Source organism: Camellia sinensis, chromosome 6 (assembly GCF_055761805.1).
Source record: "Camellia sinensis isolate YWXY chromosome 6, ASM5576180v1, whole genome shotgun sequence".
In the NCBI taxonomy this organism is placed as follows: Eukaryota; Viridiplantae; Streptophyta; class Magnoliopsida; order Ericales; family Theaceae; genus Camellia; species Camellia sinensis.
This window is the reverse complement of record NC_138966.1, coordinates 62,982,796-63,096,864: the sequence shown is the minus strand read 5'-3', so window position 1 is coordinate 63,096,864 and position 114,069 is coordinate 62,982,796. Positions and strand designations below refer to the sequence as shown.

The 114,069-nt window shown below is 36.3% G+C and overlaps 2 protein-coding genes and 1 long non-coding RNA gene across 7 annotated transcripts in view; all 3 read left to right on the top strand.

Annotated features, from left to right (window-relative positions):
- The first annotated feature begins 19,548 nt into the window (after positions 1–19,548).
- Positions 19,549–84,876, top strand: LOC114316286 (uncharacterized). Of its 5 annotated transcripts, XR_014332387.1 has the most exons (8): positions 19,559–19,773; positions 26,235–26,595; positions 28,363–28,464; positions 28,560–28,623; positions 29,056–29,177; positions 51,010–51,124; positions 51,865–51,911; positions 84,275–84,876. It is a non-coding gene; the product is annotated as an uncharacterized LOC114316286 (long non-coding RNA). The 5 variants fall into 5 exon arrangements; XR_014332385.1 differs by lacking the exon at positions 26,235–26,595 and having other exon boundaries at positions 19,549–19,773; XR_014332386.1 differs by lacking the exons at positions 26,235–26,595; positions 84,275–84,876 and having other exon boundaries at positions 19,549–19,773; positions 51,865–52,198.
- Positions 37,775–41,178, top strand: LOC145792666 (uncharacterized). The gene is made up of 4 exons (XM_082873886.1): positions 37,775–39,927; positions 40,035–40,222; positions 40,325–40,711; positions 40,820–41,178. The coding sequence occupies exons 1-3, from the start codon at positions 38,789–38,791 to the stop codon at positions 40,516–40,518; spliced, it is 1,521 nt and encodes a 506-aa protein (XP_082730012.1). The 5' UTR covers positions 37,775–38,788; the 3' UTR covers positions 40,519–40,711; positions 40,820–41,178.
- A 27,855-nt stretch (positions 84,877–112,731) lies between the features above and the next one.
- LOC114316566 (expansin-like B1) overlaps positions 112,732–114,069 on the top strand; it is a 1,620-nt gene continuing 282 nt past the window's right edge. The window contains exons 1-4 of the mRNA XM_028263256.2: positions 112,732–112,930; positions 113,069–113,175; positions 113,522–113,833; positions 113,979–114,069. The exon at positions 113,979–114,069 is cut by the window's right edge and continues 282 nt beyond it. Of these exons, the coding sequence (XP_028119057.2) occupies positions 112,795–112,930; positions 113,069–113,175; positions 113,522–113,833; positions 113,979–114,069 (646 nt within the window). The 5' untranslated portion in view covers positions 112,732–112,794. The remainder of the gene's footprint in view (positions 112,931–113,068; positions 113,176–113,521; positions 113,834–113,978) is intronic.

Genomic DNA, 114,069 nt, shown 5'->3' with positions numbered 1-114,069 from the left:
ATATTTTAGTCACTAGGTTGTTTGGGATGATTTAAATAAGTGCACTTTTTGACTTTTTATGAAATATGGGTTAGGTTTGGGTTGGGTTTGAAGTGATGTGTTAGAGAGGTGATGTGACTTAAATAAGATGATGTGACTTAAATAGAATAGTGACTTTTTGACTTTTGTCTTTTTTCAAGTATGTCAAACTTGACCAATGAAAATGAGTATTTTAGACATGTTATGTATATTTACATTAGGTTTAATTAGTAAAATATTATTTTTTCGTCGATTTTAGTTAACGAAAATAGGCAAATAATTTAGATTGAAAACAAATCAAAAGATTAGGGTTGAAATTGATAAAATTAAAAACTTAGGGTTTATTCTGTTATAATAGTCAAGCTTTGAATTTTTTTTTATTATAATTTTCCCAAAAATTAATTACATAAATACAAGAGAAGTTCTTTTATAGTTTTTAATCAACACTATTATATAATTCAGTTTTCTTAAAAAAATGAGATAAAATTTATAAGCCTCACTATCTAAATCCTTTAATTTTTCAATTTTCAATTTTTAATTTTATGAAACACCACTTAACATGGTCTGACAATTTCACCTTTAATTTTAAACCAAATTGCCATCAATGACAGAGTCCACTCAAGCCTATTTAAAACCCAAGATGAAAGGTCTAATTGGGGCATTCATAATAAGCTATCTAATTTCACAATGAAAATAATTTTGATAAATTTTTTTTTCTTCTTCTTTTCTTAACTAAGAGAATGAAATATGTGTAATATAAATGTAATGATGAGATCTCTTTTGTATCTAATGAGAGAAGTTGTTTTGCTCTCTTTGTGATTTGATGGAGAGCTTAAGATAACTAATGAAGTGAAATTCTTTTTGATAATCCCCGATTTATTCATTTTTTGTTAATTTATTGGGAGATTTTCAACTACTATTTTAATTTTTGACAATTATTTTGACAATAAAATAGGTTAATTACACCAATACCTCTGCAACTCTATTACAAGTATCACTTTACCCTCATCAACTATTAAAAGTTGTAGAAATACACTCTTTTGTAAAGTGGTCTAGAGGAAGTAAAACTGATATATTTTTATAGTTGAGGGGGTCAATTTATACAAATTCATAAATGAGGAGATTAAGTGATGTTCAATAATAGTTAAGGAGGTTTTGGTGTAATTAATGCTAACTTTATTATGTAAAATTGTTTTGATAATAACTTTTATTATTTATATATATAATAAAGATCTTGTTAATATGTATTTTTAAGGCACATGTTAAAAAAGTTTTAAAATATTATATATTTTTTATTATACCCACTTTTATAGCGATGTACAACCCTTTAATCATCTTACCATGTGCAATAAGTACATAAATTAATAGAATTCACATAATATAATCCATGTGGTCCTCTTTTACTCAAGAGTTTAGTCTAAACCAGCATTTAAGTTGTCTACTCTTAAACCACCGACGAGTTGTGGTTCACATCAACTGTAACCAACTTGGAATATCAATGTGAAATTATAGAGAGGGACCTTAATCATTCAATTGTTGTAAAAAAGTCATATGTGGTGTGCAGGACTAAGAAGAACATTGTTATCAAAACCTCATGTCTTATATATGTAGACTAGACTTGAGTTTGGGGCTTCTTTCTATTAAAGATATAAAGTCAAATTGAGTGTTGCAGATAATGTATATTTACTGAGCAGTAGTGTTTGTTATACATAATACCTTTCGTTAGGGTTCAGTGTCAAAATTTAAATGGAATCAGGTCATATATAAAGCAAATGATATAGTTATTGATTTTTTTACGACAATAATATTTTATCTAGTTATCCCATTTGCACGTTGTCTTCCTTATCTCAGTGACAAAGTGCAAATGAGATTATGAAATAGTGATATTATTATCCTAAAATTTAATAAATGTGTCATGTGTTTTACATATGATTTGATTTTATGTAAATTTTTAACAAAAGGGGTTGGTTGTAGTAAAATAGTACTGTGAGGTGATTAACTGTTGAGTTTTGAATTTCAATAAAACAAAATGAGTCATGGTTTAAGGAAATTTATTGTAATTTATCCAATTTTTTATTTTATTTATAGACATTATAAAAAAAAAAAAAAAAAACCCTCATTTTCATATCATTTTTATTTTTGTGATTTTTTTTTTAAATTCAAAAATTATTCCTAAAAAGTTATTTTGGAAATAGTTGGTCAAACATTTCATGTTAGTTTCGAATTTTTTATTTCTGAAAATTAAAAATATTTATCAAATGCCCTCTAAATTCAACAAATCTTATAGAATATCCATCACTAATTAATATTCATTACCTATTTTTAGTTGATAGGTCATAGGATGATATTCTTTCTTGTAGCCCTGAATATTATATGGATTATTGTTCATATCAATACAACTAGCAGGTAACACAAGCAATATATGTGTAAATAAAATAAGTAAGAATAAAAATAAATAAATAAATTAATTAATATCATAATATGTAAGTTGCTTAAGTAGTAAGATGCTTCGTAATAAAATCTAAAGTTTTGGATTCAAACCACATTTACGACATTGTATAACTTTTTATTTTATAATAGGAAAATCAGTCACATGTCATGAGAAGAAGGCTTGGATATTAAGTCTAGCCTTTACTTCATAATAGTACTAGCGGGTGACACACGCATTACGTGTGCAATTCAAATAAGTAAATGTAAAATAAAGTATTTATTAAATATTATGTACTAGTCAAGTAATAAGAGTCTTATTTGACAAATTCAAAATCCAAGGTTCAGGTCTTGTTTATCTTGTTATTATCTTTTTAATTAGAAAATAAGGAACACGTGACAGAAGGAGAAACCATCAAACACTTGGACACCAAATCCAGTGCTCACATATATAATACTTCCTCCATACCAAAATTTTAGTCTCTAACTTCATTTTTCATTGTTCCAAAATATTAGTCCATTTTCAAAAACCAAGAATTAAAATAACATGAATTTCCTAGTTTGCCATTCTTTTATGTTCAATAATTAATATTTTTGAAGTGTAATAATTGTACTACCAAAAGGTAATTGTAATGACTCAGATTCTAATTCACATTGGATTGATGTAAAGTGGTGCCCGTCACCTCAAAACTTGTATAGTTCTCGGACTCTTGGCATTGAGGGGTTGGCAAGTGAACTTTAAATATTATAATTAAGGACCCTTGGGTGATGTTTGGAACCTTGATTGAAGCCTTAACAAGGTATTTAGGTAAGATTAGATTAAAAAGTCCCAAATTTGAGTTTCAGTTTTTCACCAACCTTCAATCTTTTGCCCTTTTCTCCTTCCATACTTTGAATTTGAATGTGAGGCTGGAACCATTGGAAAGCTTGTTTCCGGGGCTTCAATTTGGATACAAGAACGACCTAAAATGGAGTCCGAAAGAGAGAGTTACACCTGTTTCAATTTTGAGTTTCTGTGTTGGAAGCATTCTCGCTTGAGCGATACTTTCTTCGCTCAAGCGAAGAGTGCGTTTTTCAGAAAATTTGAGAGCTTCTTTTCCACGCTCGAGCCAAGCTTCCTTCGCTCGAGCGACCAGGTCGCTAACAGACATTATAAAGTGACATTTTGGCCCAAAAACTTCATTTTTTCATCCTCTCTTCCTCTCCCCTCCTCCATGTCCGAAAACCTAGCCCCCAAAACTTTGATTTCATCCATTTTTACCAACAAATCCACCATGGATCTTATAGCGATCTCGGTTGTCCCCTTACTGTTCTGTTGTATTCCGAACTCGGTTCCGCGATGTTGGTGGTGGTTTACCTTGTTGTCGTCCTTTAATTCCACTTGATTGAGTTTTAGGATGTATTGGGCAGAGTTGTTACAGATTGGTTAGGCTTTGGTTTCAATTCTTTGTTGCCCAGTTTTTAAGAGGTCCGCTCGAGCGGGTCTTCTTGCATTCGAGCGGAGATTGCACACTCCCAGAGTTTCGTGTCCCTGCAAAACTTCTGCAGGTGTGATTTTTACGCTCGAGCGGTCGCGCTCGAGCGGGTATTCTTGCGCTCGAGCGGGTAGTACTTTTTGGTGTAAGTTCTGGGATGGGGAAATCCACGCTCGAGCGGACTGGTTTTCGCGCTCGAGCAAACGTACTTTATTCTTGTGTCTTGGCACTCGAGCGGGCTTTCTTGCGCTCGAGCGTAGCTAGTTTTTTGTTCTTGACGCTCAAGCGTTACGTTCTCCGCTCGAGCAGGAATGTCGTATATCAGTTGGCAGCTGGGCATTTTAAAATCACTTTTTACATTCTCTCTCTCTCTCTTACTTTCTAAAAAGACTTTTTGAGAGTTCCTCTCTCTAGAAACTCCCTTCTCTCTAGGGTTTGATCTAGTTAGAGTGTTTCCCTTCCATTCGGCCTTTGTAAGAGTTGGGTTGATCGTCGAGGGCTACGTTTTGATCCGAGTATATTGATTTTTGGAGCACGTTGAGTTTCTTCACCTTCTTTCCTTGAACTCCGAATTTGAGGTAGGGATTCCTGCTCACTCTTATGGGTTTCAACCTAGATTTTGAGCTTATTGTTTAAATGGTTGATTTTGGGACTTAGGGTTTCAAAATGTGTTAAAGAGGGTTTTGTGATTTTGGGCTCATAATATATATTTTGGGTTTCAAAATGGTGTTATTGATGTTGGTTGTTGATATTTAGGCCATTGGGTCAATATTGGGAAATGGGGTAGAAAACCCTAATTGGTTGTATAAATTAATTGGTATGATTAATTTGGGAAAATTGTGGTTGTATGGAATTGAGTTGAAAATAATGAAATTGGTTCATTATATGGTTGAATAGTGGAGTTAGGTTTATTAATCGCTCACTTTTGAAAACATTGATATTTTATCTGTTGGAGCTTTTATTATCTGTTTAGAAATAATTGCTTGGGCTACTGGTGGAGGGTAGTTTTGATTGTTATAGACAATGCATGATGATTAGGCAAACTAAAACTAAACAATTGGATATGTCATAGAGTATGACGGTTGATAGTATACATTAACGTTATGTATTGATTGATTGTGTATATGACCTTTGTGTATATACTTATGTGTGTGGGAGGAGATAGGGGATGTACTCCACGGTTTAGGGGAAGATAGGAGATGGACCTTTAAACCGGATGTTGTTTGGGAGGAGATAGGGGATGGACTCCATTGATACAGCTCATATGCTTGTCAGATATTGTGTTGATATAGCTCATATGCTTATCTTTGGAAGTGTTGATACAGCTCATATGCTTATCATTGGAAGTGTTGATATAGCTAATATGCATATCTGTTGAAATGTGGATACAGCTTGTATGCTTATCTGTTGAGATGTTGATACAACTAGTATGTTTATCTATCATAAAAATGGGAAATGTTTAATATGAGTCATTGTCTCATATAAGTGGTTGGCCAGGTTCTGAGTCGTTGATGTAAATTGTGGAATGGATAAGAAATGGAAACTGAAATGAAACATGAACATAGTGGTCATGAAACGGAAATGGATTATGAATTGGTTTATGGAAATTGAACATTTATCAATTGCTAATGTCTTAGTTATTGCTCATACTGTGTTTAGCATATCTCTACTGAGTGTTGGCAAACCCTTTATGGGGCATTATTTTCAGGTACAGGTAGTATGCCACCTCCAAGGACATAGCTTGGATGATGATGAGAGTTGAAGACTCTTTTTGTTTCTTTTGATGTATTACATGTAAATTCAAGCCAAGGGCTTAATATGTATTGAGTTAGTACTCTTCTTTTTGTAACCAAGTGTTAACTTGGAAAGCTGTAAGCCCATAGGGCATTTGCTTTTGTTGTTAACATGTAATACAGTGTAAGAATTACTCTGATGAATAGAAATGGTTGATTTCTTTTATATCAATGCATGTTTAAAGTAATGAGTTTTATGTATTTTTTTTTAGGGTGTTACAGATCTTGCATCAAGGTTGAAGAACAAGTAAGGATCAAAATTTTGACCGATTATTTTGTGATTTCATTGAAGTTTGAAGATGGGTCTTAACCCTTAGCTTCAAATCTTAAGGTAGGGGTCCTAGTTCTCCTTTAATACTTGCATTTATAGATAGATTTGTGGTATTTTGATTATATAAATACAAAATCTCCATTTTTGAGCATATAGTGTTATATCATGGAATTTGGGGGTTTAGGGTTTGAAATGTTGGGGTTCAATTGTTGGGTTAAGCTTGTGAATTATGGACCTTAGGTGTATGATCATGGGGAAAATTGTAATTAAAAGTAGTGGTGTGAGAAGTTTCAATTGTTCTTGAAATTCTTGATTTTTCTTGAAAATCCAAAGTTGATTCATGATGATAATTAATGATTTTTGCCTAAATTGAAAGCAGAATCATGAAATTGAGGTATTGAATTATATATACAAGTTTAATTGAATTTTGAAAGTATTTAAAAATTATGTTAAAAATTAGCGATTGAACCTTTATTATGGATATTGTAAATCATGCTATAATATGAAATGAAATTTGGAAGAAAAAAAAAAAGAATTGTTAATGATATGGAATTTGTGATAAAATGATGAAGTGTAGATTTAAAAATTTTATTGTGTAGTTAGAAAGTGAACTTTATACCTCAAAACTAAAAGCCCAAATTTATGCTTGGCTCTAGATATGAAGTTTATTTTTGGAAAATGAAGAATTCTTCAATTAACATTAAATTTATGAACTTAAGTCTATATTGGGTTAAGATGGGTGTGAACATTGATAAATGGGAGATTGTGAAATACGACAATGTTATACGAAGGAGTTGTATCAAGGAAATTAAATGTTGAAGATTTAATTTATAACCTTGGGTAGTAATTGATAATCAATGTGTTGTAAAAATTGAGTTTGAAGACTTGATAATAATAAGGAATAGTAAAGAAATAGTTTGAACTCAAGAATTTTGAATACTTTATAAATGAATCTTCATGCGTCTATGGATGTGTTGTTGTATTTTGTTATCAAACAAATGAATGATTTAATGGATAATGAAGAAGGTTGTGGAACATATTTGTACTTGTTATGCAAATGGAATTTTAATATCTGGTTTATGTGTATTGAACTAATGTGTTATGGAAATAATGGAAGATGTGTTGGCATTGCCCACAAATTGTAATGATGGATTGTGATGTTACCTTGGGGTCCGTTTCCCGCCATATTTTGAGCCGGCAAAGCGTGGCGCTTGAGACAGGTTCTGCCTTCCTTTCGGAGTAGTGCCCGGTAAAGCGTGTGGTATGTTGAGGTTCCGCGTTCCTTCTAGCTTGTGACCGGTAAAGCGTGAGGTTCCGCATTCCTTCCGGCTTGTGACTAATAAAGTGTGTGACTCATGGAGATGACTTGTTATTGGATCCGATGTTTGATATGAAATTAATTAAAAGAATGAAAAAAAAAATGAAATGGTAATTGGATTAGGGATTGATGTTGATACACTCAATGGAATGCTTGTGATTATAATGGAAGATTATGAGTTTTGTTTTGTAAATAATAGAGAAATTAAATTAAAAAGGGATTGTTATTCTTGTGTTATGCTTGTATTCTATTTGGTAATGCAAACGTTAATATGAGGTAATTGTTGGGCAAGTTGGAGTTGAGTGTATGAGGATTGCCTTTTTGAACATAAAGGAAATTGGATCTTGACATTATGGAGTTATAGTGATTGGAAATAGTATAAAGGAAAAATGGAAATGAAATGGAGAATATTTTGGAAATTGGTTAATAATTTTTAAATGATGTTGTTTCTTAAGCATGTTTGTTTCACAAGGATCTATGGTTTTTTAAAGTTAAGGGATGATTTTTACTGGCTGGAGGCTTTTCTTATAAGTATTTAAATAGTTTTGAGAAAAATGTACTTTACTTATGATATTTTGAAATTAGAAGATGCCACCCTACTATATGGTATCACCCTGCATGCATGATCATTTCTATCTGCGTGTTAGTTATTGATTTAGAACTATGAGATTCTTACTGGGCATTAGTGCTTACCCCTTGTTGTTTTATCTTTTTACAAGAAGAAAGTTTGGATTCTTTGATTAAAGAGTTAAGAAGTCCATGTATCTTTTATATGTAACTTCATTGTAGATGTGATGGATCATGTATTTGTATTTTATTCATTTGTTGTTTCATAATAGGAGATTGGCATGTATTGTTATCATTGTAATGTTCATTGAGAGAGAGAGGACATGTATCATTGTATTTCTATTACTCAAGGATAATGGATGTTTGAAAAAAAATAAATAAAAAATGGACCTAATTTTAAGGCTTTGGTAACGTTTCCGAGTAATTAAAATTGGGGTGTGAAAGTAATTTTGGAAAGTAAATATTTTTAAAATTTAATAATTGTACTACCAATAAAAGTTAGATTTTCTAAAAACGACTAATATTTTGGGATAGATGGAGTAGATATTTACATAATCAAACATATCACTAGTTCACAATAGATAGAAAGTCAATAAAGTCTAACCAACCAATAATCAAACCCACCAACCCCAAGCCCAACAACTACATGCAACCCCCATAGCCCAAGCCCAACAGCTACATGTAACCCCCATAATGAGGAATAAAACTTCTCTTTATAAAAGCTGAACCAGAAACCTCACACCACAAAGGGTGTTACACAATCATTAGACCAAACAACACCGCTACATCCACACAATTTTGTTAGCCCAGATGCACACAATTGAGACCCAATTGTGTACATTCGGACGGACAAAATTGTGTGGATGAATTAATCATTAATCTAGACCAAATGCCGTAGTTAAATGTATATATACTAAAACTTACAAGGGGCATTTATTCATAAATCCCTCTTCATTTACTTATGTTCCACTTAGTCCAAATTATTTTTTTATGTTCGAATAAGTCCTATGACTGACATGATTACCAAAATACCCCTAATAATAATAGGATGAAGTGTATATTAATATTCGCATTGTAAAGACCCAAATAAAAATATAAAAAAAATGTGGTGGTGGAAAATTATTTGAGAGGGTTGCTCACTTTCGGTGGAAGAAAATGATTAAAGAGAAAAAGTTGGGATAAGAGTGAGTGGAAAGGGTTTTGTGGCCAATTTCCTTGTTTGGGGCATTTTGAATATTTTAGTCCGACTCTAGGTTGTGTTTTCTACTTTATTCCCAATATAGGGTGAAACGGGTTTATCAAAACCGTTTTCATTAAAACGGCATTAGCAAAGCCGTTTTTGATGAATAAAAAAATAATAAAATTGTCCTTCATAAAAACGGTTTTTGTAAAACCGTTTTTACTTGACACCTAATTAATTTTAAGTTTATATAAAACGGTTTTTGTAAAACCGTTTTTATTTTTATTAATTTTTTTTTTTCAATTTATAAATATTGTTTGCCTAAAATAATTATTTGAAAATAAATAGAAAACGGTTTTTAAAACCGTTTTCATTTTTATTAATTTTTTTTTTCAATTTATAAATATTGTTTGCCTAAAATAAGAATTTTATCATAAATAGAAAACGGTTTTTGGAAAGCCGTTTCATTTTACACAAAACCCATCTCCTTCTCCCTTTACGAAAGTCGTTTCTTCTTTTCCAGCTCATCTTCTTCTCCATCACTCAGCCGAACTCCGAAGGGAAGACCGACGACGAAGGGGAAGCAACGAACAACGGCCAACAGTACACCACCGGAAAAAAGAGGAACACCTTCATCAAACACCCACATTCAGGTTTGTATCGCATAAATGAGGGTTTTCATTTCAAATTTGGGATTTTAAATTTCGAAATTAGGGCATTGAAAAGGTAGGGCATTAAATTTCGAAATTTGGGGTTTTCATTTCATTGCTGAATCTAGGGCATTAAAAAGTCACACATTTTGTTATTCGTAGGATATAGTTTACGATTTTCTGTATCTCAGTTCACTTTTTCTGTATCTCTGTTCACTCCTTTTTTGTTTATCATATAATATCCTTATTTTCCTCTTTTTCAATACACTCTTAGCCACAAGATGTAGTGGAATTTTGAAATATTGAAATCTTGAGACATAATCTTGTGTTTGGAAATGTATTGCGAATATAGGGCAAAATTTTAGAACAAAAGTAGGAATAGCAATGAAGTAGAGTGGGATTGGAGTGGTGTTCTATTCCTACACCATTCCTAGTTAGGGCAATACTACTGGCCTTGGCTCATTATTAGGATCCTTGGGGCATCTCCAATGGAGATGCTAAGCACACTACACACAGATTTATACAAGTATACACACCACACGTTTGGCCATAAGCTAATACACCTAAAAAATCAAAATTTTATATATACTAGGGTAATACACCTAAAAAATCAAAATTTTATATATACACCTAAAAAATCAAAATTCTAAAAATCAAATTTTTTAAATGCATAGCCGTATGTCTCGTGAGCATAAAATTGAAAATTAGATAAGGTAGTTCATGTCTCATAAAATGAACCCATATATATATATATATATATATATACTAGGCAGGGAGGCCATGGCCTTCCATGGTTTGTGTGCATGTGGTACTCACCCTGATGGACTTTCAGGATGGTATAGAGTTTGAGTTGGAAGTAGAGAGAGTTTGAATTGAAAATAGCAAGTTCACAAGAAGTAAAGTTCGAATTGGAAGTACAAAGAGTTTACCATTGCTTTGTTAGTTTGGCCAAATGATGCCTTTGGCCTTCAAATCTTCAATTAATAGTCTAGATATATATACAAATATCAACAATCCAATGGTGTGGAAACTATCTAATTCTTCCATTTTATAACCAAATGATTGCCTATTATATATTTTAATTAATAGTCTACATATGTATAAATTTCAATGATCTAGTAGTATGAAAGCTATCTACATCCTTCCACCACCTTATGATGAATAAATTCTACAATTATCTACCTAATTACAGGCATTTCTACAAAATTTTACATAAATCTAAAATCGAATTCGTAACTCAAATATTTGATAAAATTCCCAAGTTGTGACATTATTCCCCGCCTAATACGACCACATCCTTAACGCAAATTCCTCATGAAAGCTTTCGATCTTCTCTTCGAATTGATGCAAGAGTTTTGCTAACTCGCTAACTCTCAACTTGTCAATTTCAAGTAGTGCATCTATTTTACTTGGTATTTTTAACACATCATTGGAGTTCCTAGTGATTCCAAACCTTTAAAATATCCAAATTCAACCTTTTAAATCTCTACATTCAAGACGTATTAGTAGTATAATTTTCTCTCAATAAATGCAAATTATACAGATAGCATTTTTAAGCAAGAGACTATCTTATTTACGATTGACCCATATAAACACTAGCTTTATAGTCAATCAGTAAAGAGATGAGACATAAGCAAAAAGTGGACTCTATGATTTCTTCTTCTTCTTCTTCTTCTTCTTCTTCTTCTTCTTCTTCTTCTTCTTCCCTTAATCCCATTGTCCCACTGTCCACTACATTGGCATTGATCTCTCATATTAGTTAGTCAATACGGCCGGATACCAATCCAAATATATATATATATGTATTTTTGAGATCATATTAGTCAGTCATTATGGCCGGATACCAATCAAAAAATATATATATATTTGTAAGTGGGTTGAGGAAAGATTAAAATCAAAGGACAAAAATGAGTTGCTTGGAGTTTTTGGTGATTGAACATCACATTGTTGTCCTTGAACCCCCTACGGTCATTGATGGACACTTGGACTTCATAATTTTCTGAGACTTTACCTCTTGAATGATCAACATGGAATTAATATGCCAAATGACCGAGGAATGGAGGGCCATATTTTAGAAGATTTAATTTTAATTTCTACATTTGGATTTTAAATTTGTCAATAGAAATAGAAAGAAAAAAAAGAAAAAAACAAGATAAAAAAGTTCATAATTCTAAAAGTTTGGGAATAACAAATGCCTTCAAATAATAATATAATAGGTTTGAGAAAACTTCACAACAAACTTAACATATTTTTCCTTGTATTTTAATTACATTTTTTTTAGTACATAAAAAGAAAATTATAAATATGGCAAGAAAGATCCTCAAAACAAATATAAAAAGAAAAAGCCCTCATCTAATAAGGGAATCAAACCTTTTTTGAAAAAAGGAAAATCCTATAATTCAGAGCCTCTAGATATAGAAGTTTGGCCCGTTTGGACCAAGCCCTACAATAAGCCCACAATTTTCTTGTATGAGCCCACAGCCTAGCCTAACCCATTACATCGTATGCAATAATAACAGATCTAAATCGAGTTATTCAAGCCTAGATATATGGAAAATGCTACCATATGCACCTACCACAAAATGTGTAATCCTATTACAAATTGACGTAACAAAAAATGCCGCAACAAAACCATAAACTTTTACATCATGCATAACCTAACTACAAAGTGGCATAATAAAAAATATCGTAACTAAGCCAAAAACTTTTACATCATTAACCACAAAATTTTGGACATTTTATTATGCTAATTTGTAACAAGATTATACATTTTGTTACTGACATCTGTTTGACTGGCATTATGAGACATATTTCGATTGTGGTGTTTATGAAAATGAACAAGTTCTTGTGTTGATCTATAATAGATATTTTATTAAACATGTTATTAAAATGTGCAAGGAATATTTAGTGAAAAAAATAAAAAATTTAAAATATTATCTCCATTTTTAAAATTGTTAATTATTATTAGCGACGAAATAAAAAACTGTCGCTATTAATTTTCAAACAACTTTTCTTGACGAATAATTGTCATTAATGATATAGTTCCAACAAACAATTTCGTTACATTGGCTGAATATTTCGTCACTAACTTGAAACATTTGGTGCAAATTTGTTTTTGTCATTGAAGAATTTTGTTTTGTGCTCATTTTAGTGACGAATTGTTTTGTCATCTTAATTTATATCATTGATGAGGATAAATTTCGTCACGAAAACCTCGATTTTAATATTTTGTGATGAAACTTTTCATTGCCAAAACAATTAAAAATAAATTATTATTTAATTATAGTGACGAAATCGATGTTATTAAAGGACAAAAAATTTAACATTTAGAGACGAAAATTTTCATATCCAAAAATGAAGAATAGGCGACAAAACGATTTTTCGTCACCAAGTACTTTCTGCGACAACAAATAGACAACGAATGATCACTTTGATGACGAAAATTTGATATTTGGAAACAAAATCAATTCGTCATCAAAGACTTTTTTTGTTGTAGTGAATATAGTAATTTCCAACAATTATTGAACAACCCTAATACAATATTCTGGAACCAAAATAAACTAGGTGATTGTGTTAACAATCAGGATTTTAATCACTACAAAGTGTCTATCACAAAAGAACCAATTTAAAAAAGAAAAATTGTACAAGAATATAGATTAAGAAAAAAAGAAAAAGAAAATCTACAATTGATTATAAAAACAATTCAATTACAAAGGAATTGTACCTTACTGTTACTCTTACAAAGTACTGTACTGCTACAGATACAGTTATTGAAACTACTCCTATTTAAAATGGTACTGCTATTCCTACTCTTATTAAAAGAAATGAATAAACATAATAGGTTGGGGTCAATAATAATAGCATAATACTAGTTGATACACTAGTGTATACATTAATTGATACATGTAACACCATCAATATTTTTTAGTGGTACCTTGGAAAAAAGCAATTGGCTATTCTGTCAAATGAATTTTCAATTCTCATGACTGTTGGTCTTGTCCCTTTCAATATAAAATCCTCACATGCCTCAGTTATGAATCACGACCCTTTTCAAAAAGATGCCTGGACATCAACTTGCCTACGCATGGAATTTTATTTTATTTTAGTAGATTCGGCTTATATTATACATGGTATGTCCTTTTGAATTGTTGAGTTATACGTAACTACTTCCTCTGACTAAAATAATTTCGTGTCCCTTTACTTTTGAGTGGGCACACAATCACACGATAGGCCCAACTTACTAGATAACTTCTCATGTGCATGAGTGTTCTTGCCTTCGTTTATGCAATTCTCTAGAGTTTAGATGGTTGGCTTCATAACTTCATCGCCAGCAGCTCTAGTAACTTCTCGAGTTGTTTTTATTTTTCTTCGGAAGTGATTGCATGCCTCCTATTCTTAGGTAGAGACATGGTGCTGTTTTTGGAATAATAGATAATTATTCATTGTTTGGACTTCCATCTATCCTTTACTAATCTTGGTACAAAAGTATAGAAAAACAGGAAAATGATATTTTTGCAATTAATGACATCCAAGGATGGATCTAGAGGGTGCTGTCACACCCCTAATTTTTTTTTTAATTATGTATATTATATTAGTAATTAATAAGATAATTTTAAATTGGAATACTTTGCATCCCTAAAATTTCAGTAGTTCACACCCTTCAAATTATTTACATTTCAAAATTTTAAAAATAGTTTCTAAATTGAGTTTTATCAAATATTTGATATATTCTATTTGTAATTTGTATTATTTGTTATATTTCTATATATTTAGAGTTATTTATATTCTTTTATTTGTTACTATTTTTGTTTTCTGCTTATATGTCCTTTATGTTTTTTTTTTTATTCTTTTATACATCACAATATAATTTGCTTATGCATCTTATTTTGCATTCATTCTTATTGTTTATTCTCTAGAATAGGATTATTGTCTACTTCAACATAACATTCTTAAAATAAGTTCATAAAATTTGATACTCTTATTGAAACGGATTATCATTATACTCATAAAAATATACATTTTCAATTATAAATTTTCTCAAAACCAAATTGCGTAATAAGATGAAAGTTTGTAACAAGTTACTTGATCATATTTATTGAAAAAGATATTAATTAGGTTTTGATGTCGAGCTTATCATAAATATATATATGTATATAATAAAAAGTGACAATTATAAAATGTTCAAACAGTTAACTTTAGTAAACAGAGATATGGGGGCCGAATATGTTTTGTTACATACGGAGGCCGAATAGATTGAAGAGAGAAACCAAGTTGTGAACTATACGGCTACATCATGGAGGGACAGAGGCCAAGTAACCAGATCAGTCGAATTATCAGCTGTAGACCTGGCCGAGAAAGAACAGTTAGCCGAATGAGGGATTATTCATTGGAAGAAAGGTGGGCCCAACCGTGAACATCAAGGACGACTATAAATAAGGAGAGTATCAGCTAACACGAGGTACGTGAGAACAAGTAAGTTTAACTTAAGATATAAGCAACCAAGAGAGTATACACTGACTTATTCGTCGAAGTGCTAATTCCGGCACCCCCAACCGGAGTGTTCATTCCTTTTCAGGTGACTAGTTGAGGATCTCAAGTGTCCCATTGAATCCAAAGAGTATTTCCAAACCACTTCTCCACAATTGGCGCCGTTTATGGGAATACTCCAACACATCCATGGCGGGCGTGACAGAAGATCCTCCGATAGTCGCTGACGACCTTACGCCGCGAACTGACACCACTCCAAGCAATGTGATTGGGCCAGAGAACATTGCCACACAAAAAGCCTTGAACTTCGACTCAGTTGCCCATACATCACCCTCAACATCAGCACATGAGACAATGCAAGCGATTATGGATTAGGCGAAGCAAAATGAATAGAGGTTGGAAAATATGATGGCTGAGAACGAGCGCCATCAACAGGATTTGGCCTTGGAGGTGGCAAAATCACAACAGGCCACGCGCCAAGATCCGGAACGACCTCTGAGAAAAGATGGTCGACGATCTCGAATTCGGAGACATGATAGCGGCAGTGATTCTGACTCATCATTCCCAGAACCCAAAAGAAAGGGACGAGTCGAAGTCTCCAGTTCCTCCGAAGGGAGTCCGCGTGCACGGAATAAGCGAAGAAGAAATGGTTCAGACGAAGAGGACCAACATGACTCCTTTGTGCGACGGATCGCAAGGGCAGTACTACCCAAAAAGTTCAAAGCCCCATCGTTCACTCTATACGAGGGGAAATCGGATCCCACTGATCACATCCATCATTACAAACAAGCCATGACGCTGCATGTAGACGACGAGGCTCTCATGTGCTAAATATTTTTGAGCAATTTAGGACCATTGGGCGTCAGATGGTATTATAAGCTGGAACCGGCATCGATTAAGAGCTTCCATCAACTACAGAAATCCTTCAGGGCAAGATTCATCACAAATGAGGTCTAGCCGAAGCAAACTGATTCTCTCTGGGCAATGCAAATCCAACTACGGGAAACCTTACGAGCGTATTCGGCGCTATTGGGAATGCTTTAATCTCGTGGATGATGCCTACAATGACTCCATGGCCATCACCGCCTTTAAAATGGGGTTGCATCCTGATAGTGCCCTCCGCAGTTCCTTGACCAGAAGGCCCCCCAAAACAGTTTGGTCGTTAATGAAGAAAGTCGAGGAATACTACAAAGTGGAGGATGACGCCCTGCGGTTTAAAGCCGAGAACAAGGCCAACAAGACGGCCCTATCCGAAAAAGTTTGTACCACCGCGTAGCCCTGAACCACGAAATCGGACTAAACGAGACCAAAGGCGGGATTCGCGTCGATCAAAATGACCAGTGTTCCCACCGAGCTAATGAACAACTTCAAGCAGATGACAGGCGCACAAGGCGCGCGGACAAGAACTATACGGAGTTGTTAGAGCCGATCGGCATGGTTATGTCTAAAGTTCAACACCTTCCGTTCTTCAAATGGGCATCCAAAATGGTGGGACCTCCCGACACAAGAAGACGAGATAGGCGGTGCGAATATCACAAGGACCACGGTCATGATACCGAGAGCTATTATACGTTGAAGGATCACCTTGAGGAATTGGTACAAGACAGTCAGCTTAAGCAATACGTCCGCAAGGACAACTCAACCAAAATAGTGGCTTTACGGCAGGATTCACCTCCACTTGGCGTAATCCATATGATATACAACTTGCCGACGGCATCCACGGTACATACAATTCAATCGCATCCCAGCACCCAAAAGCACATCACACCGGCGAAACAGCCCCATGAAGCTGCAAGTATTACTTTTGATGATTCTGACTTGGTCGGCATGACGTTCCCTCACATCGACCCCTTGGTCATCGAACTATGCGTAAACCGATTCATCGTTGAGCGTGTTCTCATTGACCAGGGAGTACTTCGGAAGTTATGTACTACAAGACCTTCGTCAAACTCAGGCTCACTGAGTCAGCCTATCTCTAGCTCCTTATCCGCTATTCGGCTTCAACGCCAATCCGGAATATCCACTGGGCAAAATCACATTACCAGTTCAAGCGGGTTCTCGATCAGTGGATGTGGAATTTTTGGTTGTCAAGCTTTCTTCGCCGTATAATCTGATCATGGGACGAACTTGGCTGCATACCATGCAAGTCGTGCCAAGCACCTATCATTAACTACTTCACTTCTCGACTGAACGCGGCATTGAACAAATTCGTGGCTCCCAGAAATCGGCCCAAGCATGTTATCTTCTTGCCGAAAATACACCACGTGAGCTGGAAGTGAATTCTATTGAGGTGCTGGATGGAGAGAGCCTCGACGATGTTGGGCGGCTTCCAAACGAAAAGGTAACCGAAGCCCTAGATCAAGTTGAAATTGACGGAAATCTTGACAGGTTCTTCATGGTCGGTGCCTCCTTGAATAAAGTTGACAGACAGCAGTTAGTTTCCTTCTTACTTGGCAACCTTGATGTATTTGCGTAGACACCATATGAGATGCCGGGGGTGGATCCATCTGTTTCTCAGCGCCATTTAAATGTTGACCACAAATGCAAGCCGATTATTCAGAAAAGTCGGCGGTCAGCCGCAGAACACACTGCTGTCGTTGTTGAGGAAGTTGACCGGTTGCTTGATGCTGGGGCAATCTGGGAAGTGACCTACCCTACATAGCTCATGAATACTGTGGTTGTTAAGAAGAAAAATAGGACTTGGCGTGTTTGTGTGGACTTCACCAACTTAAACAAAGCTGGTCCCAATGATTGCTTTCCCCTTCCCAGAATAGACCAGCTCATAGATGCCACCGCACATCGTCAACGTATGAGCTTCCTGGATGCCTACAGAGGCTACCATCAAATTGCCACGCATCCGAAGGACCAAGACAAAATTGCATTCCTCACCTCAAGAGGAACCTATTGCTATAAGGTTATGCCTTTTGGGCTGAAGAATGCGGGGACAACTTACCAAAGACTAGTCACTGCCATGTTCAAGGAACAACTCGGCCGTGCTATGGAAGTGTACATCAACGATATGGTGGTCAAGTCCAAAGAAGAGCAAACTCATCTAGCCGATTGGAAGAGACATTCGGCATTCTACGCAAGTACAAAATGAAGCTGAATGCTTCCAAATGTGCATTCGGGATCGGATCCGGCAAATTCCTTGGCTACATTGTCAACCACCGCGGAATCGAAGCCAACCCGAGACAAATCACAGCAATCCTGGAACTCGGCTCTCCTCGGTCTGTCAAGGAGGTTCAAAAGTTAATGGGAATGGCCGCCGCACTCAACAGGTTCATCAGTCGTTCCACAGATCACTGCCGACAATTCTTTCATACTCTACAACAGGGTAAAGCCTTTGAATGGACTAAAGAACTTTTGGTGACAATAAGTTGGCGTGGGCAAAGAGTTAACATTGAGCTACAAAACTATTTGTTGGCAAAAGTTTTGTTACTGTAACAAAGTGGTTTTGTGATTTACTTTTTTATTAGAACTTCTAAAGGGTTTGGATTCTCTCAAGTTGGGCATCCAACTTGAGTGAGTGTTTGGGTTTGTTGGGTCCATTTTGCGGCTAACCTTTGAATTGTTCATTTTTTAAAACTTGTTGAGTAGACCATTTATGTAAAAAATTAAAATGATCAAGTATCGATAGTTATATGCTTGAATCACATTTGTTTTTTAAAAAAATGAACAATAAGTATAATTTGAAGAATAACCATTCATTTTTTATAATAGAAAAATGTTTCAAATATATATTTATCGATATTCGATAATCTTCATTTTTTTCATGAATATTCTAATCAATAAATCATAAAAAGTGAACGGTTCGAATCGTTCAGATCAGACTCAAAATGAACTCACTAAGCCTAAACACTCTCTGAAATTGAGATGGCCAAACTGAGAGAATCCAAACTCTTTCCAAATTTGAGATAGCCATGTTTGGTTTGATTTTTTAAAACTTATTTCAGATTTTTAAATACTAAAAAAGTTAGTTTTGTAAAAAAGTAAAATAATCAAAAGTACTTATCAATTTTGGAAAACATTATGCTACACACCGTTAAATGATGTGTATCATACGTACTTTATAACTAAAAAAAAAGTAGAATTTTAATTTTTTGAATCATAACTAAAAAGAAAAAATGTTATAACTAAACACAGCATGAAACATAACTAAAGAACTTACGTGTCATAATTAAAATACTATAATAACTAAAAAAAATTAATCATAATTAAAGAAAAAATAATATAATTAGGAGTGTATATGATACATTTTTTTTTTAAAGAAATATATATTAAAATATCTCATTTACAAAGAATATGAATAATTTTTTGAACCAAAAAATATATTTAAAAAAATTAGAAAACAAAATCCAAAAGAAACAGGATCTAGTTTTTTACCTTCCCTCCCAAGTTCCCCTCCTTGTTTTGCTGGTATGTAAAACCCCTCATCTCTTCCTCGATTTTCACCTTGCACAACCGTTCTTTCACGATTGGAAGTTCTCTTTCTCTCACGATCGCACTCCCGCACAGACATTTGTCGACCGTCTGGTTTCCGCCCTTTTCTGTTGCTGTGCTACACCATCGCCGCTTCATTCTGGCTCGGTAGTTGATTCTCTCTCTACTTTCCACTTCAATTTTTTTTTTTTTTTTTTGGGGGTGTGTGTGCGCCCGCGCGGGCGCGAGCTAATTATGCTATGTCAGAAATCTATACTCTGTAGTGAGATTTAGGTTTATAATCTCAATATAAAAATCACCAATTTGTCATTAGGTTTTGGCATTTGGGGGGCAAAGAAGATTAGCTAAATCCAATAGTTGTTCACTGAAGATTGGTGTTTGAACAGAATAATAGTATGAGTTCTCTATTTCTTGTTCTTCCTAATCATGAAAATCCTAAATGGAGATATAACATTTCTGTTCTCTTATATTGTTTTCCAGAGTTTTAATGTTTTTATTTGCTTACTCTGCCATAGATCTATCATCATAACCTATATTCCATACATGTGTGTTTGTGTATGTATGTATATAATATGTGTATATACGTATATACAGTGTTTGGATCTGGGAATTAGGTATCCATCCTCTGAGCTAGTCTTTAAGATGGCTTAGGCCAAGTTTGGCAATTTCAAAATAATTTATCTTTTTATCTTTTTATCATCACACCACCTCTCTACTTTTCTGCACATCTTTGCGTAAAAAGACAAAAAGTACACTTATTTAGGTCATCCCAAACAACCCCTAATTAGATGCAGCTTTTCAAGGATAGCGATGGAATGGAATGGTTTGGAAATTCATAAGTGGGGTTCCAATTATTTGGACTGTTGCTTAAAAGAAAAGAACTGGTAACATACAGAGTAAACTGTGATGCATTTGGTCCCAAATTCGTGTATGTGCAACAAAACCAACAGTTTTTCTTGTAAATTTGATATTGTAAATTAAAAAACTAGATTTATAATAGGTCAAATTACACCGATAATGGTCTTATATTTTGCCCCTTGTATTATTTTGGTCTATATATTTTCAATTGACTCAGTTTTGATCTTAAATTTATAATTTTATGTTTATTTGGTTCAATCAATAATGTGGCTAGTGTTTTTGACTGGAAATTATCACCTAAATGGTTAAGGTTAACTCATTGAGTTGAGTAAATTTATTATTTTTATTTTTAAAAATATGACATGTCACTTATGTACGTATTTTTTATTTAAAAAAAAAATGCTACGAGTTGTAATAAATTAGACCAAATTACAGAGTCACAAATTGATGGTTAAAATCAAGTCAATTGAAATTATAGGGACCAAAAAAAGAAAAGACCAAAATACAGGGACAATCCTCGTAATTTTCCCTTTATAGAAGATTTATAAAAATGAGTGATTTTTAAAATCAATAATAGGAGAATATTTTCATTATTTTACCAAAATAAAAAAATGTAACAAAATAAATAAATGTTTTTTGTTAAGCTTACTGTGTGACAGAGCAAGGTTTATGTAGGGTTGCAATAGTGAGCTCATCCTAAAGCACACCCGATAGCTTGATGGCCATTCAGCAAAAAACGCCAATTGTATCTTTTACATAATGCCCTATTTTAGGGGCTAACTTCCTGCTACTATGTTTCCTATGCAAAATGTATTGGGAGGAAAAAGAATTTTAATGGTTCGATTAACTTGCTCACAAATTTCTTCTATCCCCTTCTCCTTCTCTTCTATAGAATTTCATTTTAGAATACTAGATTTATAATAAGATTTATAAAAATGAGTGATTTTTTAACCTTTTATGGATCTGTATGATTAGAAAATCCTAAAATTGTGACCTATGTGCATGTATTCCTCATTAGTCAAAATCTTTTTTCACTTATTGGTTGTCACGATCCAAACTCGCCCCTAAAAGTTTGGATCATAACTGGCCAGTAATCCCTTGATTACCTACGGCTTCAGATAGATTACATAGAGTTTACAATAATGGAGCCTAAGCGGAAGCAAATAATATAGCATAATGTCCATTGAGCAGTGCTTACATGTCCAAGGTAATATAATCACAGACAATACATATCAGGGTATCCTAACAAAACTTATACACAAGGAGTTATCATCTTAAGGCCCCGTTTGTTTTCAGAGGTTCATAGTGAAGGGATTAATAGTGAGTGGATTGTTAGTGAAGGGATTGATAGTGAGAGGATTAAGTAAAATTGTGTTTGTTTTGATAATAGTTGTTAGTGTAGGAGTTGTTAAATTATTTTTATATAAAATAATAAAACAAATAAAAAAATACAAAAAATTAAACATTAATGTTAAAAAAAAAAAGCCCAACACGTAAAAAATAAAAAAAAAAATTTATAGTCCCCTCACTATTTTTCTAATATCACCTCTACCTCCTCTATCCCAATCCCCCTTCTAACGTCCATCTTAATCCCCTCCTCCATCCTAATCCCTTTCCCAACTCTACAAACAAACATAACACTACACTAAATGGGCCCCATCTCCATCCTAATCCCATCCTACCCTCTACACCCCAAAACAAACGGGGCCTAAAGTTACATCTTCATAGCAAGCATCATAACAAAATTAACAAAAGGTTTAACATTCACACGGGAATTCTCAAAAGGTAAAGCTCCATTTTGGAGGCTCGACAGTGCAGATCCACAAAAGTGACTCCTGAGGCTGACCTAAGGTTGATCACCTATATACATATAAAATACGGAATGAGCAAAGCTCAATGAATAATAGTAAAGTAAAGAGATTTAATGAATGAGCATGTGCCTTAAGAAAACATTCAAATGTATCTTTCATAACAATCTTCATAATCACATTACAGAACGGCCTCAGGTCCAGCATAACGCGGAACGACCTTGGGCCCAACATAACACAGAACGGTCTTGAACCCAACATATAAACAAGATGGCCTTAGGACCATCTTATAAACAGAACGGCCTTGGGCCCAACATAGTCACAACTGTTTAGAACGACCTCAGGTCCAAGCAAATCATATCAAAATAAAATGGCCTCAGGCCCACATTTCACGTGTCATTTACATTTCATGAAACTCATTCATTTCAAACAAAATACAAACTGCAGAAAGCATATCCTTTAAGAAGGAAAATAAATACTTGAAGCATATCTTTATAATACTATTACTCACAGTGATATTGGCCGTGCGGTGGTCCTTCTGGCAGGTGACCTACACAACATAACTCATATATGAATTCGGTAAACAATTCATTGATTTCTTAGCCTTTTCCTTTACTTAATCATTTTACGATTCGTTCATTTTCTGTTTATCTTTAGACATTTCGGAGGGTCTAAACATGCTCATAAATAGGTATAGAGGGTCGAAGTGGTTAATAGAAATTGACAGATTTTCTCCCTGTTTTCTGCACGTGCGGAAGCCCCTCACCGAACGAACGGCCCGCACGTGCAATAAAAGCAGAATGCTCAGTTCTGTTTTGTTCTGGGTTTCGCACATGCGGCTGTGAGCTCCGTGCATGTGTGGTTCTGGGTTTTCCTGAGCAGTCCAAAAATTGATCAAATTCCAAGGTTCCAAACTCATTTCAAGGCTCAATTCATGTAAAACCACTTCAAAAACATGATATATGTGTTAGCATATTATATTATTATCTGAGCTTTTTTGGTTTGTAATTATTCTATGCCCTCGGGGCTTGACTTGTAATTGTCTCATCTTGTAAACCCTAATCTTCATTTATAAATAGGGGATGATATTCTATCAAATCCTAAGCTGGTTACTCAAGCTTCATGGTACCAGAGCAGAACCTCTAGGGTTTCGGCTCACCCTTGTTGGTCGACCTTTGCACCGACGACTCTAGGGTTCGAAACTTACCTAGGTTGATCATCTGCTGCGATCAAGGTTTTAAAAAGCGGCCGCAACCGTTACGTAACGCCGTTGCATAATGGTTATGGTGGTTACCACCACTAGTTACGGCCGCTTTTACAATGTGATTGAGATTCACAGGTGTGTCGGCCATAGCGACTGGCGTAACGGTCATAACGGCGCGTAACAGGCCTCGTAACAATGCCGTAACAGCCGTAACGGCTAGTTACGCACCGTTATGTAACAGTTCTGAACTGCTTCTGTCAAAAAAACACAAAAAAAAGCTAAAAATGAGGGAAGAGGGATAGAGAGAACAGGGAAGATAAAGAGAGAAGATGGAGGAGCAAGAGATAGAGAGAGAGAAGAGAGAAGAGAGACGATGAAGAACATGTTATTAATTTGTTGAAACTGTAAGACCTAATTAAAGAAAAAATGGCATAAGTAGGAATGCATATGATACAATTTTTTTTAAAGAAATGTATATTAAAATTTCTCATTTACAAAGGATATGAATAATTTTTTAAACCAAAAAATATATTTAAAAAAATTAGAAAACAAAATTCAAAAGAAACAGGATCTAGTTTTTTACCTTCCCTCCCAAGTTCCCCTCCTTGTTTTGCTGGTATGTAAAACTCCTCATCTCTTCCACGATTTTCACCTTGCACAACCGTTCTCTCACGATTGGAAGTTCTCTTCTTCTCACAACTGCACTCCTGCACAGATATTTGTCGACCGTCGGGTTTCCGCCGTTTTCTGTTGCTGTGCTACACCATCGCCACTTGATTCTGGCTCGGTAGTTGATTCTCTCTCTACTTTCCACTTCCTTTTTTATTTTTATTTTTTATTTTTTGGTGTGTGTGTGCGCGGGCGCGACCTAATTATGCTATGTCAGAAATCTATACTCTGTAGTCAGATTTAGGTTTATAATCTCAATATAAAAATCACCAATTTGTCATTAGGTTTTGGCATTTGGGGCAAAGAAGATTAGCCAAATCCAATAGTTGTTCACTGAAGATTGGTATTTGAACAGAATAATAATATGAGTTCTCTATTTCTTGTTCTTCCTAATCATGAAAATCCTAAATGGAGATATAATTGTTTTCCAGAGTTTTAATGTTTTTATTTGCTTACTCTGCCATTGAGCTGGTAACATACAGAGTAAACTGTGATGCATTTGGTCCCAAATTCGTGTATGTGCAACAAAACCAACAGTTTTTCTTGTATATTTGATACTGTAAATTAAAAAATTAGATGGGTAAATTACATTGACACCCCATGAGGTTTTAACCTTTTATGGATCTATATGATTAGAAAATCCTATAATTGTGACCCATGTGCATGTGTTCCTCATTAGGCAAAATCTTTCTTCACTTATTAATCGTCATGATCCAAATTTGCCCTTAAAAGTTTGGATCATAACCGGCCAGTAATCCCTTGATTACCTACGGCCTCAGACAGATTACATAGAGTTTACAATAATGGAGCCTAAGCGGAAGCAAATAATATAGCATAATGTCCATTGAGCAGTGCTTTCATGTCCAAGTTAATATGATCACACACAATACATATCAGGGTATCCCAACAAAACTTATACACAAGGAGTTATCATCTTAAGGCCCCGTTTGTTTTTAGAGGTAGAATGGAGATGATTCATAGTGAGGGGATTAATAGTGAGTGGATTGTTAGTGAAGGGATTGATAGTGAGAGGATTAAGTAAAATTGTGTTTGTTTTGATGATAGTTGTTAGTGTAGGAATTGTTAAATTATTTTTATATAAAATAATAAAACAAATAAAAAAATACAAAAAATTAAACATTAATGTTAAAAAAAAAAAATGGCCAACATGTAAAAAATAAAAAAAATTTCTAATCCCCTCACTATTTTTTTAATACCACCTCTACCTCCACCTCGTCCATCCTAATCCCCCTTCCAACCTCGTCCATCCTAATCCCCCTTCCAACCTCCATCTTAATCCCCTCCTCCATCCTAATCCCTTCCTTCACTCTACAAATAAACACAACACTAAATGGGGTCCACCTCCATCCTAATCCCATCTCATCTCACCCTCTACACCCCAAAACAAACGGGGCCTAAAGTTACATCTTCATAGCAAGCATCATAACAAAATTAACAAAAGGTTTAACATTCATACGAGAATTCTCAAATGGTAAAGCTCCATTTTGGAGGCTTGACAGTGCAGATCCACAAAAGCGGCTCCTGAGGCTGACCTAAGGTTGGTCTCCAGGTTGAACACCTACATACATATAAAATACGGAGTGAGCAAAGCTCAATGAATAATAGTAAAGTAAAGAGGTTTAATGAATGAGCATGTGCCTTAAGAAAACATTCAAATGTATCTTTCATAACAATGTTCATAATCACATTACGGAACGGCCTCAGGTCCAGCATAACACAGAACGGGGCCTTGGGCCTAACATAACACGGAACGGTCTTAGGCCCAACATATTAACAAAACGGCCTTAGGCCCATCTTATAAACAGAATGGCCTTGGGCATTGTCACAACTGTTCAGAACGACCTCAAGTCCAAGCAAATCATATTAAAATAGAACGGCCTTAGGCCCACATTTCATATGTCATTTACATTTCATGAAACTCATTCATTTCAAACAAAATACAAATTGCAGAAAGCATATCCTTTAAGAAGGAAAATAAATACTTGATGCATATCTTTATAATACTATTACTCACAGTGATATTGGCCGTGCGGTGGTCCTTCTGGCAGGTGACCTACACAACATAACATATATACGAATTCGGTAAACAATTCATTCATTTCTTAGCCTTTTCCTTTATTTAATCATTTTATGATTCGTTCATTTTCTGATTATCTTTAGACATTTTGGAGGGTCTAAATATGCTCATAAACAGGTTTAGAGGGTCGAAGTGGTTAACAAAAATTGACAGATTTTCTCCCTGTTTTCTGTACATGCGGAAGCCTCTCACCAAATGTATGGCCTGCACGTGCAATAAAAGCAGAATGCTCGGCTTTTTTTTGTTCTAGGTTCTGCACGTGCGGCTGTGAGCTCTGTGCACATGCGGTTCTGGGTTTTCCTCAGCAGTCCAAAAATTGATCAAGTACCAAGGTTCCAAACTCATTTTCAAGGCTCAATTCATGTAAAACCACTGCAAAAACATGATATATGTACCTAATTCAAACTCAATTGGATTAATACTTGCTTAAATTCTCAATTTAAAACCCTGGCTTCCATGTTTTCATGAATTTCTTCATGTTCATGCAAGTTCACTTAAAGCTTCACTTTATAAGTAACCCTTTGAGTTGAAATCCTACAAAAGCTAAAGATTAGGGCTCAAGTTCTCACAAGTAACCTCAAGACAAACAAATATGAAGATATTCACTCTTAAATTAAACAAATCCAAGGAATCCAAGTTCAATTCCATTCTTTTGGGTGTGAAATCTCCATTTCAGGTCTTGGTTTTAAACAAGTGAAGAGGTATTCCTAGAGTTTGAGTTGATTTATACATACCTTGAGCTAATTCCTAGAATTTCCCCTTCAAATTCCCAAGCTTTCAAACCTCTAGTTGATCTTCTCCCTTTCTCCTCTTGTTCTCTCTCTCTCTAGAACCTCCCAACAAGATATTTTTGAGTCTAAGTTCTCCAAGGCTCTCAGATATATCTATCTTAATTTAAGTTAAAAGTTTAGGTTAATTAGTTCTAACTTAACTTCCTAGTTTAATTAAATGCAGTTAATTTATTCCGAATCGAATTTTTACAAAACTTCGTATTAGGCTTTAAAAATCATGCTGATCACAAATATTCAATCAATTTTGGTTTTTATCGTCTCAAGACCTTCAATTTTCAGCTCAAAGTTCTAATTTTAACAGATTTTCCTACAATCAATAGATAGAAATTCAAAATCATATCATTCACACAATTAAACATGCAATTTCACACCAAACATATAATCACATAAATAATTAAAGAATGAAAGCATAATATGGAGTCGGGTTATCACATTGGTTCAGTTATTTTTATTAGAAATTCACATGCTTACACATCTTCATCTACGATAAGAAACACATACAGATATATATGTTTCGGTTATATTTTTGATATATGAATTTCCTACTTCAATGGGATGCATTACAGACCCAAAATCTTCAATGAGATCAAAATAGCATTGTGATTTGTGAATAAGGTACTTGCAAGTCCAAGGAAAAATCAAACACTAAATTTTCATTATTGATGAGTTCGTTTTTTAACTTTTGCATTTGATTCATTGTTTCTAGAATAATACATGTTCATTTAGGTGATTTTTGTGTAGTTAGTTCAGTTTATAGTTATAGTAAATTTTGAAAATATTTCTCTCTTTTGTTTGGTTAGAATGGTTTCGATAATCCCAACTAAAAAGTGAAGGGTTCAGATTAAATTCACTCTCTCACTGTTCCCGTTTCTTCTTTCTCACCATACCTCTTCTATCTTCTATCGACTCTCTTCTTTTTCCCTACACCTACAACACCGTTGTTCACCTTAAGCCATCACCGACTTTGTCCACCTCATACATGCCTCATCCGCATCCCAACACCGCTGTTCACCCTATGCCATCACCTACTCTCTCTCTTTTTTTTATTTTTTATCTTTATCTAAAGAATAGTATCCTTTTTCCCTAGATAGTCTGAATAAGATCACATAGTCTGAATCAGATTTTTCAGCACCAGACGTTTGTATGTTCGGATTTTCCCATTTATTCGAATTTGAAAGTCTAAATTAGACCATGCGCCTTTTTTTTTTTTTTGGGTGCTGTAGCATTTCTTCTTTTTATTGATATGATGTTCTCTTCGCAACCAATCATTTTTTTAATTATTTATTATGATGTTTATTAATTGATTAGATAATGTGGAAGACTAAAAAAAATTGTCTCGGCTTATGGACATCATTATCAACTCACTTTACAGCAATAAATATATCTTCTTGAGGGAGTAATGCTTCTGATGTACGTATATTTTTTTTTTGGAAATTTCCTTGGTTATTAAGTTTCTTATGACTATTTGTTGTATTGGATTTAATTTTTATTCTATTCCAATTCAGGCATTGGATAATATTAGGTTCCTCTCACTCGCAGATAAGGAGATCTTGGGTGAAGGTCATTAAGGTTAGTAATTTATGTGCTTTTACTATGGTATATGGTCTAAATCCTCACCAAGAATGTGAAACTTGTTTGTTGAAATCGATTTATGTGAAGACTGAACAATATGACTTGTTTCCACCAAAACCCAACAAACAAACACACACACACACACACACCAAAACTTAATTTATTTTTTAAGCTTTTAATATAATAATTGCATATTAAATTAAACAAAGAAAAGAAGAGTTACAACTTGACTTATTTTTTAAGCTTATATAATATGATAAAATGCAGATTAAATTAAACAAAGAAAAGAAGATCCTATCCATTTGTGATAGAGGTATAGGTATAACAAATGAGGATTTGATCAAAAACTTGGGAACAATAACTAAATCTGGAACTTCAGGTATTTTATTTTATCAATAAGCCTGAGTGTTTTACTGTTACAATGTACAGGTTTTCCTTCCCAGCTTTTATCAATAAGGCTAATGGGCATTTGCAATTTCTGAGGATACATGGAATGAACCACTTGTCCGTGGGACTGAAATTGGATTGCATGTCAGAGAAGAAGACTGAAGGTGGGTAAACTAAACATGCTCTCAATAATTTTGTATGGTTACTTTATTGGTCAACATATTACCTAAGGAGACTATAGGATTGTAGGATAACCTTATTCTACCTTTTTATAAGTTGAGGTCTTGAAACCTACAAACACCTCCCCTCTACCCTTACCCTTCTCCCCCCCCCCCCCCCTCCGCACACACACACATAGCGACACACGATGGTACCCTTATCTAAAAACAAGATTTAGAAAAGATGGGATTCGAAACTGATTCCCGATTTTGAATTTGGAGCCTAATTTTCATTTGTGAAAACTTTTCCTTAATAAATTCTTTTTCTGAACCGATGGACACACTAAAATGCTTGAACAACGTCGGAATGCAACGAAACATGACACACACGACTAACTAGTCACAAAATGACTTGTAGGAAAAGATAGGGCTCGAAACCAATTCCCGGTTTTGAATTTGGAGCCTAATTTCCGTTTGTGAAAACTTGTCGTTTAGAAACTCTTTTTCCGAACCGGTTGACACACTAAAATGCTCAAACGGTGTGGGATGTCAACGAAACTTGATACTCATGACTAACTAGGCACAAATGATTTGTAGGAAAAGACGGGATTCGAAATCGATTCCCGATTTTGAATCTGGAGCCAAATTTTCATTTGTGAAAACCCGTCTTTTGGAGACTCTTTTTTTGAATCGGTTGACACACTAAAATGTTCAAACGGCGTTGGATGTCAACAAAACTTGACACACACGACTAACTAGGCAAAAATGACTTGTAGGAAAAGACGGGACTTGAAATCGATTCCTGGTTTTGAATCTAGAGCATAATTCTTGTTTGTGAAAACTTGTCCTTTAGAAACTTTTTTTCGAAACCTGTTGATACACTAAAATGCTCAAATAACGTCGGATGTCAACGAAACTTCATACACCTGACTAACTAGGCACAAATGACTTGTAAGAAAAACGGGACTCAAAATTGATTCCTGATTTTGAATCTAGAGCCTAATTTCCGTTTGTCAAAACTTGTCCTTAAGAAACTCTTTTTCCGAACCCGTTGACACACAAAAATCGTCGAACAGTGTTGGATGTCAACGAAACTTGACACACACGACTAACTAGCCACAAATGACTTGTAGGAAAAGACGGGACTTGAAACCGATTCTCGGTTTTGAATTTGGAGCCTAATTTCTATTTGTGAAAACTTGTCCTTAATGAACTCTTTTTCTGAATCAGTTGACACACTAACATGGTCAAACAACGTCGGATGCCAACGAAACCAGACACATACGACTAACTAGGCACAAATGACTTGTAAGAAAAGACGAGACTCGAAATCGATTCCCGATTTGAAATCTAGAGCTTAATTCCCGTCTATGAAAACTTGTCCTTAAGAAACTCTTTTTCCAAACCAGTTGACACACTAAAATGATTAAACAGTGTCGGATGTCAATGAAACTTGACGCACACTAACTAGGCACAAATAACTTGTCGGAAAAGATAGGACTCGACCTCGACATTGATCATGTGCTGTGTCACCTACGTTGTCTTTTTCTTGTTAATCTCACATTTGTTTCATGTCTACTAGCATGAACCACTAGGGGCTGCTATGTCTGTGTTTAAGCACAATTATTTGGCTAGATTTATTATAACGGTTCCGGTTTAGACCCGACCTATTTCATACTCTTAGATCTGGGATTCTGTACATTTAATTGTTGTTTATGTCCTTTATCATCTGGATGGTAGATGAGTTGAGTTGTTGGTTGCATTTGAAATAGGTTGGGAGTTAGTTTTCAAAAGTTTGGATGTCCAGTTTTCTTCTTGTTCACTCGAGCTGTGTTTTGGTCGCTTGAGCTGTATTTGAGATCTCCCATTATTTTTGCAAGTTTGCAAAACTTCTTAGAGTAAGGTAATCTTCGCTTGAGCGGTCTTTCTTGTGCTCGTGCGGTCTCTATTGTCTGCAAAATTTTCGGCAAAGGGTCATCGTGCGCTCGAGCGGTGTTTTGATCACTTGAGCCATCTCACTTATTGTGTCTGATGCTCAAATGGTGGTTTGGTCGCTCGAGCGGTTTGTGCGTATATCAGTTCGGGAAAAAGGGTTTTAAAATTACTTTTTTCATTCCTCTCTCTCTAAAACATTCCAAATCCTAATTCCTTCTTTCTCTCTCTTGTTCTCGTTCTCGTTCTTACCTTAAAATTACTAATCCTCCATCATCCATTGATTTCTCCACCATTGCTCCTTGGAGAAAAAGGTAGAGCTCATCGAAAGCTTCGTTTCAATCAGAGAGGATCTTATTTTGGCTCCATCAAACCTCAACTCTTGTTTTTTTCCTCTTATAAACTTGAGGTAGGGATATCTTCAACCTTTAATATGACTCTTAGCTTAGTATTTTCTCTTTAAAAAGGATTTAGTGATTTGGGGATTTTGGGTTAAATTTAGGGTTTGATTTTGAAATATAAAATAGGGGTTTTTCGAATAAATTTTCAAGAAAGGTTGTGGGAGTGTATATATTGTTGGGTTGTGTTGAAATTTTGGAAACTTTTTCCTTAATTGAGATTTTAAAGAACAAAGGAGATTTGGTTCGGAAATCATGGGGGTTTGGTTTATGAAAGTAAGGAAAAAGATGTTGAGATTTGAAAAGGTAAGGAGAATGTATCTGTTGATAATGAGAGTGGAGTCGGATATTTATTATCGCTCCCATTTTGAAATTATGAGATTTTATCTATTGTTGAAAAATTTATCTGTTGAGTAGATATATTTGTTTTGGGCTATCGGTAGAAGATAGCTTTGATTGTTATAGAAATTGCATGAGGATTAGGTTAAATTGAAATTAATTGCTCATACTTATTGGATTGAGCATTGTTTCATATTTGAACATTGAAAATGTATTATTTTTGAAAAAAAATGGTGTATACCTTAGTGAATCTGGTTAGGAGGTGCGGTTGTGGTTTATATTGTTGGCCTGCGTGTCCTTAGTAAAAGTTTAGAAACCTGTGCGATTAGGTATCGATCTTTCTGGTTAGTACTGGCAAAATGACTTTGGTAGTGTTTGTATAGCTTACTGGCAAACACGTATTTAGAGATTCCCAGTGTTTTGTATTCGCTGCCCTATTTTTTGATATAAAAGTGTATTTTCATGAATTGAAATATATTGATAATGGCATTGCATTATTTTGAGATGGAAAAGTGTAATGTTTTGGCAAATGGCGTGTATGTGCATTCACCTTGTGATTTCGTTAAGTTTCATACATAGTGTTAAAATATCTTTAATGGGCTTTAGCTCACCTTACGTGGAAAACAACTTTCAGCTGTTGATGATATGCCTCCACTAAGGATTTAGCTTGGGAGGATCGTGGAGCTGAAGGCTCATTTTTGTTTCTTTTGTTGTAATTATATTTTGTACAAGTCTCAGGCTTTTAATTGTTTGACTTTATCTATTTTGTTGTAACCAAGTAATGTCTTGGGAAGATGTAGCCACTAGGGCATAACTTATTTGTATTACACTTTTATTTCAGTTCACTCATATGTGACATATGCTACAGATTCAAGATCTAAGATTTATGAATGTATACTTACATATGTCATCTTTTGTACGATAAAGAAATATAAATAAAATGTTAATATTTCGCATGTTTATGTTTTCTATTGATTATCATAAGATGGGTTATTATTTTGGGGCTTTACATTTCTTATTTTGTGTTTATTCGATTATTGTTAGATTATAGCAGAATGTGTTCAATTAGTACTTGATTTTAATAGTATTATCATTATTGTGGGATGTAATTAAAGTTTCTTTGGATAGTTCACACATACCAATAGTCCAATTGACGGAGAGACTTCTTATTAGTGACGATCCGTTGTGTGAAATTGATGGAGTTCCAATCGACCCTGAATATTACAAAGTCTTTGTCCTAAAAGCGAAAAGCCAAATGCTCGTTTGGAAACACCATCCCGTGGTCTAAGAACAGTTGGAGAAACTGTTGGAAGATACATGGTGTGGCACTCCATTCACGTATATGTTATAATCTTATTTATTTATTTATTTTTTGAAATAAATATCAAATATTTTACGTTTTTTTATAAGCTTGAAATTAATTATATTGTAAATAATTATTATTTTTTGTTTCTTTTTGTAGATGCTACCTTTTAGAGTATGTGATATCTTCTCATATCACATATTGGAACTTACTGTTGATACTAAAACAAACTATAATATATATTTTTTATTTGTATTGTTAATATTTTTGTTTTGTTTTAGATACAAATTTGAGTTCTTGAATTATAAAAAATTATTGAGTAAATTACACTTTGCACCCTTGCATTTTGCATTAAATCTCATTTTGGCCCCTACACATGAATTCATGACAGTCAACTCTCTGCACTTCTGGTCAAATTCTACTTTGGTTCCTGCACATGAAATCGTGACAGTCAACCCATTGCATTTTTACTCGAATCCCACTTTGATCCCTACACTAATATCAATATCCCTCTTCTGTTACTTCGTTTTTAAATTTTGAACAAAATTCAGTCATGTGATAAAAATGTGAGTACGAAATGAGGGTAAGAGGAAAATTATCCATGTTTTTCACCAATACACTTTGTCCTACGTAATAAGTACATGAGGGTTATATAATACAACATATGTGTGTGTGTGTGTGTGTGTGTGTGTGTTCGTATAGTAAAAATTGAGACGAAAAGGTTAGAAAATAGAGCTTTTGAAATTAAAAGAAAAAATGCGACAAAGAAATCAAAGAGAAAGAAAGATGAATAGATATTGGAGCTTTGGGTGTGCGTGTGGTGGTTTGGGCTAAGGCCCACTTTGTCCATAACTCCTCTGTTCTACAAACTTGGGATGCCCCTTGGGGCCTAACTCAAGTGTTGCCACCTAGAACTTATATACACACATAAGTTCTCTTAAGTTTCTAATGTGGGATAACCATTTCAAAGAAACCCACATTTTATTTCTTGAATTGTCCATTCCACGAACCCAAAAACGACATCAACTTTCCATTCACTCATAAATGGTTTTGATGAACCGCCTTCACCGTGTGACTTGCCATGCAACAAATAACACGTCACCTCTTAGGATCCACCTCAAAAGACGTGTGAGACCTACTCAAATTTGGGATCAAAGTTGGCCCAAAATAAACCTATAAAAACCATAATTCCAACAATCCCCCACATGAATGGAATTTTCGGAGAGAAAATGCAACAATATGATCTAATTACAGAGAGTAAAAAAATTGGAAATATTTTGCAAAGGATAGGTAGCTTTTGGCTTTGAACTTTCCCTTGTGAGACACTATCGGATTTACTAGCTAACCAGTGAACATAATGTCTTGAACTGTTCAGGCATTTGTGTAAACCAAGATAATAGAACTCATATAGTATATTACTAGATATAGTTTAGTTCTCACTATTGTATTTATTTTTGCCCTGAACAACCTGGTCTTTCATTAGTGCTTTAGAGAATTGTAGCCCTTCACAAATCTCATTGAATTAGCCCAGTTTACACTCACATAGGTGATTTTTATGAAGAGTGTCTTGCCATACTCCACTAGGTATTCCTGGATATAAGAATCATTAAAAGTATTATTTAACCTAAAACGCTGCAAACATTACTATTTATCATAGAAATGGGTAAGAGTTTGACTCCCCAGTGATTCTTATGAGTCATACACAACTCGGTTGTCCTTTTGAACTTAGATCTTGGGATTTCCAGTCAACTAGGTTGGGTTGTCGTTGTGGTAAGTCTTATTTAATAGGCTCAAGTCTCATTTCTCTTGATGAATTCTCAACTGACTCTCTTGCTAACACTTTGGTTAGTGGATCCGCTATGTTGTTTTTAGACTTCACATATTCAATGAAAACAATTCCATTAGAGAGTAGTTGTCTCACGGTGTTATGTCGACGACGAATATGTCGTGACTTACCATTATACATATGACTCTGTGCTCTACCTATTGCTGATAGACTATCGCAATGTATGCATATAACAGGCACCGGTTTTGGTCATACTGGAATATCGTCAAGGAAGTGACGATCTCTTGCTAACCCTTTGGTTAGTGGATCCGTTATGTTGTTTTTAGACTTCACATATTCAATGAAAACAATTCCATTAGATAGTAGTTGTCTCACGGTGTTATGTCGACGACGAATATGTCGTGACTTACCATTATACATATGACTCTATGCTCTACCTATTGCTGATAGACTATCGCAATGTATGCATATAGCAGGCACCGGTTTTGGTCATACTGGAATATCGTCAAGGAAGTGACGAAGCCATTCTGTTTCTTCCCCAGCTTTATCTAAAGCTATAAACTCTGATTCTATAGTAGACCTAGCAATACAAGTCTATTTGGAAGATTTCCAAGATACAGCTGCACCACCAAGAGTAAAGACATATCCATTGATAGATTCAGAGTCTCTAGTATCCGATATCCAGTTTGCATTGCAGTATCCTTCAAGTACTGCTGGATATCTAGTATAATTTAGCCTAATGTTACGAGTAAATCAGAGATATTTTAGAACCCTTATAATAGCTTTCCAGTGTTCTATTCCTGGATTATTCGTATATCTACTTAATTTACTTACTACATAAGCTATATCCGGGTGAGTGCAGTTCATCAAGTATATTAAGCTTCCAATAATTTGGGCATACTCTAATTGAGAAATATTTTCTTATACATTTTTAGAAAGAAACAAATTTACATCCACAGGTATTCTAGCAAAATGATCATAATCTTCACCAAATTTGTCAAAAATTTTCTCAATGTAATGAGATTGTGACAAAGCATAACCTTATGATGTTTTGATAATTTTCATACCAAGTATTACATTAGCAATCCCCATGTCTTTCATATCAAAATGTTTATTCAACATTTTCTTGGTAGTTTTAATCATGTCATTATTACTACCTATTATGAGCAAATCATCCACATAAAGACATACTATAACATAACCTTTGTATTTTTAATATAAATACACTTGTCACATTCATTAATTTTGAATCTATTTGACATCATTGCCTTGTCAAATTTCTCATGCTGTTGCTTTGGCGCTTGTTTTAAACCATATAATGATTTAACTAATTTACACACTTTCTTTTCTTTCCTTGGAACAAAAAATCCTTCTGCTTGTTCCATGTAAATTTCTTCATGTAACTCATCATTTAAGAAAGTTGTTTTAACATCCATTTGATGAATTTCTAGATTGTACAAAGATGCAATGGCAATTAGCATTCTAATGGATGTTATTCTAGTAACTGGTGAGTATGTGTCAAAGTAATAAAGACCTTCCTTTTGTCTATATCCTTTGACTACGAGTCTTGCCTTGTATTTGTCAATTGATCTATTCACTTTCATTTTTCTTTTGAAAATCCACTTGTACCCAAGAGGTTTATAAAGGTTCATTTTCTAACAAAAATGTTAAAAAATCTGGACCAAAAGATTTTGAGGTTCTATCATGTTTACTACGCATAGGTTCCTCTTCCTCATTTTGATCTATCTCTTGCTCTTGTTTTTTATCTTGACTAGTAATGGCATCATAAGGTCTTTTATTAGTACTAGTCTCTTGTTTAGTCTTATTTGGAAATATATATTCAAAGAACGATGCAATTAGAGATTCAATAATAGTATTTACATGCATTTCAGAATGTTCTGACTTACGAATCAAAAACCGATATGCACTACTATTTATGACATAACCAATGAAAATGCAATCAACAATTTTATGACCTATCTTAGTCTTTTTAGGACTAGAAATAACCACTTTAGCCAAACATCCCCACACTTTTAAGTATTTGTAAGATAATACTCTCTCATGCCACATTTCGTAGGGTGTTTGATTCACTTTCTTTCGAAGTACTTTATTAAGTATATAATTGGCAGAAAGTATTGTTTCCCTCCACAAGTTCTAAGGTAATCCAGAATTTATTAACATGGCATTCATCATTTATTTTAAAGTCCTATTTTTCCTTTCAGCAATTCCATTTTGCTGAGGTAAGGAGCGGTGGTTTGATGAATTATTCCTTGTTCTTTACAAAACTTTCCAAAAGGTGATTCATATTCACTATCTCTATCACTTAGTTTTTTTAATTTTCTTACCAAGTTGATTTTCAACTTCATTCTTGTATTGAATGAAAGTTTCCAAAGTTTCATCCTTGGTTCGAATTAAATAGACATAACTATATTTAGTATAGTCATCTATGAAAGTAATAAAATATTTTTTTCCACCTCTAGTTTGAATTGATTTAAAATAACAAATGTCACTATGAATTAATTCAAGTGGCTTCGTACTTCGTTCAATTGAATGAAAGGAGTTTTAGTTAATTTTGCTTCAACACAAATTTCACATTTATAATTCAAATCAATGTCAAATTTAGGTAAACATTCCATATTAATTAATCTATGCAAAGATCCATAATAACTTGTCCTAGCCTACCATGCTATGAATTTGAAGACTCAAGCAAGTAAGAGGAAGATGTATTATTATTAATAACAAAGGGGACAACAGTCATTACATTTAGTTTGAAAATGCCATCAGACATGTAACATTTCCCTACATATATCCCATTCTTAGTAAGTACAAATTTATTACTCTCAAACTCTGTTGTTAGAATCGTACGATTCGCAATTCGAATCGTACGATTCGGTTCGATACACATAGAAATCGATTCGAACAGGTACATGGAATCGGAAATGGTGGAAAATCGCATCTGAATCGATCGATTCACGATACGAATGGCTGAATCGCACGATTCGTTACTGTCGCGGGTCGACCCAATTTCTCGGACTCGAATGAAAAAGTTCAATTTTTGGGCCAATTTTTTTTGCTTTTTCTGGGCACAAGATGGGTCGCCTGGTCTTCTAAGACCAAACGACAGTCCACCCAAGGTAACCCATGATCCCTTTTTACTTCCAACAGACAAAACTCTAGAAAGACTCACCTCTCTGTTCGACGCAGAGCTTCGTGGTCCCTCTTCGCAGTGTTTGGTGGTCCCTTGCTGCTGGAATCTGCTTCGTGGCCCTTCGTATAGTCTTCGTGGCCCTCGACACAGAGCTTCGTGGTCCCTTGCTGTTGTTTGGTCGTCTCTTCTTGCACCTGCAATTTTGTTTAAGGTAGTACACTACTAGACAAACTTCAAATAGGGAATATAAAATACTATATTACTTTAGACTCCTCCTTTTCCATTACTTTATTGTCCATTATCCATTACTTTATTATTGTCTATTGTGTGGACTGTAGAAGCATTGAAGAATCTGCTGTGTGGGTGGGACATTAAAAAAATATTTTATTTTTTTTAATGGATAAAAAAAATATGAAAAGCAAAAAAAAAAAGTGGAAAACAAGATCCAACATGGGACCATTGTACCCGTATCAAAGATGATAATAGAATGTATTTGAGATGTAATTATTGTGGAAAAGATTATTGGGGTGGAGTGATTCGAATGAAAAATCATTTAGCCGGAACTCATGATAATGTTGGTGCTTGTAGTCAAGTTTCTGAAGATGTTATGAATATGTTTTTACAACTCTTAAGTGGAAAAAAACAAGACAACATTATAGATGTTGATTGTTTTGAAGAAAAAAATATTGAGGGAAAAGTAAAGGGGGAACTATGGATACGTATGTCACAAAGGGGAGGGCAAAGCAACAAACTTTGAATCAAATGATAAAGCAAAGGGAGCCCGTGATTAGAGATATTTGTAGAGTCATTTATGGGCATGCATTGGCTTTTAATTTAGTGAAAAGCCCTTTGTTTAAGAAGATGTTGAAGTCGGTTGGTGAGTATGGTGTGGGATTGAAACCACCAAGTTATCATGAAGTGAGAGTATCTTTTTTGAAAAAAGAGGTTGATAATGTGAATGCAAGTTTAGAAGCGTATAGAAAAGAATGGAAGAAGACGGGTTGCACTATAATGTCCGATGGATGGACCGATGGAAAGTCTCGCTCTCTTACTAATTTCCTTGTTAATAGTCCAAGTGAAACGGTGTTTATTAAATCAATGGACACCTCCGGTGTAATTAAAAATTCTATGAAATTGTTTGAGATGCTTGATGACATTATGAATGAAATTGGTGAAGAAAATGTGGTTCAAGTGGTAATCGATAGTGCATCGGCGTATGTGGGTGCCGGTAGATTATTGGAAGAGAAGAGGACTAAATTGTTTTGGTCCCCATGTGCGGCACATTGCCTTGACTTAACGTTGAGTGACATAGGTGAGTTGACGGTTTTCAAAGATACAATAATTAAAGCCAAGGAAATCGCTGTGTACATTTATAGGCATGCTTGGGTGCTTGATTTGTTCAGAAAATTTACAAAGAATAGAGAGTTGACAAGACCCGCGGTTACTAGATTTGCCACCGCCTTCCTTACTTTAAAAAGTTTCCAAGATAGAAAGCTCCAACTTAGAGCTATGTTTGCATCGGAAGAGTGGGCTAGAAGTAGCTATTCTACATCTGTTAATGCAAAAAAGGCACAAGGAACAATCTTGGGAGATGCTAGATTTTGGAAAGCAATCAAGTATTGCTTGAAGTGTGTGCTCCCTTTGGTGAAAATTTTGAGGCTTGTGGATGGTGATGCAAAGCCGGCAATGGGATTTATTTATGAAGCTATGGATAGAGCGAAGGAAGAAATTGCTTCAAACTTGAACCATGTGAGAGGTAGATATAAGCGCATTTGGGAAATTATTGATACTAGATGGGATTTACAACTCCATAGGCCTTTGCATGCGGCGGCATATTACCTTAATCCGATGTAAGTTTTTTTCTATTTTTGTCAAATTATTTGTGTTGTGTTGTGTTGTGTGACTTATATACAAAATGTGTAATGGAATTTATTTATGAATTTATCTTTCTTTCTAGGTTTCATTATCAAGAAAACTTCAATGCGGATACGGAGGTGAAAATTGGTTTATTTAAAACCATTGAGAGGATGTATCCGGATATAGAGGATAGAGTGAAGGTTGATGAGCAATTAGAAAAGTTCAAGAAGGCCGAGGGTATGTTTGGTATGAGCATGGCCATCTTGACAAGGGAAAAGAAACAACCCGGTAAAATTTTTTATTATGAAATTTTATATTCACAATTTCACAACAATTATGTTGGCAATGGCATGCATTATTCTCTAACATCTCTTTATCATTTAATTACAGCTCTATGGTGGGAAAGTTACGGAGAAGAGTGCAAAGAGCTTCAAAAGTTAGCTATTAGAGTGCTAAGTCTTACTTGTAGTGCCACCGGGTGTGAGAGAAATTGGAGCACTTTTGATCATGTGCACTCGAAGAAAAGAAACCGGTTGGAGCAACAACGGTTGAATGCTTTGGTTTTTGTGAAGTATAACATTTAACTTGAGTTGAGGCAAATTGAGAGACAAGAAAGGGGTGAGACTTATGATCCTATTTATTTATCGGATATGGAATCCGATGATGAATGGATTACCGAGAAAGAAGATCCATGTCTACCCGAAGACCATTCATGGATGGACATCCAAGAGTGTTTCGAAGATGATGAAGGAACAACTAGCAAAAAGAGAAAAAGAGGTATAATTCTATATTTTAATTTTTAAATAAGTTAATTTCAAAGATTTAGTTTCTATATTTTCACATTTACTTGCTCATTCATAACCTTATTTAATTTTATTAATGTAGGACCAAGAAATTTAAATGCCATCGATAGAGGAAAAAGAAAAGTATTTGAAGATGATGATGAAGTTGAATTGATTGAAGGTGGGGAAGAGGAAGACGAAGAGGAAGAAGAGTTTGATGAAGTGACTATGGTAGATGATGATGAAGATGATGAAGATGATATTGACCTTGGAGATGATGAAGATTGAAATGAAGAAATGAAGACTTCTTGGAATTTTTAACTTTGTCTAATCTAACTTTTGTTTTGTATGGTCTCTTTTTGACACAAGTTACTTTACAAGTATAGATTAGAGTTTTGAAAAGTTTAGAACTTGTTAAGTTGTGAACCTTATTCATGATGAATGTGAATTGCCATACATATATGTTGTGATGTGAATTTACATAAATTATATCATAAATACATAAATATAATATAGGATCATAGATCACGGTGGGGCTCGGACCCACATCTCTTGCCATAGAAGCGTCTTACCTATTTAGACCACGTGATCATCATGTAAAGTAACATTTTTGTTACTTTTAATGTTCAAATATTTCATATTTATAATATTTAAGTGTATAAATATGTTTTTTTTTATGTAATTTAGAAAACGTAAGTGAGTCTTTACGATTCACGATTCGATTCGATTTGCGATTCGGTACATGGCCATTTCGATTCATGATTCGAATCTCGATTTGACAACTATGCTCTCAAACACTAGCCTAAATCCATTTTTACTCAACAGAGATCTGGAGACTAGATTCTTGCGAATGTTCGGTACATACAACACATTGTTGAGAGTGAGTTCCTTTCCAGATGTCGTCTTCAGAATAATCTTTTATTGTCCTTCAACTTTAGAAGTCGAGGAGTTGCCCATAAAAAGTTGTTCACCATTGTCTACTACAGAATAAGATGTGAACATCTTTTTTGTCAACACAAAGTAGCACCAGTGTCCTCCCACCATTCTTGACAAGGTTTGCCTCGGAAATAATTGCAAAAAGATTTATGTCACCCACACCACTGGAAATTTTGTCCATTTCAGTCATATTGGCTTGAGCAGGCTTCTTGCTTGATCTTCCTTTGCCTTTGCGTTTGCTACGGCACTCTTTGGCCCAATGTCCCTCTTTGTCACAGATGTAACACTTGCTATTGAACTTGTGCTTTTTAGTTTCCCTTCCTTTAGAGCCTTGTGCTCCAGAATACTTCTGTTTCTTTGCTTTTGGAGCATGTTTCACCACATTTGCCTTAGATTCTATTGGATGCTTACCAGTCGACTTCTCATAATTGCGGTTGTCCTCAATCCTCAAACGCATAATTAATTCCTCAAAAGTCATTTCTTTGCGCTTGTGTTTGAGGTAGTTTTTAAATTCCTTCCAGCCTTGTGGCAATTTCTTAATTAAGGCAGCAACTTAGAAAGCTTCACTAAGAGACATGCCTTCCACACGAATGTCATGCAGAATGAGTTGAAGATCTTGAACTTGGCTGATCACAGTCTTAGAATCAACCATCACAAAATCCAAGAATTTGCTAACCACAAATTTTTTTGAGCTAGCATCTTCTGTTTTATACTTCTTCTCCAAAGACTCCCAAAGTTCCTTTGCCGTTTTGATAGGATAGGACTGTAGACGTTGTATAATATGTTGTCAAGTCCGTTCAAGATGTAATTCCGGCAAAGGAAATCAGCATGTTTTCAGGCATCGACCGCAGCAACCACTTGCCGGTCAGTTTCATCATCTTTCAGAGTAGGAACATTCTCACGGAGGAAACGCGCCAGGTTGAGAGTAGTAAGATAGAAAAACATTTTCGGCTACCATCTTTTAAAATCAGTTCCTAAGAACTTCTCTGGCTTTTCACCGTGATTGATTGGTACAGTCACAACATGAGAAGGGTTTGGAGCAATGGCAGTCATCATACCAGTATTGGTTTGAGCACTAGTTTCACCAGTTTCAGTAGCCATGAATTCTAAATTATAATTAGAATTTCATACTACACAGAAAATTAAATCATAAACACAATTTTAATTCTGTAAAAAAAAAAAAGAAACAAGAATTGTAATATTTATTTCCAATTAATTTGAAAACAAAATAAAATAAAATTTACTAAAACAAATTAATTCCACACAGAAAATTAAATTTCTGTAACACTTCAAAAATTAAAAAACTGAAAACAGAATTTTAATTAATGAACACTCAGAAATTATTTCTGAAAATCAAAATTAATTTCTGACCAACTTCACAAATAAATATTCTGAATTTTTAATGACTACCAGTATATTACTACTAGTTGTCAAAAAAAAAATAAATAATATATTACTACTATTTGTCAAACAGTATATTACTGCTATTTGTATTTTTCCATCCAGAATATTATTTTGTAAAACCACAGAAAATAATTTCTGTAAGAAGAAAGGAAGAAAATGAAACAAACAATTTTTTTTTGTATAAACAGAATAAATTGTATGTGTCTTAAGATTGTTGGAATAATCTTCTGTGTAAAATAAATAATTTGAAACCAAATCAAACAAATAAAAATAAATTACTTACAGAATTTATTTACCGAAATGAATAAGTACAAAAATAGATCAAGTCGAGTGTGTGATACTCTATCCTTAAGACAGATTTGCCCCGCTTTGGTGCTTACGGATTAATGGCATCTATCTCCCATGATACAATGATCTACACAGATTGTAGTAGCACTCCAAACAACCTGTACGGGAAACAAAACCTGTGTTCTATACTCTTAGAATTTTTTCCTAAGAACTAGTATGAAGAACAATGCACACAAAGAGCAAAAACGGAAAGAGAATAATTTTTCTGGATCTTCGAAATGCTGGATTAGGTCTACTTTTACAGGCAGATTGGTGACCATTCAGATCTGTCCGAACAGGTATGAAATTTGAATGAACAGATTTGTTTTTGAAATGAACAGGTACGGTTTCAGATTTGAATCTGTTTGGGAAAAACTGTTCGGAATTGCTGGGTAGTTTAAACCTGTTAAGACAGCTTTAATCTGTTGGGAATTTGGATTGGAGAAGGTAACATTTGGACAGAAAATTAAATTCAATTTTGGCACAAAAATTCAAATATATTAATATTAGAACCGACCCGACCCAAAAGTCATGCCCGTGCCCAGCGGGCGTGCGCGTGTGGTGGTTTCGGTTAAGGCCCACTTTGTCCATAACTCCTCCCTTCTACAAACTTGGAGTGTCCCTTGGGGCCCAATCCAAGGGTTACCACCTAGAACTTATATACACACATAAGTTCTCTTTAAGTTTCCAATGTGGGATAACCATTTCAATTAAACCTACATTTTATTTCTTGAATTGTCCATTCCACGGACCCGAAAACAACGTTAACTTCCTATTCATTCATAAATGGTTTTGATGAACCGCCTTCACCGTGTGACTTGTCATGCGGCAAGGAACACGTCACCTCTTTGGACCCACCTCAAAAGACGTGTAAGACCCACTCAAAATTGACCCAAAATAAGCCTATAAAAACTATAAATCCAACACCATTGTGCTTCATTTTATTTTTATTTTTTATTTTATCAGCAAAGAAAGGAACTTTTATTGATGAAATAGAAAAACTATTACATCAAAAAAGAAAAAGGAGAATGAGTGTGGAAAGCATTATAACGAACCAAATCAATCCCAACTAGGTTGGCACCAATAAGACCGCCCAATCATTTGTTAGCACAACCTTAAGAGTTGGCAAGGAACCAACCACAAATACCAAAATCTACCTCACCCAATTAAAATCTAACCAAACCTAATACAAACCGAGCAATCAAACTACCGAACAGCAATAAAACAGGGCAACACTAACAGCTGCAGCAGCCAAATGTTTTCAGCTGCAGCAGCATACCATAGCAGCAGAAGAAGGACATCAAAGAAAGAACATCAGCAGCAGCAGTCAATTGAAAAGGATCACCGCCCACACAAATCACCAACAATCCATAACAGCATCAGCCACCACAGAGTATATACTCCCTTTCACCTCCAGCAGCAGCAATCCATAACATCAATACCTACTAGAAAAAACCCCATACCCAATAGACACATAGCAACCATCAAAGAAATTCATGAAAAAGCACACTCTAAATGCAAAGCAGACATAGGTGAGCAACAGCCTTTCTGATCAACCAACCCTATCATAATAGCAGCAGAGACTCCTCTCGACCTAGATAATATGTCTCACCCATTTTATGTTTGAAACAATATCTTGAATGGAGTAACAACAGCCGTTATCACAAGTCTTCAACCACAAGGCCACTCTCATTTTGATTAGCTCACACAAAGCAGCAATATCAGGTTGAGTATTGTTAAATACACCATCATTTCTATATAGCCACAAGAACCAAACAACAGAAATAAAAACAACTCTCCAAACTTTCTTTTCCTTTTTCCTGAGTTTCTACCCCAACCACCAGTACATCAAACCTTCAAAAGAACCTAGTAGCACCCATTGAAGTCCCCACCAGTCCATGATGTTAGACTACACACGCCACACAAATGAGCATGATAAAAGAAGATGATTAGAAGTCTCCTCCCCAGCTTTACACAGCACACAATGCAAATTCCCATTACCTCTCAAAGCTCCAACTCTATTGAGGAAAGAAGATGTTTTCAACCTACCTCTCCAAGCAAGCCAAGTAATGAATTTAGCCTTAGGAGGAGCAAAATTATTCCAGACCAACTCTGGATAGCTGAGGATAGACTAACACTTTGCTTGCATCAATTATACACAAAGCCCACTTTAAAGATCCTTGACTGCTTAGCCTTCCACCTAATTTAATCCCTTTGATTAACAACAAGACAGGGTCCCACTCCCAATAGATTTTGCAACCTTGACACCTCATCTTCTTCCCATCCAAAGAGAGGCCTTCTAAACTTAAAACGCCAATAATTGCTACAGACTCTGCAAGACATCTGTGGCTTCAAAGTGATCTCCTTATCTAAACTCAACTGATGCAACCTTGGAAATTGAGATTTGGGGTGATGTTCTCAGCCAAATATCATCCCAGAATTTCACCCTATTCCCATCACCAATCCTAATCGCCACATTTTCCAGAAAGAAGTTGTACAGCGAAGGATTTAAAAATGACACAGCATGGACCTCTCCAGATAGAAGAAACAAAAGCCAAATCATTCACTGGAGGAAACCATTGACCCCCAGATACCCCATATTTGGCACAAATCACAGATTTCCACAGAGCCTCATCCTCTAAGGCATATCTCCACCACCACTTAAGCAAGCATTCATTCATCAATCTGATATCTTTTATTCCAAGACCTCCTTGCTTCTTAGACAGCTGCACCTCTTTCCATTTTACCAAATGGATTTTCCTATAAATTCATCCCCACCTCACAAAAACCTTGCTTGAATCTTATAAAGTTCTTTAGCAACACACTCAGGTATCTCAAACAAAGACATATAATAAATAGGCAAGGAAGACAAAACTGATTTGATGAGAGTGACTCTACCAGCTTAGGATAGCAAGCTTCTTTTCCAACTAGATAACTTCTTTTTAGATCTGTCCACCACTGGCTGCCATGTTTGTTTCCTACCTGGGTTGGCACCAAGTGGCATCCCTAGATACTTTAAAGGTTAATTATGGCTCAAACAGTTAAGAGTGGCTGCAAACTCCTTAACCAACCCATCATCAACCCCCACCCTACGGATCATACTTTTATGATAGTTTATCTTCAACCCCAAGACCACTTCAAAACATCATAATATTCATTCGACAGCCACAATCTCTGCCCATTCAGCCTCACAGAATATAATAGTGTCATCAGCAAACTGAAGATGGGATACGTTGACCTCTCTGTTACCCACAACCACTCTTTTTATAATCCTCAACTCCTTGGCTCTTGATAGCATATATTTAGACCTTCAGCAACAACATTAAGCAAGAACAGGGAAAGAGGATCACCCTGTCTTAGCCCTTTTCATTGACAGAATTCAGCGGAGGGCGAGCCATTGACCAAGATGGAGATTCTAGCAGATTCCATACACTTCTTCATCCATCGAATCCATCTTGAACCAAAACCAAAGCTAGATAACATCTGCAGCAAGCAATTCTAGTTAACCATGTCATATGCTTTTTGAAAGTCCAATTTTAGAATAAGGCCCTTCTTCTTTGATTTTTTCCACCAATCCACCACCTCATTAGCTATAAGCACACCATCCATAAATGTTTCTACCCTCTACAAAAGCAAACTGAGCCTTATCAATCACACTTGACAGGACTAGCTTAATTCTATTAGCCAAAACTTTGGACAGCACCTTGTATGGACAATTTAGCAAGCTAATCGGTCTGTACTCAAGAAGAGAGCTTGGATTCTCCTTTTTAGGGATAAGAGAAACAAAAGAGCAGTTTACCCCATAACCCAATTTACTGTTGCTATAAAACTCCTTCATAAACTTCATAATGTCACCTTTCAAGAATTTCCACCCTTTTTGAAAGAACATCGTATTAAACCCATCCGGACCTGGGACTTTGTTACCATTACAATGTTTTATAGCAGCCCATACTTCTTGCTCTGTGATTTCTCCCCAGAGAACAGCACCAACTTGGTTAGCATCAATCTTCTTAAAATCTCCTCCAATTGTTGGCCTACACCTCCAATGTTCGGTAAATAAATTTTGGAAATGAGAGCAAGCTGCTTGTTTTACCTCACTTGGTTCATCCACCTCAACCCCATTAACCTTAAGAGTAGCAATCAAGTTTCTGTTATGTTTCTTGGAGGCCATGAGATGGAAAAAGCTCGTATTTCTATCCCCTTTCAAAGCCTAGTCCATCCTAGATTTTTGCACCCACATCCACAACTTTCTTTTCCTAAGCTTCCAAATCAAATCTAGAACCTCCTTTTTTTTTTGCCCTCTTTCACCTCAGTCAACCCCCTCAATTCAGATTGTAAATCCATAGAATGCAGAGCACTTTCAGCTTCTTTCAATTTAGATTCTACATCACCAAACACTTCCACATTCCATTTTTTCAGGGCTACTTTTAGAGCTCTCAGCTTTTCCATGATGATATAACAAGCCCAACCATGTACACTTGTTGATTCCCAAGCTTTTTTTGCTTCATCAAGGAAGTTAGGGAGGAAGTTAGGGTGTAAAACCCAAGCATTGATGAACTTGAAAGGTTTCGGGCCCCAATTCCTGTCATATTTCATCAGCAGAATAGGGCTATGATCAGAAAAAAGTCTTGGTAGCCCCCAAACCTTGTATCTGAACCATTCTAACCACTCAGGGTTAACCAGAAATCGATCAATCCTGCTCCAGCTCTGAGAATTGCCCCAAGTGTATTGCCTACCTAGCATTGGGATATCCACCAATTCGAGGTTGCTAATAAAATTTCCAAACTCACCCATTCCTCTGTTCTTCCTTACACACATTTTTCTTTCACTAACATTTTTTACTTCATTAAAGTCACCCCCTAGGCACCAAGGATTAGGAAAAATAGACTTCAAATTGGAAAGAATACCCCATAACCTTCTGCTATTCAAATCTTCATATGGCGCATAAATGTTACCAACTACACAATTAATAGAAGAGTGCATTATTCTTGCCACCATGATGAAATTTCTGGAACAGCAGCACTCCTTTAATGAGAAAATCAGAGGCTTCCATACGCAAAGAAGCCCTCTAGCACTACCATCTGCACCCACTTCCATGAACTCCACTGAATCAATAGGCCACAAAGACCTAACACCACTCCCATCAATACGTGATCGTTTTGTTTCTTTCAGCAGAACCATATCCACATTTTTCTGTCTCAAAAATGCCTTAATCCTTTGCCTTCTATCTGCCCTACCCAACCCTCTGACATTCCAGGAAAGAATCTTCATGAGGATACAACTATTCGCTGGAGCCACCTACCAAGTGCTCTAATTAAGCACCTGGCTCCATCCCTTTTGCCTTCACTCTATCAATGTCTTCAATTTCCATCTGAATTACTCACTCCACTACCTCAGCTTCCTTCCCATTCATTGCCAAACCCAGAGTCATACCCAACTATACGGTGTCCTCTGCTTCTTTTCGGATTTTCCTTTGCTTACATAAATTGTTGCTGATAGATAAAGATGATGACGTTGCCATTGTGGCAACTTGAGCAAGGGCACCTCTTGGGAAACCATTTTTGAATCATATCCCCTTATTCCTTGTCCTTTTCCAGAATTTTCCCTGCACTTTACTGTCATTTCGCTGGCCCTCTGCTCTATTAGCCCAAACATAAGCACCTGGTTGATACACTTCCCCTTCTTCTTCACTTGGGCTGGACTCATCATCACTACTGTCACTGTCTTGAACTTCTTCATTTGGGTTAACCTCCTCAATAAGAGTGGCCTTATCATTTTTAGGCCCCAGACTCTTCCCCCCAAATTAGGCTTGATCCAGAACTACTTCCAAACATAAATTGGGCCTATTTAGATCTCCTGCACTTAAACTTCTAATAAGCCCATCAGGTCCATTAAATGATTCCAGCACTGCACCGCCTCGTCTTTCACTCCCTTCAGCCTCCCTTACTAATGGTGCTTGCAAACTTATGTTGGGTACTGGATGGACCAGAGCATGATTGCAAATTCCCATCGCTGCAACTGCCTCATTAACCATCGATACAGAGACTGAGTTACACGTGTTATTTAAAACAGCCCCCACCAACCCATCATTAGTCTTCTTACCATTTGCCATGTCATGACTTCTGCCCACATCAGCCACAATATTACCCACGTCATCACCTTCATTTTTGTTTCCATGATAAGTTGCAGAACATTGATCACTACCATCCATGGACTTTGTTGACAAATCCCCAACTTCGACTACACGAACAGGGTATGATCTACCATCTTTTTCCAGAATAACCAATTTATCAATACGTTCCAAATGAGATGTACAGATTCTGATTTTCCCACACTTTAGAGACTCCATGCTCAAGACATTATGATCAAGCTCAACTACTTCCCCACAAGCACCACCAATTTTCCGGAAGTTATTAACATTCCAGAGATTTGGAGGCATTCCAAAACAACTTAACCAAACCAATCTTTCATTGTCTAACCTCATACCTTTATTCCAGTCAATGATTGAATCACACCATTCCAATAACCAATCTCCAAAGCTGTTCTGCGATTGCTTCAAGTCTTCTTGTGATTTAAAAGTGATAAACGCATTCCTCCCTCCACCTTCTCTAGGTTGTATTTCCTTCAAACCTCTGTTTTGACATTCAGTCTTGAAATCATTGAATTTGCAATGAGGTTTAAATTTGATTACTGTCAGTCCTCCCTCCTTTCAGCACCTCAACAAAGGAACTTCTCCCTCCAATATCAGCACCAATTAAACTTGTTACCCCAGCTGGTTTTTGTACTCCTAGTCTTAGATTTATCAAATCCTTTTCTTTCCCAAAATCAACCTTTTTCACCTTCAAAGACTTATCACCACACCATACTCCATTAGCTTTCTGAATTGCAATCCTCATTGCAACCGGACAGTCATATCTTGCAAATCCAAATCTGGTTTTCGTCGCTTTTCGCCTTTTCTCTGGGATGTAAACATCTTTGACAACACCAAGTTTTGAGAACATGGTGAACAATCCTTTCGGATTCATTGAATCCGGAATCTCATCGACAAAGATCGTGTGGAGATGTCCTGCCGCTCCATCACTACCTTGTCTTCGTCGGAATACTGGATTCCACCCACCTTGCCGTCACTCCATTTCTTTTCGTAATATTTTTTTATACAATTCATATCACCACAGTAACTTACCATTGTGCTTCATTTGGTTGGTGTGATGGAAAATTAAGAGGAATGAGAAGGTTGAGGGATATAAAAGGTTAAATAATGATTTGACAGTTGAACATTTAGATTGTGGTAACTAGGTTTTCATAGCAGTTACATGAACTTTTCAGATTGTGGAATTTTGTTTCTTCATAATTATTTCTTATTCCCTATCCGAAGTAAAACATAGTATAACTCTGTTAGTATCCGAAGTAAAACATAGTATAACTCAGTTCTTCATAATTATTTCTTATTTCTTTGAGTCTTAAAATGAAGACTCAAAACTCTGTCAGTTTAACACTTGTTACTGGGTGTTGCATATTTGAAAATGTTGCCATCCCTTGTGCTTAATTGACTGCATTAGTTAGGAACTGACTTGCATCCTAACAGAAGCTCGTATAAATGCTAACTATTCTTTATTTATGTTGAAGGTTAAACTATACTCAAAGCATAATAGGAAAACCAACTGAACAGATTGAAACAGACGTAAGGCTCGCCAAGTACTTTAGTCCAAGTGAAGCAGTTGAATATGGCGTTATTGATAAGGTACCTCTAGTCAAAACACTGAATTTATTTTTATCTGGCTTTCAGGTGTGAAAGAGGCACAACTTAATTAACCGTATCTAATACTAGACTATGATTCTGATGAATATTCAAGTAAAATAAAAGTTACTTTCTTGTCGTTGTCCCATAAATTATTTCACGTTTAATTACTTTCATTTCATGCATGACGAAAAGATTCTTTCAAATAGGTCAGCAGTAACAATCAGTAACCCCTTTTACCATCAATTAGTTGAGTCGAGACAATTATTCTTCCTTCATGTCAACTCCTTTGTGGCGTGTATTGTTAACTTCGGACCACAAAATCTATACAAACTCATGCTATTGTTGTAGGACAGTTTATCCTTGAAACTAACAAATTTGGACCGAGAAAGGGTTTTTCTTCCCCTTTCCTTCAGAACTCCTCCCATCTTTTTTTGTTTTTTTGTGTGGAAAATTTGTTTTATCCAAGGAAGGATGGAAACTTCTTGTTTATAAAATAATTGAAGGGTATAGTTGATGAACAGAACTGCTCTTTCCATAATGGAATTGAACCTTTTAGCAAGTTGTCGTTTTTACTGTGATTTGTGCTCACTGGTGCCGGTCATTTGCCTTCTCTCTTTTAGCACTCACCATTACACCTGTTTTTGTGTTAGAAAAGTAATTGCTTCTTCTTTTCATGGCACTTACCAGCTTCACTAATGTTGCTCTCTCTCTCTCTCTCTCTCTCTCTCTCAATGATTTAGGCAAAATGACATCTGGAAGGAATGGAGTAGCTGATTTAACTTTTATGGTAGTTCTCTTTACACCTTGCTCCTGCTTTTTGATTATTATCTTGTTACAGTTGTTGGGTTGCAATGAGAGTGATTGAAGAGAGGCCTTGTTGGTTGGTAGAATGGTATACCTTTTGTTGCTCACTAATTCGTCCCTGTTTCATCCCCACCTCACCAAGTGTAGGAAGGAGATTTTGAGTCATAGTGTTGGAACTATGAATCACACACAGATGCTTTAGTTTTTCAATCCCAACAGTGTATTATTTATCATATTTTAAGTGGATATGACCCACCAATTGAAAGAGCACGGTTGTGGTTCAAGCTGTTCACGTACATTCAAATTTTGGAATGGATTAGCTAAAAACATCTTTTGAATTTTGTTTTCATTTTTTGCAGTTTTAACACCTTTGTGATTGTTTTTTGTAATGTTATGATTTGATCTTAGATATGTGGAGTTAAAAAAATAAAGGACAGAGAAAAGATGGAAAAATAAAATGAAGTGAAAGAAGCCAAATTCTTTCTTTTGTTTGGTTAATTCCATTTTATTGTTTGGTTATCCATTAAAAAAAATGTGAATATATATAGTAACTAATAACATTTTACTTTCATTTGGAAAATCCAATATGCAAAGACAGAAATAAATTAAAAAGAAAAGAAAAGGAAAGGATAAAAATAAAAGGAAAAAAATAAATAGAGAGAGCTCGTTTTTACCATTGCTGTTAAGGTTGCGAGATTTGGGGTATTGTGGTTGAATTTTTCTATCTATTTCTCTCTTTATTTTTAATTTGTTGGTTGACATCATTCCTCTTATCATTAATTCTTTCTCTCTCCTGGGCCATTTCCCTAAATAAGCTAAATTATCAATTCAATTCCGAAACTAAGCCTAGTTTTGAAAGAATTTTCAAAATAGGCTAAAACGTGGTTCACAACCACGCTTTCAACGTCTGTGTACCTGTCCCGTGTGAAAATTGGGAAGTCTTAAAAGTGTGGTTAACAAACGCGCTTTTAATTAATAAAGCGTGGTTACAAAAGGCGCTTTCAAATTTTTTTTTTTCTTCTGAAATCGCTTTTCTGAACCACGCTTTTAACTTAAATTTTTTTTCTTTTGAAAGCGCCGCTGTGAACCACGCTTTTAACCAAAAAAAAATTTCTTCTGAAATCGTGGTTATGAACCACGCTTTTAGCTTAAATTTTTTTTCTTCTGAAAACGTGGTTATGAACCACGCTTTTTGGCAAAATTTTTTTTGTTGTGAAAGTATGTTTGTGAACCACGCTTTTTACATAAACTATATTAATTATATAGTTTCAGTTTAACTGAACTCTGAAGAAGAATTTTTTTTTTTTTGGTTTTTTTATTTTTATTTCTGTTGTCATTGTTTTGGTGATAATGTATTTCAGAATAATTTTTTGGGTTAAAATTGTTTTACTAAAATTGTTCTCATGTTAATTTTTTTTTTCTTTTCTTTTGTCTTTATTTTGGGTTAGAAGGTGTAATTTAGAATTTTTTTTTGGTTTTACTAAAGTAAATTTATTTTGTTTTTTCTTGTGTTTGTTTTGGGTTAGAAGGTGATAATGTAATTCATAAATTTTTTGAGCTTTAGTAAAGCCGTTTTGATGTAAATTTTTTTTTATTTTATTTTCTCTTTGTTTTGGGTTAGAAGTGTTATTCAATAATTTGTTTGGGCTTTAATAAAGCCGTTTTCATTTAAATATATATATTTTTTTCTTTTGTCTTTGTTTTGGGTTAGAATGTGATAATGTAATTCAGAAATTTTTTTTCGCTTTACTAAAGCCGTTTTCATGTAAAGTTTTTTATTTTTTATTTTTTTCTCTTGTCTTTGTTTTGGGTTAGAAGGTGTTATTCAGAAATTTGTTTTGGCTTTACTAAAGTCGTTTTCATTTAAATATATTTTTTTTTCTGTTGTCTTTGTTTTGGGTTAGAAGGTGATAATGTAGTTCAGAAAACCTTGAGGAAAAAACACATAAGTCTCCCACAAAAATACATAGGTAGTACAGACATAAGTCTCCGACAACAATACATTCTGGACACCATGAACTGAACACACAATACATGCATAAACATAACAGTTACACAGACAAATATTAGCCAGACAATCTGACAAACTCATTACGGAAACACTTAGTCTAACACAGACATTACATATTAATGCATGACCTAATATTGCCGAAGTGTAGACATTAACACTTAATTCGCGCTTAAATTGGTAGGTGGCTCAGAGTCTGAATAATCCGAAAGCTCAGCGTCAGAGACAAGCTCAGGATCTTCCATGATACCCTTGATAACCGCAACATTTGGTTCTGTTCTGTTCTTCTGGGCATCCTTCTTAACTATGTATAGCTGCATATCGCGGGCTAACCTACGGCGCATTTGAGAAATCTCACATTGTAGTCTCTCACATAGTCGATCAACATTATCAGGATCTTCCTTTTGGATCTCAACAGTACGTGCTTTTGGTACCTTCAGTCGATTTTCCCGACATAATCTTTCCATTTGCACTCGCTCTATAAATAGTGTGGGCCACTTCAAAAGTCTAGCATTTGCTAAACCATATCCTATTTGATTATCTGATGGATCCTCCACCAAACCACATGGATCTTGATAGTACTGGGGCATGACAAAATGTCGCTTCCCAAACCTATCATGATAAGCACAAGAGGCATTTAACAAAGTAAATGGTGTTTCATCTTCAACATCGCCACTTCCCCTTCCCTCTCCTCGTCGTGAACTGTCACCCCTTTGCAAGTTCCTACCACCTCTACGATTCCCACTCCCTCCCATGAACCATGTAGCCATGCTAATTTTTTAAAACAAATGAATAATAATTTCGTAGGGCGAAATAAGTTGTAAGGTTGTGTCTTCACCTTTAGTCGTTTAAATAGTTGGTTATGAACAGCTTTAGAAAGATGCCCCTGCATGACAATTCCACATATATGAACAAGGTATGAGTTGTCCCTAGAATGAAAAAACAGAGAAAAGCAAATACTGTGTACCAAGTCACGTGACTTGACAATCCATCTTCATATACCGACAAAGTAAGGGCATGCTCACTGTAAGGTAAATAAGTTAATTCACTGTTGGTATGTGACTTTCTGAATTGAGAATCACTATAATAAAAAAATCGAGCAAAAAATCGATAAAACCAAAGCCTGTGCACCAAGTCACATGACTTGACAATCCATCTGCATATGCTGACAAAATAAGGGCATGCTCACTGTAAGGTAAATCAGTGAATTCATTGTTGCCATGTGACTTTATGAATTGAGAAACCCATATATATCAATAAGAGATGAGTTGTCACTATAATAAAAAATCGAGCAAAAAATCGAGAAAACCAAAGCCTGTGCACCAAGTCACATGACTTGACAATCCATCTGCATATACCGAGAAAATAAGGGCATGCTCACTGTAAGGTAAATTAGTGAATTCACTGTTGCCATGTGACTTTATGAATTGAGAATCCCACATATATCAAATTGGTGCTGAGTTGTCACTGTAATAAAAAAATCGAGCAAAAAATCAAGAAAACCAAAGACTATGCACCAAGTCACATGACTTGACAATCCATCTGCATATACCGAGAAAATAAGGACATGCTCACTGTAAGGTAAATCAGTGAATTCACTATTGCCATGTGACTTTCTGAATTAAGAATCCCACATATATTAATAAGAAATGAGTTGTCACTGTAATAAAAAAATCGAGCAAAAAATCGAGAAAACTAAAGCATGTACACCAAGTCATATGACTTGACAATCCATCTGCATATACGGACAAAATAATGGCATGCTCACTGTAAGGTAAATCAGTGAATTCACTGTTGCCATGTGACTTTCTAAATTGACATTGTAATAAAAAATGAAGCTTATGTAGGCAATGCCGTGTTTCACTTAGCTATGCATCATTCGTTGTTACGACCAAACGTTCATGTATTTCATTGAAAAGTATGACTATTTGAATTATTTGTTGTCATTTGGATACAAGTCAAGTTTCTTACATTTTTGGCCTTACGTTGATTACTATTCTATATTAACAGAATCGTCAATTTCTTGAAAAAGGCGCAAAAAACAATCTATTTGTGTATAATTAATTGTAAATTGTGATTTTGACAAGCAAATCAAGTAAAACCAATTGGGTTTTAAATTTAGTTCCCCAACTGGACCAACCACTTGGTTTTAAGCTTGTTTGTCCAACCCTCCAAGTTTAGTTATCTGTCAACCCCCCATTCCTTACCAGAGTCATCATTTTGACTGGACTTCCAGGAATTTGAAGGCAACTCTTTCTTCTTTTTTTATGGAGATTGAAATTCTTTATGTACAGGATTCCTATTTCACGAGCCCCAGTTAAGGGAAGCTTTTCACCGAGCTACCTGTTTTGTTTTATGTGTTGTTGAAGGCGGTAGTTCGTTTGTATGAACTTTATTAGTCCCCCAACTAGACCAACCACTTGGCTTTGAGCTTGTTTGTCCAGCCCCCCATGTTTAGTTATCTGTCAACCCTACATTCCTTACCAGAGTCATCATTTTGACTGGACTTCCAGGAATTGGAAGGCGACTCTTTCTTCTTTTCTAATGGAGATTGAAATTCTTTACGTACAGGAACCCTATTTCACGAGCCCCAATTAAGGGAAGCTTTTCACCGAGCTACCTGTTTTGTTTTATGTGTTGTTGAAGGCGGTAGTTCATTTGTATGAACTTTATTAGTTCCCCAACTGGACCAACCACTTGGCTTTGAGCTTGTTTGTCCAGCCCCCCAAGTTTAGTTATCTGTCAACCCCCCATTCCTTACCAGTGTCATCATTTTGACTGGACTTCTAGGAATTGGAAGGTGACTCTTTCTTCTTTTCTGATGGAGATTGAAATTCTTTACGTACAAGATCCCTATTTCACGAGCCCCAGTTAAGAGAAGCTTTTCACCGAGCTACCTGTCTTGTTTTATGTGTTGTTGAAGGCGGTAGTTCGTTTGTATGAACTTTATTAGTTCCCCAACTAGACCAACCACTTGGCTTTGAGCTTGTTTGTCCAGCCCCCCAAGTTTAGTTATCTGTCAACCCCCCATTCCTTACCAGAGTCATCATTTTGACTGGACTTTTAGGAATTGGAAGGCGACTCTTTCTTCTTTTCTGATGGAGATTGAAATTCTTTACGTATAGGATCCCTATTTCACGAGCCCTAGTTAAGGGAAGCTTTTCACCGAGCTACCTGTCTTGTTTTATGTGTTGTTGAAGGCGGTAGTTCGTTTGTATGAACTTTATTAGTCTCCCAACTGGACTAACCACTTAGCTTTGAGCTTGTTTGTCCAGCCCCCCAAGTTTAGTTATCTGTCAACCCCCCATTTCTTACCAGAGTCATCATTTTGACTGGACTTCCAGGAATTGGAAGACGACTTTTTCTTATTTTATGATGGAGATTAAATTTTTTTACGTATAGGATCCCTATTTCACGAGCCCCAGTTAAGGGAAGCTTTTCACCGAGCTACCTATTTTGTTTTATGTGTTTTAAGTATTCACATAATTCAACATACATTAATTCATTCATTAATCCAGAACATTCATTAACTCATTGCAATTCAATAAAAAAAGTCATGAACTAATAAATGTGCAGTTATAAATGTAGTTATTTCATAAACTTTAGGTTCATAAAACAAATACTTGAAATACATCCATATGTTAGATGAACAACAACATTGTCTTACACTCCAGTAATGAAGATATGAGACAACATACAAACATATATGAAAGATAAAGCTGTTTGATTTCTCATTCCTCATCTGACATGTAGTAGTCAGAGAGATATTTTTCATTGTTTAAGACATTATTTCGCTCAATCACTTTCAAATCTCTGTAGCTTGCTTCTGCCATTTCGGTGGCTAGCTGAAGCATGAAATGTCGACATCTCCGCATCAACATTTTGTTGTTCTCCTTCTTAATTCTGCTAACTGATTTTTCATAGTCACTCACATTTCGTCTAGCCATGGTCAATGAACGACGATGAGGTACCGGTGCCCCAAAGTTACATAGATCATTAAACAATCCTTCTTGCGCCGTTACCCTGAACGCCCATTCTGCTCGGATACCAGCATAATAATCCTTCGGACTCAAGTACTTTTCGCTCTTGTAGTCATAAGTAAATGGAGGTAGCAGCCACAATTTCGGATTTTTTTTGTCGGCGTGAACTTCCTGCACGTCTTGAAGACATTGTTCATAAAATAAACAAACAAATAATAATTGTAATTGTAGATATATTACTATTGTTATGACTTGAACAAACATCATACTGGGGTGTCGCTATTTATAGTCATCATACTGAGGGTTAACTAGAAATGATCTAGTGACGATAATGCATGCTGGAGCACTACAACCTGTGATATTATTTCATGCAATCCTGAATACCCGTGACTTTGTGTACCTGTGATGTAGTCACGGACGTGGTTGTCAGATAAAATCATAATTGTAGGCCAGAGGATGACAATGCAATCCCTTCATATTCGAGCAGTGAGTAGTTGTAACGCCCTCAAAATAATAACATTAAACCCATCAAATAAGACATGCATTGATATGTAAAAGTTCCACATTCTTCCATTTAACAGAATTCCATTACAAAAGTATTACATGTTGACAACAAAAGCAAATGCCCTATAGGCTTACAGCTTTCCAAGTTAACACTTGGTTACAACAAAAGAGTACTAACTCATTACACATTAAGCCCTTGGCTTGAATTTACATGTAATACATCAAAAAGTAAAACGACAAAAGTATGTCCGCCTCTAGCCTCCCAAGCTATGTCCTTGGAGGTGGCATGCTACCTGTACCTGAAAATGATATTCCCATATAGGGTGAGCCACAGCCCAGTAGAAATACACTAAACCAACCATGAACAATGACTAAAAGATTAGCAATTGATAGATGGCCAACACTGATATATTCACATAAATCACATATTTATGTCATACGACTTATGAGTCCAAGTTACTTTTCATTTTCCCTTTTTCAACAGATAGACATATATGCACTATCCACATTCTCAACAGATATGTATCAAAACTATATCCTACATTCACAGATAAGCACATAAGCTATATCCACATTCTCAACAGATATGTATAACAACAATATCCCATATTCACAGATAAGCATATGAGCTATATCCACACTTCACAAAGATAAGCATATAAGCTCTATCTTCACTTCTCTAGACAAGCATATGAGCTGTATCTACGGAGTTCATCCCCTATTTTCTCCCAATACTATCCGGTTTAGAGGTACATCCCCCATCTTCCCCTAAACCGCGGAGTACATCCCTCATCTCCTCCTCTACACATAACGTATATAAATACATTGGTTCTATATACAATCACTCAATACATACAATTAATGTATTCTATCAATCGTCAAATTCCATGACACATTCCATTGATTAGTTTCTGTTTGCCTAATCATCATGCATTGTCTACAACAATCACGACTATCCTCCACCGATAGCCCAAAGCAGTTATCTCTAAACAGAAAATAAATGCACAATGGATATTCAATCAACATTTCATTTCCTCATTTCTCACAATTAATTATCCCAATTAATCAAACAATGTAATTAGGTCGTTATCCGTAATTACGATTTCAACCCTTAGGTCCCATTTTCATCAATGATTCAACATTTATTCCATTTCTCTATGCCAAACATGCATCTAGGTTTATTATGAATAAAATCCCCAACTTTTGTAAAATTGCACAAAAGCCCCAAACTTTCACCAAATTACCAAACCAACCCCAACATTTCAAAATACTAAAATTTAAAGACAAAATCCATAGAGAGGAGTAGGATATCCCTACCTCGAAGTTTGAGGCAAAAAGGAGATGAAGACTCGAAGATCAACGTGCTCCAAATCCAAACTTTTTCAGATTAAATCAAAGCACTCAACGCCCTCTATCTTTTTAACAAAGGCTCTAGGCTAGATTCACACTCTAGGGAGATCAAATCTTAGAGAGAGTGTAAGTTTAGAGAGACAGAGTCTCGGATCTAGGGTTTGATCAAAAAAGAAAGTGAAAAAGTGATGTTCAAAAACGCTACTGTCCGCTGATATAAAACACGCTCGCTCGAGCGAAGACTTTGTCGCTCGAGCGACCAGACTCAGAAAACTCTCGCTCGAGCCAAGAAGTTCTCGCTCGAGCCAAAAACTCAAAAGTGCGCTCGAGCGAAAGAATGCTCGCTCGAGCCAACAACTCAAACCCTCAGGTCTGCAACCAGAAGCACGCTCGAGCGACAGACCTCTCGCTCGAGCGAAGAACAAACCAGACCGCTCGAGCGAAGAAAGCTCGCTCGAGCCAAGAAATGCAACTCTCAGGTCCAGAACCAGACGCAATCGCTCGCTCGAGCGAAGCTACTCTGGCTCGATCCACCAGACACAAACTCAACTCTCGCTCGAGCGACCAACTCCTCGCTCGAGCGAAGTTCCAAAAATCTGGGCAGCAGCACTAGGCTCCCAAACACAACCAACCTGTAACAAACCTACCCAACACATCCTATAACTCAATATACAAAGTAAAGAGGATGCAAACAAGATAATAAACAACTATCAACATTCACGGACACATGTCCGGATCACGGTACAACAAGGGTAAACCCGGGATCACTATAACCTCCCCCGCTTAAAGAATTTCGTCCCCGAAATTAAGCACAAGTTTTCAAAAACAAGTTTTCCTCCATTTTAAACAATGTTACATTTTAACATTCAACAAGTCGACCCATTACCGGTCATCTCATCCCCTTAACAAGGGGCATTTCACAATATGTAAACAACATATGTACTTTCAACATGCATCAACATTACGCATTATCTTTCCAATTTCAACATATATAGTCAACATATATAATGTTACATTCAACTTCCATATGAGGCAAGTTCCAAAACATACTTCCAATAAACCAAAACATTTTCAATGTTTCACAACTTAAGACATATATAAAATCTCTTAAGTTCAACAATAGTTCAAAATGTAAATACAAGATTACATATCAACAAACAAGTCCGGATATTTTTCGCGGACTTCCAACTCACGTTCCCAAGTGGCTTCCTCCACTCCGTGATGTTTCCACAAGACTTTCACCAAAGGAATGGTCTTGCCACGCAGGACCTGATCCCGCCTATCCAAGACCCGAACCGGTTTCTCCTCATACGAGGCATCCTCATCTACCTCTAAATCGGTCCAATCCAACACATGTGATGGATCTGGCTCATACTTCCGAAGCATACTCACATGAAACACGTCATGCACTCCGGACAACTGCGGCGGTAAGGCTAACCGATAAGCAACCTCGCCAATCCTCTCAAGGATCTCAAAAGGACCAATAAACCGAGGGGATAACTTCCCACTCTTCCCAAACCTCATTAAACCTCGCCTAGGTGAGATCTTCAGAAAGACATGATCACCTATCTCAAACGCCAAAGGCCTCCTTCTACGGTCGGCATAACTCTTTTGTCGACTCTGGGTTGTAACAAGCCTCCTACGGATAAGCTCAACTTTCTCCGTCGTCTCCCTAACCAACTCTGGACCCAACAAAGGTGCATCACCCACCTCGGCCCAACAAACTGGAGACCTACACGGTCGGCCATACAAGGCCTCAAACGGTGCCATACCGATGCTAGACTGAAAACTGTTGTTGTAGGCAAACTCTATCAATGGCAAGTGCCTCTTCCACGTCCCACTGAAATCCAGGACACAACCCCGAAGCATATCCTCGAGGATCTGAATAGTACGCTCGGACTGCCCGTCAGTCTGAGGATGATAAGCCGTACTAAAGGTCAACTTAGTGCCCAAGGCACTCTGCAAGCTCTGCCACAACCTAGCAGTAAAACGAGGATCTCTATCTGAGACGATCGTCACTGGGACCCCGTGTAATCTCACTACGTCCCGAATATACAAGTCGGCAAGATGATCTATTGAATCTCTCACGCGCATAGGAATAAAGTGCGCTGACTTAGTCAACCGGTCTACAACCACCCAAATAGCATCACTACCCCGCTGAGTCCTCGGAAGACCTACAACGAAGTCTATAGTGACATGCTCCCACTTCCACTCGGCAATAGGCAAGGGTTGCAACAAACCCGCTGGCCTCTGATGCTCGGCCTTCACTTGCTGGCAAGTAAGGCACTTCGATACGAAAACAGCCACATCTCTCTTCATACCCCGCCACCAAAACTGGCGACCCAAATCCTGATACATCTTAGTACCTCCCGGATGCACCGCAAGGCGCGAATGATGAAACTCTCGGAGTACTTCCTCACGGCAAGACTCCGGCACAAACAAACGGTCTCGGTATCTCACACTCAGGTCGGGATACACCGTCAAACCCTTCTCAACTTTCCCACTGGAGATCTTCTCTCGGAGGGATTCTACCTCAAGGTCACCTCTCTGTGCCTCTAACACTCTAGTTACAAGTGTAAGCTGCGCAACAACAGAAAACAAGGCCGCAGCCTCAATAGATTCGCCCAGTAGCAAATCAAACTCACCAAGTGCTCCCAACATCTCCCATTCCCGGATGGCTATACTAGCTACAACACTAATGGATTTTCTACTAAGGGCATCGGCCACAACGTTGGCCTTTCCCAGATGATAATGCAACTCAAAATCATAATCCTCGATGAACTCCATCCATCTCCTCTGCCTCAAATTCAAGTCTCTCTGTGTAAACAGATACTTCAAACTCTTGTGGTCCGAGAACACCTCGAACTTCTCACCATAAAGGTAGTGCCTTCAAATTTTCAAGGCAAAGATCACTGCTGCTAACTCTAGGTCGTGCGTGGGGTAATTCTTCTCGTGTATTTTCAACTGTCGTGAGCCATAAGCTACCACTTTCCCTTCTTGCATCAACACACAACCCAAACCCTCTCGTGAGGCATCACAATAAACCGCATAACCCAACCCTCTCTCCGGAATAATCAACACCGGAGCGGTGGTCAATCTAACTTTCAGCTCTTGGAACGACTTTTCACAAGTCTCACTCCACACAAACTTGACTCCTTTCCGAGTCAGTCTAGTCAACGGTGACGCTAACCTGGAGAAATCTTTCACAAACCGACGGTAATACCCAGCCAATCCCAGAAAACTGCGGATCTCAAACACACTCTTAGGCTGTGCCCAATCCTGCACTGCCTCTACCTTGGATGCATCAACAGACACCCCTTCCCCGGATACTACGTGGCCTAAGAATTTGACTTCCCTCAGCCAGAACTCACACTTCCCAAACTTGGCATACAGCCTATGGCCTCTAAGTAACTCAAGCACCACTCTCAAGTGTTCCTCATGCTCCTCCTCAGAAGGCGAATAGATAAGGATGTCGTCCACAAAAACGACTACAAACCGATCCAAGAATTCCCGGAAGATCCGGTTCATCAAGTCCATAAAGATTGCCAGTGCATTGGTAAGCCCAAATGGCATCACCAGAAACTCGTAATGGCCATACCGCGTACGGAATGCCGTCTTAGGAACATCCTCCTCCCTGACCCTCAACTGGTGGTAACCCGATCTCAAGTCTATCTTAGAGAAACAACGGGAACCCTTCAACTGGTCAAACAGGTCATCTATACGGGGCATAGGATACTTATTTTTAACCGTAGCCCGATTCAACTTCCGGTAGTCAATACACAATCTCAAGGCACCATCTTTCTTTTTAACAAAGAGGGCCGGTGCTCCCCACGGCGAAACACTAGGGCGAACAAAGCCCTTATCTAGCAATTCCTGGAGCTGAACTTTTAACTCAACTAACTCTGCTGGAGCAAAACGGTAAGGTGCCATAGAAATCGGCGCCATGCCGGACACTAAATCAATAGAGAACTCTATCTCTCGGTGAGGTGGCAAATTAACAAGGTCTTCGGGAAAGACATCCGAATATTCACAAACCACCCTCGGCAACACAAGCTGGGTCTTACCACTCTCACCACTCTCAAAGCTGGCAAGTAGACTACTAAGCTCACTTCGCCCTCGCGAATCATACCCCGGTGGCAAAACACTACCAACCCGGTCTCCCAAGAAATGGAACCACTCCCCGCTCAAGGTACATAACGTGACCCTCTGGTGGTAGCAATCGATAACAGCCCGGTATGACGATAGCCAGTCCATACCCAAAATAACATCAAAACCCTTCATGGGCATGACAACAAACGGAAAAGGAAGCCTATAGTCGGCGACCTCTATATCACATCCTCTAACACCCTGTTTCAGGATCAACTCACCACCCAAAGGCGATACCACACAAATAGGAGATGCTAACTGTGCTAACTCCAATTCCAAAACAGATGCAAATGCAGCAGATACAAAAGAATGAGATGCACCCGTGTCTATCAACACATTAGCAACCGAGTTGCAAAACAGAAAAGTACCTCTCACTACCGATGGAGCCGGTACTAAATCCTGCGCGGTAACAGCATACACGCGCCCGTAGGCCCCTGGTCTACCTGCTCACCTCTCGGAGCAAAAGACTGCTGCACAGTCTGGGATGACGAAGCTCCCGGATTGGCCCTCGAGGCCTGCACAGACTGAGCTGGCTGAAAACCCTGCGTCTGCCTAGAACCAGACGCACCCGAAGTGGCACTCAACTGTGGGCAAAACCTCTTCAGGTGCCTAGACTGTCCACACTGATAACAAGACAAGGGCTGCCCCCTGCCCAAACTCTGACTCTGCGGTCTAGTTGAAGAAGAAGCAGCTCTCTGACCCCCACCCTTCTGCGGGCAAACAGAAACCTTGTGACCCAGCTGGCCACACTTGTAACAAGCAAACTCTCCCTGATTGCCTCTCCCCGAGCCTGCACTCGACACTGGAAAGGTCGATCTAGAAACTGCTCCCTGAGACTGCTGAGGGTTATAACCCCTCTGCCTCCTGCCATCACCCTGACCATCCTGGCTCCTCTTGGAGCCCCTCTGTTCTTCCTCCTCTTCCTGCATCATAATTTCCATATGAGCAGTGGCATCTACCAGGTGTCTATACTCTTGGATATAAGACCCACCAACTCTCAACTTGAGGCCCCGCCTCAACTTCCGCTCAAACTCATAGCAACGGCGTTCCTCAGACGCCACCAGTTCCGGTGCAAACCTGGACAGACTGGTAAAAGTAGCCTCAAACTCGGCCACTGACAAGCCCTGCTGTTTAAGCCGATTAAACTGATCCCTCAGCTTCTCCCTAGCTGCTGCAGACAAAAATCTCTCCTGAAAAGCATTCACAAACGCCTTCCAAGTACCACCAACACGAGCCTTCTCGTACTTCCACCATTGACCCGCATCTCCCTTCAGTTGGAAGGATGCCAAGGTCACTTTCAGTGCTCCGTCCTCAATGCCAAGCATCTCGAACGTCTTACTCATTTGTTCTAGCTACTCATCAGCCTTCAGTGGCTCCTTCGGATCCCCAATAAACTCATCCGGATTAGACCGGAAAAACTCTCTCTTCAAGAAAGAAGGCCCTGCCTCAGCTGCCTGATTCCCAGCTCTAAGAATACCCAAAGCTCCTGCTATCTCTCTGGCCAAGGCACCCATGGCCTGCTGACCCACTGGCTCGGCCACATTGGCCTGGCCAACTCCCTCCTGCACTGCCGGAATCTCACCCGGTAACGGTACTTCCTGCCTCGCAGGTCTACCACGCCTAGCACCTCTTCCTCGCCCTGACATCCTAATAAAGGTAACACAGAACATTAGCACATTCACAAATGTGCCGAAACTAAACACCCACGTCCTAGTGCATGGACAACTGTAATTCACTCCACGTAAGCACATAAACACATAAGCACTTACGAATTTCATTTCCGGATAACGATAGTCCTGAGGCGTTACTAGAGTTCCGGTTAGAAATAGCATTGATCAAGTGCTTTTCCAACAAGACTCCCAGAAACCCAAGGATCCAATCAACATCCTAGAAACTAAATCCCATACCCACATAGTCACATAAGCATGTTATCAATTAAGCATGTAGCATATAACACTACATCTAAGTCTCTATCAAGCGAGACAAACCCATTGTGATCCTAATCACATCCCACGTACCCAAAGTATTCGAACCCGGTACGCTCTGATACCAAGTTGTAATGCCCTCAAAATAATAACATTAAACCCATCAAATAAGACATGCATTGATATGTAAAAGTTCCACATTCTTCCATTTAACAGAATTCCATTACAAAAGTATTACATGTTGACAACAAAAGCAAATGCCCTATGGGCTTACAGCTTTCCAAGTTAACACTTAGTTACAACAAAAGAGTACTAACTCATTACACATGAAGCCCTTGGCTTGAATTTACATGTAATACATCAAAAAGTAAAACGACAAAAGTATGTCCGCCTCTAGCCTCCCAAGCTATGTCCTTGGAGGTGGCATGCTACCTGTACCTGAAAATGATATTCCCATATAGGGTGAGCCACAGCCTAGTAGAAATACACTAAACCAACCATGAACAATGACTAAAAGGTTAGCAATTGATAGATGGCCAACACTGATACATTCACATAAATCACATATTTATGTCATACGACTTATGAGTCCAAGTTACTTTTCATTTTCCCTTTTTCAACAGATAGACATATATGCACTATCCACATTCTCAACAGATATGTATCAAAACTATATCCCACATTCACAGATAAGCACATAAGCTATATCCACATTCTCAACAAATATGTATAACAACAATATCCCATATTCACAGATAAGCATATGAGCTATATCCACACTTCACAAAGATAAGCATATAAGCTCTATCTTTACTTCTCTAGACAAGCATATGAGCTGTATCTACGGAGTTCATCCCCTATTTCTCCCAACACTATCCGGTTTAGAGGTACATCCCCCATCTTCCCCTAAACCGCGGAGTACATCCCTCATCTCCTCCTCTACACATAACGTATATAAACACATTGGTTCTATATACAATCACTCAATACATACAATTAATGTATTCTATCAATCGTCAAATTCCATGACACATTCCATTGATTAGTTTCTGTTTGCCTAATCATCATGCATTGTCTACAACAATCACGACTATCCTCCACCGATAGCCCAAAGCAGTTATCTCTAAACAGAAAATAAATGCACAATGGATATTCAATCAACATTTCATTTCCTCATTTCTCACAATTAATTATCCCAATTAATCAAACAATGTAATTAGGTCGTTATCCGTAATTACGATTTCAACCCTTAGGTCCCATTTTCATCAATGATTCAACATTTATTCCATTTCTCTATGCCAAACATGCATCTAGGTTTATTATGAATAAAATCCCCAACTTTTGTAAAATTGCACAAAAGCCCCAAACTTTCACCAAATTACCAAACCAACCCCAACATTTCAAAATACTAAAATTTAAAGACAAAATCCATAGAGAGGAGTAGGATATCCCTACCTCGAAGTTTGAGGCAAAAAGGAGATGAAGACTCGAAGATCAACGTGCTCCAAATCCAAACTTTTTCAGATTAAATCAAAGCACTCAACGCCCTCTATCTTTTTAACAAAGGCTCTAGGCTAGATTCACACTCTAGGGAGATCAAATCTTAGAGAGAGTGTAAGTTTAGAGAGACAGAGTCTCGGATCTAGGGTTTGATCAAAAAAGAAAGTGAAAAAGTGATGTTCAAAAACGCTACTGTCCGCTGATATAAAACACGCTCGCTCGAGCGAAGACTTTGTCGCTCGAGCGACCAGACTCAGAAAACTCTCGCTCGAGCCAAGAAGTTCTCGCTCGAGCCAAAAACTCAAAAGTGCGCTCGAGCGAAAGAATGCTCGCTCGAGCCAACAACTCAAACCCTCAGGTCTGCAACCAGAAGCACGCTCGAGCGACAGACCTCTCGCTCGAGCGAAGAACAAACCAGACCGCTCGAGCGAAGAAAGCTCGCTCGAGCCAAGAAATGCAACTCTCAGGTCCAGAACCAGACGCAATCGCTCGCTCGAGCGAAGCTACTCTGGCTCGATCCACCAGACACAAACTCAACTCTCGCTCGAGCGACCAACTCCTCGCTCGAGCGAAGGTCCAAAAATCTGGGCAGCAGCACTAGGCTCCCAAACACAACCAACCTGTAACAAACCTGCCCAACACATCCTATAACTCAATATACAAAGTAAAGAGGATGCAAACAAGATAATAATCAACTATCAACATTCACGGACACATGTCCGGATCACGGTACAACAACGGTAAACCCGGGATCACTATAGTTGTCAAATAAAACAACATGCAGTGAATTGTCACATCGCCACATGAAACTATTTTTTCATGCTTACTTTTTTAATACAGTAAGTAGTCATTTGGAATTGACGATTTCAGTACAAATTGGTGTTTTCAAAAAATTGTAAATGAAATTAAATGCTTAAATTTTCTTTGTTTTAAAGTAATATTCTTCATAAACAACTATGAAACAGAGTGCAAGTAAATACACAACTGTCCAACTCAGTTCGACCTGCAAAACTATCGTTGTTTTTTTCACCGAAATAATAAAATGGTCACCTGATATGTAAACACGATTGGAACTTTGCAGCCTATATTTTATTTTATTTTCACTTAATGAACTTCACAGTCATTCCATTTTTTCCTCTTTGCATTTTTTGCTTCTTTTTATATTCGGTAAATTGCACTTTACTTCTTCAGTCCATCACATAATTGTTTATCAACACTATTGCCATGTAGTCGTATTGATGTGACTTAGATGAATTTTGAAATGTGAGAAAAAAAGAAAGCATTTATTTGCGCTGCAGAAAGTCACATGCATCACGTAATGTGAGGAAAAAAGTCACAAACTATATAAACATGGCAAAGTCAGAAAGTCACATGCATTACTGTATCACTGCATAAAGTGACATGCATCACTGCACAAAGTCAGATGCATCACTGTATCGTTGCACAAAGTCACATAGCATCTGAGGAAAAAACAAAGCATCCAAATTATTACGTCTGTTGAAGTCACTGGCGAGCATCACTGAGAAATGTTGGACGTATCACTGCGGCGAGCTACAATTTATTATCGTACCATACCTACTGTGCCGTTGTGAATTATGCAATTCATTAAATTTTGAGGGGGTGTCATAACAAAATAACAATAAATTAATCAATATGTCAATACACCTAAAAAGTAAAACAAATTTGTGAAAAAATATTTCAAAAAATTTAAAAATATTTTAAAGATTTTTAAATTGTAATTTCACATTTATTTTTTTAAAAAAAATTTAGGTAGAGAAATTTGACTAATTCAGACGTTTAGTCAGTTGATCAGCTTGGTTCTTTTCATTTTTCATAAAATATTTTTCAGAAAATTTCACTTTCTTAATTTTCGTGTTTTTTTTCCAAAGTTTTTACTGATTTTTTAAAATATTTTAAGCAATTTGACTAATTCAGACGTTTTTACTTCTTTTTTTTTTTTTATGTTTTTACATTTTGTTTTGAAATAACAATAAATTATGCAATTCGTAAAAGTCGAAGTGACAACTCCTATCAAGTTGATGCATAGTTGTTCAGGTCATAAAAGGTGACGTGACAACTCTGATGCATAGTTGTTTACAATAATTTCATACATACAGCTATCATGTGTATATATGGTATAAATATCGCATCATACCACAACAAAAGTTTTACAACTATTTCGAGCAATATCATCATGAGATATACGGTGGTTGATCTATATTCAGCAATGGGTCGCTATTGGGTTGCAGATGGAGATGAATTTGAATACCCATTAAATCCAAATTTGCGTTACTCACGTGCCACCATCAATACCATGAGAGCTGAGTGGGAATTTCGCAAAACTCGAGCAAACGTTCTCGTTAAGCTATGTCGTGAAGTTAATCTTAAATTTCCTCGCCGATTAGCCATGCATATGCCAACTGACACTCCACAGTTGTTGCAAAGGGCATTGCATCGTATCTGCGACGAGGTTAATCGCATGACCCAACGTTTGCAAAGGTCCGGATTAATGAAGACCGCAAATGAGCGTGCCGAAGATGGGTTAATGGATGATGCGCCTGGAGCATGGATGTTATGTATGAATCTGATATTGAGATATCAAATGATGATGATAATGAATGAAGTTGTTTGGATGAACGACCAAACCATTTCTGTAATGCATGCAATTTGTAATGCTTATCCACGACTTATCAATGAAGGGAGATATTTCAATTGTTTTCGAATAGTTCTTGTAATTCTACCTTTACTTTTTGTCCGTTATTGTTATTTTGAAGAATGCTACTTGAACTAGACTTTCATGATTTCATGCATTATTGATGTGGAATATAATAATGATACTTAATGAACTACAGGTTCATATAACAAATAGTTGAAATACACGTTTAAGCTAGATGAACAACAAATATATATGTCTACATTTTGTTTGGTTATCATTGGTTTGTACATGAAAAAAAGACAGTGAATGCAATCATTCAGAAAAGTGAAAGAAAAGGGAAAACAAAATTATGTGTTTGTTTAGATATTTATTTTGTTTCCTTTTTATTCATATTTCTCCCCACAACTATCCATTATGCAATGTTTACATTTTTTTCTCAGATTTTTTTTGTATAAAATTTTTACTAACCTGTAGCAACATAAGTGGTCCTCCAATCTCCCTCGTTAATAAAATCCTATCAATTCTTATCCTTTTTTTTTCTGTTTTCCTTTTCATTTTTATGGAAATCATCAAAACAAGTAAGAATAAAAAATTGTAAAATTATATTTTTGGAATAAATAAGTATGACACATTTACATTATCTGTACAAGTTTGATTTACAAAAACTATAACAAAAACTATAAATAAAATAAACTATACACTCCATATCACACCTGCTAATGCCCTAACCTGCCCCCAGTCCCACAACCCCGACCGTGGACCTCCATCCTCGGTCTCCTGCGGTAGACTCTCTGAATATCTGGCTCCCCCAATCGTAAATGCGTATCCTGTGGAGCCTGTGAGTGTGACCCCCCCTCTATTGCATGTGCTGCCCCTGATCTTGTCTGTGGACGAAGATCAGATACTGCTGTGAGCTGTGAAACTCCATCATCTGGAGCAACTGTATCATGATCTGAAGCTGGACCTCAACCTCTGCCTCTGCCCGCACCCCGACCTCGGCCGCGACGTCCACCACGACCAAAACCTCGGCCTCTCCCGCGCGCTCTGGGGAGGGGGCTCAATATGGGCCTCATCGTCAACGTGGGAGATGTCAGTGAGAACTGCATCATGCGTACTCATGGTCGCGGTCGAACTGTCTGGTGGTGGTAACTGGGTGGGTGGGGCAACAACGTCATGCATGTATCGGGGCGGTGTCCAATCAGGGTCAGGCACATAAGGTATGCCAGATATGTATGGGGTAGTATGTGGTGGGGTGACTGATGTCGAAGGAGCTGATATGGCAGGTGCTGAAGTGAAAGGCGCTGACGTGGACGGCGCTGATGTATCTAGAGCAGCTGCTGAACTGTGTACACCGTAGTGGCCGTAATGCAGACGATCTCCCCGATGGGCAACCTGGAATGCCTGGTACAATAACTCTCGGATCTTTGCAACGGCCTGCAAGGCATGTTGTCCATCACGTTTGAAATGGGCGTCCTCAGCTAAGTGATACGACCTCCCAGCTCCAGCCACCTGAACAAACATTCAGACGTATTATTAGGCTATAGTTGACTGAAAGTAAATCAAGTATGATTTTAATAATTATCTGACACATAATATGATACTCACCAATGCCTCAAGATAAGGCTCAACTCCCTGATATCCAGACTCAGATACGTGGCTCGGATTCCCGACTAGTAGGTGTGTATGTCACCGATACCACAACATATAAGGGTCGGAAGAGGGGATCACCTCATCGCTGTAGTCAGCCTGTACAATACTGTCCCGTGGGCATCCCACAACTGTATATATGGCATATAAAACAGATGCCAGTCAGTACCACCTCGGCCACACCTATCAGTGATGTGCAACTGCTACTTAGTGTCGAACCGATCCGGCACGGACTGGACCCGACCAAACTGTCGGAGGACACGATGGGGGAGATGCCACTCAACCACGTCAAAACAAATAAGTGGCACTCTCGCCATCCATATCTCCTGACCCAGTCGGCAGTAGTCGGGGAGCGTATCGAGGACCCCAGCGTAAGGCTGCCAGATAAACTACAATGATGACAAATAAATTAAATTTTGCTCGTGAACACAAAACATATACAATGAAGAAGACAACTAAAATGCAATCAAAAAATTTCATACCTCGCCCTCGATCATCCGGTCCAGCTGGTCTCTATAAACTACCACTACGTGGGTCGAGACGACCTCGTGGCCATGTCAACCCTCCACCAGCTACCTCGCGGTTCGGGGGCCAACTACATGTCCCCCTCACCCATAGGAAGCTCACCAGGACCAACCAGTTGCCGCCTAGACGGGGCAATGCGAATCAATCTCTCCCATGCCCAAATCTGCAATAGTTTGAACACAATTACAATACTGATATATGGCATACAATATGAATTGACATGTAATAAAATTCTTACTAACCTGTAGCAAGACAAGTGGTCCTCCAATCTCTCTCATACCCACCTGAACTGCTCGACATAGCATCCTATACAAGCATGCCAGAGCCATGCTACCCCAGCTGTACTGCCCAATCTCGTCAATGTCTCTCAGCAGTGGCAAGTACATCAGCTTGAGCAGGTTTTGTGACTTATCAGGGAGAAGTACCCCCCTAATAAGCCACATAATATATGCTCGGGTATGCTGCTGTACCAACTCATCTGGAGCATGATCTGGAAGATGAGCAAACTGCTCAGCCAGCCACCTGACCCTCAGTCTACCTGCTTGTAAATCTGCTGGTGTAGGTGCTACTCCTAATAGCTCAACACATAGGGCTATCCACTACTCCGTCGTGAAATGTGGGTTAACTCCAGTAACTGCTCGGCCATCAATCCGAAGACCATATAGGATGGATACGTCCTACAATGTGACGGTGGCCTCCCCGATCGGGAAATGAAATGTATGAGTCTCTGTGCGCCACCTCTCGATGAGAGCAGTGATGAGTGCGTGGTCCAGTCGAATGTACCCGATACGATACACACCATAGAATCCCGCGCGTAATACATACTGCAAGACTCTATGGTAAAACGGATGCTCCCACAATCCAGAATCTGCCCGACGGCATGTCAACACGGTGCGTGCCTCATCCTGCACAACAGAATGACCAGTTTAAATAATAGCATTATCACGAAATATACAACAAAATGCAATGTGTTTTAATTGTAAGCATAAAGTCCAACAAACGTTATTGCATACCGGACGCTCCCATATACTGTCAGCCCGATGTGCCTGTCTGAACAGTGGAACCTCCTCAGGTACATGTGCCATGAAGCCTATACAACTGAAATATTAGATCACCCATATCAAAATCTCATTTAATCATAACATAATAACAGAGAAACTGTAATTATTGATTTTGTACTTAACGATTTAAAATACAATGAAGTAAATCTTATGGGTTTGTGAAAAGACAAATTTATGTGCCATTTACATTGAAGCAATTCAAAATTAATGATTACATTTATGGCATATTTGACAAAACTTAAATATTGATTTTGTAATGCTGTGTGTTTGGTAACGTTTACGTTTTCAGTTTATATTTACAAAAATTTTATAAATTAGTTTTTGTTTATTCTTAGAAAAACATAAACTACAAACGCGTTTGGTAATTGACAAAATGTTTAAAAAAATTTAAAATATAAAAAAGAGTGAGAAATGGCGAGTGGTGGCAAGTGGCGGCGGAAGACGGTAGTGGAAAGTGGTGACAGTGGGTGGTGGGTAGCTGGTGGTGGTGGGTGGTGGTGGTGGTGGATGGGTGATGGTGGTGGGTGGTAGCGAGTGGGTAGTGGTGGTGGTGGTGGTGGTGGATGGTGGTAGCAGGTGGGTGGTGGTGGCGGGTAGGTGGCGGGTGGTGATGGTGAGTGGATGGGTGATGGTGGCGGGTGTAGCGAGTGGGTGGTGGTGGCAGGTGGCTGGCAGATGGCGGGTGGCGGGTGGTGATGGTGGGTGGGTGGGTAACGGCGGCGGGTGGTGGGTGGTAACGAGTGGGTGGTGGTGGTGATGGTGGCGGGTGGTGATGGGTGGTGGCGGGTGGTGATGGTGGGTGGGTGGGTGACGGTGGCGGGTGGTGGTGGCGGTGGTGGTGGTGGTGGCGGCGGGTGGTGGGTGATGGTGGCAGGTGAGTGGTGGGTGGTGGTGGGTGGTGGGTGGTGGCGGATGGTGGTGGTGGTGGTGGGTGGGTGGGTGACGGTGGCGGGTGATAGGTGGTAACGAGTGGGTGGTGGTGGTGGTGGTGGCGGGTGGCCGGTGGTGGTAGCAGGTGGGTGGCAGGTGATGGTGGTGGTGGTGGCGGGTGGTGGGTGGTGGTGGCGGGTGAGTGGCGGGTGGCTGGTGGCTGGTGGTAGTGGGTGGCTGGTGGTGGCGGGCGGTGGATGGTAATGGCGAGTGGTAGGTGGTGGCGGTTGGATGGCAGGTGGGTAGTGGGTGGTGGGTAGTGGTGGTGGTGGTGGTGGTGGTGGTGGGGGTGGGTGGTGGGTGGGGGTGGCGGAGGTGGAAGACGGTGGTGGAAAATGGTGGCGGGTGGTGGCTAGTGTTGGGTGGTAAAAAAAAAAAAAAAACTGAAAACTCAAAATGAAAACACATTTTTTGTGTTTTCATTTTTTGGCCAAATTTATAAATTGAGACCATTGATTTATAAATCAAAAATTTTACCAAACAAGTTTTTATTTGAGTTTTTTAAATTTTTGTAAATATAAACAGAAAAATGAAAACGTAACTGTTACCAAACGGCACCTAAAGTTTGAATAAATTATAAATTTTGTAAATTACATATAAAATTTGTAATTGTGAACAATGACTGCAACATTCCAATTTTTAAAATTTAATTTATAATAGGTTAATTTTTTTTTAAATTTGTAAATTTTTTAAATTATAAAATGTGAACAATGATTGCAGCATTTGATATTAAATTTATTCAAAAATATGAAATTTTGAAATGGTAGTGTTGGCTACACATTTTGTGCTAGCCAGTGACAATTCGACGCGTGGCAAAGTAAGGGTAATATGGGGAGACCAGGCAGGTTTTCGATCCTGATCATACACGTGGCAGTTAATATTGGTTGTTATAAGATCTGAGTAGTAGCGGATCAACAAAGAAATGTACGGTGACGTGGCGTCAACGGTTGCTCACATTCAAATTCGAATATAGGGGTGAAGCCTAACTGCAAGTGAAGGCGTAGTGGAACTACTTATAAGGTAGCATGATCAGCGATCACGGAGGAGCAGTTCGACGGTTTGAAGTACAATTCGATGGTTATCTTCGGAGAGTATAAATAGCAGGAAGGACTTCAGAGAAGGGGACGAAGAAAGATCTAAAGAAAACCAGTCTTACTTTACATATTCCAGTGTTATTCCTGTCCTTTACATTTCTGTACTTTAAGTTCCTGCGCTGCACTTCATTTGTAGGAGTAGTTTTCGAGTATATTGCTGCTGTAATTCTCTACGGAACTAAGATCATTGTAAGTTTTTCATACTAATGAAATGCTTCAGTTTATTTAACTGTTTTTATGCTCAAGTTCTCTGAAGTCTACCAGTAAGCCACCGGTAAAAGTCCTCTTTATTGAGGCTAAAAGAACCATAACACAATCGTCTGAATAATTGTTTGGCAATTACAATTCTGTAAGGACTGATTGATCTTTGCTGGCACGCTCATAATTACAAAAGTAACCTTCGAAAGCCAAAAAGCCAACAGGTAGAAGAACTACGTGATTAAGTATAGAATCTTGTAATACACATTTTGAATCAAGTACACAGTGAAAAACTAGTACACATTTTCAATAAATTATACAAGTTTGAATAAATTATACACATTTTCAATTTTGTATTACACATTTTGAATCAAGTACACATTTTGTAATACACATTTTAAATGTACGACCCCGTTTACAAATAAAGAATTTAAAAATACATAATTAAATGATCTATTACAAATAAAGAATTTCAAAATGATATATTACAATATGTAAGTATTACATAGTCTTCATCGACCAAGTCGCACCGGACATGTTCGCCTGTCATAACCTGTCTACTGGCACTGACTGCAACGAGCTGTCAAACACCTGTCTGATATATCCATCTCATTCAGAATACGAGCCATAGATGTACGACCCCGTTTTACTTCTCGTAGACGAAGTACATTAGGCATTAAGGTCCACTGCGGATCATCCCAATAATCTTGATGCGGTATTGGATTGAATTTAGTTTCCCAAACCCTCATGTATACAGGAAGCCTATATACTGGATCAACGTACTCGAATGGATTGTCACCGCATTCAGACATTACAGCGAACGTATGGAAACATAGATAGTGTCTTATCTCATATTTCCCATAACTGCGCGTGGGTTGATTCATCTGCACAATCTGTCTATTGCGACCTTGTCCACGGCGAAAAGATGTTTGCACCTCAAATACGCGGTGGGGCCTATAAGACAATATTGATACAAACTAATCAAGTTCATGTTTTTAGGTGTAATTAACTTAACAACATAATAATAACAATTTTTTCACATTACAAACTAACCTGTCATACGATATCAACTGAAAAGTATTTCCCCTTGCGATACCCTCCTCGATAGTTTTTTGCATCTCTCTAGGGTATTGGAACTCATTTCGTACATCTGTTTTAGCTTGGGCTCCCATCTCGTCAAAATATTTGATGAGCCGTCGAAATGTAAATTCAACCATAGCTGAGATAGGTAAGTTCCTTGCACCTTTCAGGACGCTATTGAAGCACTCTGCATCATTACTGGTCAATACCCCCCAGTGATATCCACCGTCATATGCAAGGGCCCAGTCCTCAGGATTCATCTTGTGGACCCAATTGATGGCTTCTTGGTTAATAGCTTGTATCTATTCTAAGTAACCATTACACTTTCGTCGTTGATCAGCACTCCCTGCTTTCCATAGAAGTTGTTTGAGCTCCTTATTTTTGAACTTTGTGTTAAAGTTACTGCAGACATGTTGAAGGCAGTGCCGATGATATCCAACACATTGGAGCGAGGGATTCAATCAATGCCGCCTCACAACAGCTAAAATACTCTCAGCTCGATCAAATATCAAAGTCACTCCCTGTCGGTCCAAGACAATATGTTCCTTGATATTTTGAATGAAGAACGACCAAGACTCCAAACTCTCCCTGTCGACAACAGCGAATGCAAGAGGTAATATTTTGCCATTGGCAGTGACAATCGTTGCTACAAGCAACACACCAGTGTATTTACCGTATAAGAATGTACCATCTATAGTTATAACAGGCCTACAATATCTAAAGCCATCGATGACGGGTTTGAAAGACCAGAAAACAAAGTGGAAGACGGGCATAATGGTTGTATGCCCAGTATATCTATGCTTCCATTTGACGATGGTGCCAGGATTAGATGTCTGTAATGCATGCATGAATTTAGGCAACTGCCTATATGATTCATCCCAATTACCGAATACCATTTTAATTGTCTTTGCCCTTGCATATCACGCCTTCTTGTATGATATACTATAGTTCATGGTCTTTTTGATATCTTCGATGACATTCTTAATTGGCATATCAGGTTCATTCTGCATACGACAATCACATATGAGTTGGATTATCTGGGTATGAACACTATAAACAAACAAATATGTATATATATGTAAACATTTATTTTTTATACTAACCGCAAATTGTCCCAAAATATGAGAAGTATTGTAACTGGAGCTAATATTAGTGTGGTCCCTGTTCATTCATGGGTATAAACAATGGTGAGGACCCCTGTACTGCTTTATTTCAAAAAGACCATGTTTCCTACTAAGAGATGCATGCAACCACCAATTGCAATCGTGCTTGCAAGCAGACACCCAAACGTATCGCTTGGAGGTTACGACCTTATACTCTCGATTATTTGTTGCATGGTACAATTTTACAGCATGTACAAGTTGCTTCTTATCAACAAAAACCATTCCTCTATCTAACTCGGGATTTTCAGCGCTCCAGATCCGGTTACGGGGAACGACATCACGGGTACTAATGTCAAAATCACTACCCATGTGAATGTTGTCATAGAAAAGGATTTCAACTCTAGGTGGAATGGGGGCATTTTTCAGGGTCAACGGGAGCCTCAGCGTCATCTTCATCATCATCATCATCATCATCATCTGATCCGCTTAATAAATTTTCTTCATCACACATTTCATTGTCATCATCGTTTAGGGCAACATCAGTACCGTGCATGTCACTGTCAGCAAACTGCACATTGTTCACTGTTTCTTCCATATTACCAGCAACTTCAACCGGAGTGGTATGATGGCTGCATATGGGCACTTCTTGTGTGTTATTGTCAAATTCATAATCATATCCACCACGTGAACTTGATTCTACACCATGGCCCTCAAATGACTGTTGTGTGTAGCCTAGTGGATAACATTGATCTGATTCATACATAGGAGACTGAAATGCTGTTGTGTCAATCCCATGCGTCAGCAATGTAGTGAACGGACGAGAATCCATCTGTGTCATGTTCGGGATATTGTGTACAACCTCTTTCTCAATGTAGACTTCCAAACAATTTTGTGCTTGAAAACTTGCACCGATACTTAATATGGTGTGCAACGCCTCATCGTCATTGATCGGTAATATCTTGTATTTGCTGTGTGCTTGCCACTGGCGATAAGGATATCTGCATTTGAAGGTCAATCGGACACTTTCTCCGTAACTTGCCACCTTTGACATAAACATCTCCTCCAAATTGCTAAGCGTGATGCCAATTTGCAACGCATATATTACTTTCGGCTCAGCATCATATGAGACGCTTTCATCGGGATCCCGAATTATATTTTCCCCCCAGTAGGAAATAATTGGAACAGTCTCCATATACTTGCTTCAATTAAGACAAAAAACATTAAAATAGCAACAATATACTTATATCTGCTTGTACTTGTAAAAGAATTATATGAATTTTAACTCATTCAATTACAATTACTTGCGACGCAAAAACTTTATTTAAGTAATCAGCAATTGTAATCCAACAATCATTATTGATTTTTTAATTAAAATATGAGTTAAAATAATGATAATGCTTTAGATTTTTTAGCTTTTTAAGAAACAAATCTTGCAACACATACAAAATTAACATCATGCTCTTGTGTTATGCTTTTTACATTATTTATTAGGATTAAGATCATGCTCTTGTGCACATTAAATGTAATTCAACTAAGTTTTAGGTCTGAAAATCTTTTATTAATTTTGGATTAATTTTGTATAAATTTTATAAAAATGATTATAAATTATAAAGTAACAACATTTGTAATCATTAAATAAATGTAATTGATGTAAGTTGATTATGTAATTGATAAATTATAAATCTAAGTAATTTACATAAACTTATGAGTGTAAATTGTTAATCTTGTTACTTTGAGTGTAGGTAAACTTATGAGTGTAGGAAAATCTAACAATCTTATGAGGTAGGTAAACTTATGAGTGTAGGTAAACCTAACTTTACATCAAAGTAACAACCTACATCAAAGTAACAATATTTCTAATTTACCTAAATTTCTAATCATTACATAAATTATGAGTGTAGGTTGTGACTTTATATAAATTATAAAGTGTTGGTAAACTTGATTTATACATAAAGAAATTTGATTTATACATATTCATGACCACGCTTATAAGTAAAATATGTAAAAACATGTTTTCAAAACACATTTTCAACAAAAAATCAAAAGCAGCACTCACTCTTCTTTGTCACACACACACACACACTCACTCTCTCTCTCTCTCTCTTTGACAGACACACCCACAACACACACTCACATCAAACATATAATTTTTAATATATATAAATTTTATTTTATAAAATTCAGAACAAATAATTTTTTTTAATTTAATTTTTCTTTTGGAATAATTTATTTTTCCAATTAATTTTATTTTTTTTGCCAATGAATTTTTCTTTTCAAAGGTGGGGGAATAACTGTCATAAACATAAACCTGAGGGGGTGTCAGTGTAATTTACCTAAATAAAAAAAATTACATTTTAAGAATTAAAGTAAAAAAATAATCATTTTATATAGTTGATTATTATTTGCTATTATCAATTATTATTATATATATATATATATATATTTAATATTGGTTTGAATTTTACAAAATAAAATTTATATATATTACAAATTATATATGTTTGATGTGAGTGTGAGTGTTGTGGGTGTGTGTGTCAGAGAGAGAAATAGAGAGAGTGAGTGTGAGTGTCTATGAGAAACAAGAATGAGTGCTGGTTTTGAATTTTTTGTTGAATTTTTACATTTTGCTTAAAAGTGGTTATTATCCACGGGTCAACAGTAAAACCGTGGTTTGCAACCACGTTTTCTGAAGATAAAAAGAATTACTTAACAAAAGCATGGTTATGTATAAATCAAATTTTCTTAATCAAATTTACTTAAAAAAAATAATTACTTAAAAATTTATGTATAAATAAAATTTCCTTAAAAGCGTGATTTGTAACCACGTTTTGTTAATTAAAAGCGTGGATTGTACCACGCTTTTAAGATTTTACAAATTGTCCACGGGAGGGCCACAAAAACGGTGAAAGCGTGGTTTGTAGCTGCATTTTAGCTTAGTTTAGGAATTCTGTCCAAACTAAGCCTACTTTAGGAAATAAATTACTATTTTGCCTTAATTTGGGAAAAGCCCCTAATTTGGGCAATGATTTAATCGTACGCATGTAAATGGTAACAATTTAAAAAACACTTATTTTGAGGATGTTTTGATAAATCTTGATATATTTTTTTACTATTTCGATAAACTAGACAGATATATCAATAATTTTGAATGTGAAGACATTATGAAGATTCTTCTTTTATTTTTCTGTTCATATAATTTTATAGTATAATTTGTATCAAGTATTGTATTTATTCAGTGCGATTGGACAAAATTGGACAAGTCATACAAAAATCTTAAATCAAAGTGTAACTTTTTCTATGAAATTATTATTTTTTTCATTGAGTTGAAATAACTTGACTGATTTTGTATGACTTGTTCTTAATTTTTATTTCAAACATTGTTCACGTAATTTTTTAAAACCGGTGGTCCAATTAGTGAGATTTAAGGACAATTAAAGAGAAGTTGCTTTTATTTGCTAAAGCTTTTGCCATTAGGGACCTTAATGACAAAGTTATTTGGTAGGTTATTTCCTATGAGATTATTCCCTTAGGGAAATAACCTCATACGAAATAACGTAGGAAATAACTTAGGGAAATAGCGTAAGAAATAACCTAAATACAAAATTAATGAGCGCTCATAATTTTAAGCAATATAAATAACATAACAAAAAAAATTATCGACCTGAACCGAGTCAAACTTGAGTTTCATTAATATTAATGAGCTCTCATTATGTGTTAAAAATTAGGTATGCTCCTTTCAGGTCTCAAGTTGAACTCTCAGTATGTGTCATGTTTATAGGTATTAATTGAGATTTGTCGGATCTACGTGGGAGAGACGTTTGGTGTGGATTGTAAGATTAGTCCATAAATACGTAAACTGATTCAGACATCCGACTATCATAAAAAGTTAAAACTTAATTGAATAAACATAATGCAGGCGCATAGAGAATAAGTTAATTGGATAATTCAAGTTGGTAAAAATTATCGAAAATGAGTCATTTTATAAATCAAATATTTTAATTTTTTCAAACATAATTTTTAAACAATTTTTTTTTTATTTATATCAAATGTTTTGATAATAGCATTTTCCAGGATGACTTCAAAGGCCTCTTTTGGCAAAGAGGTAAAAAGTCATTTTTTGACTTCTAATTTTTTGCGGATCACCTCTAATGTTTATATCAAATTTTTTGTGGATCAAATTTTTTGACCTCTAATGTTTATATCAATTTTTTTGTAAAAAGTCATTTATTTATATCAAATTTTCTGACTTCTAATGTTTTGGTAATTTTTTGGCGAGGTAAAAAGGCATTTTCAGTATTTTTTTTACACGTTTTTCCAAAAAAAAAAATTTAAAATACAAAAAATTAGCTTTTAACTTATTTCCTAAAACAACTCAAAAAATTGTTTGTACTAGTTATAGTGGCCTAATGATGAAGCTGAAGAGATAAGCGAAAGAATAACAAGATTTAATCATATCGACAGGACTAAGAAGCAATCAGAAATTATATTTTCAATTCAAAAAATATAGACAGGATTCACATTTCAAAATTCAAAAACCTAATTTGTAAAAAAATAGATAGGATTCACAGTTCACAATGCAATAAATATATACAGGATTCACAATTCAAAACCCAAATTCCTGAAACCATAACCCTAATTTCTGATTTCACAATTGAAAACCCTATAAAATATATTTGTAATTCACAATCAGAAGAACGTCGTCGACGACCATCTTGGGTTTCACTCAGACTATTCGCGGCGAAGGACACAGCCACCCTCTCACAACTGAAAATTTTCTCCCTCTTTCCCTTAAATTTTCTCCTCATTTTCTTTTGGCTGAACTTGCTTTTCTTTTATGCCAAACATCCCCTTATACTTTCCATAATAGAGAAAGAAAAAATGATATAATGATCAGTTGGATCTATGGACTTGAGATAATTAAAACTAGACTAACCATGACAACTTTAAACATAGTTTCTTGTAATTCAATTTTGTATGACACTGATATATATTATATGATTCTATTTTTTTTAATATATCATAAATATTGTTAGGCTGTGCTTAATTTATTGGAATGAAAATAAAAGGGAATGGCATGATTATTCTTTAAATATGTTTTGATTAAAAAGAAAAATTTGTGGAAAGTGAAAGTGAAAGAAAAAAAAAATAATTTGGAAATTTTGAAAGAAAGGGATAGAAAATTTTGAAATTTTAATTATAGATAATTTTTATATAGACAAAATTAGATTTTCTTGTGTTTTGCCATTTTTTTTCCAAGAAATTATAAAGTTAGTTACGATAATAATATACAAGAAAATTATTATTATTATAGATAATTATTTGTTCCTAAAAATTATTTGTTCCTAAAAAAAATCATATAACATTATTAAAAAAATTTAACTTATCATAAATTTCTTAAACCCTAATTTCTGAAACCATAACCCTCATTTCTGATTTCACAATTTACAATCCTAATCTTAATTGAAAAATGATTTCACATTCATCAATTCAAAACCCTAATTCAAAACCAAAACCCTCATTTCTGATTTCACATTCAATAGAAAACCATAACCCTCATTTTCTCATTTCAAACATAATATTTAAATTTTTCTAAACAGACTCAACATTCAACAGATTTCACATTCAACAGATGTCACATTGAACAGAAATCTGATTTCACATTCAACAGATTTCACAATTATAAACAGATTTCACATTTCTAAACAGATTTCACAAATTTTTAAACAGATTTCACAATTCAAAACCCTAATTTCTCAAACCGTAATCGTAATTTCTGATTTCACAATTATAAACCCTAACCCTAATTTATTATTTCTGATTTCACAACATTTTCACATTCATGAACCCTATTCTACCAACATTATAACCACATTCACATTTTCACAAACACAAAAAATGCATTAAAGTAGATCAACAGAGAGAGACAGAAGCCATACCAACGAGAGAGAACACAGAGAGCGACAGTACTGAAGCAGAGGGAGCTCGAGCACAGCGACAGAGAGAGAGCAGTAAGAGCGAGAGAGAGTAGTAAGAGCAAGAGAGAGAGAGAGAGCAGGCAGCGAGAGTGAAAGTAACAAGTGTGATTGCAAAACACGGGGCTGGGGAGATTTTATATAAGTTTTAAAAGCATGGTTACAAACCATGCTTTCGCTTAAAGAAAAAAATCCTATAAAAAAGCGTGGTTCACAAACACGATTTCAGAAGAAATTTTTTTTTGCCAAAACGCGTGCTTCATAACCACATTTTCAGAAGAAAAAAAAATTTAAGCTAAAAGCGTGGTTCGTAACCACGATTTTAGAAGAAATTTTTTTTGGTTAAAAAGCGTGGTTCACAACCGCGCTTTCAGAACAAAAAAAATGTAAGTTAAAAGCGTGGTTCACAACAACGATTTCAGAAGAAATTTTTTTTTAATTAAAAGCGCCTTTTGTAACCGCGCTTTCTTAATTAAAAGCGCGTTTTGTAACCACGCTTTTAAGACTTCCCAATTCTCACGTGGGACAGGCGCACAGACGTGAAAGCATGGTTCTGAACCACGTTTTAGCCTATTTTGGGATATCTTTCAAAACTAGGCTTAGTTTGGGAATTGAATTGATAATTTGGCTTATTTAGGAAAATGGCCCCTCTCTCGTCGGCATGCAGAGGCGGATCAGATTGGCAAACTAAAGGTGCAGGTCTTTTGCAAGTGCACTAGGGTTTCAATTTCCTTTCTTGTTTCAGCCTCCTTTTGGGGAATTTACACTTTTTACACACAAGCCTCGTTTGGCATGTTATAGTTTTAGCTTAAAAGTCAAAAAGTTACTAAAAAAATCAAAAAGTCTATAACATATACCACAAAGTCAAATATTCTCTTTTTTCTCTATTTTTTGCATATCTTTTTGTAAAATCTAAAAAGTCATTCCAAATATACTAGTTTTTTTTACTTCATATTTTAGTCAAAAAACTAAAAAGTTGTTAAAATAACATATCCTCAAAGGAGGCCTCGTCTAGCTTCAATGAAGACGGTTTCAAACTGAATACAAGAAGAGCTCAAAAACTTCTAACATGAATTTGCCATATTTGAACCTTTTTTCTTTTTCTTTTTTTCAAATTGTTTATTCACATCTCACTCATCTTTTTCTTTTTTTTTAATTTTTTTTTATTTATTTATTTTTTCCTTTCAAAATCTCTACTCAAACTTATGATTCAAACTTATGATTCAAACATAACTTAAGATTGTTATCAACAAAAAAAAAAAAAACAATTACCACAACTTGTTCAGTGCTCCTCATTTTCTTCTTATTCTCACCTTTCTTGTTCATGCACTCATTGCACAAGCATAGTATTTACTATTAAGGCAACCACTTATATAGGTCATGTATTAGGAAGACTAATGGAAGGTGTTCCAAATCAAAAGTGTTTCTCAATCTTCATTGATAATCTTCCTGAGCAAACTTACCGTTGGTGGCTTAGAAGAGTTCGTAATAGATGTGGGATGATTGTGGATGCTTTTATTCCTTTCAAGAGACGTAGATTTAGTAATAGTAAGTTTGGGTTTGAAAGACACCTTAAGGAAGAGGAGGCCGATGAAGTCGTTTGTTCGTTCAATGGGGTCTGGTGGTGGGGTCAAATACTAGTGGTGAAAAGAGCAATCATTCTCTCTGGGAAAAGACTGATTTGGAGAAAGAAGACTCTTTTGCCTCATTCTCTCTCCCCAATAGGCAACTAAATTTGGACGCATAAACAAAACCCCAATAGGCAACTCTTTTGCCTCATTCTATAGAAGGAGTCGAAGTTAACCCAAATGGTTCTTCTTTCACTGTTGAAGCGAAAAGAGATTGATGACTCTTGAGTAAAGACTAGTGCGGTTGGTATATTCAGAGATTTCAAAATTATTCCTATGATTGAGGAGGCAATGAGAACTGAAGGGGTCAATTTCATAATAATCAAGCCACTAGGAGGTGTTAAGGTTCTGTTGTAATTTAATACTGTGGAAGATATAAAAGAGATGCTTCATGGGAGTGGATAGTGGTTAGAAACTTGGTTTGATGTAGTGTATGAGCATGATAGAGAGTTTACGCTGTCAAGGAGAGTTTGGCTGGCCATTGAAGGGGTTCCTTTGAATGCTTGGAAGCAACTGGGGTTGAGTTTTTTTTTCTATTGATGGAAAAACTACTTCACGCAGGGAACTGGAAAGAGGGAAAGTTCTTGTGGAAACAAATTTTAAAAATTCAATAAATGGTTTTTGCAAATTGAAAGTCGGTCAATTTTTTTTCGGCATCAAAGTTTTAGAGTTGGATTTTCAGAAGATCTACATGTTAGCCTCGTCTTACTACCCCAAAGTGGCAGTTAAGGTGGATGAAGGTATTGATGAATCTAATTCTGTTGAAGGCTTCCTTAGTGAAAAGCTTGGTGATGTTCAGAGTGCGAAAAATGATGGTGATCATCTCAACGTTGGTGAAGATGTCTCAGTCTGCTCTGGAAGTGTCTTACAGGGTGTGTTTTTGGCCGGTGATCTCGAAGGCTTGGCTCCGAGAGAGAATCAAGGTGATGATGAGGAAGCTCTTCTCAGCCAAGTTGAGGATTCTTGTAATGTCACACGTAGTATGAACGGCGCTGAGCTTCGCACGCTTGAGGTAGAGCTTTGAGATGTATATCAATGCACAGACCCCAATGGTCTATGCTCTTCTTCCAGCCACTCTATTTTTTCCTAAAGCCTAGTGAGTAAATCTCTTAGCCCTAATCATGCCTCATCCCCAAATTGCCTCAACCCAACCCAACTCAAGCCCTTACCTTTCTGCACAAAAACAGTCCTATTAGGATACACAAATCCACCAATAGAAGAAAGAAACTCTCACTTCGTGAGTTGGGGCTTCCCCACAAATTCTTGAATAAAGGGAGATACGCCAGAGGTTCCAACAAAAAAATCAAAGGATGCCAAACTTGCCCGATCTTCGTAGCCTTCGCAATCATCAATATCGTCTAGTTCATTTCGGGTATGCAACAAGCGCTTCTTAAAGAAGTTGATGAGGAGATGGAACACAAGATGAAGATGAGGAAAATGAGTTTAGACTCCTTTTGGTTGAAGCAACAGAAACCTTGAAAATGGGCCAGAAATTGCAGATTGATTTTGATGGTAGAGAAGACATCTTCCTCAAGGATTTTATTGAGTTGGAGATGAGCAACAAAGCCAAAATTAGAAAGAAAAATTATTACTTAGAGTTGGAGTTAGAGAGAGAGTTAGGTAGTGATAATTTTCAGGAGTTCGGGTAAGTGGGGGTTGGCGTTTTGTCCTGGGTGTGTGTTGTGGTGTGTTTGGTTTGAAAGGGGGTATATTTTATTAGAGAGTTCATGGGTTGTGTTGGTAAGCAGTGGTTGGTGTTTGGCCTCTTCGGGGGAAGAGTGTTGTTTTATCTTTGTTAGTGGGGTGTGGTTTAGTGTGAAAGGGGGTTCTAGGTTTGGTGTGTTAAGAGTTAAGTTTTTCTTAACTTTTTTATTTCTGTTTCTGGTTTTTTTGTTTTATTGTTTCAAAAAAATTGTGAAGTTGAGGGGGTTAGTTAAATGGTTATGAGTAGCAGTAGTAGGGTTAGTCTATATTTTCTCGAATCTCTCTCTATGTTAGTCATCTTTTTATACTTTTAATTTCATGTTTTTTAATGAAATTTTCTTTACTGATGAAAAAAAATTGTATTAGAAAACTTTTTTTTATATAATACATTAATGTCACTAGATTAAAAATGGTCCCCACCACTCTTAACGCTAATGATGGGGATGATGAGGAATTAAGATCCTCCACGGAATTAAATTTAATCTTATAAATTTTAAAATTCTTAAATTAGTATTTCAAGCTCATCTGCTAAGAGGTTCCCAAATGGATGGCCAGGATTAGACATCACCTACTCCAAATGTGACACAAAATTGGCCTCGCCAATCTTTTTTTTTTTTTTTTTTTTTTTGGGGGGGGTACATACACTTTATTTGTTGAAAATCATATATAAAAGGTACATATATACAAAATCCGTATATAGTGATATTGTGAGTGATTTTGCTCGTAATGTTTAAGTGCACTGTATCCAGAATAGTGATGACCTGTTTTGACTGCCTTGAGCGCATTGGACGATTTTGACAGCCTTAGTGCGCTCATAACCAAATTTGTCTGGAGTAGCACTATAACATATAAGAGTTTTAAAGATTAAATATTTTGATTTAAAAAAAAAAAATTTGTTGCAAAAAAATATTTAAGAATTAATTTCTATCGTCACGAGGATAGTTGCTAAAAAATTGACCCAAAAAGTCAGAAACAAGATTTTTAACAACAAAATTTTGAAAATGTCACTAAAAAATAGATTTTTATGGACAAAATAATTTGATCTCAAAATGACTTATTTTTTGACACAAAAAAATTGATCCTAAAAAGATAATAATTCATCATCACTAATGTCTAATTTTTGTTACTAAAAATATAATAACGATATTTTTCGTAACAAAAATGTTTGGTGCCAAAAAAATAATTTTACCCGTAAATTTGAATTTCTAAAACCTTAATTTTTTATGGTGTGGGTTAACCCTTTGCTGTTAATTAATAATAGGCCATAGCTTCTGATTAATGATTTTAAAACTATCAACTTGAAATGTTGATTAGGAATGTATAACCCTGTTGATATCAGGTGGTGGTACTCCCATTTAATGAGTAAATTTATTTTGTAATAAGAACCACAATAGAATCTATTGTAATTGTAATTTATCTTAAGTTGAAAAATATAAGTCACCACTCTCCCAATTTATGGACAATTAGTTATTTTTTTAACTTATTTAAATTATTTATGATTTATGAATTGTAAATAGTAATTATAGCAAATAAACTGACACAAACTCCTGCGAGCTTGTTTGGTACATCTTTTAGCAAATTAAAAGTTAATAATCAAAAAAACATAAATTAAAAACACCTCATCTTGCTTCTTGTAATGAGAAGATATTGAGAAGATATATAAACAAAAATTATCAAAAATAAATAAATAAATAAATCATAACTTGCATCAAATAAACTGCATTAAACAAGCTTTGTATTAAATGGCTAATACACTTGATATTTTTCCTAATATGAATGCACAACCTGCCGACGGCTAGTTAGAATGGAGTAGCTGATTTAACTTTTATGGTAGTTCTCTTTACACCTTGCTCTTGTTTTTTGATTATTATCTTGTTACAGTTGTTGGGTTGCAATGAGAGTGACTGAAGAGAGGCCTTGTTGGTTGGTAGAACGGTTATACCTTTTGTTGCTTACTAATCCGTCCCTCTTTCATCCCCACCTCACCAAGTGTAGGAAGGAGATTTTGAGTCATAGTGTTGGAACTATGAATCACGCACACAGGTGCTTTAGTTTCTCAATCCCAACAGTGTATTATTTATCATATTTTAAGTGGATATGACCCACCAATTGAAAGAGCACGGTTGTGGTTGAAGTTGTTCACGTACATTCAAATTTTGGAATGGATTAGCTAAAAACATCTTTCGAATTTTCTTTTCATTTTTTGCAGTTTTAACACCTTTGTGATTGTTTTTTGCAATGTTATGATTTGATCTTAGATATGTGGAGTTAAAAAAATAAAGGACAGAGAAAAGATGGAAAAATAAAATGAAGTGAAAGAAGCCAAATTCTTTCTTTTGTTTGGTTAATTCCATTTTATTGTTTGGTTATCCATTAAAAAAAATGTGAATATATATAGTAACTAGTAACATTTTACTTTCATTTGGAATATCCAATATGCAAAGACAGAAATAAATAAAAAAGAAAAGAAAAGGAAAGGATAAAAATAAAAGGAAAAAAAAAAAATTAGGGAGAGCTTGTTTTTACCATTGCTGTTAAGGTTGTGAGATTTGGGGTATTGTGGTTGAATTTTTCTATCTGTTTCTCTCTCTTTATTTTTAATTTGTTGGTTGACATCATTCCTCTTATCATTAATTCTCTCTCTCTCTCTCTCGGCATGCATGTTTCTCTCTCTTTATTTTTAATTTGTTGGTTGACATCATTCCTCTTATCATTAATTCTCTCTCTCTCTCTCTCGGCATGCAGAGGCGGATCAGATTGGCAAACTAAAGGTGAAGGTCTTTTGCAGGTGCACTAGGGTTTCAGTTTCCTTGCTTGTTTCAGCCTCCTTTTGGGGAATTTACACTTTTTACACATTCAGGCCTCGTTTGGCATATTATAGTTTTAGCTTAAAAATTAAAAAGTTACTAAAAAAATCAAAAAATCTATAACATATACCACAAAGTCAAATATTCTCTTTTTTCTTTACTTTTTACATATCTTTTCGTAAAATCTAAAAAGTCATTCTAAATATATTAGTTTTTTTTTACTTCATATTTTAGTCAAAAAGCTAAAAAGTTGTTAAAATAACATATTCTCAAAGGAGGCCTCAGCTTGCTTCAATAAAGACGGTTTCAAACTGAATACAAGAAGAGCTCAAAAACTTCTAACATGAATTTGCCATATTTGAACCTTTTTTTTTCTTCTTCTAATTGCTTATTTACATCTCACCCATCTTTTTCTTTTTTTTCATTTTTCCTTTCAAAATCTCTACTCAAAATTATGATTCAAACATAACTTCAGATTGTTATTAAAAAAAATAATAATAATAAAATTACCACAACTTGTTCAGTGCTCCTCATTTTCTTTTTATTCTCACCTTTCTTGTTCATGCACACATTGCACAAGCATAGTATTTACTATTAAGGCAACCACTTATATAGGTCATGTATTAGGAAGACTAATGGAAGGCGTTGATTTTCAAAGACTAATGGAAGGTGTTCCAAATCAAAGTGTTTCTCAATCTTCATTGCTAATCTTCTTGAGCAAACTTACAGTTGGTGGCTTAGAAGAGTTCGTAACAGATGTGGGACGATTGTGGATGCTTTTATTCCTTTCAAGAGACGCAGATTTAGTAATAGTAAGTTTGGATTTGTAAGATACCTTAAGGAAGAGGAGGCCAATGAAGCCATTCGTTCGTTCAATGGGGTCTGGTGGTGGGGTCAAATACTAGTGGTGAAAAGAGCAATCATTCTCTCTGGGAAAAGACTGATTTGGAGAAAGAAGAAGACTCTTTTGCCTCATTCTCTCTCCCCAATAAGCAACTAGATTTGGAGGCATAAACAAGACCCCAAAGACCATTCACCGTATTCTATAGAAGGAGTTGAAGTTAACCCAAATGGTTCTTCTTTCACTGTTGAAACGAAAGAGATTGATGACTCTTGGGTAAAGACTTGTGGGATTGGTATATTCAGAGATTTCAAAATTATTCCTATGATTGAGGAGGCAATGAGAACTGAAGGGGTCAATTTCATAATAATCAAGCCACTAGGACGTGTTAAGGTTCTGTTGTAATTTAATACTGTGGAAGATATAAAAGAAATGCTTCATGGGAGTAGATAGTGGTTAGAAACTTGGTTTGATGAAGTGTATGAGTGGCATGGTAGAGAGTTTATGCTGTCAAGGAGAGTTTGTCTGGCCATTGAAGGGGTTCCTTTGAATGCTTGGAACTCCACAACTTTCACCAAAATTGCCAGCAACTGGGGTTGAGTTTTTTTTTCTGTTGATGGAAAAACTACTTCACGCATGGAACTGGAAAGAGGGAAAGTTCTTGTGGAAACAAATTTTAAAAATTCAATAAATGGTTTTTGCAAATTGAAAGTCGGTTAATTTTTTTTCGACATCAAAGTTTCAGAGTTGGATTTTTAGAAGATCTACATGTTAGGCTCGTCTTACTACCCTAAAGTGGCAGTTAAGGTGGATGAAGGTATTGATGAATCTAATTCTGTTGAAGGCTTCCTTAGTGAAAACCCCGGTGATGTTTAGAGTGCGAAAAATGATGGTGATCATCTCAACGTTGGTGAAGATGTCTTAGTCCGCTCTGGAAATGTCTGATAGGGTGTGTTTTTGGGCGGTGATCTCGAAGGCTTAGCTCCGGGAGAGAATCATGGTGATGATGACGTAGCTCTTCTCAGCCAAGTTGAGGATTCTTGTAATGTCACACGTAGTACGAACGGCGCTGAGCTTTGCACGCTTGAGGCAGAGCTTCTAGACGAATATCAATGCACAGACCCCAATGCTCTATGCTCTTCTTCCAGCCACTCTATTTTGTCCCAAAACCTAGTGATAAAAATGTGAGTACGAAATGAGGGTAAGAGAGGAAAATTATCCATGTTTTTCACCAATACACTTTGTCCTACGTAATAAGAACATGAGGGTTATATAATACAACATTTATATGTGTGTGTGTGTGTGTGTTCGTATAGTAAAAATTGAGACGAAAATGTTAGAAAATAGAGCTTTTGAAATTAAAAGAAAAAATGTGACAAAGAAATCAAAGAGAAAGAAAGATGAATAGATATTGGAGCTTTGGGTGTGCGTGTGGTGGTTTGGGCTAAGGCCCACTTTGTCCATAACTCCTCTCTTCTACAAACTTGGGATGCCCCTTGGGGCCTAACGCAAGTGTTGCCACCTAAAACTTATATACCTACATAAGTTCTCTTAAGTTTCTAATGTGGGATAACCATTTCAAAGAAACCCACATTTTATTTCTTGAATTGTCCATTCCACGAATCCGAAAACGACGTCAACTTCCCATTCACTCATAAATGGTTTTGAGGAACTGCCTTCACCGTGTGACTTGCCATGCAACAAAGAACACGTCACCTCTTAGGACCCACCTCAAAAAACATGTGAGACCCACTCAAATTTGGGATCAAAATTGGCCCAAAATAAGCCTATAAAAACCATTATTCCAACGATCCCCCACATGAATGGAATTTGACAGAGAGAAAATGTAACAATATGATCTAATTACAGAGAGTACAAAAATTGAAAATATTCTGCAAAGGATAGGTAGTTTTGGCTTTGAACCTTCCCTTGTGAGACACTATCGGATTTACTAGCTAACCAGTGAACATAATGTCTTGAACTGTTCAGCCATTTGTGTAAACCAAGATAATAGAACTCACATAGTATATTACCTGACACAGTTTAGTTCTCACTATTGTGTTTATTTTGGCCCTAAACAACCTAGTCTTTCATGAGTGCTTTAGAGAATTGTAGCCCTTCACAAATCTCATTGAATTGGCCCAGTTCACACTCACATATGTGATTTTTATGAAGAGTATCCTGCCATACTCCACTAGGTATTCCTAGATATAAGAATCATTAAAAATATTATTTAACTTAAAACGCTGCAAACATTACTATTTATCATAGAAATGGGTAGGAGTTTGACTCCCCAGTGATCCTTATGAGTCATACACAACTCAGTTGTCCCTTTGAACTTAAATCTTGGGATCTCCAATCAACTAGGTTGGGTTGTCGTTGTGGTAACTCTTATTTAATAGGCTCAAGTCTCATTTCCCTCGATGAATTTTCAACTGACTCTCTTGTTAACCCTTTGGTCAGTGGATCTGCTATGTTGTCTTTAGACTTCACATATTCAATGAAAATAGTTCCATTAGAGAGTAGTTGTCTCACGGTGTTATGTCGATGACGAATATGTCGTGACTTACCATTATACATATGACTCTATGCTATTCCTATTGCTGATAGACTATCGCAATGTATGCATATAGCAGGCACTGGTTTTGGTCATACTGGAATATCTTCAAGGAAGTGATGAAGCCATTCTGCTTCTTCCCCAGCTTTATCTAAAGCTATAAACTCTGATTCCATAGTAGACCTAGCAATACCAGTCTGTTTGGAAGATTTCCAAGGTACAGCCGCACCACCAAGAGTAAAGACATATCCATTGATAGATTCTGAGTCTCTAGTATCCGATATCCAGTTTGCATTGCAGTATCCTTCAAGTACTGCTGGATATCTGGTATAATTTAGCCTAATGTTACGAGTAAATCGGAGATATCTTAGAACCCTTATAATAGCTTTCCAGTGTTCTATTCCTGGATTATTCGTATATCTACTTAATTTACTTACTACATAAGCTATATCCGGGCGAGTGCAGTTCATCAAGTACATTAAGCTTTCAATAATTTGGGCATACTCTAATTGAGAAATATTTTCTTATACATTTTTAGAAAGAAACAAATTTACATCCACAGGTGTTCTAGCAAGATGATCATAATCTTCACTGAATTTGTCAAATATTTTCTCAATGTAATGAGATTGTGACAAAGCATAACCTTCTGATGTTTTGATAATTTTCATACCAAGTATTACATTAGCAATCCCCATGTCTTTCATATCAAATTGTTTATTCAACATTTTCTTGGTAGTTTTAATCATGTCATTATTACTACCTATGATGAGCAAATCATCCACATAAAGACATACTATAACATAACCTTTGTGTTTTTAATATAAATACACTTGTCACATTCATTAATTTTGAATCCATTTGACATCATTGCCTTGTCAAATTTCTCATGCTGTTGCTTTGGCGCTTGTTTTAAACCATATAATTATTTAACTAATTTACACATTTTCTTTTCTTCCTTGGAACAAAAAATCCTTTTGCTTGTTCCATGTAAATTTCTTCATGTAACTCACTATTTAAAAAAGTTGTTTTAACATCCATTTGATGAATTTCTAGATTGTACAAAGATGCAATGGCAATTAGCATTCTAATGGATGTTATTCTAGTAGCTGGTGAGTATGTGTCAAAGTAATAAAGACCTTCCTTTTGTCTATATCCTTTGACTATGAGTCTTGCCTTGTATTTGTCAATTGATCTATTCACTTTCATTTTTCTTTTGAAAATCCACTTGTACCCAAGAGGTTTATAAAGGCTCATTTTCTAACAAAAATGTTAAAAAATTTGGACCAAAAGATTTTGAGGTTCTATCACGTTTACTACGCATAGGTTCCTCTTCCTCATTTTGATCTATCTTTTGCTCTTGTTTTTTATCTTGACTAGTAATAGCATCATAAGGTCTTTTATTAGTACTAGTCTCTTGTCTAGTCTAATTTGGAAATATATATTCAAAGAACGATGCAATTAGAGATTCAATAATAGTATTTACACGCATTTCAGAATGTTCTGACTTATGAATCAAAAACCGATATGCACTACTATTTATGACATAACCAATGAAAATGCAATCAACAATTTTATGACCTATCTTAGTCTTTCTAGGACTAGAAATAACCACTTTAGCCAAACACCCCCACACTTTTAAGTATTTGTAGGATAATACTCTCTCATGCCACATTTCATAAGGCCTTTGATTCACTTTCTTTCGAAGTACTTTATTAAGTATATAATTAGCAGAAAGTATTGTTTCCCTCCACAAGTTCTAAAGGTAATCCAGAATTTATTAACATGGCATTCATCATTTCTTTTAAAGTCCTATTTTTCCTTTTAGCAATTCCATTTTGCTGAGGTGAGTAAGGAGCGGTGGTTTGATGAATTATTCCATGTTCTTTACAAAACTCACCAAAAGGTGATTCATAGGGCCTCATGGAGAAGAAGGATTCATGTAGCCGATCCCATTTGATGGGACTTAAGGCTTGGTTTCGTTTGGTTACCAAGTTGATTTTCAACTTCATTCTTGTATTGAATGAAAGTTTCTAAAGTTTCATCCTTGGTTCGAATTAAATAGATATAACTATATCTAATATAGTCATCTATGAAAGTAATAAAATATTTTTTTCCACCTCTAGTTTGAATTGATTTAAAATAACAAATGTCACTATGAATTAATTCAAGTGGCTTCGTACTTCGTTCAATTGAATGAAAAGGAGTTTTAGTTAATTTTGCTTCAACACAAATTTTACATTTATAATTCAAATTAATGTCAAATTTAGGTAAACATTCCATATTAATTAATCTATGCAAAGATCCATAATTAACATGTCCTAGCCTACCATGCTATAAATTTGAAGACTCAAGCAAGTAAGAAGAAGATGTATTATTATTAATAATAAAGGGGACAACAGTCATTACATTTAGTTTGAAAATGTCATCAGACATGTAACACTTCCCTACATATATCATATTCTTAGGAAGTACAAATTTATCACTCTCAAACACTAGCCTAAATCCATTTTTACTCAACAGAGATCTGGAGACTAGATTCTTGCGAATGTCCGGTACATACAGTACATTGTTGAGAGTGAGTTCCTTTCCAGATGTCATCTTCAGAATAATCTTTTCTTGTCCTTCAATTTTAGAAGTCGAGGAGTTGCCCATAAAAAGTTGTTCACCATTGTCTACTACAGAATAAGATGTGAACATCTTTTTGTCAGCACAGAGTAGCACCAGCGTCCTCCCACCATTCTTGACAAGGTTTGCCTCGGAAATAATTGCAAAAGGATTTATGTCATCTACACCATTAGAAATTTTGTCCATTTCAGTCATATTGGCTTGAGCACGCTTCTTGCTTGATCGTCCTTTGCCTTTGCGTTTGCTACGGCACTCTTTGGCCCAATGTCCCTCTTTGTCACAAATGTAACACTTGCTATTGAACTTGCACTTTTTAGTTTCCCTTCCTTTGGAGCCTTGTGCTCCAGAATACTTCTGTTTCTTTGCTTTTGGAGCATGTTCCACCACATTTGCCTTAGACTCTATTGGATGCTTACCAGTTCACTTCTCATAATTGCGGTTGTCCTCCTTAATCCTCAAACGCATAATTAATTCCTCAAAAGTCATTTCTTTGCGCTTGTGTTTGAGGTAGTTCTTAAATTCCTTCCAGCCTTGTGGTAATTTCTTAATTAAGGCAGCAACTTAGAAAGCTTCACTGAGAGACATGCCTTCTACATGAATGTCATGCAGAATGAGTTGGAGATCTTGAACTTGGCTGATCACAGTCTTAGAATCAACCATCACAAAATCCAAGAATTTGCTAACCACAAATTTGTTTGAGCTAGCATCTTCTGTTTTGTACTTCTTCTCCAAAGACTCCCAAAGTTCCTTTGCTGTTTTGATAGGATAGGGCTGTAGACGTTGTATAATATGTTGTCAAGTCCGTTCAAGATGTAATTCCGGCAAAGGAAATTAGCATGTTTCCAGGCATCGTCCGCAGCAACCACTTGCCGGTCAGTTTCATCATCTTTCAGAGTAGGAACATTCTCACGGAGGAAACGCGGTAGGTTGAGCGTAGTAAGATAGAACAACATTTTCTGCTACCATCTTTTAAAATCAGTTCCTAAGAACTTCTCTGGCTTTTCACCGTGATTGATTGGTACAGTCACAACATGATAAGGGTTTGGAGCAATGGCAGTCATCATACCAGTATTGGTTTGAGCACTAGTTTCACCAATTTCAGTAACCATGAATTCTAAATTATAAAACAAAATTATAATTAGAATTTTATACTACAAAGAAAATTAAATAATAAACACAAAATTTTAATTCTGTAAAAATAAAAGAAACAAGAATTGTAATATTTATTTCCAATTAATTTGAAAATAAAATAAAATAAAATTTACTAAAACAAATTAATTCCACACTGAAAATTGAATTTTAATTAATGAACACTCATAAATTATTTCTGAAAACCAAAATTAATTTCTGACCAACTTCACAAATAAATATTCTGAATTTTTAATGACTACCAGTATATTACTACTAGTTGTCAAAGAAAATAAATAATATATTACTACTATTTGTCAAACAGTATATTACTACTATTTGTATTTTTCCAACTAGAATATTATTTTGTAAAACCACAGAAAATAATTTCTGTAAGAAGAAAGGAAGAAAATGAAACAAACAAATTTTTTTTGTATAAATAGAATAAATCGTATGCGTCTTAATATTGTTGGAACAATCTTCTGTGTAAAATAAATAATTTGAAACCAAATCAAACAAATAAAAATAAATTATTTACAGAATTTATTTACCGAAATGAATAAGTACAAAAATAGATCAAGTTGAGTGTGTGATACTCTGTCCGTAAGACAGATTTGTTCCGCTTTGGTGCTTATAGATTAATGGCATCTATCTCCCATGATACAATGATCTACACAGATTGTAGTAGCACTCTAAACAACCTGTACGGCGAACAAAACCTGTGTTCTATACTCTCAGAATTTTTTCCTAAGAACTAGTATGAAGAACAATGCACACAAAGAGCAAAAACGGAAAGAAAATAATTTTTCTGGATCTTAGAAATGCTGGATCAGGTCTGCTTTTACAGGCAGATTGGTGACCATTCAGATCTGTCTGAATAGCTATGAAATTTGAATTAACAGATTTGTTTTTGAAATGAACAGGTACGGTTTCAGATTTGAATCTGTTTGGGAAAAACTGTTCGGAATTGCTGGGTAGTTTAAACCTGTTAAGACAGCTTTAATCTGTTGCGAATTTGGATTGGAGAAGGTAACATTTGGACAGAAAATTAAATTAAATTTTGGCACAAAAATTCAAATAAATTAATACTAGAACTGACCCGACCCACAAGTTATGCCCACGCCCAGCGGGCGTGCGCGTGTGGTGGTTTCGGTTAAGGCCCAATTTGTCCATAACTCCTCCCTTCTACAAACTTGGGGTGTCCCTTGGGGCCCAATCCAAGTGTTGCCACCTAGAACTTATATCCACACATAAGTTCTCTTTAAGTTTCCAATATGGGATAACCATTTCAATTAAACCTACATTTTATTTTTTGAATTGTCCATTCCACGGACCCGAAAACGACGTTAGCTTCCTATTCACTCATAAATGGTTTTGATGAACCGCCTTTACCGTGTGACTTGTCATGCGGCAAGGAACACGTCACATCTTTGGACCCACCTCAAAAGAAGTGTAAGACCCACTCAAAATTGATCCAAAATAAGCCTATAAAAACTATAATTCCAACACCATTGTGCTTCATTTTTTTTATTTTATCAGCAAAGAAAAGGAACTTTTATTGATGAAATAGAAAAACTATTACATCAAAAAAGAAAAAGGAGAATGAGTGTAGAAAGCATCATAGCGAACCAAATCAATCCCAACTAGGTTGGCACCAATAAGACCCCGCCCAATCATTTGTTAGCACAACCTTAAGAGTTGGTAAGGAACCAACCACAAACACCAAAATCTACCTCACCCAATTAAACCTAACCAAACCTAATACAAACCGAGCAATCAAACTACCTAACAGCAATAAAACAGGGCAACACTAACAGCTGCAGCAGCCAAATGTTTTCAGCTGCAGCAGCATACCATAGCAGCAGAAGGAGGACATCAAAGAAAGAACATCAGCAGCAGCAGTCAATTGAAAAGGATCACCGCCCACACAAATCACCAACAATCCATAACAGCATCAGCCACCACAGAGTATATACTCCCTTTCACCTCCAGCAGCAGCAATCCATAACATCAATACCTATTAGAAAAAAACCCCATACCCAATAGACACATAGCAACCATCGAAGAAATTCATGAAAAAGCACTCTAAATGCAAAGCAGACATAGGTGAGCAACAACCTTTCTGATCAACCAACCCTATCATAATAGCAGCAGAGTCTCCTCTTGACCTAGATAATATGTCTCACCCATTTTATGTTTGTAACGCCCTCAAAATAATAACATTAAACCCATCCATATAGAGACATGCATTGATACATAAAAGGTCCACATTCATCTATTCATCAGAGTATTTCATTACAAAAGTATTACATGTTTACAACAAAAGTAAATGCCCTACGGGCTTACAGCTTTCCAAGTTAACACTTGGTTACGAAAGAGAGTGCTAACTTAATTACACATCAAGTCCTTGGCTTGAATCTATATGTAATACAATCAAGGAAAATAAGACAACAAAAGTATGTCTGCCTCTAGCCTCCCAAGCTATGTCCTCAGAGGTGGCATGCTACCTGTACCTGAAAATGATGTTCCCATATAGGGTGAGCCACAGCCCAGTAGAAATATACTAAACCGACTATGAACAATGCCTAAAAGATTAGCAACTGATAGATGGCCAATACTTACGCTTCCATTTACATCTTATTACAATTCCATGACAGTTAAGTCTATGTTACAATTCACTTTCCATTTCTTATTCAACTTTGAGTTTGAAAACAAGGCTCAGTACTCTGGCCAAAACATTTGATAAGTTTATAGTTCATCATTAGAACACCTTCGAAATTCAAGGTGGATACACATTTTGGTGTTGTACCAATAACACATTTTGGTGTTGTAGACCACTTCCATACTTCACAAACGATGATGATATACATTTTAGTGCTATATCAAATCAAACAAACATTTCAATAGATAAGCATATAAGCCATATCACACTAAAACAGATAAGCATATGAGCTATATCAACATTCCAATAGATAAGCATATGAGCTATATCAACACTTCAACAGATAAGCATATGAGCTGTATCATCACTACAATGGGAGAGCATATGAGCTGCATCCCTGGGTCCATCCCCCATCTTCCCTTAACCATTAACCGGTTTAGAGGTACATCCCCCATCTTCCCCTAAACCGTAGAGTACATCCCCCATCTCCTCCCATACACAAGCAATGCATATAAACACAGAATCATATACGTAATCAATCAATACATAAAGTTAATGTATTCTATCAACCGTCTACACATAATGCATATAAACACATTGGTCATATACACAATCAATCAATACATAAAGTTAATGTATTCTATCAACCATCATACTCTATGACACATCCGATTGATTAGTTTTAGTTTGCCTAATCATCATGCCTTGTCTACAACAATCAATACTACCCTCCACCGGTAGCCCAAAGCAATTATTTCTAAACAGGAAATAAATGCACAAATGGATAATATATCGACATTTCAATCAGGTAAGCAATAAATGATTTAACTACACCCTTTAGTCCCATACATTCCCAATTTCAACATTTCCAATTCAATTCCTCATTTCCTTTAATCAATTATATACATTAATTAATTAAAACAATTAGGGCAAACTACCTTAATTAACAAAACAACTCTAAGGTTCCATTTTCATCCACAATCCATCATCCGACTCATTTTCTTTTATACCAAACTTGCATATAGGTTTATTTCAAACAAAACCCCAACTTTTGTAAAATTATACAAAAGGCCCAAACTTTCTCAAATCTACCCAACAACACCCAACATATCAAAATGCTAAAATTTAAAGACAAAATCCATAAGGAGGAGTAGGATATCCCTACCTCAAAAGATGACACTCAACGGAGAAGACGAAGAAACTCAACGTGCTCCAAAACTCAATATTTTCGGATCAAAAGATAGCCCTTGACGATCAACCCAACTTTTAAAAAGACCAAAGGTAAGGAGAACACCCTAGCTAAATCAAACCCTAGAAAGAAAGGAGATTCTAGAGAGATGAGCTCTCAAAAATGGGTTTTTGAAAAAGTAGAAGAGAGAAAGAAAAGTGAAAAGTGATTTAAAATCACCCAGCGGATAACTCATATACGCACGACCCGCTCGAGCTGAGAATAGAACGCTCGAGCGTCAGGCACAAATATTTGGTACCGCTCGAGCGTAAGAATGACCGCTCGAGCGCCAAGAAACAAAAGCAAAACACATCCGCTCGAGCGTGAAGAACCAGTCCGCTCGAGCGTAGATTTTCATCTCCCAGAACTTTTCAGAAAAAGAACTACCCGCTCGAGCGCCAACAATCCCGCTCGAGCGCGACTCGCTCGAGCGCAAGAAACCCGCTCGAGCGTAGAAAACACACCTGCAGAAGTTTTGCAGGGCCACGAAATACTGGAAGTGCGTAAACCCCGCTCGAACTCAAGAAGACTCGCTCGAGCAGACAACCAAAAATCAAACTCCGCTCGAGCGCAGAATGACCCGCTCGAGCGTAACACCAAAATTCTGGGCAACAACACTAGAGACCAAAACTTAATCTACCTGTTCGAAACATGCCCAACACATCCTAAAACTAAAACACTAAGAGTAAAGAATAGAAACGAGAATAAGACGACAACACAACCACAGAACCGAGTCCGGATTACAGTTAAACAACCAAGGGAAAAACCGGGATCGCTATAATGTTTGAAACAATCTCTTGAATGGAGTAACAACAGCCCTTATCATAAGTCTTCAACCACAAGGTCACTCTAATTTTGATTAGCTCACACAAAGCAGCAATATCAGGTTGAGTATTGTTAAATACACAATCATTTCTCTATAGCCACAAGAACCAAACAACAGAAATAAAAACAACTCTCCAAACTTTCTTTTCCTTTTTCTTGAGTTTCTACCCCAACCACCAGTACATCAAACCTTCAAAAGAACCTAGTAGCACCCATTGAAGTCCCCACCAGCCCATGATGTTAGACCACACACGCCACACAAATGAGCATGATAAAAGAAGATGATTAGAAGTCTCCTCCCCAGCTTTACACGGCACACAATGCAATTTCCCATTACCTCTCAAAGCTCCGACTCTATTGAGGAAAGAAGATGTTTTCAACCTACCTCTCCAAGCAAGCCAAGTAATGAATTTAGCCTTAGGAGGAGCAAAATTATTCCAGACCAACTCTGGATAGCTGAGGATAGACTAACACTTTGCTTGCATCAATTATACACAAAGCCCACTTTAAAGATCCCTGACTGCTTAGCCTTCCAGCTAATTTAATCCCTTTGATTAACAACAAGACAGGGTCCCACTCCCAACAGATTTTGCAACCTTGACACCTTATCTTCTTCCCATCCAAAGAGAGGCCTTGTAAACTTAAAACGCCAATAATTGCTACCGACTCTGCAAGACATCTGCGTCTTCAAAGTGATCTCCTTATCTAAACTCGACTGATGCAACCTTGGAGATTTGAGGCTTCATGTTCTCAGCCAAATATCATCCCAGAATTTCACCCTATTCCCATCACCAATCCTAATCACCACATTTTCCAGAAAGAAGTTGTACAGCGAAGGATTTAAAAATGACATAGCATGGACCTCTCCAGATAGAAGAAACAAAAGCCAAATCATTCACTGGAGGAAACCATTGACCCCCAGATACCCCATATTTGGCACAAATCACAGATTTCCACAGAGCCTCATCCTCTAAGGCATATCTCCACCACCACTTAATAAGCAAGCATTCATTCATCAATCTAATATCTTTTATTCCAAGACCTCCTTGCTTCTTAGACAGCTGCACCTCTTTCCATTTTACCAAATGGATTTTCCTATAAATTCATCCCCACCTCACAAAACCTTACTTGAATCTTATAAAGTTCTTTAGCAACACACTCAGGTATCTCAAACAAAGACATAATAAACAGGCAAGGAAGACAAAACTGATTTGATGAGAGTGACCCTAGCTTAGGATAGCAACCTTCTTTTCCAGCTAGATAACTTCTTTTTAGATCTGTCCACCACTGGCTGCCATGTTTGTTTCCTACCTGGGTTGGCACCAAGTGGCATCCCTAGATACTTTAAAGGTAAATTATGGCTCAAACAGTTAAGAGTGGCTGCAAACTCCTTAACCAACCCATCATCAACTCCCACCCTACAGATCATACTTTTATGAAAGTTTATCTTCAACCCCAAGGCCACTTCAAAACATCGTAATATTCGTTTGACAGCCACAATCTCTGCCCATTCAGCCTCACAGAATATAATAGTGTCATCAGCAAACTGAAGATGGGATACGTTGACCTCTCTGTTACCCACAACCACTCTTTTTATAATCCTCAACTCCTTGGCTCTTGATAGCATATATTTAGACCTTCAGCAACAACATTAAGCAAGAATGGGGAAAGAGGATCACCCTGTCTTAACCTTTTTTGTGGACAGAATTCAGCGGAGGGCGAGCCATTGACCAAGATGGAGATTCTAGCAGATTCCATACACTTCTTCATCCATCGAATCCATCTTGAACCAAAACCAAAGCTAGATAACATCTGCAGCAAGCAATTCTAGTTAACCGTGTCATATACTTTTTGAAAGTCCAATTTTAGAATAAGGCCCTTCTTTGATTTTTTCCACCAATCCATCACCTCATTAGCTATAAGCACACCATCCATAAATGTTTCTATCCTCTACAAAGGCAGACTGAGCCTTATCAATCACAGTAGACAGGACTAGCTTAATTCTATTAGCCAAAACTTTGGACAGCACCTTATATGGAGAATTTAGCAAGCTAATCGGTCTGTACTCAAGAAGAGAGCTTGGATTCTCCTTTTTAGGGATAAGAGAAACAAAACCCCATAACCCAATTTACTGTTGCTATAAAACTCCTTCATAAACTTCATAATGTCACCTTTCAAGAATTTTCACCCTTTTTGAAAGAACATCATATTAAACCCATCCGGACCTGGGACTTTGTTACCATTACAATCTTTTATAGCAGCCCATACTTCTTCCTCTGTGATTTCTCTCCAGAGAACAGCACCAACTTGGTTAGCATCAATCTTCTTAAAATCTCCTCCAATTGTTGGCCTACACCTCCAATGTTCGGTAAATAAATTTTGGAAATGAAAGCAAGCTGCTTGTTTTACCTCACTTGGTTCATCCACCTCAACCCCATTAACCTTAAGAGTAGCAATCAAGTTTATGTTATGTTTCTTGGAGGCCATGAGGTGGAAAATCCTCGTATTTCTATCCCCTTTCAATGCCTAGTCCATCCTAGATTTTTGCACCCACATCCACTACTTTCTTTTCCTAAGCTTCCAAATCAAATCTAGAACCTCCTTTTTTTTTTGCCCTTTTTCACCTCAATCAACCCCCTCAATTCAGATTGTAAATCCATAGAATGCAGAGCACTTTCAGCTTCTTTCAATTTAGATTCTGCATCACCAAACACTTCCACATTCCATTTTTTCAGGGCTACTTTTAGAGCTCTCAGCTTTTCCATGATGATATAACAAGCCCAACCATGTACACTTGTTGATTCCCAAGCTCTTTTTGCTTCATCAAGGAAGTTCGGGTGTAAAACCCAAGCATTGATGAACTTGAAAGGCTTCGGGCCCCAATTCCTGTCATTTTCCATCAGCAGAATAGGGCTATGATCAGAAAAAAGTCTTGGTTGCCCCCAAACCTTGTATTTGAACCATTCTAACCACTCAGGGTTAACCAGAAATCGATCTCCAGCTCTGAGAATTGCCCAAGTTTATTGCCTACCTAGCATTGGGATATCCACCAATTCGAGGTTGCTAATAAAATTTCCAAACTCACCCATTCCTCTGTTCTTCCTTACACACCCTTTTCTTTCACTAATATTTTTTACTTCATTAAAGTCACCCCCTAGGCACCAAGGATTAGGAAAAATAGACTTCAAATTGGAAAGAATACCCCATAACCTTCTCCTATTCAAATCTTCATTTGGAGCATAAATGTTACCAACTACACAATTAATAGAAGAGTGCATAATACTTGCCACCATGATGAAATTTCTGGAACAGCAGCACTCCTTTAATGAGAAAATCAGAGGCTTCCATATGCAAAGAAGCCCTCTAGCACTACCAACTGCACCCACTTCCATGAACTCCACTGAATCAATAGGCCACAAAGACCTAACACCACTCCCATCAGTACGTGATCGTTTTGTTTCTTTCAGCAGAACCATATCCACATTTTTCTGTCTCAAAAATGCCTTAATCCTTTGCCTTCTATCTGCCCTACCCAACCCTCTGACATTCCAGGAAAGAATCTTCATGAGGATACAACTATTCGCTGGAGCCACCTACCAAGTGCTCTAATTAAGCACCTGCCTCCATCCCTTTTGCCTTCACTCTATCAATGTCTTCAATTTCCATCTGAATTACTCACTCCACAACTTCAGCTTCCTTCCCATTCATTGCCAAACCCAGAGTCATACCCAACTATACTGTGTCCTCTGCTTCTTTTCGGATTTTCCTTTGCTTACATAAATTGTTGCTGATAGATAAAGATGATGACGTTGCCATTGTTGCAACTCGAGCAAGGGCACCTCTTTGGAAACCATTTTTGAATCATATCCCCTTATTCCTTGTTGTCCTTTTCCAGAATTTGCCCTGCACCTTACTGTCATTTCGTTGGCCCTCTGCTCCATTAGCCCAAACATAAGCACCAGGTTGATACACTTCCCCTTCTTCTTCACTTGGGCTGGACTCACCATCACTACTGTCACTGTCTTGAACTTCTTCATTTGGGTTAACCTCCTCAATAAGAGTGGCCTTATCATTTTTAGGCCCCAGACTCTTCCCACCAAATTAGGCTTGATCCAGAACTACTTCCAAAGATAAATTGGGCCTATTTAGATCTCCTGCACTTAAACTTCTAATAAGCCCATCAGGTCCATTAAATGATTCCAACACTGCACCGCCTCGTCTTTCACTCCCTTCAGCCTCCCGTACTAATGGTGCTTGCAAACTTATGTTGGGTACTGGATGGACCAGAGCATGATTGCAAATTCCCATCGCTGCAACTGCCTCATTAACCATCGATACAGAGACTGAGTTACACGTGATTTAAAACAGCCCCCACCAACCCATCATTAGTCTTCTTACCATTTGCCATGTCATGACTTCTGCCCACATCAGCCACAATATTACCCACGTCATCACCTTCATTTCTGCTTCCATGATAAGTTGCAGAACATTGATCACTACCATCCATGGACTTTGTTGACAAATCCCCAACTTCGACTACATGAACAGGGTATGATCTACCATCTTTTTCCAGAATAACCAATCTATCAATACGTTCCAAATGAGATGTACAGATTCTGATTTTCCCACACTTCAGAGACTCCATGCTCAAGACATTATGATCAAGCTCAACTACTTCCCCACAAGCACCACCAATTTTCCGGAAGTTATTAACATTCCAGAGATTTGGAGGCATTCCAAAACAACTTAACCAAACCAATCTTTCATTGTCTTACCTCATACCTTTATTCCAGTCGATGATTGAATCACACCATTCCAATAACCAATCTCCAAAGCTGTTCTGCGATTGCTTCAAGTCTTCTTGTGATTTAAAAGTGATAAACACATTCCTCGCTCCACCTTCTCTAAGTTGTATTTCCTTCAAACCTCTGTTTCGACATTCAGTCTTGAAATCATCGAATTTGCAATGAGGTTTAAATTTGATTACTGTCAGTCCTCCCTCCTTTCAGCACCTCAACATAGGAACTTCTCCCTCCAATATCAGCACCAATTAAACTTGTTACCCCAGCTGGTTTTTGTACTCCTAGTCTTAGATTTATCAAATCCTTTTCTTTCCCAAAATCAGCCTTTTTCACCTTCAAAGACTTATCACCACACCATACTCCATTAGCTTTCTGAATTGCAATCCTCATTGCAACCGGACAGTCATATCTTGCAAATCCAAATCTGGTTTTCGTCGCTTTTTGCCTTTTCTCTGGGATGTAAACATCTTTGACAACACCAAATTTTGATAACATGGTGAACAATCCTTTCGGATTCATTGAATCCGGAATCTCATTGACAAAGATCGTGTGGAGATGTCCTGCCGCTCCATGACTACCTTGTCTTCGTCGGAATACTGGATTCCACCCACCTTGTCGTCACTCCATTTCTTTTCGTAATATTTTTTTATACAATTCATTTCACCACAGTAACTTACCATTGTGCTTCATTTGGTTGGTGTGATGGAAAATTAAGAAGAATGAGAAGGTTGAGGGATATAAAAGGTTAAATAATGATTTGACAGTTGAACATGTAGATTTTGGTAACTAGGTTTTCATAGCAGTTACATGAACTTTTCAGATTGTGAAATTTTGGTTCTTCATAATTATTTCTCATTCCCTATCCGAAGTAAAACATAACGTGTTAAAATGAAGACTCAAAACTCTGTTAGTATAACACTAGTTACCGGGTGTTGCACATTTGAAAATGTTGCCATCCCTTGTGCTTAATTGGCTGCATTAGTTAGGAACTGACTTGCATCCCAACAGAAGCTCGTATAAATGCTAACTATTCTTTATTTATGTTCAAGGTTAAACTCTACTCAAAACATAATAGGAAAATCAACTAAGCAGATTGAAGCAGACGTAAGGCTCGCCAAGTACTTTAATCCAAGTGAAGCAGTTAAATATGGCGTTATTGATAAGGAACCTCTAGTTAAAACACTGAATTTATTTTTATTTGGCTTTCAGGTGTGAAAGAGGCACAACTTAATTAACTGTATCTAATACTAGACCATGATTCTGATGAATATTCAAGTAAAATAAAAGTTACTTTCTTGTCATTGTCCCATAAATTATTTCACGTTTAATTACTTTCATTTCATGCATGACGAAAGGATTCTTTCAAATAGGTCAGCAGTAACAATCAGTAACCCCTTTTACCATCAATTAGTTGAGTCGAGACAATTATTCTTCCTTCATGTCAACTCCTTTGTGGCGCGTATTGTTAGCTTCGGACCACAAAATCTATACAAACTCATGCTACTGTTGTAGGACAGTTTATCCTTGAAACTAAAAAATTTGGACCGAGAAAGGGTTTTTCTTCCCCTTTCCTTCAGTACTCCTCCCATCTTTTTTTTGTTTTTTTGTGTGGAAAATTTGTTTTATCTAAGGAAGGATGGAAACTTCTTGTTTATAAAATAATTGAAGGGTATAGTTGATGAACAAAACTGCTCTTTCCAAATGGAATTGAACCTTTTAGCAAGTTGTCGTTTTTAGTGTGATTTGTGCTCACTGGTGCCGGTCATGTGCCTTCTCTCTTTTAGCACTCACCATTACACCTGTTTTTGTGTTAGAAAAGTATTTGCTTCTTCTTTTCATGGCACTTACCAGCTTCAGGCAAAATGACATCCGGAAGGAATGGAGTAGCTGATTTAACTTTTATGGTAGTTCTCTTTACACCTTGCTCCTGCTTTTTGATTATTATCTTGTTACAGTTGTTGGGTTGCAACGAGAGTGATTGAAGAGAGGCCTTGTTGGTTGGTAGAATGGTATACCTTTTGTTGCTCACTAATTCGTCCCTCTTTCATCCCCACCTCACCAAGTGTAGGAAGGAGATTTTGAGTCATAGTGTTGGAACTATGAATCACACAAACAGATGCTTTAGTTTTTCAATCCCAACAGTGTATTATTTATCATATTTTAAGTGGATATTTGATCTTAGATATGTGGAGTTAAAAAAAAAAAAAAAAGGAAAGGAAAGAGAAAAGATGGAAAAATAAAATGAAGTGAAAGAAGCCAAATTCTTTCTTTTGTTTGGTTAATTCCATTTTATTGTTTGGTTATCCATTAAAAAAAATGTGAATATATATAGTAACTAATAACATTTTACTTTCATTTGGAATATCATGTTTTTACCATTGCTGTTAAGGTTGTGAGATTTGGGGTATTGTGGTTGAATTTTTCTATCTATTTCTCTCTCTTTATTTTTAATTTGTTGGTTGACATCATTCCTCTTATCATTAATTCTCTCTCTCTCCTCGGCATGCAGAGGCGGATCAGATTGGCAAACTAAAGGTGCAGGTCTTTTGCAAGTGCACTAGGGTTTCAGTTTCCTTTCTTGTTTCAGCCTCTTTTTGGGGAATTTACACTTTTTACACACATGCCTCGTTTGGCATGTTATAGTTTTAGTTTAAAAGTCAAAAAGTTACTAAAAAAATCAAAAAGTCTATATCATATACCACAAAGTCAAATATTCTCTTTTCTCTCTACTTTTTGCATATCTTTTCGTAAAATCTAAAAAATCATTAATATGCTTGGTTACCACTTTTCAAAAATACTTTTCAAAAAATTCTACTTTCTTATTTTCCGTATTTTTTTGTTTTTACTGAATTTTTTTAATATTTTGAGCAATTTTTTTAATTTTTAAACATACCTAACATAAATATACCTAAAAAGTAAAAAAAAATAAAAAAAAACCTTTTAAAAATTCACTAAATACCAAAAATACGAGAATTCAGTACATTTTTTTATATTTTTATGTATTTATTAATTTTTAAAAATATTTTTTCACAAATTTTTTACTTTTTAGATACATCTAAGTAAGGTGCATCTAAAAAAGTAAAAAAAAAATGTTTAAAGATTTAAAAATATTCACTAAAAACAAAAAAATACGAAAACCAAAAAATTCAATTTTCAAAAAACTAAATTCAGAAAACTCAAACCAAACACACTGACTAGTTTTTTTTACTTCATATTTTAGTCAAAAAGTTAAAAAGTTGTTAAAATAACATATTCTCAAAGGAGGCCTCATCTAGCTTCAATGAAGACGGTTTCAAACTGAATACAAGAAGAGCTCAAAAACTTCTAACACGAATTTGCCATATTTGAACCTTTTTCTTTCTTTTTTTCAAATTGCTTATTCACATCTCACCCATCTTTTTCTTTTTCTTTTTTATTTATTTTTCCTTTCAAAATCTCTACTCAAGCTTATGATTCAAACATAACTTAAGATTGTTATCAACAAAAAAAAAAAAAAAACAATTACCACAACTTGTTCAGTGCTCCTCATTTTCTTCTTATTCTCACCTTTCTTGTTCATGCACACATTGCACAAGCATAGTAGTTACTATTAAGGCAACCACTTATATAGGTCATGTATTAGGAAGACTAATGGAAGGTGTTCCAAATCAAAAGTGTTTCTTTATCTTCATTGATAATCTTCCTGAGCAAACTTACAGTTGGTGGCTTAGAAGAGTTCGTAATAGATGTGGGATGATTGTGGATGCTTTTATTCCTTTCAAGAGACGTAGATTTAGTAATAGTAAGTTTGGGTTTGTAAGACACCTTAAGGAAGAGGAGGCCGATGAAGTTGTTGGTTCGTTCAATGGGGTCTGGTGGTGGGGTCAAATACTAGTGGTGGAAAGCGCAATCATTCTCTCTGGGAAAAGACTGATTTGGAGAAAGAAGAAGACTCTTTTGCCTCATTCTCTCTCCCCAATAGTTTTTTGCCTCATTCTCTCTCCCCCAATAGGCAACCAAATTTGGGGGCATAAACAAGACCTCGAAGACCATTCACCGTATTCTATAGAAGGAGTCGAAGTTAACCCAAATGGTTCTTCTTTCACTGTTGAAGCGAAAAGAGATTGATGACTCTTGGGTAAAGACTAGTGCGGTTGGTATATTTAGAGATTTCAAAATTATTCCTATGATTGAGGAGGCAATGAGAACTGAAAGGGTCAATTTCATAATAATCAAGTCGATTATTATAACATAAAAGACGATTTTGACGGCCTTAGTGCGTTCATAACCAAATTTGTCTAGGTAACACTATAACATAAAAGAGTTTTAAAGGTTAAATATTTTGATTTTTAAAAAAAAAAGTTTGTTGCAAAAAATATTTAAGAATTAATTTCCATCGTCACCAGGATAGTTGTTAAAAGAGAAACAAGATTTTTAGTAACAAAATTTTGAAAATGTCACTAAAAAATAGATTTTTATGGACAAAATAATTTGATCTCAAAATGACTTATTTTTTGACACAAAAAAATTGATCCTAAAAAGATAATAATTCATCATCACTAATGTCTAATTTTTGTTACTGAAAATATAATAACGATATTTTTCGTAACAAAAATGTTTGGTGCCAAAAAAATAATTTTACCCGTAAATTTTAATTTCTAAAACCTTAATTTTTTATGGTGTGGGTTAACCCTTTGCTGTTAATTAATAATAGGCCATAGCTTTTGATTAATGATTTTAAAACCATCAACTTGAAATGTTGATTAGGAATGTATAACCCTGTTGATGTCAGGTGGTGGTACTCCCATTTAATGAGTAAATTTATTTTGTAATAAGAACCACAATAGAATCTATTGCAATTGTAATTTATCTTAAGTTGAAAAATATTAGTCACCACTCTCCCAATTTCTGGACAATTAGTTATTTTTTTAAACTTATTTAAATTATTTATGATTTATGAATTGTAAATACTAGCAAATAAACTGATACAAACTCCTGCGAGCTTGTTTGGTACAACTTTTAACAAATTAAAAATTAATAATAATAAAAAAAACATAAATTAAAAACACCTCATCTTGCTTCTTAATAATGAGAAGATATTGAGAAGATATATAAGCAAAAACTATCAAAAATAAATAAATAAATAAATCATAACTTGCATCAAATAAACTGCATTAAACAAGCTTTGTATTAAATGGCTAATACACTTGATATTTTTCCTAATATGAATGCACAACCTGCCGACGGCTAGTTAAAATTAAATTACAAATTCTTGGAATTGATAACATCAGGCAACATTAATTTGAATGAATATCATTATGTGTGTGTGTGTTTTTATAATACTCAAATGGAGGGCTTAAAATCAACCCAGTTAATTATATATGAAAAGATGAAAAGTTAATATTATTGTTTAACAATTTTACATAGAACCTGCATAACAATTAACAAGACTTCAGTCCAAAAGGAGAGGCCAAGATAAAATTTGCAAAGTGGGCCATTCCAGTTTTATAAATAAAATAAAATAAAAAAAGCATTCGCCTTTCAATACCATTCCCACAACATATTATGCATGCTTAGAAAGTTGGAAGATAAAATCATGTCATATACATGGAAAATTTTACAATGTGCATCCTTTTAAATGGTACACAATGTAAAAAATTATGATTTTTTATGATGAACGTTATCATTGTTTGTGATGTGTGTTATGATATTTTGTAGTAAAGTTATAAATAGCGAATTTATGATGTGCATCATAAAATTAGGAATGATAATGCTATGATATTTTGTGATTTTTGTTATGACACTTTGAGATTTTGTTATGACATTTTTCAGTGAAAAAATTATGAAAAATATACCATATGCACCTTTTTGAGGGCGCATATTGTAACATCTCCCCATATACATTTATGAGAGAGAGAGAGAGAGGAGGTTGATATATATATCAACGAAATATTTTATCGGAATTATTCACATCCTACGTGGCTTTTTATGTGGCATGCCTAATCCATTTTTTTTTTTTTTTTATAAATATTACAAGTCCTACACATAGATATGACACTTATTATATAGTACATAAATAAGGGAATCCAGCTCTTGGAAAGACAGAGAATTTGGATACACAAAGATTCAAGCATCTTTTGTGCCATCTGACAATGTCAATTGTAAATGGGTTTGCTAGCCATTAATCTGCTGCCACACTAATTGTAAATGGTCTTAAGGGGTCAATACAGGTGTCTGTTTGTACACATCTCTAAGTGGAAGAGAAAAAAGGTGGCAATTCTCTCATCCAGCCCTCATGGCTTCAACTATAAATATGTGATTTCATATGTGAGCTTCCCATCCCCAAAATCTTTCCCTTATTCATCATCTTCTAAGATAATAGATCTTATTAAGAATAAGAAATGGGTTTTGCAGCTAAGACCTATTGCTCTCTTCTCTATGTCATGGTGCTTTTGCCTCTAGTTTGTTACTCCCAGGATGCTTATGTGTGCTCTAGAGCAACCTATTATGGTAGCCCTGATTGCTTAGGGACTCCAAGTATGTATTCTCTCCTATATATACACACATGGTACTGATGTATATGTGTATTAGCAAATATATATATGTATGTATGTACATTTCTACATTAATGGTTTATCTACGATGATTAAAATGTGTTTAATGATGTTAAATTAGCTGGAGCCTGTGGGTTTGGTGAATATGGAAGAACTGTCTATGATGGAGGCGTGAGCGGGGTTTCTAGGCTGTTCAGGAATGGAACTGGCTGTGGTGCATGCTATCAGGTAATTTAATTAAAAAACAACTTTAATCTTTTTGAGTTTCTTTGAGCTTGAAAGTAACAAAGAATGAAGTGTTAGACACTTCTAAAAGTATATTTGGAAGGATATGCATAAATACTGATAAGGATATGCATAAATACTGTTAGGTTCCTACCTAAAATTTCAAATAAAACAAATAAATATTTGATTGTGAGGCTTGTGACTATGTTAAAGTACAACTTTAAACTATATGCCTTTCTTGAAGGCAAGAAATAGGCAGCCAATTGAAGTTGCTTCCGAACAAATAAAAAAAGTAGCTCCCTTATTTTTGTGTCTACAATGGAAGTTATTTGTTTGTTGACAACTACAGGTTAGGTGCAAAGTACCACAACTTTGCACTGAAGATGGAGTGAGGGTAGTGGTGACAGACTATGGTGAAGGGGACAAGACTGACTTCATCCTAAGCACTCGTGCCTACTCAAGATTGGCACGTCCCAACGCAGCCTTGGATTTGTTTGCCTATGGCGTGGTTGACATAGAATACCGGAGAATTCCTTGCCAGTATCCAGGTTACAACCTCATGGTCAAGGTTCATGAGCACAGCAGGTTCCCTGAGTACCTAGCCTTAGTCATGTTGTACCAAGCTGGCCAAAATGACATCACTGCCACAGAAGTGTGGCAGGTACAGTCTTCTAAACAAATTTGATGAACTGGGTATTGTAAGCAAGTTGTCTTGTGTACATATCATTTTAAGGGCAACCTTGTGACGAGGCTCTTGCTAAAGCAGGGTCTGGAAAGTCTAATAGCCATATATTTTCTTGATGCAGGCGGATTGCCAGCAATGGAGGGGTATGCGAAAGGCCTACGGTGCAGTATGGGACATGGCTAACCCACCAGCAGGGGCACTTAACTTCAGGG

Excerpts from the sequence above, each read along its gene's own strand:
- LOC145792666 (XM_082873886.1), top strand. The coding sequence starts at position 38,789 with ATGGATACGTATGTCACAAAGGGGAGGGCAAAGCAACAAACTTTGAAT. Across the intron at positions 39,928-40,034 it reads GCATATTACCTTAATCCGAT|GTTTCATTATCAAGAAAACT; the intron begins GTAAGTTTTTTT and ends CTTTCTTTCTAG. Across the intron at positions 40,223-40,324 it reads AAGGGAAAAGAAACAACCCG|CTCTATGGTGGGAAAGTTAC; the intron begins GTAAAATTTTTT and ends ATTTAATTACAG.